Here is a 112886-nt window from a genome sequence, read left to right as displayed (position 1 = left end):
ACTTCTACCCGGTCAGTAACGTCTATGGCAATCGTAATTTGTCCTCTAATTAACTGATCTTCGGAGGTTATGGGGGACAACGTGTTTACGGTTAGGGGTAGGTGTGCCTAAATACGTAGTTTTACCTATTGTCTTTCAAATAGGCACGGTCGCAGTTGTGTATGCTGCCGTAAAATGTACTTAAGTAAAAGAACCCTAAAATCCTGGTTAAGGGCCCTTCCTGTGACCACTTTTTCCCAGTAACGAAAGTTAAATATTGCTGGTCACGTTGGAAGGGCCTCTAACTCTTATTCGTTTTATTAACAGCAGTCGTTATTATTATTGGTTCATTAATAAATAATCTCTCCAGACATCAAAAAATCTCTGTCAGCCCTATAATCTTATCTGTAGCAAAAAATAGGATCGTGATGCTGAAAAGACAAGCAAAACAGATGGTGCGATTAAATTATGTATGTATATGTGAAACCCGTTGCGGTCAGGCTGGCGTAAAAACCCAGATTATGTACCTGCCGACATAAGGGCAGAACACACCGACGATGGTAAGGAAACTCTAGACCTTGTTCAAACAAAGAAACAATATCTAGACCTTCTCAGAATTCAATTTATTTAGACTAAGTCGAATAAGTGAAAATATCGCCGGCTAATCTCTATTTTTTTTAAACATTGCATTGGGCATCCCTATATGACCGTTCGGTATAGGTGAACCAGGATCTATTGAGGGTGCGCCATGTTGCGGAATTTCACTGGAACTAATTTTTTCATACTACACTGAATTGTCACCCTATACATGAGAATAACAGCGCCCTCTTGACAATTATCATATATTACTGGTCAGGCTATAGTATCGTATATACGTATAGTCACGGTCACCTTCTGCAATTTTCTCGAGTCGAATCGGTCCCCAGTTATCCCCAGTACCTACTCACTGCACTACTTAGAAACTTTTGTTAGAAACTGTATCGGGTTAACTTCGAATGCGGGGATTGTAATCTTAAAATGAATTACAAATATTTATTATTTACTAAACTAGACGCACTTTATACTAATACAAGTACCTATAGCAACATAAATGGCGTTATTCATAAACGGCTGCTAACTTAATTAGTTGATGATCGTCGTTTGTCCCTATCTGTCGTTATGCCATAGAGAGGGACAAGCGATGATCATCAGCTGATTAACTTAGCAAACGTTTATGAATAACGCCGTATAAGTATTATACTACCTTGGAAAGCGTTGCAATGGCGGAAGTGTTTCCAACGTTTTGTAGTGCAGGTTTAGTCGATATTACCTATTTTAAACGTTACGTCAGTCAGTAATCGGCACCTTACCTAAGTTTTGACAAAATTTACAATTTAGAATTTGAGAGAAAAACTAGGGAAAAGGTGTAACTTGCATAAAAACGTTCGTGGTCTTTGAAATCTCTGGCTATTTCTCACTATTATCGCAATAAAAAATCCTGTTATAAAAAGGTACCTAAGATATATTGATCTACAGTCTAATTACTAAATACCTAATCTGTATAAGCGTCACGAATTTTCCGCCAGTGTGTATCGGCCCTAAGGATCATGTTCGAGCCTTTTTATTTAAAGCACATCTTGTTTACAAACACTTTCACATGTTCACTTTCTTTTTGTTCGTTGGTAAATTCAATTAATAAAACTCTAATTATTGCATCACGTAAAGAGAATGTAACAGTGAATGATGCCTAAATGCCGGCCGTAACATGCGGTTCCTGCATCATACAGAAATAGAAGAAAAAAGACGAGACGCGATAGATAGCGGTAGTCGAGGTAGATTCCAGCCCGGGCACTGGAGGCCTTGGTAATTTTTTCTTCCTCTATGGTATTTAGGTCGGCTTAGAAAAAAAATAGACCTTTGAAAAGTTTGAAAAACTACAGTGATTATTAATAAAATTACAAATTTATTCAAGTCGCCAATATGTTGTCTAAAATCCATCTGAGATATTCCACTGACGATGAGTAGACGCCTGGTTTCTTGATGCCGCAAATCGTCGGTCCGAAGGATACCACTCCGATGAGATAGTTCTTTGGCCCCTCATCATTATCAAAAACCTGAAATAAAATCATACTTTTATCTAAATTACTCATTTTAAGTAATAGTTCTGTTCCGCCAAACAAAAAGCGTTGGTAGCTTAGCGGTAAGACTTAATTTGAATCCCGGAGATCGCAGACGCGAGTTCAAACGCCGGCTCGTACCAATATACACAGGTGAAGGTAAGGTCATTATCGGTGGTGGAACAGAGTACTATGCGTTGACAACGCGGCGCGCTCTTTCTTTCTTCCGTGGTTGACAAAGAACTAAGTCGTAGACTAGAGTGCAAAATACTGTTGTGTAGCTATGGAAAAGTATTTTGCATTTGTAAGTGTTACTGACAACACTGGCCCCAATAAGGCCTTCTAATACTGTACCTTCATGACGGGTCCCCCCGAGTCCCCCCCGCACGCGTCCTTGTTATGTATGGCACCTGCGCAAATCTGCATAGCGGTCATCTTGAACGCCTTCCCGAATAGGTTGCATGCTGACTTCTCCACTACTGGTATCTGCAAGTTTTGATAAATCTATCTCAGTGGTTCCTAACCTTTTCAGTCCGGTCACCCCTATGCCTGATTTTACCCCTCCTCTCAATGGTAATAAAAAATAAAACGAGTACGTTTGTTGTATTGTTATATTAGGTTAGCTTATTACCCCCGTAAAATACCAGTTTTACCCCCACGGGGGTAATTAGTTAATTACCCCCAGGTTAGGAACCACTGATCTATCTGGTTGTTTGTTCTGAATCAGTTTCGTGAACACTTACAGCAGATTTTGTGGGTCAGGTAGAAGGTGGGTAGAGTCAGATAGAAGGAAGGATTAGCATGTAAACGGAAACGCCAGTCAAGAAAAACTTATACTGTCTACCCCCTTAGGCGATGTCTAGGATTATGAAGTTAAAAACTAGCTGCTGAACCAACTAAAATAGTGCAGGCCAAAGTGGCCAAATATATCGAAACATAGGTACCTTTCTTACCATAGAAATAAGAATGTGTCCCCATATATTTGGCCAGCTGTCACTATCTATTTGGTGCTTTTTTTATTAATTAATTAATTGATAGCTGAAATTTATATCACTTAAAGATAAATAAGTATTAGGTACCGACCGCCTTTCGCCTTTCTAATTTGGCGCTGTACAATACGAGTCATTCAGGAAAAGGAGATTTTTTCTTGGAAGTTCCATGGGTATTTTTTGTATGATATATTTAATACGAGTATACAACTGAAACTGTTACACTTATTGATTACCTAATGACGAAAAGGGCAAACCAAACTAGCAAAAGAAATAAAAACCAGGAAGGATAATCAAAATAATTAGTAAATTTTACAAAGTAATTGTGACGTACTTGGTTAAACAAGGATTCCCAGTCTACACATACCCATAGAGAAATATAGTAAGACAAGAGTGCTCACTCCATACATCAGTTAAACTATTAATTTCAGTGTCTACATCGTGTCACCGGAAAGTCTTATCTCAACAGCATAAGACTTTCCGGTCGGTGCTATATCTATTGTCAAGTAGCAGTACTGATAGTTCCGCTACTCGATGCTAGATGCTTCTTAGATCTTGCTCTTAGATCTTTGCCCGCTCCTCGGTAGCCATGTTCATCTTGCCCCAGCCGGCTACTGTCAGCATTTCACACAGGGGCAACGGCACTAGTTGCTCGTCACTGTATGGCAGACAGGTTGGCGCGACAATGTGCTATCTACACATACCTGAACGTATTGTAAGATCTTTACTCGCTCTTCCGTGGTCATGTTCATCTTGCCCCACCCGGCCACTGTCAGCATTGCACCCAGAGGCAACGGCACTAGTTGCTCGTCTGTATGGCAGGCAGGTTGGCGCCACAATGTGCTATCTACATATACCTGAACGTATTGTAAGATCTTTGCCCACTCCTCAGTAGCCAAGTTCATCTTGCCCCAGCTGGCCACTGTCAGCATTTCACCCAGGGGCAACGGCACTAGTTGCTCGTCCGTATGGCAGGCAGGTTAGCGCCACAATGTGCTATCTACATATACCTGAACGTATTGTAAGATCTTTGCCCGCTCCTCGGTAGCCATGTTCATCTTGCCCCAGCCGGCTACTGTCAGCATTTCACACAGGGGCAACGGCACTAGTTGCTCGTCGCTGTATGGCAGGCAGGTTGGCGCCACAATGTGCTATCTACACATACCTGAACGTATTGTAAGATCTTTGCCCGCTCCTCGGTAGCCAAGTTCATCTTGCCCCAGCCGGCTACTGTCAGCATTTCACACAGGGGCAACGGCACTAGTTGCTCGTCACTGTATGGCAGACAGGTTGGCGCGCCAATGTGCTATCTACACATACCTGAACGTATTGTAAGATCTTTGCCCGCTCCTCGGTAGTCATGTTCATCTTGCCCCAGCCGGCCACTGTCAGCATTTCACACAGGGGCAACGGCACTAGTTGCTCGTCGCTGTATGGCAGACAGGTTGGCGCCACAATGTGCTATCTACACATACCTGAACGTATTGTGAGATCTTTGCCCGCTCCTCGGTAGCCATGTTCATCTTGCCCCAGCCGGCTACTGTTAGCATTTCACACAGGGGCAACGGCACTAGTTGCTCGTCATTGTATGGCAGACAGGTTGGCGCCACAATGTGCTATCTACACATACCTGAACATATTGTAAGATCTTTGCCCGCTCCTCGGTGGTCATGTTCATCTTGCCCCACCCGGCCACTGTCAGCATTTCACCCAGGGGCAACGGAGCTAGTTGCTCGTCGGTGTATGGCAGGCAGATTGGCGCCACGTAATCTAAAAGTCGTGAATGTCTTTATATAATGTCATGGATAAAACTATGCGGCCAATGTGAAAGCACTCTTATCGTATGCCTTATGTTTATAACAATAGGTCATTTCTAGGTGATTATATACAAACAAATAAGAGTAAACTTCTCCACGCTACTTTAGAAAGGAGCACCTTAACACTTTGTAAATAATTAACTAATATAGAGCCTAATAAAGACTACCGCTCCCTGTCTAGATTCTAGACTCTAGAACACATATTCACCATGCAATTGCACAGGACTATCCAAAGAGATGATAGCGATATCGTTCTGGAAGGCCGGGTTGTTGAAGTTGGCTTCAGGTCTGATGACCTTCGGCTTCCGATCCTGGACCTTCGGCGCGCACACGTGCAGCTGACAGTCGGGGTCTGTTTCTGTGTTGTGTTCGCCTAGACGGACGAAGGACCTTATGGAAAAAAATATTCATATTACGTTCAAAAATTGATACGTACAGTGCTATAATAATATGTTACCCTTCGAAGGCCGCAAAAATATGTGACACGCTGTTATGGCTCTACAAATAAGATCGTGTCAGATATTTCTCCGGCCTTAGATTAGAAGAGTAACATATTATTGCAGGTGACTGTACCTATACATATTCAAAAATCCTTATCATCATCTGCAAAGATTCTGTGGCCAATGATGATGATAAACTGACTACGTACTTTTAAATATCATAGCTAAAAGGTTAGCTACTTCCTTTTTAGGGTTCCGTACCCAAAGGGTAAAAACGGGACCCTATTACTAAGACTCCGCTGTCCGTCCGTCCGTCCGTCCGTCTGTCACCGGGCTGTATCTCACGAACCGTGATAGCTAGACAGTTGAAATTTTCACAGATGATGTATTTCTGTTGCCGCTATAATAACAAATACTAAAAACAGAATAAAATAAAGATTTAAGTGGGGCTCCCATACAAGAAACGTGATTTTTGACCGAAGTTAAGCAACGTCGGGCGGAGTCAGTACTTGGATGGGTGACCGTTTTTTGGTTTGCTCTATTTTTTGTTGATGGTGCGGAACCCTCCGTGCGCGAGTCCGACTCGCACTTGGCCGGTTTTTATGTTTGTTTAATTGTATTGCACTATTGTTACTGGGAAATGCAGTGACAGAATCACGTTAATTCTGACTCGGAATATATAAATTTTCCCGGAACCCGGAACCAATGTATGCGGACTTTTCCTTCATATATAGGACAGCCAGCAGCAATAGTTCCTAACCGGGCGAGCTGTTCAAAATGATCTTGACGTGACTTCATTGTTCAGAGAATAAGAGCGTGTCAAGGTAATTTTGAACACCTCGCCCGCTTAGCAACTTCTGCTGCTGACTGGACAATGAAGTGCCCCAACTCACAGTTTGTATCCCGAGTCCTCGTCGGTGATGCAGTGAGCGGCGGTGAGCACGTGCCTGTTGGTGATAAGCACGCCGCCACACATCCAATCTATCTCTGGGTCGTCCTCGCCTGTTATCAAAAATAACACCACATTTTAAATATTTGTCGAAATAATCAAATTGCATACTAATACATAGTGGTGAACAAACCACGAATGAATGAACACCCAATACTTATGCAGTAGAATTATATGACAGATGATTGCTGTTCGTAACCATCAATACATTAAGCATTTAAAAATGCTGCTGCTCGCTGACTCCTCAGTGTCCTTAGTGTGTCCTCATGGTCAGTGTGTTTGACTAGTTTTGTTAGTTTACATGCGGGACAATAGTGTCCTGGGCATCTGATGATGTCCGAGAATCGAAATGAAGCCCTTTTGTCCCCCTACACTCCTCGTACTAGGTGCCCAGGTGAGGCACCACCGCGATCGTCCACCTCCGGATTACGCGACGTTAAAGGCTATGCTATAAATATAGATGTGAAATTTGCGGAACGTTTCAAAAAAGTTGGAAAATATCTCGATAATTTCAGGAAAATTTCATAGGAAATTAAGGTAACATTAATTTTGAGTACGAAAATTTTACGTATTTAATTTCCAGGAATTTTCAATGCGGATGTTTTGTAATTTTGGGAAGTTTCCGACGGCATCGGCACATCACTAGTTATAAATAGTGATTAGGTAAATACAATTATCAAATTACTAACTTGTATATCCGAGGCGAGCTATCCATGGAAACTGGCCGAGTCCGGCGTTGAACCCGCCTATTATCCGGTCCGCGGCACTGTCTCCACACTCGAACTGCTGTAGTAGCTTCCATGCGGGATGAGCCCTTATGTTATCTAAGAAAAACATCGTTATTATTAATATATTAAGGCCGATTGCATAGACTGTAATAGGCGGATTAGACTCTCGCGCGAGCCACGAGACGAGCCGCGAGCCGAGCCACGAGACGAGAGTGTAAGCGGTGGGCTCGCGGCTCGTCTCGTGGCTCGCAAGCTCGTCGAGCTAATATAATTTAAACACTAACGACACGGCATAAGGTTTATAACCGAATGACAAGCCGAACGCGAGTGTAAGCGGTGGACTCGCGTCTCGTGGCGCGGCTCGCGGTTCGTCTCGTGGCTCGCGCGAGAGTCTAAATCGACTATAAACGTCGTACGAGTAGTTTCAAAATTTTTGCTTAGTACAGTCAGCGGCAGAAGTTGCTAAGCGGGCGAGGTGTACAAAATTACCTTGACACGCTCTTAGTCTCTTAACAATAAAGTCGCGTCAAGATCATTTGGAACACCTCGCCCGCTTAGCAACTATTGCTGCTGACTGTACGAAAAGTTTGACACTTTGTTAAATTTAACGTTGATTATACGTGCAGTGTAATCTGCCAATAACAGTTGATATGCCGTTGAAATAAAGTCAAATGGAGTATGAAGATAGTGTATTTTGCCGGGGCAAGGAAAACAGTGAGAAAATTCCATATATATAATTATGTGTTTAATTTGCCCTATTATTTATAACTCTTGCTAGACCGGAATTTCAGGTCGAGAATGATTTAAGCGGCGATCGAAGTGAAAAGCAGTTTAGTAAACACACGGTTGGTAAAACCTAATACCCTAGCACCGACATATACCTATACTGTACTTTACTTAAAGAATGTGAAGAAATTCAATCTAAATACTAAACAATAACATTAAAAAATAATGTAGATGTATGTAAGGAATGTCGCGATACGTGGCGTAGTGCTCTCGTCCCCCCACGGCAACTTTACAGGCAAATAGATGTGCCTGAAAGGGATGATTCGGAGTCTAACACAAGGAACATTATGTTAATATTCCCTAGCATGTTTTAGGAAAACAGGAATACGGTCACCAATTACGACAAACTAAGTTTAAAAAGTGCGTAGGTACTGGTAGGCCATAGGAAACTTACCATTATTACCAGCTACAGGATATACAAACTCTATGACTACAACTAAAACTACAGTGCACTTAATCATGACTACAGCCGAGTAATTTAAAAGCTAAACATTGTTCGCGACCGCACGGTTTTACCAAACTCCCATTACTACATGTCGAGCGAAGTAATGGCGGTACTGTGGATAACCAATCCGACCCGCCGATAAAATAGGGCCTTAATCGAAAGAAATGAGTTAACAAATCGTAAAACTAAATCGCCTGTGTTTCTACAAATTAGTTTTTACAATATCGATCAAGCAATAGCAACGTGGGGTTTCAAATAAAGAAGGAATTGCAACGAACTGCAGCCGTATCTAATGTCAGCAACTGGAGCGGAATTTAAGCGTTAAAAAATATCAACATGATGTACCTAATCATTTAATCAATTTAATATTTCTCTTATGTTCCAGTTCTAGATGCATTAAAAGTAATATGTAATCAATAAAAAACATAAAGCAAAAGTGCTGATTATTTTTCAACCACTCTTAAAGACTATATTTATGACTGAACTATAAACAACTGAACTGGTGAGGGATGAAAAGTGATTGCGTGTAGCGGAGATGAGAATGTTGAGATGGATTTGTGGCGTGACGAGAATGGATAGAAGAAAAAAATCAGGCACTTGGAACTTCTACCTCCTAACCCCTTAAATGGAAGATTGTATGATACTTAAAAGCAAATTTTGATGCTAAAGTTCTGATAGTTGATATAGGGATTCCTTATTAACTCACATTTATAGACGGGTCTAATGGCTCCTCTACACGATGGGCCAGCGCCGGCCACTCCAAGGGACGCATTTATGCGTTAGAGGGAGCAAGTGATATTGCTATCTCATTCTACCGCATGGCTGCGTCCCTTGGAGTGGCCGGCGTTGGCCCATCGTGAAGAGGAGCCATAACGCGAAATTTAAATGTGAGTTAACATGTGTTCAAAACGCAAAAGTTTTAAATATTATATAGGGACTCCTTGTTTAAATAGGTAATATAATCTTTAATAGAATAAAACCGACTTCTCTAACTACTAGCCTAACCCACTTAACGGTGCTTATACTTTATTTGGTAATATGTATACATTTTATGGTAATCATAGTGGTTGATTTAGTTTAGGTATCATAGTGGTTTTCCGGGTCAAGGTCCGGGTCTGGGTCCGAGTCCGAGTACGGGTCCGAGTCCGGAGTCCGGGGCCCAATCCAAGTCAAAATCGAAATTGAAAATCACAAAACGTGTACTATGCGTTGTTGAGGAGTTCTGTTCTGATCATCATCAGCAGTTCCACTTCATCAAATGCCACAGTTTTTAATGTAAACGCTTGATTTTCTGATGAAATTATATAAAATTCTATACGGATGCCTTTAAGATTTGAGAAGTTCCCTCGATTCCTCATGGATACCATGTTCAGGACTTGATATTGACATAAATGTGCCTAAAAACCTAACTTGCTTAACAAACATAACGAAAAGGACAAATCGCCAAATGCGAGCTATGCGTCGTTGAAGAGTTCCGTTATGATCATCATCAGCAGTTCCACTTCATCAAATGCGACAGTTTTTAATGAAAATGCTCGATTTTCTGATGAAAATACAAAAATCTCTATACGCATGCCTTTAAGATTGGAGGAGTTCCCTCGATTCCTCGTGGATCCCATCATCAGAACTCGAGCTTGACAAAATTGTGTCTTAAAAACTTAACTTGCTTAACAAACATAACGAAGAGGACAAATCGCCAAACGTGAACTATGCGTCGTTGAAGAGTTCTGTTCTGATCATCATCAGCAGTTCCACTTCATCAAATGTCACTTTTTTTTATGTATATGCTTGATTTGTTGATGAAAATACAAAAATCTCTATACGCATGCCTTTAAGATTTGAGGAGTTCCCACGATTCCTCATGGATCCCATCATCAGCACTCGAGCTTGACAAAAATGTAGCTTAAAAACTTAACTTGCTTAACAAACATAACGAAGAGGACAAATCGTCAGACATGTGCTATGCATCGTTGAAGAGTTCCGTTCTGATCATCATCAGCAGTTCCACTTCATCAAATGTCACTTTTTTGAATGTATATGCTTGATTTGTTGATAAAAATACAAAAATCACTATATGTGTGCCTTTAAGATTTGAGGAGTTCCCTCGATTCCTCATGGATCCCATCATCAGAACTGGGTTTTGACAAAAACGGGACCAATCTGTATGCATATACATACAATCAAAAAAATAATTTTCAAAATCGGTCCAGTAATGACGGAGATATGGAGTAACAAACATAAAAAAAAAATAAAAAAAATAAAAAAAAAAAAATAAAAAATAAAAAAAAACATACAACCGAATTGATAACCTCCTCCTTTTAGATTTGGAAGTCGGTTAAAAATATAAAATAGGTACATATTTCAGGAGTTTTTGTAAATCACTTTTTAAATTAGGGAATGAAAGATTTTCATAAGCAACTTACAAAAAATGTGAAATCTTACCAAAAACATTTTTATGTAAAATATTGCCAAGCAAGACTCATGTAGAGCCAAGTTTTTTTTATTTTTATTTTTTTTTATTCATAAGTCATAAATTGTATGTATACATGTTGATTGAGAATCAATACAATTTTACCCAGTGGGTGTAGCTACATATTTACTTAAAGTCTATTTTTTTATTCCGTAGACTGAAATGACAGTTAATTGTATGAACATGAAATGTCATTTCATACTATTAACTGTCATTTCAGTCTACCGAATAAAAAAATAGACTTTATATACTTATTAACTAAGAATTTATATTATGGGGCATAACTCAATGACAAATTGTTTAACTGCTGTCACAAATTTCAAACTCTACACGCCCTGACTCTACAAACCCTAACTTCACCTACAACTTAGTTCAACTACCTATCCCTTTCACCCGATTAAGAGAGGATTTCTGGGATAAAAATTATCCTATGTCCTTCCCCGGGACTTGATTCTAAAACTAATCTCTATACCAAATTTAAACTAAATCGGTTCAGCGGTTCAAGCATGAAGAGACACAGACAGACAGAAACACTTTCGCTTTTATAATATTAAATATTAAGTATGGATTTCAGGTAGATCGAACAAAAGAGCGAGGTTGTAGATATAGTTATTTGTACAACAAGAGATCAAAGTTTGATATTTCTTCGAGTGCTTATTTTGAGTCCCGTGCAAGCGAAAGTTTCTATACTATACTATAATTTAGAATCTTGAGCGTAGTAAGGGACTCCAAGAGCGCACGAGATGTAAATAACTTTGATCTCGTGTAGTTCACAAAACTTTTCACCTCAGCAGTGAGAACATATTAGAGAACCCGAAAATGTATTCCTTCTTCATCACTTACCTCTATTCACTAATGTTTTCTTAAGATATACCAACAATTAAGTTTTCACCTCAGCAGCTCGAACAAAGGTACTTTGCTACTTAAAAACAGTGAGCAAAATCGCATTTTGCTCACTGTTTTTAAGTAGCAAAGTACCCTTGTTCGAGCTGCTGAGGTGAAAATAATATTACGCACTGTTTCCACAATTACTACATTCTTCTAATTTACTGTGCTTAGTGCATTAATGAGTTTTCCATGACATTAAGCCATAGCTAATGGGTAGCGCGCATAGTGACGTGAGAAGCTAACATTCATTATGTAATTAACTTCTTAGGGATCAGCAATGTCTAGGTAATAAACTATCTATTAGTAACTAATATTACAAGGTCGGTAGACTTAAGCGAGTTCTGGGGGCCTAGGGGGTTGTGCACAAATCACGCGAGGTGTTTCCGGCTACGTTTTTCTTAGTTTCGTTCAATGTAGAAAAATACACGTGAGGTCTCCTTATACCACCCTGATTTTTTTGTGACCCCCTCCCCTTGAATCAGTCTCCAAGTTTGTATATCTCAGCAGTACACTAACATGTCAGGGAGGTGCAGACGAAGACGTCGAGAGCAGAATTAAGAAGGCAAAAGCTGCATTTGCTCAACTCAAGCCTGTCTGGGACTCAAACGTTCTCACTCGCCGCGTAAAAATCTCCCTCTTCGAATCCACCGTCAAGTCCGTGCTGCTCTTCGGCTGTGAGACGTGGAGAGTGACAAAGGGGCTGACACACAAGCTACAAGTGTTTGTCAATAAGTCCCTTCGGTCGATTATCCGCATATTCTGGCCGAAGACCATAAGAAATGAGGATTTGTGGAGTATGTGCCGACAACCTCCGGTCGCCCAAGAAGTAGCGCTGCGGAAGTGGAGATGGATCGGTCATACCCTGCGAAGAGGAGATACAAACATCGCCAGTATCGCGTTCGAGTGGCGGCCTCAGGGCGGGAAGCGAGCCCGCACCTGGAGGCGCAGCATAGAGAACGAGCTGTCAGCCGTAGTACTGAACTGGAACGAGGCCAAGACGGTTGCTCAAGACAGGAAGGCGTGGAAGGATCTTGTGGAGGCCCTATGCACCTCCGGGGTGCCCTAGGACAGACAACAGCAACAGCCCTCCCCTTTCCCAAGCCCTAGCCAAGATGACAATCATTTTTATTGTATGATCGTCTGTAAGGTATGTAAATATGTATGGTCCGTTGCTTGAAAATAATACGTACCTATTTGATCTGATTTGATTTGTAATAAAAAAGAAAAAATGTATCGGGATGACAGACTATGCTACTAAAAGTCTCGCGACTATTTCCATAGGTACATTAACCTATTTAAGTTTCGATTGTCATTTTCCAATTTGTATCAACGATTGCCATCTTGCTAAGGCCCCTTAATACAAATACCAAGCATACCTACTGACTGATTTCGTCATGCTCAAGCTACTCAGTCTAAACTCGATCAAGTACCTAAGAAGTATGTTTTATTTAGATTTACTTATTTTTAACAAAGTTGTCAATGATGTCAATGTTGATGATGGTGGGAATTGGGATACCTATACTAAGTAAATGTGTCAGTACATATAGAAATCAATTTTCCCATATCTCATAAACATTGTCATCGCCCCAAAAAACCCCCTGCTCCAACGTCAATTAAAGATCGTAAACTGATCTACAAACTAGTCTCCTAACAAGTCCATCAGTTGCTGATTCACGCCCGATCACCTGCCTGACCAGTATGATAACAACCGTCAGCAAGCCACCACCGCCGCTCCAAACGAGATCACACGAGCTAAATAAAATAACGAATAACAGCTGGTCGTGTCAAACAACGTGTTATCTCAAAACATAACCTAAAAGTTAATTAAACTCGTAATTAACTATAGACTTTAGTCACACGTAGTCGGCGGCAGAACGCGTTTCGCTACGCGATAGTGTTTTGTTTTCGAAACGTCGCCCGAGAGATGCGGACTATTAATTAGAGCGAGACGAAAGCAAAATGTCCCAGTGGTTGTTTGTGACGTCTGTGTTTGTGTTGCTCCTGAGGGCGGAATGCAGTAAGTACCCGCGTTTTGGTGAATTATGTGACGAAGACGTCATCCAATTAACACATTCACTGCCCACCGTCATACAAGTTTGTTCCTAGGCCACGCCCCCTGGCAGTGAATGCGTTAACCCACAAAAATCTGCTAATAAAATTTGAACTTTCTGTCAAAATGTAAAATCATTAATTTTATGACAAATTCTTGAGGATGCATCTATTTCGCTAAACTACATTCTGGTGACATTAGCTAGTTTACTTATTGAAAAAGAAAGGTTGTCAGTGCGGCTTTCTCCTATCTGCATTAAATAATAATTGACTTTTAGGTATGTACAACAGCATTAAATAAAATTACCGGTGGACATACTTTCAGATCTTTTTAAAGGTTTCACAACATTATGAACCGGTCCAGGACCGTTTAAGAGCCCGTTAACGATTTTAGAGCCAAAATGTAAAATTGATAGACTTAGTCGTTGAAATTGAACACCTTTTGTTACGTAATATCTAAATAATAAGTATTGGTTTCTATTAGCACGTCTTCTCATCTTGCCTTTTAATAATGAGGTCCCGAGCGTGCGTCACCGTCACCGGCAATATATGACGTGAAGGGGCAGTTTTTAAAAATTCATCAAACAATTATAGTGGTAAATTATACAAAATGATGTATAAGAACAGTTTTAGGAAATGTTGTAGATTGTTTAAGTATCAAAATTATATTCACGAAAAATCGTCACTTGTTTTGAAGTAATTTCTGGTGACAATTGATTTCGTCCAACTTTCATTTAGATACTCTTGTTCAATATCATATAACTGATATAACAAATATGTAGTCTATTAAAGTTGGAGTACAGGATATGTACAGGAATTACAATTTTTAACAGTCCAAATTTTACAAATAAGATCGACAAAATCAGTGCGCGTTTACCTAAACGTCAATCAGAAATAAAATCATTACTAATTTAGTGTGTCTGTTTTCTGAAAAAAAGATCTGTTTGCGACTAAAATCGACACTAGGCTCTTAAGAAAATACTCAACGAGGAAGAGACTGATTTCGGGGAAATTTATGCAGTAAAATCCTCGAAATCCAACTACGCCTAGTCGCCTATTATGCTCGCATACCACATACGTCACTTTAATTACGTTAGAATCTTCCTTAATTGAGCCTCTGGCAGAAATAAAGATCGGAGGCCACTTTTTACGTATGCTTGTGTGTAGTTAAGTGCTTTTTTACATATTGACCGATGACCCTTAGTCTCACTTCATGGAAATTCATCAGAGTTGCCTATTCATATTGCCTTGAATCTAGGCACGTCACGTCAAGTCATAAAAACACTGTTGTTTTTGTTAGACACACTTTTTTTGCTGACTGTACTTCTTCTCATTTCCATATCTGTCTACTTTTTGAGACGTTTCTAATGAGCCTAAACTCGGTGTCTTTGTCATAAGTATATACATATATAGGGATGTGTTTTCTGTATCAGCCAGACCAGTTCCAATTACGTTAGCTTATTATTGTATTACTCTCCTCGGAATTGCAGACGTACGTTCTCCAAATTTCAACTGAATCAATCGTAAATATATTATGTAGGGTGAATAAGATGTGTCCTAGTAGACGTCTACTAGGACACATCTTATGTAGGTATATACAAATACGAAGTGAAGTTTTTAATTTGTACTTAAAACCCATAAAAGGTTAAAGAAAATGGGTTATTTTTTATACAGCGACTGTCAGTGTATTTGTGCTCATAGAAGTCATAGATATTCTAACTGACCATAATGTGTCTCGTACCAGTGAACATTATGTCAAGCAGTTTGATTGGAGTTGCTTCTTCAAAGGCAGAAACCTCGTATGAACTGAAATTATCCGGTTGCCCAACGTGAAGAACTACTTTTTATCTTTCCGTTTTTCCCAGGATTCGTCGGTGACAAATGCCAAGCGGAAGGCAGACCGGGCATGTGCAGACTCCTCGACGACTGCCGGCCACTTCTCGAAGAAATCAAGAGATGCGGGACCCCCATGCCGGCGCACATTAGGAGGAAGCTGCAGACGCTTATGTGTGGCTTTGACACTGATAAGCCTATCGTACGTAACTTTAATCGTTAGTGTGTTAGAGTTTCTTAATTCTCATCGTCAGCTTCGGAGTACGGAGGCTCGAGGGTAGGCATTAAGTCAAAGTCAAAGCATGGTTATTACGGATGATGGTTCCTACCTACACTGAAAATTTTGCAGCATTCAGCAACCAACGTTCGTTTTTCTGCGGGCAACGCTTCGTATAATTGATTAATGTTTATAGCTACCTCCCAGCGCTCGGGATTCCTTTATAGAATCTTTCGCTTCGTACAGGGTTCAATGTACGCGCTCAGTGTAAACATTTCATTTTGCCCCATTGTATCAGATTTTATGATCATTTCGAACCAATGAAAGGTCAAAGGATATCCATTAGGTAATAGGTACCTGCCTATTCGGCAAACATCCAACTGATTGACACAAGCTTCCTCTCATTATACAAGAGGGATTTGACTACAATAAAGCATTTACCCTATCTATGCGAATTAAAGTACCTACATTTCACAACTATTTAATTTAATTTAAGAATACAATACAATACTCAGCATGTACAACTTCATCAAGTGAACTATGTTGACAATAAAATAGCCGGTTGTTGTCGTTAGTTAAATAAATGCATTTAAATAATTAGTAGCTAACATCAACAGAGGCTAAGAAGTATAAAATTATACTGTTAGTAAATGCCATCGTAATACCTATAGAGCTATTTTCCTTAATGCCTTCGTGTACCAAAAAGAAACTTACGACTCTTACCATAGAGCGCAAATATCTTTGGCTCCTCTGCTCATTGTAGATGTAGACGTTTAAATTCATACACGGGGACAGATTTACGCGGCTAGTTTCGCACGTAGGTACATATTTGTGTTGTTTACTTGATTTAAATACGAGGCAAATTTGTTGATATTTAAACGAGCAATTCTTGTTAATTATGATTCTGTAACCTCTGGGAAAAGGTCATATAATCTAATCTAATACCTTTAAACGAGCAATTCTTGCATATTTATCTATATATTTAATATCTGGGAGACCGAGCTTTGCTCGGTAAACATATAAAAACTTAAAAATGAGCGTTTTCCCAGAGATAAGACCTAGCTAGATCGATTTTTTGCTCCCGAAAACCCCCATATAGCAAATTAATTCATCGATATGTTTCAGAGATCGCCGAAATAAATAAATAAACAAACAAGAATTGCTCGTTTAAAGGTATTAGATAGATAGATAGATGATAGATAGATATGTATATATATTAGGGGGATCTCGGGAACGGCTCTAACGCTTTCGATGAAATTTGCTATATGGGGTTTTTTGGGGGCGATAAATTGATCTAGCTAGGTCTTATCTCTGGGAAAACGCGCATTTTTGATTTTTTATGATTTCCGAGCAAAGCTCGGTCTCCCGGATATTTGTCATATAAAGTGTAGCTTAATTACTCATTTTGGTCAGGAAATGTGTGTATGTGTGTATGTATTTTAGTAGCTCTAATTGTATGACTAACCTGGTTGTTACTATGGGATTCCGATATTGTTTGTATTGTCTAAGTATAATATATTTTTAGCATTCATCAATGAATATTCTTATCATAATAAATAAACGGTTCCTAACTTCTTCATTCCACACTCGTATGTCATGTCATATACCTATGTCATGTCTAACTGACAGTTTTCTTTTTCAAAGAGATAGTTTGTCAAAGGACTGTCTCATTTCAAACATAGACAGAGAGAATCATACTATCTTTGTCTTACACTTGTACTAGCAACCAAAAGAAAAGGATGAGTACCTATAGTTGTTTTGTTCTTATTTACTGACAATACTTACTTACATAACATTTGTCAGTTGAACAGGTTCTGACAACAGATTTGATTTTAAGAACCCATTAAGAACCTGAATAAATCGTAACGTTCATCCAAATTTTCTTGCCAACAGGTATGTTGTCAGTCAGAATCGCAGACGACGGAACTACCAACCCCCCTCTTCACAGTACCCCACGGGCTAGGCGTCCCCTTTAACAACAATTGGGAAGACTCTCCACAAAACTGGGGCTCATTTACTACATCTAGTACTAGAAGACCATCATGGAATAGTGGTACACCCACTAGAAGACCATCTTGGAACAGTGATACTACTACAACTAAAAGACCATCTTTGACCAATGAAAATGGTATAACCAATAATAAGAATGGAAAAGAAGAAGCGGTAGATGTGAGAAATCATAGGAACTTTAGGCTGTTGCCGACGGATTGCGGGGTTATTGAAGATGATAAGATTTGGGGAGGCAATAGAACGAGACTGTTTGAAATGCCGTGGATGGTGCTCATCTCTTACAATTCAGGTAAATACTTATGTAAACGTATTGAGTATTCGAATATTTATTAATAGGACGTACTTACACGTCAAGTTACGATTTTATAAAAAAAACGAGAAAAAATCCGGATGAGACGATAATTCACATTTTGTATGCAAGTCTCATATGTGCTTGGCTCCTATGTATTAAAATTTACCTCTATGGATGTCTATGGTTATTACCGACGTGCGATAGTTTATCTTATTCACAAAACAAGAATGAATTAAGCCCCTTTTAAGTTCTTCAAAGCCAAATAGAACTCGATATGAAACTGATTAAATATTTATGCAAGTCTGGCGTCACAGGCGGTTTTGCGTAGGATATTAGGTATATACGTAAACAATCATAATAGTTTAAAATAGGTACATAGTTGTTACGGTACCCACTTAACTCAAGTGCCTTATGTCATCGATTTTAAATTGACACACATGAATAAAAAGCCAAGGCTATCTTTAATACATATTGATTGGTCGTAATCATTCTGTTGGTTGTTTATGCATCATATTAATATTATAATATTATATTTCATGGATTTAATGATGTATTGATAAAAGATATAAAAGATAGTTTATTCAAGTAGGCATAATTACAATGCGCTTATGAACGTCAAATAAAGCTAGGTAGACCGGCTCCAACGGATGTTACGGGAACATCGTCAGGATAGGTATATTGGAATTATTTCCACCTTAAATTATACTCTGAAGTAATAAATACTTGTGTTATTATTAGCAAATATCCATAAGGTTTATTATCTACTCTTTCTATCTAATTTAAAGACTTCATAATTTAAGGAATTTATACTACTGTTCATAATATAGAATATAGTCATGTGACTCATGTGCTTAAATTAAATCACATATGTATTTACGCTTCTTTCTCTCATGTCCTGTTTTAATTTTGAAGTAGAAATACTACTTTCCTTTGTAGCTTCATAGACAACACGCTTCTCTATTGTCTCATTAAATTTGTCTCCCAAAAAAAGGTATAAACGTGCAAAAAATTTAATTATGCGCGGTGACTTGGTCTGTCTCTCCTTGCATGCATGACGTCATGATAGCCCTATAGCGCTAGATAGCGGTGGATTTAAATACTAGATCTGAATACATTTTGATTAAAGCTTGGAATATTCCAGCAAGAGGCACCAAGCTAAGCTGTGGAGGTACCCTTATCCACGAGCGTTACGTTTTGACGGCGGCGCACTGCGTGTCGTTTCTGGGCGAGCGATTGAAACTGTCAGGAGTCGTGCTGGGAGAGTACGACACCAGAACCGACCCGGACTGCGAGTGGGACGAGGGGGAGAGGATGTGCGCTCCTAGTACCCGGGTTAGTATTGTTTTTAGACTTTTGGAGTGCCATTGCCGAGTCAGTATGAGGCAGAAAGCTGAGGAGAGTGAAGAGGTATCTACGAGCGCTGAGTGTTAATGGCGGTGCACTGGGTGTCGTTTTTGGCGAGCGTTTGAAATTTTCCGGAGTCGTGCTGAGAGAGTATATGACACAAGAACTAATCCGGATGCGAGTGGGACGAGGGGGAGAGGATGAGCGCTCCTACTACACTGCTACTTATTATTTTTTAATACAGTTGCTCAAAAAGTGCTACTTTACGTAGCTGTTTAGCGTGCGGAAAGTTGGTTATCTCGAACTAGTGCTTTTTACTTTTCCAATTTTTTTAAATTTATACTTGTTCCAATTCACGACTACTTATTGATGAGTGTTAATATTAGTTTCCTTTAAACGTCGTAATCAGCATAAAAACCTACCGTTAATGTAAGAATACGAAAAATATTACATATTTCATATTTAATTACTTACCTCTTCATCAATATAACACGTTTATTTTTTAATATTCAATATTGAAAATTCCGTTCTTAATAAGTTGACTGAATGGAACGGAATAGCTGCCAAACGCCCATAGATATAATATACTTAAAGACGACGTCTAACCGAGCTGTCACTGTTACCACTTTTGTTTAGTGTACGATTAACAATGTTTTTCTTATTTTTTCGCAACTGTATTAAAAAACGTCGTTCGATACACGTGCGGAAATGTCATTCTTCACTCGTCCCGAGTCTTGCCACTCGCCTGCGGCTCGTGGCAAGATATCTCGGTACTCGTGAAGTAATGACATACCTTCCGCACTAGCATCGAAATGTACTATTTCTATTCAGTCGTTATACTTGCAGAATATCGTGGTTAATTGGCAGTGTCAGATATTGCTTGCTTTATATAATTAGCATTTCCCGCAATTTATTATGATTGGATTTTTTTTATTAATATATTTTTGACTTAAGTAAGGTTTGCATAAAAAATGTTTATTTTTATCGATTTTGATCTACCTATGCGGGCGGTTAATCCAGGGAAAAAAAATCCTCGCAATTTTTTTGTATAAAGTACGGTGAAAGGAAATTCGTTAACTAAGTAATATGTGTGTGCTTTTTCAGAACGTGACCGTCGATACCATTATCCCACACCCCGGCTACAGTCCGCAGAACTTATTTGATGACATCGCGCTTCTAAGGCTCTCTGAGCCAGCGGATTTTTCGCAAGGTAAGTTAAACTTTTGATAGTCTGACTTGCAGGGTTAGTACAATTGTCGCTACTCAGATAACGCTCGCTCTTGTCGTTATTTGGCTCTCACTGGTATCTAATGCCGGCTGTACACACTCATCGAGAGACCTCGAGACAGGCCGAGAATGAGTGTGTATTATGTATGTATACATATTGCTCCCGCCCTTCTTCTATTGGGTCATATTTTTGCGAGAGGCTCTCGACGTATGTGTACAGCCGGCATAACGCTAAACAAAGAGTGTCTCTGGTTTCTCGCACGCGAATTAAGTCTTGTGTTAATTGCAGTCTAAACATGTAACGATATTGCAATAAACTTACTGTAAGGAAAAACTAGGTTCCCTATAGTTTAGCTTTTACCTTGCTCACCATTTAAAACTACTTCGAACTCGTAAAACTTGGCAATTATAATATGGTACTTTCCATAGTTCTCATAGTAGGTAAGTACTCCATCAAAGGATACGCTTCGTTTGCTTGTCTATGACACAGCATGAGTTTTCTCACGCATCGAGCGCGATTGCGGCTTAGGAAATTAAACAGTTGCTGATTAATATCTATGCGGATGGAAATACGTATATTTTTTTTATACCACGTCGGTGGCAACCAAGCATACGGACGCCTGCAACTCCCTGGAGCCTGTTGTCACGGCAACATATCACGTTGCCGACCCATTAAAAAAATCCTGTACTGTACCTACTGTTGTACTTAGGTTTAGTTTCTTGAAGCTTGAAGCTGTAGTGTAGGTATGCTTTATGTTTTTTTTACTAGTATAGTGCCCTATTAACAGATATTTCGATCAAAGCACAGGAGTTGTTGTCCTCCTTCTTCACGATCCTAGGAGACGTATTGGGCTGAAACCGGTGGGTCTTTTACCCATACCCAGACCAGACGTTTACCAGTTTTCGTAGCGCTTATATTATAATGTTGAGAAAAACTTTAAAAATGTTATACCTATTATCTCCGTGTTTCAGATAACTTGAAACCAGTGTGTCTACCATCGACGCCAGAGCTACAAGCGGACAGTATGGTCGGGCAGCAGGTGGCGGTGACGGGGTGGGGCGCCACGGAGGACGGGCTGCAGTCGCCCGTGCTGCTCAGCGTGGCGCTGCCGGTCGTATCCAATTCGGAATGCCAGGATGCTTACAACGGGTACTAACCAAGCCCCAATAAGTCATTAAATTGACGAACGTGCCAGCATGCCAGCGTTGCTTCTCGCTGCCTCTTAAAGTTAGGAAGCTAAAGCAACAGTAACCGGGTCTCATTTGCGAGTAGCGCAAAAGAAACTACTTTTTCGAAGTAATTTCTTTACTGGCGCTTTCATCGTCCTCCTAGCGTGGTCTCGCCATTTTGCCCCAGCTAACTTAATTGGAAGCTTTGTGTATAGTACAATCACCTGCAATAATATGTTACTCTTTGAAGGCAGCAAAAATATGTGACAAGCTCTTATGGCTCTACAAATAAGATCGTGTCAGATATTTTTGCGGCCTTCGTTGTGTAACATATTATTACAGGTGACTGTACAGTCAGCAGCAGAAGTTGCTAAGCGGGCCAGGTGTTCAGAATGATCTTGACGCGACATTATTGAATAAGAATAAGAAGGTTTTTATTGTCCACTGTGTATACATATAGATGATCTTACAAATAAATGGTATCAACAGCTGCCCTTTGCGAACATACAATACAATTCTTATTCATACAATTGTTAAGAGAATAAGAGCGTGTCAAGGTAATTTTGTACACCCCGCCCGCTTAGCAACTTCTGCTGCTGACTGTACAATCGGAAACTCTTCTGGTCTTCTTAGCTAGCGCCTTGACGATATTTAAAATAGTCAGAATGTCATACTTAAATTCCCGTAACATAATCCGCCTTTCGACAGTCGGGTAAAGATAAGGATAAAAGATAGTTTATTCAAGTAGGCATAAATACAATGCGCTTATGAACGAAATATGTATGTTTAGAATTAGAAGCGACATACAAACTTTAATTAATATCTTTCTTTTCAGTTCCCCTCGCATCTACAATCGTCAGATGTGCGCTGGCGGCGTCCCAGATAAAGACTCCTGTGGAGGCGACTCAGGAGGCCCCCTCCTACACCCGGGGGTAGTAGGTCGAGTAGGGCTCCGCTACGTGCAGCGTGGGATAGTGTCCTATGGCTCTAAGCGGTGTGGGGTTGGAGGCTTCCCTGGTGTTTACACCAGGGTGGGGCACTATATGGACTGGATACTGGACAATATGCGGCCTTGATGTAGGGGTTGTTCCAGAGGCCCTCTTACACCCGGGGGTAGTAGGTCGAGTAAGGCTCCGTTACGTGCATCAGAGAGGGATAATGTCTTACGGGTATAAACGATGTGTAGTTGGGGACACGTCACCAGAGTATGGTCTAGATACTGGAGGCCCTTTCTTTTGAGGCCTCACGGATCTCTGGTGTATGTTGCGTTGTATCGTGTACTTCGTTTGAATGCGTTTTATTTATCTTGTTGACTTAGTGCAATAATTTCAACCGATCTATCAAAATAAATACGCAGTGTATCAAAAATCGCATGCGATTTGTCACGAATCCCTTAAGGCATTCAAATTTAAATCTTTTTAGGTTAAAGGAACTGTTCACAATGTTGTATTGAACAATATACAACATATACGCGCTTTTTGGTGCGCTGAAATCAAATTAAATACTCATTATTATGTGCCGTTAGTTAATAACGAATAGCTTAAGATTTTATATGTAGTTTAGGTTTAAGCTTCGTAAATACTAAATACATATATGTTTCCGATCATAGACTAGGAATCCTCTAGACGGTGTTTAGAGCAATTATTTCATGAAACCGATGCTGCCAAAAATACTGGGGTGATGCGGGGGACGAGGTGAGCGAATCCCGTGCCGTGATTGGTCCGTTCAAAGACACGGACCAATCACGGCACGGGATTTTGACACTTTGACTCGAAGATGGAGTAAAACTACCGTATATTTGTGGCAGAGGGGGTAGCGTTACTATGCTCAGTCTAATGTCTTGTCTGTGGTTTCCGATATACCTACCTACCGTAATGTGACTTATTTATTAAGCACATGTTTTTGCGTTGTTGCATAATTTAATCTAATGTACTTTACCAAACTTTTCATACGGCAATGGTCTCAAAAAAGACCATCCTGTAACATCATTTTTTTGTATTTTTTTCTTGTACAGAATATTTAGGACTATAAGTAGATGGCGACGAGGCTTAAATTGAGATTTTCAGTCTTGTCCGTTAAAGGGATAACGAAAACTTTCAAGGCAAAGTCTAAGAACTAAATGAAAGAAGTTAACTTTAGAGCGTTGCGAGAGTTTCGAGATAGGACGCGAACAAATTATGCATTCACAATATTAACACATCAAATCCATGTTATTTATTTTAAATATGTATAATTCAAATATCATCATACTACTTTGTGCTCTTGTGTATAAAATGCGATTTCGCCTAATAATAAAAAAAAACCTTTCCAAGCGGATATTGCTAAAAGGTGCGAAAACTCGCAATAGTTGCAATAATAATGAGGCAAACTAAGTATGCAAAAATATCTTAGATAATATTATTTGTAGAACCAAAGAGCGTGTCATAGTTATATTGTTGCTCGCTTTTTTGCCATACCTATTTTAAATTATTTTATGCTAGAAGTATGTACCTTGTATATGTAATTATCTAATTATAGTTAAGGCTGCCTTTCCACTGAGGTGGAGATGCGCAGGAATTAACCAATAGCGATAGCGTGGTTGTAATCCAGCGGAAAAGAGAACCAATACTAGTTTTTCCTCATATTAGTGACGACGGAGGGTGATCTCGTTTGTTATTTTTTTACGTTGTTTAAATTTGTTTTGTCAATGAGTTTTTCGGAACTCATGTACGAAATATCATTTGATATTTACCGTTTATATTTACCAATAAAGTCTGTATTTCTGTATTTCTGTATTTCTGCTAGCTTTTCGGTGAAGGAAGACATCGTGAGGAAACCTGCATACATCTGCGAAAGAAATTCAAAGGTGTATGTGAAGTCCCCAATCCGCATTGGGCTAGCGTGGGGACTATAGCCCAAGCCCTCTCGCGCATGAGAGGAGGCCTGTGCCCAATAGTGGGACGTATATAGGCACTGATATAGGCTCACATTATTATTATTATTATTAAATTTGTTTTGTCATAATGTATTTTTTTATAATGTACCTTTTAATGTAGTATAATAAAGAATAAGTCTCATAAACTTAAAAATTCCCGATATTGTCGTATTCCGGCCGCATTCCTGGCCAAACAGCCAAAATTCCTGACGTGTCCCCTCCCCTCCACCTCAGTTGAAAGGCAGCCTAGGCTTCGTCACACAGGCGCGTTTTCCGGGCGGGGCGTGAGCGAGGCGCGCCGCTTTTACATACCTATTGAACGCTCAAGCCCCGCCCGGAAAACGCGCCTGTGTGATGGAACCTTAAGGATAAATGTTCCGAATTAACTAGTCTGTATGATTATATGCTATCGTATTTTATACTTAGGTATAGGTGAGTATACCTACTATTATAATATATTTGAATAAACAATAACGACGATCATATTTGTTTTCATAAGTAATATATTAAGTAATTAAGCTTATTTAAATAAACTATACTGATACTGACGTTTTGAAGTAGATATATATATTTGAAAACTAGGTCTTCGGTTCAGAATTGAGCAATTGAGAATGTCACACCTTGTCTTTAGCAATACCTTTCATAATTATGTGTGTAATGGTCAAAAAGCGTGGGTTTAAACTTCGGGTGTGCTGACTATATAGAGCAGAAAAATATTGCAGAGATGACTAAACATTTGGTCAGGATCCCTTTTAATTATCAATATCTGGGAGACCGAGCTTTGCTCGGAAAACTTATAAAAACTCAAAAATGAGAGTTTTCCCAGAGATAAGACCTAGCTAGATCGATTTTTCGCCCCCGAAAACCCCCATATACCAAATTTCATCGAAATCGTTAGAGCCGTTGATATATCTAATACCCCCCGAAATATATATACTTATCTAATACCTTTAATCGAGCAATTTTTGTTTATTAATTTATTTATTTATATCTAATCTAATCTAATACCTTTATACGAACAATTCTTGTTTATTTATTAATTTATTTATATGTATATTTTTTTATATATATATTTCGGGGATCTCGGAAACAGCTCTAACGATTTCGATGAAATTTGCTATATGGGGGTTTTCGGGGGCGATAAATCGATCTAGCTTGGTCTTATCTCTGGGAAAACGCGCATTTTTGAATTTTGTATGTTTTCCGAGCAAAGCTCGGTCTCCCAGATATTATAAATAAATAAACAAGAATTGCTAGTTTAAAGGTATAAGATAAGATACACAGATAGGAGGTTATTTAACTATGCACATATCGACCGCACGAAATGACGAGAGGCCGAAATCGTTCATATAAATAAAATATAACGGCCTGAAAGAAAGGATCAAAATGTATGTCCTTCCTCGGGCATCAAACTATCTCCATATGAAATTTCATCTAAATCGGTCGGTTTAAGCGTGAAAAGGTAAGAGATAGACAGAATTACTTTCGCATTTATAATATTAGTAGGGTTGCCAGGAAAATAAACATATCCCACAAATGTCCCACAAGCTTGAACTAATTTTTTCACCTCAGCAGCCCGAACAAGGGTACTTTGCTACTTAAAAACAGTGAGCAAAATCGCATTTTGCTCACTGTTTTTAAGTAGCAAAGTACCCTAGTTCGAGCTGCTGAGGTGAAAACTTAATTGTTGGTATATCTTTAGAAAACATGAGTGAATATATAGGTATGTGATGAAGAACGAATACATTTTTCGGGTTCTCTAATATGTTCTCACTGCTGAAGTGAAAAGTTTTGTGAACTACACGAGATCAAAGTTATTTACATCTCGTGCGCTTTTGAGTCCCTTACTACGCTCAAGATTCTAAATTAGATTCACGAGCGTAGCGAGCGAGAATCTTTCGCTTGCACGGGACTCAAAATAAGCACTCGAAGAATATCAAACTTTGATCTCTTGTTGTACAAATAACTATTTTAACATTCTAACGAACCTATATATTTTAACAACCATAAACAACTTAGTGATTATACCTGTTCTCATTGGGGATTTATTTGAATTACCTACACTGAACTAAGAAGTGACTAAGAATAATCAGTTTGGTCACTAAAATGGATACGTTATGAGGTTATGACCTACGTTGATTTTAGAAACAATGTCTTTTTCACAAATAGGAGAAACCACCAACCAATCTAGGTGGTTTTGATTCATTTATTAGGTTCCGACATGTTTGTTATTTTGTAAGAATTGTTTTATGGCTTTTAGTAGGAAAAATAATTTATATCTGACGTTCCTATAGATGCTCTATCTTTAATTGGTTACCATACAACGCATCTGAATTAAATAATTAAGTACAGGTATGTTTAATCCTATGAAAAACTGCATTCCGTATAATGGTATTACTGGTATAATGGTATACACTTATGGTATACTGTAGTTATACAGGTGATTCAGGAGTCGTGATGCATGAGCATCAGGATCTAAGTTTTGTAGCATTAGCATTATTAGATTAGCATTATTTTCTATCCAGAGATTTGGACATTGATGTATTTAATTGTTCTATTCCTTCCGTGAAGCGAAAATTAGCTAATCTATTTTTTAACCGACTTTGATCCCGATTGTTTTGTTTTCACAAGTAATAGGTTTGCGATTTGTCCGAGTGCTTAAGTATTTACGTACCCTTTATTTTACTGTCAGTATTGTTAGCAGTTCTATATCCTTGGCCATGATAAGTTTTGAGTTGTATACAATTATTATTGTTCTTTTGGGTTTTTTTTGAAATGTATAAAACGTGATAGCATTGTGTGAAATTGCGCGCAAAGTTTGATATATTGTTTATTCCATTTCTATCTGTGAGTACCTGTAATTGGCTTTGTATTGTTAGCTAAATCTGTAGGTATAATGTTTTTGTAGCTGTTGGTACTCCTTAAAAATAAAAATAAAAAATAAATAAAATAAATTAGGTAATACTGAGATTAACGATATTTTTCTCGTGCGTACAAAAATAAAGTATTTACGACATACATGGACACACTATGAATTCATAATTCCGTGAAATAGGTACCCATTAGGTACCGATGTACCGATACTGTTTGCTTTATCCATGACAAAAGGGATGCTATAAAAACGACCTATTCATTGTTTACTTTATTCTGTTTATTACGTATTAAACCCGACTCTTTGCTCCTGATAATTTTATCAGCACCCAAACTTGTAAAGAAGACAAAGTTCAAGTATCACTGTCAATAATTGTCAATGAGTCCGTCATGGCTTATCAATAAAACGCTTACAATTTTATTATCATTTAAAATTACTGCATATAAACTCTCGTATATCTTGATTAAACAATCACAATGTACCTACCTAAATTTATTTTGACCACTTTCGAGAACGCGCGAAATTAAATTTCCAGTGGAAAGTGGAAATTTATGAAGAAACGTGCGTTCTCGTTCTCTGTTCGTCCATCTACAGATTTACTTCGGTAAATTTCTACCACAATAATATATGAGTTAAGCCTGAGACTGAGTCTTAAATATTCGAGATTTTGAGGCTCAAAACTAAGCTTTTGCAGGGGGTACTTTGATAGCAAGCAAATTTCTTCGATTATTATACACTCGACGAAATTAGCTTTCTCACAAAGTAGTTTAGAGAGTGCTCTGAGGCATCAAGTCCTTTTATTTTTATACTAACGTTTTTAGGGTTAAGGGGTTGGCATTTGAATCACGCATTGTAGGGAGCGGGGGGGGGGAAGGGTGGCATTTTACAGGGGTTGGTCACCCCTTTCAAATGACACCCGATTTGTGTCTAGGAGACGCGTAGTTTTTTTTATACGTGTTTGAAGTTACGTGTGACGGAATGGAATACAGTGCCAGTCACCGTTAGGTACGACGACGAGCGAAGCGAGGAGTGTTAGGTATCTTGCGTTCACAACACATCCGACTCGCTGTCAAAAAAATAAATGCAGTGGTCAAAAACATGTACCTATACGGACAAAGTGCTCAAAAATATGTAGGTATACGAAAATTTCCAAGTCCAAATTGGTTACCCTTTCGTACACTTTGGTTGTTTTATTGAACATAACCTCAAAAAATAAATAAATTTTCGTGGTAACTATTGATTTCCTAACTTTGGGGAGGGGTCGGGGGGTTCCTATCCCCTCCCCCTCCCTCCCGCCCTCTCCCTCCCTCTCCCTCCCCCCTCACTATAATGCGTGATTCGAATGCAACCCCGGGTTCCGTACCCAAAGGGTCAAAACGGGATCCTATTACTAAGACTCCGCTGTCCGTCCGTCTGTCTGTCTGTCACCAGGCTGTATCATGAACCGTGCTAGCTAGACAGTTGAAGTTTTCACAGATGATGTATTTCTGTTGCCGCTATTAACAACAAATACTAAAAACAAAATAAAATAAATATTTAAGTGGGACTCCCATACAACAAACGTGATAACCCATCCCATCATAACTAAACCTATCATATTCATATTCATATTCCTTTATTCATAAAATTACAAACTTTACATGTCAAAAATTTAACTTATAATTAGTCAATTACAGTTCATTAATACAATATTCATCAGTTAAAGTAAAATAAAACACTATTATTATTATAATTACAATCAACACAATTGAAATATTCAAATAAATAAAATAAATTAAAAAATTAAATTATATTAAATCATTATTATTATATTCTGACATCGTCTGCGAGTCCGACTCGCACTTGGCCGGTTTTTCTTTATGTTATTTTATAATTGTAGTTATTTTTTAATTTAAATCGTGTTAATATTATAAGATGTAATGTTTTGAAAAGATGTGTCCCGCCGAGTTTCTTGCCCATTGGATAATGGATTGGACATTCTGAAAACGCTAACACTGCATACCTAGATATGATTTCCAAAGCTTCAGTTCTATACCTTAACTCAATTGTTGTACCCATATTAAAAGTAGATACTTACTCATATTAACAGGCGGAATGTGCAATGGCCAGCTGTGGGCTACCCGGGTGCCGTTCAGCCGTAAGCGACAAGAGCCAAGGCGACAGTAGATTCAAAGGGCCCTGCGGTCTCCCAGACTGCCGGAATGATGCATCAGCGAGGGCTCAGACAAGCTCCACACGCGCAGGAGGTACAGGACCACCTGGCCCTAGAGAAATATCCTGTGGTTTGCCAGGGTGTGAGGACGCAAGAGCTGCCAAAGGCAAGGAGGTCTGCTTGTACAGACGGCGCGATACTTCGGTAAGGCTTTATTATCTTTAGTCGTTAAGTTTAATATTTCGGATAATAGTTGAGGTACAGAAAAGACAGCTCAATAGTCTCAAGACCACACATGCTATTTCTCCCATACACATAACAAGGTGTAGACTTGTTGAGGCTCCAAAGTCAAATTTGCGATCGCCCGTCTCAATGTACCGTCGCTTTCATGTGTGTTGAACTGTTGATGAGTATAAAATCTTCTTCGGCGCTCTTCACTGTTCCAAGCATTGGCCACTGATTGTAAAGATGGTGACAGTAGATTCAATGCATTTGATTCGAAGCGTCCTGTGGTCTCAGACTGCTGAAAGTGCTGAAACAAAGCAGCGAGGGCTCAGAGCTGCACACACGCAGGTTCGGGGCCGAGAGAGCAGTACTACGGTCCAGAAAGTCAACACTTACCTAATTAAGTATCAATAGTAACGTTATTAAAAAGTAAAGTAAAAAATAAAAAGTCATTTATTGTCGCAAAACATACAGTAACAAAGAAAAAGAAAAAAGACACATAAGCCCAATAGGGTATTATTATATTTCGAGATACTTTTGGTCTTTGGACAATAGTTGGGACGTTTAACGGTACCTAAGGTACAGTAATTCTTAGGTATAGAAGTCGATCAACATTGATGTTTGAATGAACTGAGATCATGATGTTTATTTAGCACGGTCTCTTCCGGTTCTGAGGACTAGTCCGAGATAGGGACAGTGTGAAAACGCCAATACCTCAACTACTTTATGCATACCTTCTCTAATTATTCGCATCCTTAACACATTCATGGTTTTATAAACATAATATTGACCTAGAGGCTGATTCTTTAACTATTTGATTGGTTTCGATCAGACCTTGAGGATCGTCTTGGTGATTGGAGCGCATCTTAACGCACGACTGTCACTTAATTTCGTATGCACCAATCAGCGCGAGCGAACTTAAAAGGTCGTATCAAAACCATAACAGACTTAAATTTGAATCGGGCTGTTGCACCTAGGCGTACGATCCGACCGGTTTTATGGCACTTCGGGCAAGCTGTACGTCCTTTATCTCGTAGAAACTTGTTGTTTCACTATTAATGTAAAATGATTTATTGTAATTGCTAGAGGTCTTCGCATTTAAACTTGGAGGATACAACTAAACGGAGTAGCCATTAACAGGCTTTCCCCTCTGTCGAAAATAGGCGGCCAACGGTCATACACAATGTATGGACTGACGTTTATCTGACATGGCTATTTTTACGTTACGCATACATTTGACGTTCCCCTCCCCCGCAAAAATCGGCAGACTGTTTTGTACAGAAAATTACAGACATGGCGTCTCCGTTTGATTATATCCTCCAAGCATTTAAATAAATGATCATGGCTTACCAAGTATTGTGACGTAGGTAGGAGTTGAATTTCTTTGTTTTCCAAGAATACCCTATTTATTAATAAAATTCGAAGAAACAATGTTTAAAGACGTTTTTGAACTGACTTACAAAAGGAAGGATTATAATTTTTACTTAGCTATTGGTTTGAGTCGTGTGTTCCATTTTGCCATGTGCAAAGCTCAATTTCTTTTCGTAATTTATCGTAAGGTTTCCTTTCTCAGAAAAAAAAACATGTTGCAGGATACGATTACTAAGAACCTGTATGATGTCGTCCAAACATAAGGCGAGGTGTTCAAAATTATCTTGACGCGACTTTATTGTTAAGAGAATAAGAATGAATCATAGAGCGCGTCAAGGTAATTTTGAACACCTAGCCTGCTGCTGACTATACGAGATTTATAACACCTCGGCTGCTGCTGACTGTACGAGATTTATTTTAAACCATGTCCAATGTCCATGTTACCATGTCCAGTGTTAAGTGTACATTCCCTTAATCTTATAATAAGCAATAATGTTAGTAGTATGTACTTCACAACCACACACCCTTTTAGGCTTCTACAGACTTTGCAAGAAATGGCATGTAATTTTAGATAATTGGTGGCTAAGTAGGAGCAACGAATTCAATTGATTAATGAAATGCCGCAATGTATTGCACTTCGCATGCGATTATCGGGTACGTTTGGAGAGGCCATTTTAGAACATTTTGAATTCTCACATTGGACAAACTTGCTAATAAGTAACCATACAGTTCACTCGTTCACTGGCCAAATTTTATTACAGGTCTGCGGCCGGCTTAGTGAGATATCCAAATTATTCTGGGCCACTTGGAAGAAAATCCAGGACGACCCATTCTACTGGTCTCTCTTCAAGGCCGGTGTTTACTTCTTATTGGGGCTGAAGCTGTTCGGAGACCTGTCTGCCGAGTTGAAACCACTACCTAAATGCGTGCGGAGAAGTTAATGTTTGGATAAAATATTTTCGTTATTTTGTTTTCGAATAATACCAATGCTGAATAACGTTACTGTATGCATCAAATTTTGCCTTTTACTTTTCATCGTATTCGTAAGTACCTAATACCTACCTGGCAAAAGTTTCCATGTCTTAACCGGTTTCAGCGTCTTAACCAACCTGGCAACCTATGACGAATTTAAGACCTACTTGCGGTTCTGGTTACAGTTCTGCCAGAGTTGGAGACAACACCTCTGGAGTTGCAGGCGTCTATAGGTTACGGTGACAGCTTACCATCAGGTGAGCCGTATGCCTTTTTGCCTGTTGCCTGTATGCTGTTTGAAAAAACACTCACATTTAATTACTATCTCATTTTGGCAGATAGGTAACTGCGTCCTTACCTGCTCTTACATTTTACACTGCCCTGATAGGACGACGAGTAACCAGCTATCCAAACTTATTTTAAAAGCTTTTATTTTAGTCGATATATCATATCAATAAATTTGAATAAATATTTCTAGACGAGAAAAAAGAACATGTACCTATGTGCTCATTGTTTAGTACCTTCGCCTAGATCTTGAAGACGCTGAATCATCAACATCCACCCCACTTACAGAGACACGTTAGTATGTGACCTTTTGTAAACCTTTTTCATATTGTCATAAAGTCCACAAATGGTCAACTAACTCGCTATTGAAACAAGGAAAACACGCAACTCAGACCAAGATGAGCAGTGTTAACTTAATCACTTGCTACACAACATCTGCCTTCAAAAAAATATTTACATATTTGTTGTCCATGTTGATAACCTTTGGGTGATCGTCCGAGCCCGCCGTTTAAGCACCAGTCGGTCGCGGTCTGCCTCGTTGTGCAGATCTCTGTAATTAATTAACATCTAGTGTACTTAACAATTAACCTGTGATGTTACATAGAATCCTGTGTTTTGTTGCGCTGGCCATAGCCGTGACTGCTCAAGATCGTAAGTAACCGGTTTTGACTATTATTATCTGAACTTGTCCGATTACTTGATTCGCGAATATCAGTTTTGATGTTTAGTTAAATGTTGATCAGAATAAGTTAATAACAACGGTCAATAAAGATGTACCTACCTATAATAAAGTCGCCGTATCTTACGTAGTATTTACTAAACAGAGGGCGAAACATATTTTTTTAATGGAACTATGGAAAATAATTCAAAACCAGATTTAGATAATGACTAGACCGTTAACATTGTGATTACAAATGTTCATGTAACTAACTGTTAAAGAATCAATTAACTAAGTAATTAACATAAATGACTTGCTTAGATATTTTCCCTCATAAGAATAAAGGAAAAACGAATGACAAAAACAGGGAAACTGGAATTATAAAAACAAAGATATCTTAAAGATCAAAGTTCACACCTGATACGATGGTGTGTAGAACATGTTTAATTTGTTTATTCTCGTTAGGCTGGATGTTTTCCAAAGCTAAGTGTCATAATTTTTTTTGGACAAAAATATACTGAACCTGGACAAAGGCAGAACCGTAAGCTTGTACATATTATAAAGGACCTCGAGTGAGTTTCAAATTAAATAAGAGTGAAAAACTCGAGTCTTCACTTTAGTTTCAGGGGGCCGATTTTTGAAATTCGACCGCGCGATTTCGTGTATTTCATTCAATAATATCTCCACTAATAGGCATTTAAATTCTACTATATAATACAATTAAAAACGAGTGGTCAATACCACTAGATTCCCAATTTCTATCGCTCGTATTGAAAAAAATTGCATTTCGCCGTTTTCCACACATTAAGGAAGCGCAAATAAGGAAAACGCAAAAAGGTTATAAATATTGTTGGGTTAGAAACTGCACTGTGATGGTACGCAAGTCAGATTCCTCACCTATTTTATACATCACTTCCGAGGGGGCTTTAAACAAAATCACATAAGCAAAAACCTTTACTTGTTAAGTCACTGTGTTTGTTTAATTAATTGTACATGTATAAAAAATTTTAGTACCTATATAGTAATTCACTGTAAAAACTTTTTACCGGCTGATTTTGATCACGTTTTTAACGCTTTTATCCTGCAATGCTCTAGTCGACACAAGATTTTCAAAATTGTTACTTATTGCTTTTACATATTGCGACCCGAATCACTTCGTTTATCACCTTATAATATTTTAAACATGCAGCTCACAATTATTATCACTGACCACCAATTATTTAATGTCAAATAACAATATTAGTATTTATTATCAGAACGTTAGAGGACTCCGAACAAAGTGTTGTGATTTATTTCGTAGTGTAAATCAGACTGATTATGATCTCATTTGTCTATCGGAAACGTGGTTAGTTCCGAGTATTTATGACGCTGAGTCATTCGACGAACGATACAATGTTTACCGAACGGATCGTGATTGCGAAAGTATGGGGGTAAGTCGCGGCGGAGGTACTTTGGTAGCCGTACGCCGCGAGCTGAGGGTAGACCCGCACGGTATGCGCCCGCTGCCTGCACTGCTCGACGCGGACGTCACAGGTGTTGATATCGCTATCGGCCGAGGCACTTCAACAAAAAAACTTAGGTTGTTTACTTGCTATTTTCCGCAAAGCAAACATCAACAGGAATCACAATCGATATTTTTTGATTTTATCTTACAACTTTATAATGACTACCCGGACGATTTATACTTAGTTTTGGGCGACTTTAATTTAGGTGAAGCAGTTTGGGCCCCATTCGACTGTACCGATTATAATTTTAATTATAGAATCACTAACCCTAATTTTAACCCACTTATCCATCAGCTTTCCTCATTTATCCACTTAACTAATTGGGGACAATTTAACCATATACCTAATAAAAATGGACGCCAGCTAGACTTAGCTCTCTCGAACTGTCAATGTAAACTATCGCCCACTGACCCACTGGTTCCTATTGACACCCACCACCCCGTTTTCTGTATTATTGCAGAGGTTACCTCGAAGGAACGCCCCTTAAAACAAGCACCGCGAGTTGCACGTCGTTTTTTTGCCGCGGATTATGAGCTTATAAATTCCAAAATAAATCAAATTAATTGGGAGCCACTCATAAATATGACTAGTATTGATGATGCCATAAATTATTTTTATTTGAAAATTAATTTAATTATAGAACAATACGTTCCTTCTAAAATTATTTATAATACCGATAAGTACCCAGTCTGGTACTCTCGTCATTTGATAAAATTAATAAAGAAAAAAAACAAAGTTCACAAAAAATGGAAAATTTATGGCAGAACTTCAGACTATAATACCTTTTCCGACCTACGTTCTGCAATAAAATCGATGGAAGTGTCTTGTTATAGCCTTTTTATATCACGAACTGAAAACAATATAAAAAAGAATTCCAAATCATTCTGGTCATTTGTGAAATCTAAAAGGGGAAACGGCAATATTCCTGATTCTCTCTTCTTTGACAACAGTGTAGGTAACGACGGTCAAACAATTGCCAATCTTTTTAACTCGTTTTTCCAATCGGTATTTACTTATGATCAGGCCTCGGAGTTTTTTTAGCACGGTAAGACTAAGGAGAGCTATGGAGTCTTTGTTAACATTAAAATTAAGTTCATACTCATACTCATCCTCATTAATTAAGTACAAGTAAATTATGTACAGCTCTAGACCTAATAAATATCAGCGATCATCACAATAACGAAATACATAACTATATATTCATGACATAATGTGACATCTGATTTACTCATACACATATTTAGGTAAAGAGGTTTAATCATAAGTGGCCTATCACTTAAAAAAGTACTTAAGACATGCAACCTATGATTATAAACATTGGTAATACGTATTCGACATATTAAAACGATATTCCATAGATATTAAAACTGTTTATTATTCATTAAGGTTGATATAGAGCTACAATATTTTAGAATAGTTATGCGTTACTCTTCCTTACGTCTACAAAACAGTTCGTTCACTGTTTGCGCCACGTATTAAATACTTAACCTATGAATTCTGACCTCCTTGTCGGGTTTTCAATATAGACGGCAAGGCGATAATAAAAAGAGAAAAAAATGTCACATGTCACATCAATACATGTAAAATAAAACTCGATTCGATATATTGTGTGTTGAAGAAAATGAAACCAAAGGGATCCCTATAATTAAGTATACATACAACAAAATAAAGTGCCGCCGAATCAGTGGAGACTGGAGACTCTATAAGGAGGAAAACGCAGAACCAGTGCATGTAAGTTTTTCCGCATCCCCATTTTTTGGCCTTTGAACCGGTTTCCAAATTTACCTTTAAAAATATTACATAATAACCTTGTTGCTCACTGAATCGCGTAGGTACAAAATATAATTTCGGATTTCCTTTCGGTTTCTTAATTTTCAAAAAAATGTTCCCGTCATAATTCTATTTCAAAGTACGGTCAGTAAATTAATTTATTCTTATTGTCTGTTATTTTTATTTCATATTTCATTTACGCGTAGCGTGTGGGATTATTCATCACGCTACCTTATAAATGCGTTACAAATAAATTTCGTATTTTGTAACTGTCATATTGTGACATAATTTTCACGGAACATTTTTGCACACCATATTCGTTAAGTATATAATTTCAGTGTATTTTAAGTTACTAAATACACTCTACTAAACTGAAAGCTACGGGTAAATTATTCCTAAAAGCCTCAGTTTTTTCATAAACTGTAATTAACCTATTGCGAAGGTTACACTTGTATTAAGGTATTATACAAGCGTAACGTTCGTATTTACTTCATTTTCCTTCGACTTGCATTAAGGTATTATACAAGTTGAATATAATTTATAATTATTTGTGCATCTTAGCACAAATTGTTCATATTTTTTCGTGCTGTCATAGTAATAACTAGGTAACCATGGCAACGCGACTTAAGCTCGCGGAAGCAAAACGTGCTCAATGTTTCATGCGTTTACAAAATATTTATGACATGATTCCAAAGTTAAGCAGTGACAAGAAGGCTTTCTCGCAGTTCATCGCGCAAGCTCGATTGGTCGATCAACTGAGAAAAGAATTTATAGAGTTGATGGATGAAGTCAATCTTCTGAACTTGGAGTTGGACCCGGAGTACATCGTCAACTACAACGCAATGAATGCGTTTGAAGATCTCTACTGCGTAATCAAATGTCAAATTTCAAAAATTGATGCACCTGCTCCGAGCCCTTCGACATCCAGGGATTCGAGCCATTCATGTAAGGACGACTCCATTAAAATCCCTCGGATTGAACTTCCTTCTTTCGATGGAGATATTCAAAACTTCCCATTCTTCTATGAAACATTTAAGCGTGTCATACATGAGAATAAAAAACTTACGGATTCTGAGCGTGTTCATTATTTGTTTAGTCATTTGACAGGAAAGGCAAAGTCGATCTGTGCGGGAGTTATACCTGCCGCAGAAAATTACAACACAGTTTGGGAAGCATTGATCGCGAAATATGATGATAAACGCGCATTAGCTACGTCTTATTTAAACCAGCTGTTTTCGATGAAACCTGTCAACATCAACGGTCCTTCGGCATCTAATTTAGAAAAAATAATTGATTCGTTTGCTGCTACTATTTCAGCAATAAGACAACTCAAGCTCGAAAACTTAAGTGACTTTATTTTCATTCACCTGGGTCTTAAGTTACTAGATTCAGATACCACAAAGAATTTCGAGATGTCTATTCGGAACTCTTCTACAATGCCTACATATGACGAATTCATTTGTTTCGTTAGGGAACAAGTGAAGATTTTATATCGGACATCGCAACGAACGCCAACTAAGGCTGAAAGCGGCTCCGCTGCCAACACTAGCAGCGTGCGAGCTCCCCTCCCTCGCACGCCCCAAGCGTATGTTAGCACGCAAGGGCATGACAACGGAAGTTCATGTGCTATGTGCAAGAGTAATGATCACTCGCAACTTTATAATTGCAATAATTTCATGAAACTCACGCCTAACGAAAAATTTAATTTCGTTAAGGAAACTCACGCGTGCACTAATTGTCTGAACACGCATCATACTGCATCGAAATGTTCCTCGAAGAAAACTTGTCGTAAATGTAAAGGCAAACATCATACAACGTTACACTTCGAAAACTCAAAACCTGCAATGAATAACAACGAGTCCAAGTCTTCATCTAAGGATGATAGTGAAGCTAGCACAAGTTCATCCGTAAAGGACAACGGTGCCTCTGTATGTACTCATTCGGCATCGGGACAGACTACATCACCCTTGACGGAAATTCTCGCCACTGCTCAGGTACTCGCTAGTGGGCGTAACGGCAAGGACAAGGTTTTGAGATGTCTGCTGGATCCAGGATCACAGAAACATTACGTTACATTGAAGTGCTGCAAGAATTTAGGTCTTCCTGTACACAGCAGCCCAGTGACGTCAATAAATGGATTAGGTGGAACAACGATAACACAACCCATCCGAGGAAATGTCAACTTAACATTTAGGTCAAGATATGATCCTAAACATCAATATACTATCGAAGCGCTTGTTTTAGATGAGATCACGCCTGATTTACCGACCTGTCATATTGATCAATCTGCAACTGATCTGTTTGATAATTTACATCTAGCAGATGACTCTTGGGCGATTCCAGGTGAAATTGACGTACTTCTTGGTGTTAAGTTATTCACCAAATTGTTAATGTCAGATAAAATTGAAAACGAGCCTGGTTTGCCTGACGCTTTAGAAACTACACTGGGGTACATCATACTAGGCGATGCTCCCGCAGTTAACGCTTCCTACTCAGCAGCTGGGTATTTTACTTCGGTTGATGTCGGAAATTTAATGCAAAAATTCTGGGAAATTGAAGATTTGGATGGAGGAGTGATTCATAGTCCAGACGAGAAAAAAGCTGAAGATATTTTCAAGAATACAATCAATCGTTTGGAAGACGGACGTTATGAAGTAGCACTTCCGTTTAAATTGGACCCAAGCAATTTAGGCGATTCTTACAAGACTGCTGAACGCAGATTTTTAGCGCTTGAAAGAAAATTCGTCAAGCAACCTGAATTAAAACCAGCTTATGATGAAGTTATCCGTGAACATATTGATAAAAAATATTTATCTGAGGTTCCAAATGATAAGTCAAATGATGCTTATCACATACCCCACCACGCAATTGTCAAAATTGACAGAATAACCACAAAGGTTAGAATTGTGCTGGACGCTAGTGCACAGACCACAAGCGGTTTATCGTTAAATGACATACTTCACGCAGGACCAAGTCTTCAAGCTGACTTGTTCTGCATTCTCCTAAACTTACGATTGTTTGGTATTGCTATCACGTCTGATGTACGTCAAATGTATCTGTGTATTGACGTACGGGGGGAGGATCGTCCTTATCAGCGTATACTTTATAGGTTTAATCCTGAAGAAACTATAAAGGTATTTCAGTATAATAGGGTAGCCTTCGGTCTACGTAGCAGTCCTTTTCTGGCACTGCGAACTGTTAAACAGTTAGTAGCTGATGAAGGTGATAAATACCCACTCGCAAAGGAAATTGCATCTCGTGATATTTATATGGATGATGTAGCCAGTTCCGTTATTGATGAAGACCAAGCTGTGCAAGCGACTAAACAACTGCTGGATTTGTTCTTGAAAGGTGGATTCCAACTGGCAAGGTGGTCGTCAAATTCTGCAGCTGTTCTGAAAGAAATACCGAAAGGACTACATTTATCCCAAAGTGTCACCTTCGACGATGATACAACGTTGAAGATTTTAGGTCTGCGTTGGTATCCTGGTGAAGATGTATTCAAGTTCCAGGTTAGTCCCGACGATCGACCGTGTAGTAAAAGAAACATTCTTTCATCGGTAGCTCGACTATTCGATGTTCTGGGCCTAGTTGCCCCTGTAATTGTGTTCGCTAAGCTTCTAATAAAGGAGTTATGGCTTTTGAAAATTGATTGGGACGAATTGCCGCCTGATCATATTGTACGCCAATGGCAACAGTTCCAAGGTGAACTACCGCTACTATCTAACATTAGCATTCCCAGACATATTGGTGTCATTGAAAACTGTTCATTAACTATAGTCGGCTTTTCAGATGCTAGTGAAAGAGCTTATGGTGGAGTGGTTTATGCCTACGTCACTTTTCCTAATGATGACCGAGGTGTCATTAATTTAATTTGCGCTAAATCTAAGATAGCGCCCGTGAAGGTTGTCAGCCTAGCAAGACTGGAATTATGCGCAGCATTGCTATTGTCACAACTTATAAAAAGGGTGGTTGATACCTACTCAACCAGATACCCAATCGACTCTGTGTTGGCCTTCTCCGATTCAACAGTGACACTTTGTTGGATTCATTCGTCGCCTCATCGATGGCAAACTTTTGTGGCCAATCGAATTACCAAGATCCAAGATAACTTATCAAGCGATCATTTTTATCATATTAAGGGAACAGAAAATCCAAGCGACTGCCTGTCTAGAGGCTTAACTCCAGCTCAACTGGTGATGCATCCTCTATGGCTATCAGGCCCTCCATGGATGAAACTCCCGAAAAACGAATGGCCGATTCAGGCGTTTATACCAGACGAAGTCAACGTTCCTGAAGAAAAAACGGTTTCTTTAGTGACTTGTGACAATTCGAACGACAACTTAATTTATGATTTGTCTAAACGGTTCTCGTCATGGGTTAAATATGTACGCACAGTTGCCTATATCTTAAAATTTATAAAACGATTACCTAAAGGCCCTATTAGTGCTGATGACTTAACAGCAGCCGAATTAGAAATCGTACGAGCTCTACAAAGAGTTTATTTCAGTCAACATATTTTAGATATGACCCTGAAAAAAGGGTTTACAAAAGCTTTAGCAAGCCTGAAGCCATTTATTCAAGATGGAATCCTTCGCGTCGGAGGACGTCTCAGTAATTCTGATGAAGATTACGATTATAAACATCCTTTGTTATTGCCACGTCGTGATCACATCATTAACCTACTGGTCGATTATTATCATCGACACCATTTACATGCAGGACCTGAAACTCTTATATCTATTATACGACATCGATTCTGGATCATAGCAGCTCGATGTATTATTCGTCATCGCATTCATTTATGCAATTACTGCTTCCGGACCAAGCCAAAGGCTAACTCCCCAATGATGGCAGATTTACCAGCGTGCAGGGTAAATCAAGTTGAGAAAGCCTTTATACATACTGGCTGTGATTACGCTGGTCCGTTGTATTGTACACCTGTTCGACGAAGAGGCGTGAAGAGTCAAAAGGTTTATTTGTGCTTATTCACATGTCTCACAACGCGAGCAATTCATTTAGAACTTGCAACTGACTTAAGTACAGCAAGCTTTATGTCAGCATTTAAGCGGTTTTTATCCAGACGTGGTCCTGTAAAATATATGTACAGCGATAACGGAACCAACTTCCAGGGAGCCAATACATATTTGCAAGAACTTCATAATTTCCTTGCGAATGATTATCGAGACGCTTGGGAAACTGAACTATCAGCCAATAAAATAATTTGGCGATTTATTCCCCCCAGTGCTCCACATTTTGGAGGATGTTGGGAAAGTAACGTTAAATGCGTCAAATCACATTTGTTTCGTACGATAGGTAAACAAATCTTGTCATTTCAGGAATTAATGACAGTTCTATGTGAAATTGAGGCTTTATTAAATTCTAGACCGCTATCCGTGTTAAGCTCTGATCCAGCTGAACCTTCCGCATTGACGCCAGCTCATTTTCTTAATGTTACTCCATTGAAATATCTTCCAGCTGCGTCTGTTGCGGAGGTAACATCTGATCATCTTTTGCAAAGATATCAATTATTAGATCGCTTAACGCAATCATTTTGGAAGAGGTGGCGCGATGAGTATTTGCACACGTTGCAAACCAGACAAAAATGGAATACTCCTTCTCAGCCTATTAAGGAAGGAACTGTTGTAGTCATCCTTCAAGATAATGTTATGCCTCTACATTGGCCGTTAGGTCTTATAACTCAACTCTTTCCAGGCAAGGACGGTATTGCCAGAGTTGCTTTGGTTAAAACAAAATCAGGCACACTTAAAAGACCTTTGGTCAAATTATGTCCTTTGCCTTCTCAATAATATAATTTCGTATTTCTATTAGTATTTAGTTATCTCTCTCAAGTTATGGAGGCTTCATATGTTTATGTCAATTTAGTTTTCTCTGAGCAATAAGGATGCTATTATGTAGTAAATGATTTATTTTAAATAACTTTTTGAAAGCTATTCCTTTCAAGGCCGGGGGAATGTTTGCGCCACGTATTAAATACTTAACCTATGAATTCTGACCTCCTTGTCGGGTTTTCAATATAGACGGCAAGGCGATAATAAAAAGAGAAAAAAATGTCACATGTCACATCAATACATGTAAAATAAAACTCGATTCGATATATTGTGTGTTGAAGAAAATGAAACCAAAGGGATCCCTATAATTAAGTATACATACAACAAAATAAAGTGCCGCCGAATCAGTGGAGACTGGAGACTCTATAAGGAGGAAAACGCAGAACCAGTGCATGTAAGTTTTTCCGCATCCCCATTCACACATAATGGGCAGTATAAACGTCGTAAGTCGCATTCATGGGCATCATTTTCAAGACACCAATATCAATATCTTAACAGTAATTATAGTATGTAGGTACGTTAAGTACTTAAATAAAATATTGGAGCGATGACACTGCAATATGGGTAATATAATAATATTAACATACACATATACATATTATTACTTTTTTATAATATAACATTTAATTAAATATATGTAAACAGAATTAATTACATATAAGTAGTCTAAGTATTTATAAAACGATTCGGACGAACTTAATTAATGAGGATGAGTATGAGTATGAATTTAATTTTAATGTTAACAAAGACTCCATAGCTCTCCTTAGTCTTACCGTGCTAAAAAAACTCCGAGGCCTGCTTATGATTTATTAACTAATGATTCATCCTCGCCCACTAAATCCGAATCGACATTAAATGTAATTAATATCATTGAGTTTCATCCAGATTTGGTTGAAAGGTATCTCAAAGCACTATCGGAATCTAAAGGCGGTGGCCCTGATGGTATACACCCAGTTTTTCTTAAAAATTGTAGTAAAACCTTAGCTTTTCCTTTATCAGTGCTATTTTCACTGTCTTTTAGATCAGGAATTATGCCAATCGTTTGGAAGCGCTCTTTAGTGGTCCCTATACATAAAAACGGTGACAAACACAACATAAAAAACTATCGCGGTATATCAAAACTGTCCACTATCCCTAAATTATTCGAGAAAATAGTATATGATAAAATGTTTAATGCAATAAGACCCATGCTTACTCCTAATCAACACGGTTTTATAAATAAGCGTTCGGTTGAGTCCAATCTCACTGAATTTTTAGATTTTTCTTTGAAGGCCATGGATAAAGGGTTTCAGGTTGATGCCATTTACACTGATTATTCTAAGGCCTTCGATAAAATTTCGCATATTATCCTTATTGCCAAGTTGAAGACTTTCGGAATACATGGCGATTTATTAAGATGGTTAACATCTTACCTCCGAGATCGTTCCCAGGCTGTATCTGTCAAAGGATATACCTCCTCTTTTGTCCCTGTTTTGTCCGGTGTCCCGCAGGGGTCCCACTTGGGTCCCTTGCTGTTTAACATGTTCATTAATGACGTAGTTAAATGCTTTCACCATTCTAAAATTTTACTTTTTGCCGACGATACAAAAATTTTTACTTTGGTTAAATCTATTGATGATTGCATACTTTTACAGGATGATTTAAAAAGGTTAGATCTTTACTGCGCCAAAAACTGTCTTGACCTCAATATCGAAAAGTGTTGCTCTATTTCATTCTCTCGCAAGCGTAACCCAATTCTTTTTGATTACCAGATTAAGAACAAAAAACTGAATAGGGTTACCGAAGTAAGAGATCTTGGTGTTTACATAGACAGCGAAATCCAGCTCACTTCTCATATTGACAAAATTACGTCTAAGGCATATAGAATGTTAGGTTTTATTTTCCGGCAAAGTAAAAATTTTAGTGATCCTCGAACCGTTATTTTACTTTATAATGCCTTTGTCAGGTCGCATTTAGAATTCGCATCGGTCGTTTGGAGTCCTCAATATTCGGTGCACATTAATGCCATCGAAAAAATTCAGAATAAATTTATTAAATGGATGAAATATAGGTTTAAATTGTTTAATGGTGATAACATGGTAAGTCTCCAGCTGCGCAGGGAGCAAAAAGATCAAATTTTTCTGTTTAAATTATTAAACCATCTAATCGAGTCGCAATATCTTATTAGCAATATTTCATATAGATGTCCTAATTCCCGAACTAGATCAAAAGCTTTATTTGCCATTCCATTCTGTCGTACTAGGTACTTCAAAAACTCATATCTTGCTAGATCATGCTCAATGTATAACTCTAAATATTCAAATTTTGATGTGTTCAATATGAAGCTGGGTAAATTTCTCACTTCAATAAAAAAATAAAATAAACCCTAACTTAGTAATAATTATAACGATGTACCTAACAAACTAACATTAGCATAGAATGTACATCTATTTATTTATTTTTCCTTTCTTTCTCTTTTCTTCTCGATTTAACTAACAAGTTTAGTTAAAATAATACAGTAGTTAAAATGAAACAATAATGTAGTTCAATAACTTTCAGTTTGCTTGATTGCTTTGGATAATACGTTTTGTATTTTTTGTATTCTATTAAGTACTTCCCTTTGAGCATATCTGCTTTAATTTACTAGTGGAAACTGTTTTGGCTTGTGTTTTATTAATATTAATTCATATTGTGTAAGATTGAAAGCTGTTTGTTTCCCAATAAAAAAAAATAAAAATAAAAATAAAAAAAAATTTTCGAGTGACGAAATCGACCTCTCGAAATTCAAAAATCGGCCCCGGTCTAATTATTCCGGGTGCTTTATTTCAGGGAAATGCAACAACGGCGTGGCGTGCATCCCCCTAGTGTCGTGCTCGGGGCTGAACAGCCAGCTGCAGAACAGTAGGAACGAGGAACTGCTCGTACTGCTGAGGAAGCTGCACTGCGGCTTCGATCACGACGACCCTAAGGTACCTAGTTTACTTAGTATACCTACTTTATAATATTCGACTTAAGTCGGGCTGCCATCCGTTTAGAGATGGCAGCCCTAGACTTAAGCAACGAGGCTTATTCGGGTCAGTGCGATTGGTAAGTACCGACTGTGCGGGAACATCTTGGCAACCAGATTGTATTGATACTTAGACAACGTTCGAAGCTTGTAATAAGTTTTTGGCAAAAATTTCATTTTTGGTACAAGCTTTTATCGCTGACTGTACTTTTCTTACGACAGACAACTAATACTCATCGAGACAATTCTAAAAACCCCTAACACAATTAGGTTGCGTTGTTTCATCACAGAGTTCCTATGGCCACCTCCTGTCTCCATCATCAGATCAGCTTATGGTACCATAATATTGCATTGTCACCCGACTTACATGTGTATGCAAAATTTCAGCTCAATTGGAAACCGGGAAGTGGATCAAATTTAACTTGCAAAATTCCATTACATAATAGTTACATACAGGTCTACCTAATAAAAGCGTGTTAAAAAGGAGGATTCCAAAAAAGAAGAGGTTCGCAATCGTCGGGATTTTCTCAGTATTTTTTGGGTAATTTGAAAATTCTTTATTGCTCGTTTTATTTTGAAGAATCAGGCCGCGTAGCCAACATGCAAATCGCTTACGCTCCGTAGCGATCGAAACGCAACTGTCACTGTCGCACTAACATGGAAGAGTGATAGAGAGACATGAAGCTTTTCGTTGTCGAAGCGATAGCGATTGTCACCTTGGCTAGGCCGGCAGGACGTCAGGCACTGATGATAGGATCCTGGAGAGGTCATAGAAACTCTTTAAATGTCAAAGGCACATATAGTGATTCGGAAAGCTTCATTTGGTATAATATAACTGCTGATGATTATGATCGAATATTACGTTGTTTCCCTATCTTTGGATGATCCATCAAATTTCAACTGCTTATACCTTTAAACGAGCAATTCTTGTATAAGTATTTATATATCTCGGGGCCCTTGGAAACGGCTGTAACGATATCGATGAAATTTGCTTAATATAGCATACCTAGGGGGTTTTCAGAGGCGTAAAATCGATCTAGCTACGTCTTGTCTCTGGGAAAACGCGCATTTTTGAGTTATTATTTGTTTTCCGAGCAAAGCTCGGTCTCCTAGATATTATTTATTTATTGTAGGTATATGGAGGAATCATTTAGCCACGAGTATGTAGTAGCATCATCAATGCCAAACATATAATCATTGTACCGATAACCTTAAAGCCCTAAAGTCAAAGTATACCGGAAATGTTTCATCGTATAAATATAAACTATCAGTCAGCATGATGTAATTGTAAAAACCCCTTTTATGGCTCCTCTACACGATGGGCCAGCGCCGGCCACTCCAAGGGACGCAGCCATACGGTAGAATGAGATAGCAATATTACTTGCTCCCTCTAACGCATAAATGCGTACCTTGGAGTGGCCGGCGCTGGCCCATCTTATAGAGGAGCCATTAAAGTGATGGTATGCAGTTATGCACATGGCGATGGTGATCTAGTGGGCTATTAGATATATGTAGTGGTGACTAGGGTAAAAAAATGCAGAAATGTATAGAGCAGAATGCACTTTTTTCTCAGGTCTCAGGCTTTAAATATTTTTTTGTCAGTAACTTGTCTATAATACCATTAATTCAAATTTGATTGCCAATTTTTCATGTATCGTGGCCATCGTGGGCCGCTAGAGAATATTAATATGTTGCCTTTTAAAAAGGCCGACGATCTTTACAATATTATTCGTTTGAAGTCGAAAAACCTAACGATCGAGTGACGAACCATCGAATAAAATTTAATTTCTAGCAATATTCATTTACTCCGAATTTTCTTGAAAAAACCGGCCAAGTGCGAGTCGGACTCGCGCACGGAGGGTTCCGCACCATCAACAAAAAATAGAGCAAAACAAGCAAAAAAAAAAAGCAAAAAAACGGTCACCCATCCAAGTACCTACTGACCCCGCCCGACGTTGCTTAACTTCGGCAACTTCGGTCAAAAATCGCGTTTGTTGTATGGGAGCCCCACTTAAATCTTTATTTTATTCTGTTTTTAGTATTTGTTGTTATAGCGGCAACAGAAATACATCATCTGTGAAAATTTCAACTGTCTAGCTATCACGGTTCGTGAGATACAGCCTGGTGACAGACGGACGGACGGACAGCGGAGTCTTAGTAATAGGGTCCCGTTTTTACCCTTTGGGTACGGAACCCTAAAAAGCTTATTTTTCGTACACAGAATATATGATACCGATACCTTAAACCGATCACCAGTAGGTACTTCTATTGTTATATGCTGTATACCTATCTAAACTCTCATTAATATTTTTCCAGGTATGCTGTCCCCCCGTGTTCCAAACGGAGAGCCAGCCAAACAGAATAGGCGTCGGTTTCACTGGCTCGGCCGCAGCCGGCAGCTTCTCTGCCCCGGCTTCCAGCGGCGATTCTGACAGCTTGCTGCCCAGTAACAGAGTGTGCGGCATACAAACTAACGACAGGATAGTAGGTAGGTGTAAACATCTGATGTAATGTTTATAGTACAAAACAATCATAATATACAAAAGGCGGACTTAAACAGAGTTCCAAAAGGAGAGCCAGCCAAACAGAATAGGCGTCGGTTTCACTGGCTCGCCGCAGCCGGCAGCTTCTCTGCCCCAGCTTCCAGCGGCGATTCTGACAGCCTGCTGCCCAGTAACAGAGTGTGCGGCATACAAACTAACGACAGGATTGTAGGTAGGTGTAAACACCTGATGTAATGTTTATAGTACAAAACAATCATAATATACAAAAGGCGGACTTAATCAGAGTTCCAAACGGAGAGCCAGCCAAACAGAATAGGCGTCGGTTTCACTGGCTCGGCCGCAGCCGGCAGCTTCTCTGCCCCAGCTTCCAGCGACGATTCTGACAGCCTGCTGCCCAGTAACAGAGTGTGCGGCATACAAACTAACGACAGGATTGTAGGTAGGTGTTTATTTTGTAAAGTTTGTTTCATAAAAACAATTTTAATATACAGTCACAGAATAAATAATAGTAGGTACTAGGTAGAGTCTGTGCGGAAAGAGAAGAGTCGTGGAATGTATTGGGCCCCATACATTCCACGACTATTCTCTTTCCGACCAGACCCTAGTACAGAAGATTCACTCTCTAACAAAACCTGTTTATTACGACAAATATGACCGCTAGGTGGTGCCAGCGCGAGCAGGCGTCCGTTCCGTAGCGGTGCGCGGCAACTACTATGGCTAGACACCAAAATTGGTGTGGACCGCATGTACTTGTAGGTACCTGTAGCGATACGACGAAATCGCGGAGTGAGCCACGCCTGATACAGTGAAACCTCGATAGGTAGCACGAATCTCAAGGAAACGCCAAAAACTTCGTGTTAACGAGGTTTCGTGCTATAGAGGCATCCACATAGGGAGGTTCTTAAGTATAGCTTTTTATTCCCCTTAAAGAGGTTTCGAGTTATAGAGGTAAAATGCATAAAAGATGTATTACTTATATATACAAATGCTTAAAGTTTTAGTTTTATTTTAGTTATTTATTACACCAAAGTTACACCTTTTTTGAGTTGTTCTGTGTATTAATATATGTACCTATTGTAAATTATAAAGTTCCATAATTTTTATAGGCGGAGAGCAGACGGAACTAGATGAGCACCCGTGGACGGCGCTGCTTCGATACGACAAACGTAAGTCTTTGGTAAAAAACTCTTGCATATTAGAACTAGAAACTTCGATTTTCGCTTCCCTCGCGGGATGGCCTTCTTATAGGAAAACTTCAGACTTTTAATGTCACCATCACACCACTGTCATTCTCCTATTATTGTCTCGGATCTTTGCCACGGCTCGAGAGGGTTTGGATCCCAAGTTCGACAGCCAAATGCCAAATCCCTAGAATTTGCGCATCTGAGGCACTCGTTTTCTAAAAAGCAACAGCAGCCGTCTTTCAACCTCGAGTGGAAACTAGGCCTTATTACTTTAATTAACACATTGGTGCGAACCTGATTTGAACTGGTGTTTGATCCGACGACGTCCGGTTTGGTAGCCAAGAGACAATCGTTTATAGAAAACGCTAATCGAGACTTAAATAATGTATTGAAATAGTCACGTGCCTTTTTGTAGCATTTGTCATCTCAGTGCATTTTTTGTATTCGTTTGGCATTTGACGATGTACAATTAATTGTAATCTTAGCAACATTTTTACGAACTGAGCCTTACCAAACATTTATTATAATATTCCACAGCCCGAGGATGGGGCTTCTATTGCGGCGGTGTGTTGATATCCGCTCGGTACGTCATGACTGCCGCGCACTGTGTGAAAGGCGCGGATCTGCCACAAAACTGGAGATTGTAAGTTTTTGCACATTAGGAGTATGTAATTAAATAATTATAAAAATGAAATAAATAATATCAGAAAATTGTCCAACTACCTATATTAAATTGATTCCCAAAAAAATTCATAGAGTGATGCAGAAATCCCTGCGCTCTGTTCAGCGCCATCTAGCGTGCCATTTTGTAAAATTAACGCGCGTCGCGAACAATGGGGTTGGCTACTGTCAAAGGTTCTCATATATAGATGGCCCCAGCATATCCCTGTTTCTAGTTTTGTTTTATGTGATTTGGCTTAAAAAGGGCTGACAATTTTTTTTAATGAACAAGAATTTTACACTATTTGCAGGATTTATTTATACAATAGGTAAAAATATTTGATAATGTTTAGATCTCAAGTCCGTCTCGGAGAATGGAACACGTCTAGCGCTACAGACTGCTACGGCGGCGAATGCCACTCGGGGATCCAGGACGTGCCGGTGGAGCAAGTCATCGCTCACGAGGACTACGACCCGAACAACACCAACCAGCACAACGACATCGCCCTGCTGAGGCTCGCGAGGAAAGTGGAATTTACAGGTACGAGACATTTTGAAAGCTAAGTTAGGTCAGGCGTGGCCCACTCCGCGATTTCATCGCTTTGCTACAGGTAGCCAAAAGTACAGTCGCAAGAGATCCTTGTATTTTGGATCGAAAACTAGGGTTTGTGCCGCTGACAGAGCTCAGCAGGGCTATAACCGCGAAAATCGAACAAGTTCGCAAATTGCGGGCATCTGTCTCTGTCTCTCTAATTACGCCTTCATTGGAGTAAAAGAGAAAGATCTCCGCAAATTGCGAATTTCGGTTTTCGCGGTAACCCCTCAGTGATCCACGTCAAGAAATAGGGTGCCCTAACAATTCCATTCGCAGATTGTAGGTACACGTTTCCGCTTGTGAACTTCGAAAGTTCGGGGGCTACGGAAGCGAATATAGCAATTACTTATGTAGGTATATTAAAAATAATACTAGGTGCAAATATCTAATATCAACTTTCTTACAAATCTTACAATTAGCAGCTCTTTTACGTTAGAACCCTGTCATTTTGAAATCAAATTTCTTCGGTTTAAATGTTGTTTCATTTTGAAGTTCAACACGTTATAAGAACCACCAAACAATTGGTTTACTTGTACCTATAATATCCCTCTTACTGTTACTGATAATGAAGATGTTTTGATATTTCATGAAATGGAAAACTCCCATCCATCTATCGTTTGTATTATGCACTTATGCAGTACTCGAGTATTTTTTTATCTGCTTTACAGATTTCATCAAGCCAATTTGTCTGCCATCGACGGATGCCCTGAGAACCAGCACTTTTGAAAACTACGACATGGAGGTCGCAGGGTGGGGTAAAACTGAAACACGTAAGTTCAGCCTTTTATTTAAATTATTATGTTATTGTCAAAGTTATAATTTATCGTAATACCTATACTTAATCTTTTTTTAAACCTGATGTTGAAACTTAGGTAAACTTACATAGGTACCTATACCTACTACCTGCTTATGTGATCAAGTTGAATAGGCTACATGACTAATTTTTTTTATGGTATCAATCGATCGGGTTTGTTTTTAGGATCAAATGTCTATATGGGACCCATTGCATTAAAGTAACACAAAAGTCAGAAATTGTAGTCAAAGTCCGACAGTCGCCCTTCACTCGCGAAACGCCCTATACAAAACGGCCAGAGGCCATGACGTCATCGCCCATCTTGTAGTATGGACAAAACAAGAAAATTGCGTTTTTGTCGGTGAAATATTGCGTTTATGTATATAGTTGCTATACAATATTTTTTTGGGTGAAATGTAAGGAATCGAATGGTACCCTTACTTTTATCGTTTTTGGAAGTTAAAAAAAAACTTAAATTTTGAAACTTTCAGGTCCTGTATTTTTGTAATTTTTCAATATTTTAGTTTATTATCCACATTATTGTGATAAATTGCTCGTTTGCTATCTATTTTACTAGATTTTGTTATAAAATTCAACATGTGTCATCATCCCTATTGTCTAATGCACGGTGCCGTATCAGCGCCACCTAGTGAAGCTGGTATTTTAACGGCACGATTAATTTATTTACCTATTCAATAAGTTCAGTTGTAAAGAAACTAGGAAAAACCCAGAAACTTCACTAGATGGCGCAGAAACGACAACCATACTTTTTGTATGGACGTGATTGATACGTGTTGATATACTTTATTTTGCTTTTGTGCTTCCAGGTTCAGAATCGGACGTCAAACTAAAAGTCCGCGTACCAGTGGTCACCATGTCCGAATGCTCGCAAGTGTTCCGGCCCGTCGGGCGGCGCATCATGAACAAGCAGATCTGCGCGGGCGGCGTTGCGGGCCGCGACTCCTGCCGCGGGGACTCCGGTGGCGCCCTCATGGGCCGAGTGCCCACTGTAGACAACTGGATAGCTGTGGGGGTAGTCTCCTACGGACCCTCGCCTTGTGGGACCGCTGGCTGGCCGGGCGTCTACACTCGTGTCGGCGCTTACTTTGACTGGATCGTGGGCAAACTGAGGCCTTGAGACTGATGTTAGGTCAGGGATCTCCAAACTTTCTGGCCATGGCAAGCTTCCGTTTCGCGGGCCGTAATTTGGAGACCCCTGTTTTAGGTTATGTAGTAAGAGTATACTCATTGCGGTTGTGCCATTTGAAACCGACGTAGGTTTTTCTGGTCATGTTTGCCTAGTACAAGAAGTGTTTAGGTATCTAGGCGATACCTAAGTACTTGTTAAAAAAATTACACAGACGATTAAACCTGAAGCGGAATCGACGCATTTTCGGATTTTTATATTTTACATTAAATTAAGGAATTGCTTATAAAGTTAAGGTTAAAAACAAATAAATAATACTATAAATTTCGTTTGATTTTTTATTTATTTAAATAACTTAAATAAGTTACTAATGTAAATAATAGTTTTTGATTTATTTATGGCCTTCACTAATCACAACTCCTTTTTTAGCCAGCACCCTACAACTCTCAAATCCATAACTTTTACAAAAGTACGCGTTCATCGAACAATATAACTAGGAATGATTAAATAATTACAATACTACAAATACAATTATGGCCTTCGACAAATAGATCGATTTACATACTTTTTTATAGCGAATGATTTAGGTATCGTAATTTAAGACGAGGCAAATGAAATAAATGATAATAAATATAATCAGGAAACAAAGTAAGCTAGGTACTACCAAATTAATGCTACTCTAGTAGATACTTACCAGTAATTGACACATCCTTGTGTACGAAAGTAAAGGTAATAAAGTAATAACTATGAAGTGTTACCCATAGCTGGGCAGAAGTCCGTTAATCCGTTAATTAACGAAGTTAAGTTTTCGAGTACGGATTAACTTTTAAGTTAACTTTAAAAACCTGTAACGGACTTGTTAACTTCCGTTAACTTTCCTTAAGTCCGTTAATCGTTAATACCTAAGTACCTACTCACACCAAGGCCGCGCGCTGCCGCGCCGCGCCGTTCACGTTCCGACTAGTTTGCGTTAGGTTTGTATGCAACTTTACATAGCGCGAATCGTTGCGCGCTTGTACTACTGACTAAGAGTGTTACCCCGTGCGCCATATTAATTTTGTTATTACGAGAGTATGACAGAGTCGATCGCGGCAACCTGAGCAGTTGACATATAAGATACACGGGTGCGAGCGAGACACATATAGCAACTTACTATTTATGATTATTTCTACTAGTTTATTTCCTATGGCGTATATTTACGATTTCGAGTTAACGATTAACTTTAACTTCCGTTAAAACTTTTGAAAAGTAACGTTTTAACGTTTAACGAAGTAAACTTTTTATTTAACGGATTAACGATTAACGAAGTTAACTTTTTGATTAACGGTGCCCAGCTCTGGTGTTACCCTATAAGCGCCACTTGCACCATCCTACTAACCCGGGGTTAACTCAGTGTCAAATTGTACTGGTAACCATGGTAACTCCATGTTTAACCGGTTAACCCCGGGTTAGTGGGATGGTGCAAGTAGCGCTAAGGCCCACTTGCACCATCCCACTAACCCGGGGTTAAGCGGTTAAACCGTTAACCCAGTGTCAAATTGTACTGGTTACCATGGTAACTCCAGGTTTAACCGGTTAACCCCGGGTCAGTGGAGTGGTGCAAGTGGCCCTAAGAAGTCTAAATATATGTAAATCGACGCTGACAGTATTGCCTCTTCTTAAAGTGCAATACCATATTTGAAGGTAGACTATTTACGAAGCGCTTAAATAGTAGTAATGTATATAATATATTTTAAATACTGATAAACCCTTGGCACATAATATATGTTTGTACTAAACAGATATTTAGGTTGGCCTCAAGAACTTTGTCCCACTAATAACACAAGTTAACTTACCTACAATATATTGTTAGTGTATGTTTATAATATAAATGTTGTAAAAAAGAAAGTGAAAGTACAAAGTTATAAAATGTTGAGATTCATAGTTAACTTTCATACTTAAATCTATAAAGTTTTAATGGAATGCAATCCAATGGAATGTATAAATATTTGAGGAGTAAATATGATTTAAATAAAGTATATATAATCTGTCAAGCCATTTCCGTCAGTAGAAAAGAACGGCATATTTAAAAAATGTAGGCGCGAAGTTGTATCGTCGTAGAAAATTTGAATTTTGCGCCTTTTTCTACTGACAAACTTGTTTGACCGGCTATAAATCAAGACACTATTAGGATACAGTGTGAAAAAATCCTATTAAATTTAAGAGATGATACGAGGGGCGTTCAAAATATTCTCGGTATTGATATCTTACGACCTCTTCTAAAATTTCTTTCGTTACTGGCCGCTAAGGTTTATTCATTGACATTAAAAAAAAGTATAATTCGAACCGAGATAGTCTTTTGTTTTTCTGCAATTGCTGAACAAACATGAACATCATGTGCGAATTGACAATGTTAACTAAATTAGAACATCGATGCGTGATAAAATTCTTGACAAAACAGGGTAAAAATCAAAAAACCATAAAAGAGGAAATGGATTGTGTTTACCGTGAGTCTGCTCCTTCTTTATCTACCATTCAAAAGTGGTCAAGCGAGTTTAAACGCGGAAGGGTGAGTATTGAAGATGACCCTAGACCTGGCCGGCCTGTAGTAGCTACTTCACAAGAAAATATTGATAAAGTGGAAAAACTTATATTGGAAGATGGTCGAGTGAAGGTAAAATCTATAGCACAAGTGACCAATCTCTCTATTGGTACCGTACATGATATTATACATGACCATCTTAATATGTCAAAAGTAAGTGCAAGATGGGTTCCGCGAATGCTGACTCGGCTTCAAAAAGACATGCGTGTAGCTTGTTGTTCCGATTTTATTGACCTGTGCGGTGAAAATCCTGATGAGGTGCTGCAAAGAATAGTTACTGGAGATGAAACCTGGGTTCATCATTATGACCCAGAGAGTAAACAAGAGTCCATGCAGTGGCACATTAAGGGTTCAGCTCATCCCAAGAAGTTCAAGGTCATCCCTTCAGCTGGCAAGGTCATGGCCACGATATTTTGGGATTGTGAAGGAGTATTACTAATCGATTATAAAGAAAAAGGTGTAAATATCACAGGACAGTACTACGCTAACATTCTACGTCAATTAAAGGATGTAATTAAAGAAAAGAGGCGAGGAAAGTTAACCAAAGGTATTCTGCTTCTGCATGACAACGCCCCCGTCCATACTGCTCATATTGCCAAGGCAGCTATTGTTGAATGTGGGTTTAAAACTGTTACTCACCCACCGTATAGTCCGGACTTAGCCCCCAGCGACTTCTTTTTGCTCCCCAATCTTAAAAAGGATCTGCGTGGAAATAAATTTTCTGACGATGAAGCATTGAAGGCGGCAGTGGAGGAGCATTTTTACACGAAAGATAAAAAATATTTTTACGAGGGATTAAAAAAAATAATTGATCGATCTTTTAAGTGTATGAACATAGGGGGGGAGTATATTGAAAAATAAAAATATCAAACTTTTCGTACTTGTTTGTTTTCATTCTCATACCGAGAATATTTTGAACACCCCTCGTAGAACAATAAGTCAGAAAGGCAGAGACATGATTATAACAAAACTAATCTATTCTAGCTGCATGAAGAGATTCACTTGAATGATTGTCCATAACATTACTAAGAAACTCAATATGTTTAACACTTTCAGTGCGTAGCGCCTCATTTCCAATACAAAATGAATGGTGTGTTCCCATTTGTCCCTGACGGGCACAGGTTGGAATAGGTGTTTTCATATAAATAATTCCCGTTGGTCCCCGCCTCATGTGTGGCGGCGGTCAAGCATGTCAGTGAGGCGGTCACTGGCAGTGAATGTGTTAAATAATCCACTAACAGACATTTGAGATAAATGCCTGTTTTAATTAGTAGGTGATTAAAATTACTGTTTATAGATGCTCCAGTGATATAATAATAAGATTAAGCAGGCTACCTACTGAGAGATGAGTTTAGGGCCAGAAAAATAATTACCAGGGGTCGGACAAAAAGTGCCGATGACGTAAAAATGACGTAATCTTGCACACAGGATGATGTTTGAGTTTGTATTTAAACTTCCGTGTGACATGTAGTAACAAAGTAGTATTAATGAAGTAACAAAATAATCGTAAATAAATCCATGGAATTAATAATACAGGTGGTAGGGTGATGTAGTGAATAAAATAAATTTCTTCGTTGGTATATCTTGATTACAGCAAGAGCAGTATACGTGTTTGTCACGTACCTCCAAAAACGGAAAATTGCCACAATATTCGAGTACAGATGACATTTTAGAGCGTTTTCTTATACATTAGTAAATATACATTTTAGCTAAATATAATCGTGAAGATACAATAGCTAAACAATAACGAAGTCAATTTATTGTTCATCTGATTGACAATGTGTCAGTCAAAAACGTACTTACTCATTTCAAGTGGCGATATCGTTTAATAAAGAGGTTGATAAATGATAAGTGATAATTGTTTATGAAAATCAAAAATACTATTTGAAATCATCCTATAAGTGGTTTGACGTCATCCGCACTTTTTGTCCGACCCCTGATAATTACCTAGAAAATATTTATGGCCCACTATACAAAATTGACAGTTAAAATTGATGTTTCGTTTTAAAATAGGACACAAAAGCGAGTTGTTCCATTTAATAGGAAGCGTGCATGAACTGAAGCCCCCTACACATTGGCGCGAACCGTTATGTCAAGTTTCCATTTTTAGGGTTCCGTACCCAAAGGGTAAAAACGGGACCCTATAACTAAGACTCCGCTGTCCGTCCGTCCGTCCGTCCGTCACCAGGCTGTATCTCACGAACCGTGATAGCTAGACAGTTGAAATTTTCACAGATGATGTATTTTTGTTGCCGCTATAACAACAAATACTAAAAACAGAATAAAATAAAGATTTAAGTGGGGCTCCCATACAACAAACGTGATTTTTGACCGAAGTTAAGCAAAGTCGGGCGGGGTCAGTACTTGGATGGGTGACCGTTTTTTTGCTTGTTTTGCTCTATTTTTTGTTGATGGTGCGGAACCCTCCGTGCGCGAGTCCGACTCGCACTTGGCCGGTTTTTTAGATTTAAGCCACTAGATGACAGACTCTATATGCGAAATAGAGCCAGCGTGAAGTGTAGGGGGTAGGGGGCAGCACCTGCTTAGAAGCATGAATTGTAAGTAAGTAATATTTGTTTTCACTTTCAATTCAGGTGAGATGGCAGACCCCCCAACACAAACAGTCTCTATAACGATTAAGATTTCATTGGAGGTCATTTGTACCTGTATTAATTAGTAGAGTCTGGCTAATGAAAGTTGAGCCTGAGATTTATTTAAAACTTTTTATATGGCAACTTTTTTTCCTATCAAATAAGCTGTCAGTTTCAAGCTGTCATTTAATTTCATAGTAATTTTATTGCCAGGTGCGGTTTTTATTGAAATTCCCGCGTTATCTCAGGCTCAACTTTCATTAGCCAGACTCTAGGGTCAATCAACTATTTCTTGTTGTTATTCTGTCCCATCAGCGAGAGACAATAGTAGCATAGATTGTTAGAACTGCTGTACCATGTCCTACTAACATGCTCAGTAGATGTCCCATTATGGAACGGTCTTATAACTACCATAAAAAGCATGTTTGGTTCATTTAAGTACGAAAAACCTAGAATTTTAAGAGTGACTCAGGAGACCGTAACCATAGCAACGTGTGACAAGAAAAAGTTGATTAACCCAGTACCGTAAAATTGTTATTTGACCTTCACTCATCTATCAGTATCAAGACTATTTTTTTTTGTTAAGAGGCAGCTGTTATCTCCAAACCAATATTAGCATCCTGTGGTATAGCTGGTTCCTCCTGTTCCTCAATAACTTCATGTTCCTCAGCTTCTTCATTCTGTACTTCCTCAGCTTTCTCTTCAGTCGGAGAATGTTCTTCATTGGTTCCGTTGAGATCACCGTTCGTCTTAGGTCCGTTAGTTATAAATTCCTGTAGCTTCTTACCAAAGTCCGGGTCCATTTCTGTGACTCCGGAAAGTAGTCTGTCTTTTTCGTCTCCAGTCCAAGTGGGATACCATTCGTTGAATAACTTTATCTGTGAAATAATATTAATTAATGTTATTTTGATTGCATAATGATTTTGTAAAATAGTGTGGGTTTAAGACGCGAACAAAGTGAGATTCTTAAAAGGATCACACAAGTGTTTTAACACATTCACTACCAGACAAAAACGGCGCACTACCCCAGAAACCGGTCGTCTATAGCTGCGTATAAAACATCTGAGCAAAGTTCACGAGCGCCCACCAGGTGGGTTCCTGGCAGTGAATGTGTTAATGCCTTGTTCTTTAAAAAGGTTGATAATAAAGCTCTACAACTATATTTTTTATTAAAAAAAAATATGTAGAATATACAAGATTTTAATAAATATTATGGTCACGAATCTCTTTCAAATGTGATTAATTTATATAATTATAGCACAGATAAATCAACTTACTCTGCATTGAAACAAGCTGACAGGCTTATCCTCACAAGACAAGGCTGCAAGTGTGGCGGCAAGCTGGTCCGCCTTGCCTCCTGACGCCGCAGCCAGCACCGGCAGGAAGTCCTCCCGCTGCAGCTCACTGAACTCTCCAAACCACTGCAGGAGGTACCGCAACTGGGCCTCCGAAGTTAAACCCGGAGCTGACATCCTTCTTGCCAAAGGTCTGTGCTCACCTGAAGTTTTTAAAATTATTTTAGGTTTTTCAGCCATTCTTTTTTTAAACAAAGACAATAAAAAAAAAAGTATGTGTTCTAGATTGCTCTGTCAAGGTGAACTTGACTGTGGGTTGTTTCCACGAACAATTGAATAATGCAATAGAAAACGAGTCTAGACCTCATTAGTAGTAATTAAAGCATAAGACAAATGAATCATAACAAGAATGTGATAAACATTAATCTAATGATGATTGCCAAAACTTGTATAAACATCTTACAGTCCGGCATCACAGACAAGCACACTGCTGAGTTGACAATAAAGCTCATGGTTTTTTTTTTAACACTAACACGAGCACTGAGATGTGAATCTAAAGCGAAACTGAAATTAAACTTTCTATGATCACTGCGCCTACTCGACTGCATCCAAGCAAGGTTATCCACCTAGCATTTAATTTCACCTTTCAACTCGGTTATATCACACGCGAGCATCACTTTCTAACCATTGATTAAAATTACCATAATTCTGCGAAGATTACGAGATGAAACTGTGTTTTTATGTAATATGTGTAACCGTTTGTACCTGCTACGCTACGTTAACCGGACCACAAGTACACAACAAATCTTAAAAACAAAACTGAAACAAATAATATGAATCAGATGACTGCTATTTAGTAGAATTAGCAATAGTTTTCGGAATGTAAACAACAGAGTAGATTCTCTCGTGTCGAAAGTTGTAATGTTGTTTTTTTCTTTATTTCGATCCCGTCCGTCACCGTCACCGTCACTTTCTCACTTTTGTCAGTACGAGTTTGGTTAGTGTTGTACTATCTATCAAGGTCTCGTACATATCGATAGTTTCTCATTCGGAATAATAATAAGTTAGTGAATAGTGAACAAAGAACGTATAATAAGTATGTATTTTTTAATGTCAAATTAGGTTTAGTAACATTTTTCCATTTTTAGGGCTCCGTACCCAAAGGGTAAAAACGGGACCCTATTACTAAGACTCCGCTGTCCGTATGTCACCAGGCTGTATCTCACGAACCGTGATAGCTAGACAGTTGAAATTTTCATAGATGATGTATTTCTGTTGCCGCTATAACAACAAATACTAAAAACAGAATAAAATAAAGATTTAAGTGGGGCTCCCATACAACAAACGTGATTTTTGACCGAAGTTAAGCAACGTCGGGCGGGGTCAGTACTTGGATGGGTGACCGTTTTTTTGCTTGTTTTGCTCTATTTTTTGTTGATGGTGCGGAACCCTCCGTGCGCGAGTCCGACTCGCACTTGGCCGGTTTTTCTGTAACTCCTGCTAATACTTCTTAATGCTTTCACTATGAGTTAAATAGCTCTAGGTTTTTATGTATATTTGTAAAGGGCTTACAGTCAGAGAGCCAGACCAAAATAACTCTGCAGCGATTTTGATAGTAGTTACAGACTGCAAAGCAAATACTGCAATTGTTATTTTAAACGTCAAATTGTATACTAAGTTATTTAAGTATTTTGCTATTATAATGCATTTTGTTCCCACTGTCTGTCTGTACATACGTATGCTTAGATCTTTAAAACTACGCAACGGATTTTGATGCGGTTTTTTTAAAATAGATACAGTGATTCAAGAGGAAGGGTTATGTATAATTTGTTAACCCGTGCGAAGCCGGGGCGAGTCGCTAGTTTATGATAAGCAATTATAGGCTTCTGCGATCGCCATCATGCGGGCCGTGTGCTTGTTTGCCACCGACGTTACAAATAATACATACATATGAGAGTCACTTACCCATACCTACCTACCACATTGTCGATCTTCGATAATGGGGAATTGTAACTGCGTCGTTAATGCCCAAATTCCTTTACAATCAGTAGGTATAGATGGTCAAGTAAATCTTGTCAGTAGAAAAAGGCGCGAAATTCAAATTTTGTATGGGACAATATAAATTTGCCGCCTTTTCTACTAACAAGATCTGCTTGACCAGCTATAATAACATTACCCACCCCCTGCTTCGAATCTGTGATTTTTGGCTCATTATTTATTATATAGCCTGACCAGTAATATATGATAATTGTCAAGAGGGCGCTGTTATTCTCATGTATAGGGTGACAATTCAGTGTAGTATGAAAAAATTAGTTCCAGTGAAATTCCGCAACATGGCGCACCCTCAATAGATCCTGGTTCACCTATACGTGATAATCATGTTATATTAAATTGGTCACATTCAGGGTATGAAGATTAGCAAGCATTCGGAAATTCAGTTTTTATACGATTACTCGATTAGTTGTAAATGTGTTAATTTCTCGAGGTACATATAATTTACTTCAAATTTAAAGAAAGTTTTATTCATTGTAATAAAAATATAAAATAAAACATAACACATGATTTCACAATGATTTATTAATTTATTAGAAGACAATAAAAAAATGTTTCACGTTAACCTCCTGACTAGAGTTAGACCAAGAAAGGCCTGCAACGATTTCGATAGCCCACGCAGTATAAATGTTATTTTAAAAGTCAAACATCTATTTAATTATGACGTGTAAATAACACTTGCACAGCGTGTGCTATCAAAATGGTTGCAGACGTATCTTGGTTTAACTCTAATAGCACCCTACAGCCCTACACGTAGCACAAAGATCACAATAACTTTCGACTCTTTGTCAATTTGACCGAGTTAAATGTAAACTAGCAAATATTGATACCCAGACACCAGGACGATTGCTGAAATAACCTAGTAGCCTATCTTCTGACTATATATATGTGTATGATTATCTTCGGGCCAAAACACGAAACACACAAAATACTCAATATGATAGGTATCAAAATAAAATTTTAATCGTAAAAAAATATTTATTTAGTATTGTTCGGGTTTAATTTGTCAATACATTATTTGTTTATAAAAATATTTCATATAACATTGGCATCTTAAAAATGTGTAGGTAAATCCACTTTGCGAAGTTGCAATCCTGCCTAGATTCTCTTAAATTAATTTTTATTAACAATAGTTTGATTACCTTACATACAATGTCACAAAATCTATAATAGTGCTTTCGTATTATTCGTTGTGTCCATTTTATTTTGTACCGATATTTACGTCGAATTGTTAAAAATCTTTTAAACGTCATTTATGTTCATCTTGAGCTATCCAAATAATTTAATATCACAGTCTGATAATGCTTTTCACATAAATAAAATAATGACGGTCTAGTTAATAGGTACTTAAAACATGATTACTATTGGCAAAGAGCGTGGTGGAGGAACAAAAAGCGATAAATACATCGTACGTATTGTAAGAAAAGCTCATATAATATATACAGTACAGTTACATTCGGACAACAATACCTACTGTAAGGGTAAAAACACCAGAGCACCATTTTAAACAATATTTATTAGGGAATCACAATAATAATCAGAGTTTTGGACTTAGGTAATACGCGCAGCCGATCACGCGCAAAAAACCGATCTCTAGATGACAGACGTCATAATGCTGCTCCCAGTGTTGCCGGTTCTCGTAGTGATGTCAAGACCGCTGTTTGACGATGCCGCCTTTTAGCTCGGCCATCACCTGACCCGACCAGCGCCCCGCAGGTCACTGTCATCAGTGCAGCCACTGAAGTCTGCCACAGCCAACGCAGTCGCAGCAAGCTGGGTCTTCACCAGGTGGATGTAGCCTCCACCAGTTCAATATTCTGCGAATTGAACAAGCACCTTTTACGCTCAGCCGATATACAAGCCTTGGTCCTTTTGAATAATTCGACTCGAGTTCCGTTGAAACGGTCTATTTCGTTATTGTCAACTTACACCAAGATATTTAGTTCTATTTCAGTCGAATTGGAGTAAGGGCTTAAGCCGACTGAACCAAATGTAAGAAAGCATGACCAGGCTAGGTACCAAATAAATAAAATAAATAAATAAATAAAACGTTTATTCAGAGATCTTTCTTATAACTAATTACATATATTCTTCTGCCAAACCACAGAGTGGTTTGTTGGCAGACGAGGCTCCTTTATGTATTTGCAAGCTAGGTAGTTGATAGGTAACTTAAACTTAGGTATCTACTCCGTGGTATGAGAGGTGTTAGGATATGCAAGTATGCTCAGCACTTGCTTGAAATACACAAAAGGCTTAATTCACGTGCATATGACACCAAGAGGATATAAATACCAATTAATTAATTATGCAAAATAATAAAATATTGCGATGAGCGTGACATCTAGCGGCAGGTAGATAAACCACCCCCTTTTTTGTAACACCATCTAACATAAATTATTTTCTTGTGAATAACGTCATATAACTTTGAAGGATTTATTAGATTTTGATAAGTTTCTAGCATGTATACCCATGCAGCTAACCCAAACCTTCCATTGAGCGGTGCGTTCATACTGACCGCTTAACGTAACAATGACTATTTGTGTCGTTTTAAAAGCAAAGACTTGGAACAAACTCACAATTGGCTTCTCCGTTGTAGGATGTAAGACTCCCTCGCATGCACGCACAAAAATGCGTACAACTCGTGAGAGGCTAACATGGGACCCGTCTCATGCATGTGCGGAGCTGCCTAGGCTAGGACACCACTGCCCTTGTAGGCGCAACGACCGTAGAAGTTAGCCCTTCACGATAAGGTTGTCACGGAGCCCGGTGCACGCACTCGCTCCAACTGGGTATTTTGAACAGGCACTCCCTCCAACTCTACTGGATCCGGTACTTCGCCAGCGATCCCTAGAAGGTATAAGTGCAAGCAACCCTTTCAAGGTAACCTTGAGATCATCAGTCTTAAGGTCATTAAAATATCCTTTTGTAAACAAGGTCTCAAGCCAACCTCTCAAGGTCAACAACAAATAGTACGATACGATATAGATAAAACATTTATCGGTAGTAGAAATAATGGTCCTCTTAAGGATAATATCATATCACATGCAATGGTCTGCCTCTTAAAGCCTGCACTGCAGATACCAGGAACAAACTAGCCTGTTAAAGATAGTCTTGTATCACATGCAATGGTCCGCCTCTTAAGGCCTGCACTGCAGATATACCAGTAACAAAATTAGCCTATTAAGGATAATCTAAGCTCACATGCAACGGTCCGCCTTTTAAGGCCTGCATTGCAGCAAATACCAGTAACAACCATCCTCTTAAGGATAGTCTTATATCACATGCAATGGTCCACCTCTTAAGGCCTACACTGCAAACACCAGTAACAACCATCCTCTTAAAGATAGTCTTATATGACATGCAATGGTCCGCCTCTTAAAGCCTACACTGCAAACACCAGTAACAACCATCCTCTTTAAGATAGTCTTATATGACATGCAATGGTCCGCCTCTTAAAGCCTACACTGCAAATACCAGTAAACAACCATCCTCTTAAGGATAGTCTTATATCACATGCAATGGTCCGCCTCTTAAAGCCTACACTGCAAATACCAGTAAACAACCATCCTCTTAAGGATACTCTTATATCACATGCAATGGTCCGCCTCTTAAAGCCTACACTGCAAATACCAGTAACAACCATCCTCCCAAGGATAGTCTATATCTCATGCAATGGTCCGCCTCTTAAAACCTACACTGCAAATACCAGTAACAACGATCCTCTTAAGGAAAGTCTTATATCACATGCAATGGTCCGCCTCTTAAGGCCTACACTGCAAATACCAGTAACAACCATCCTCTGAAGGATAGTCTTATATCACATGCAATGGTCCGCCTCTTAAGGCCTACACTGCAAATACCTGTAACAACCATCCTCTGAAGGATAGTCTTATATCACATGCAATGGTCCGCTTCTTAAAGCCTACACTGCAAATATCAGCAACAACCACCCTCTCAAGGATAGTGACAAGCAACAGGCCGCTCCTTAAAGCCTCTGTTGCGATTACCGGCGCCAGGAAGTAGCCTATTAAGGATAGCATCCCTTGCCAAGACTAAAGTAACAGCCCTTCTTAAAGAGCACATAATAATTAAAGCTCTATAGCAGACATTGAAGAGAGTAAGTAATATAAATAAAATAATCACTCAGTTCTCAATCCGAGTGTCTAATAAAATTAATCAAGCACAATGTGTTTATTTTAGTCGGCAAACCCGTTAGCAAAACACATAAGTATGACAACAGTAACCCAGTTCTAAATCTGGGATAAAACAAAATCACAACTCGATTCCAAACTCGAGAGTAAGTAATATAAATAAAATAATCACTCAGTTCTCAATCCGAGTGTCTAATAAAATTAATCAAGCACAATGTGTTTATTTTAGTCGCCAAACCTGTTAACAAAACACATAAGTATGACAACAGTAACCCAGTTCTAAATCTGGGATAAAACAAAATCACAACTCGATTCCAAACTCGAGAGTAAGTAATATAAATAAAATAATCACTCAGTTCTCAATCCGAGTGTCTCATAAAATTATATCTCAGTTCCTAATCTGAGAATATACTCGTAGTCAGTTCTTAATCTGAAAACGGTACCTGAAATAACAGCATTTGCCCTTAACATGGGAAATATAAAATAATAAGCAGTTGCTACTATGCAACCAATTGTAAATGATCATGTGCAACTTGGCTTGCCTCTTCCGTGCCCCTAAATAAAGGCAACACTCTTACTATACTAACATTGAACTACAGTAGAGCCTGAACAGAAGTTCATGTTATCGAGGTTCCTCTCTTACCCAGGTTCGACTTATCGAGGTTTCACAAATTGTATTTTTCAACCACCATGAAGTGTATATTGATAATGATCAATCAGTCAAATCATGGCACATATGCTTAAACCATAAAGCTTCCAATCCCAAGACACACATGGTTGATTTTCTCCAGCTGTGCATGTGCATTTTATGTGTAGATAACTCAACACATCATCATCCAGGTTAACTTATACCTGCACAAAACTAAATAATTTTGTTAAATGCCATGCAAGCACACATTGTAAGATAAATGAGTTCATAACATAATAAACCACAATTTATGCATTTTTCAAAACAATGAAATACATACTTAGTGAACCCACAAAATTTGTGAAACATATTATTATTTATAACTTCTGATTTATGAAACCCAGAAGTAATAAAAGTGTACTGTTTATTAATGCAAACGGTACCATAACACACTACAAGTTCAGACGAAAACCGTCAATAACTTCAAACAGTAGCTCATGACATGATATTCTTCGGTCAATGTTCATTAGCAGTGAATGGGTTAAAATAGTTATTTGGAAAGCTTTAACCAAGCTATTTACCTTCGTTTAATATTCACCCATAAAACACTTATCGGACTGGAACGTTTAGAGTCCAGTCGCACTTGTATGTAAAAGACATGTATCATGTAGACCGTCAATATCCATATTGACTCCTGAAAGTATTTACCTCGCTTACCATTAGCAACAACCTGCTTTACCAGTGTCATACTCAGCTCAGTAAATATCTTGTTCAATATGTCCATCTCTTTGACAAGATTTTAACCTTGGAAATTCATCAAACTTCATCAGTAATAAAGTTTTGTTATAATGAAATGCATCTGAAACATACTGTTAGAACACAAATGATTATCATTGTCAATAACTCAAACACTTGACAATGTCATGCCAATAAAACTTTCATTAGTTTGGTAAGTCTGTTTAAATATATGTCTTTGGTTCATTTTATAACATGACATTTTGTGAAAAATATTTGCAATGCAAACTTTAACCAACATCCCAATGAACAAAACAACAACCACAACATACTATAAGCTGTATGCAATTAATTTGTATAAACATTCATAAGATTTTTCATACATAGAACCAATCAATAATATGTACAGACAGAAATTTTCTCAACATCTCAAATGATTTACTGCCTTATTTATCAGTATGTCTGCAGCTTAATGTTAATTGCAAAGATGCAGGAGGTTATATGTGAAATGAACTGTCTTTTAAAATATTCAGTCCGAGGAGGCTCCAGAAACATGGAGTGACTACATTTGTCACAGACACTACTAACCAGCTTGAAATAAATGTCACCTTTCGCTTATTCACAAAGCACATTTTACCAACCACACACAGTCAATGTAACACATACTGACCGTTAGTATACATGTACAACATGAACAAACATTTTATTTCTAAATAAATACCTCATTTTCCATGACATCGGAGATTAGCCACTTATCAACATATTTTCTCCATATATGAATTATGAGCACTAGGACATAATATACCTGGCATCCATAACCAACTAATTTTGAAATATTAGCCATGTCCATCCGGGTTCATTATAGAGGCCTGACCCGATAGCCACTCTAGTGTCTTCAACGACGGTATGGTCGTTCAATTCAAGAATCATTGCTGTCAAATTTCTGGAAATTACACAAACCAAAAACACACCAACAAAGCATTATGTCAGTTGCAATAAGCATGTGTAATATCATACACACACACATATGAAACAACAAGTAATTTCTCCTTATTGTTGTTGTAACCAATATTCCAGTGTTTTTGAAACCATGAAATCTATTTTAATTTGACTGAAAGGATAAAGTATTAAATAGCACTCATTGTTAATCATGAAAACATAATACCACCATACATATAGCATCAAACAAGGCTAAATTTACATTACCAAACTTGTTTTATATGCTTTTACTTGAATGTAAATTTCACCACAACACAAACTTTAGAAAATGTTCATAGCATTTTGTTAATATGTCATGTAGACATACTTAATCACATTATGTTATGTATCTGAAAGCACATGAATTACCAAAATAACACAACATATAAGTGAGGCAGTGAATATTTACCACTATGGCCCCGGAGCACTGTTAGGTGTTGGATCGACAGACTTCTTACCTGAGTTAACTTTTACCTGAGTTACTCTATAATCCCAAGGATTTATTTCATTCATACCAATATCAAAATTCAATTGTACCTAATGGTATCTGTCAGCTTATGTCTTGTGATCTTCTGCTGTGAATATTGTAATACATACATGCCAGCAGCTTTATTACACTGTCAATATGTTTTATTTTTGACAGTCATGATCATTGATGTACATAAACTGAAATAGGTCTCTGAAATCAAACACAAAACACACAAAACACACGGCAAAGGTACGATACGCCAGCCAATAGCCGGCACAGGTTAGTTTTGTAGGCTATTCTTGTAGGTATGATTTTGACACCAATCTTGGACTTTGTATATTTAAATCCCTAACTGATGAGTGGTGTTGGTGCATTTACTCATTACAATCAGATTAACGATCAGAACAATGAAATAAGGAAGGACTACGCGCGGTAAATTTCGTAATGTCAATTTCGACAAATTATATCGTAGTAGGCGGGAATCCACTATCGCACTTCTGAAGCTGTAAGGGTAAAAACACCAGAGCACCATTTTAAACAATATTTATTAGGGAATCACAATAATAATCAGAGTTTTGGACTTAGGTAATACGCGCAGCCGATCACGCGCAAAAAACCGATCTCTAGATGACAGACGTCATAATGCTGCTCCCAGTGTTGCCGGTTCTCGTAGTGATGTCAAGACCGCTGTTTGACGATGCCGCCTTTTACTACTAACGAGACAAAAACCTTATTTGGTTTAATTATACAGTAACAATAAAGATAACTTAGTAATTTCCAATTACATACGAATATCACTCTGTTTCTTACCACTCACGCGTTTGTTAGTAATAAAAATCATATTTTTATCCACATTATATTTGTACAATAACATGAACATCTTGAGTATGTTACATTATAACTAAACTTGTTCAAAAATGGTTACAAATAAAATTGCATATGTTTCACATGTCATCAGATTTAAAATAAATACCTAAGTAATACCTACTCGGTTTAGCTCAAATGAAATCCGTCTACTACGTATGAATTAATTCCAAGAATCGACGTCTATTTTTCGACGCAATAACTGGGCATTACGTGGATATATATATCAAATTATATAACGCATATAAAATATAATAAGTATACAGGACTTAATTATAAAATAAATCGATGACTAGATTTATGTTCATCGTCTCTGCATCAAAAACTGTTCAAATATTGAGCCAATTTTTCTCGTAGCGGTACTAAAGTCATAACTATAATAATAACGGGGTCCCGTTGTTTCCCATAAAGTTTTAAGTCATAATGTATTGTTTGTCATATTATCATAAGTCATAAAACTGAAACCGTTAAAATTTCAGGATTTTCGTTAGGTTTAGTTATCCTATAGATAGGTTAGGTTAGGTTAGGTTTGTTTTATGGCAATACTGAAAAGTGATGCGTTTATGAATTAAATATATTATGACTAATGAAAATTCGGACAATCAATACATTATGGCTTAAAACTATTTGGGAAACAATAGAGACCCAATAATAACATTTATTCTTGAATAATACAAACTCATTAAGACGTAGGTACCACGGAACACAACAGCGCTACAGTTGTATTTTTTCCTTACATTATATACTATAGTAGGCATATAATTCCTATTTTAAAATTCGGTTACATATTTACAGCCTACAAATGACAAGGTTTGACTAAGATATTGGTGCAACCTATTTCGCAAAACTATGTAGGCGTACACGACCTTAATATTACAACACTAAGGTCGATCACAAATATAATATATGCACAATTTGTCGCATCGATATCTTAGAACTCAATTAGAACTTGAACGTACAGTGTACTGTGTAGCGAAGTATACCTATTGTCTTAAAACACATTCAACCCACGGCACCCGAGCGACATGGGTAACATTTGAAATAAATTATCTATTAGATGAATTAATGAATTATACGACATTACGACAACTAGATCATTTTATCCACTAGGGATAGTTTGTCCATTAAAATTCAACGTGGCAATTCCTGGTAGCAGTTAAATCACGTCATCTTCACTTTCTGTCGTGAGTATGACCATCGCCTCCATGGGAGTGAGTATGAGGTGCTGTAAAAAGAAAAATAATGCATTGTTACAAACATGGTTAGTTTACGTGTAATTACCTAAATTATTCCTACTTCAACAAAATGTGCATATTATTATCGATAGTTAAAATCGATAGTTTTCAATCACTACTTATATACACAATGTGCACTTTGATGTGCACTCTATGTCCTTATTGGTCATGGTCATATTGATGTATTGGACCAAGATCTCGCGATTGTGATTGGATTGAACTGCACCATGATTGTATTCACAGCAAATAAGTGAGGTAGATTTATTATTGTTATTATACTTATTATACAGGTCATTTTAACTTTAACCACCAGCCATACTCTTTTATATGGGACCAATGCCGATATTGCGAAATAAAATTTGGCGAGATAGTCTACCTAGGGGCTGTTCATAAATTACGTCATCTATTTTTGATCCCCCCCCCCCCTAAAATCATCCAAAAATCATGCTTCGAATGACTCCGTTTCCTCCCACATCATGCTACCATCATCCGATGTCCAGACCCCCCCCCCCCCTAATTTGAAGTCACGTAATTTATGAATAGCCCCCTACAGTAATGACGGGAAACGCGTTACTTATATCCTAATATCGATCGTGCGTGTTGTCCAAAGCGAAAACAACTCACGCTTCTAAACAGGTGCTGCCCCCTACACTAAACGCTGGCTCTATTTCGAATAGTAGGATCCTGTGCTGCCGTCTACAGTTCATGCACGCTCCCTATGGAGATTCATTTTGAGACTGATCGAGTAAAACAGACAACAGACAGTAGTAGGTGGTTCAAAAATTCCATGTTTTTTTACATCATCTAGCTGGAATTTAGGCTGGTAAAAACCATAAAGGCTTCGTCACACACAGGCGCGTTTTCCAGGCGGCGCGTGAGCTGGGCGCGTCGCTTTTACATATAAAACGATCACGCCCCGCTCACGCCCCGCCCGGAATACGCGCCTGTGTGACGAAGCCTTAACTAAACTAGATAATATACCTAAGGTAGGTCGGTACTTACTAAGTAACTGTAGTCCAAACATCAGCGCGAATCCAACAAGGGCAGAGATATATTGCAATATCCCCGATCTGTCGCCCTTCCAAATCTCAAAGAAGATGACGTATAGCAGCGTTCCCGAAGCCAGGCCTTGCAGAACCACTGAGTATACGCCAGCGGCAGTGGCTCCTTGTCCGCCGACCAACGCTAATCCGATGCCTATGCCCATTGGCGACACGATGGCGAAGGTAGTGATGTAGATAACCGCCAACCAAGTTTTGGTGCGGGTTGCGATTAGCTCTACGCCGATGCAGAAGGCGATGACGAGTTTGTGGGCTGAGATTGCTCCTAACATGTACCTGGAAAGGTAAATAAGGTTATAGAATCTGATTAGGTACAGTCGGCCAAAAATGTGGTCTACCACCCTTCGGTTGGGGTTCGTTTGAACGTCATGAGACAACAAGGTCGATTTCCCCTAAACTCCGTTAGAAAAGTCAACCTTAGCGATCGTTAGATCTCGCAGAAACTTTTGTCAAAACTGGTAGACCACTTTCTTGGCCCACTGTACTGACTTTTACAGTCGACTACAAAGAGATGTATCCACTTTTTCACCTTACTGCCTTGTAATAAGGTGAAAAAGTGGATACATCTCTTTGTAGTCGACCCTACATGTAGATCAAATATTTTTCCACAAGTTCGCCACAGCTCAAGACTGACTAGTTTGTATACAAACTGATATTTTTACTCATATTTGATAAATATTTATATAGGTATAGGTAGTCTCTGTCAAACAACTTGTCAGTAGAAAAAGGAGCGAAATTAGAATTTTTCTTTGGGCCGATAATCCTTCGCACCTGCATTTTTTAAATTTGCCGCTTTTTTCTACGACAAATGACTTGAAGACAATAACAGCAGATGAAAACAAAATCCACGCCATCTATTGACTACGTATGAAACTCAAGCATATATTCGAAAGCTCGCTCTAGTAAACATTACAACTATAGTTCCGCTACTCGTCACTAGATGGCGCATAAAGTCACAAACTTACCACACGTTCGAAGCACTTGATTCTAATCCAACAGCTAGACCTTCGAAGAGTTCGTGGATGGAAAGGGCGAGCACGATGAGAAGCCCTCGTAGGGCTGCAGTGACGTCATCGCCGCCACTGTTCACGGGCATGTGGCTATGAGTGTGAGTGTGAGGGTGTTGGTGGGAGTGGCCATGGTTCACTTCCACGTCGTCCTGGAAATTAATCAGTCCTTTTTATTTATTATTACGTAATATTGCATTCAATGATATAACCATATGACACAGAAAATAATGCCTAAGGACAGAACCATCGTAGCATATTTATTACGCTAACATCATCATCATCTGGTTCGCGGTAGGCCCTCAGAGGTGTTAGGTTTAGAGCCGGCGTAGCTTTATTTGACGTTCATAAGGGTATTGTAATATGTTGAAAAATAAACTATTTTTATCTTTATAATTTATTTACCTTCCGTTTTTCCTGTTCGATGAGGTCCGCAGTAGAGTTGGTGACACTCTTCTCGCCCGCGGTGTCTGGGCTGGATCGGCTTTTGCGCACACTCAAGTTACGGACGAGCGGCATGGCCTGAAAGATTAATATATATAAATACCTATAAATATAAGACTATTTTGCACTATGATGAGGGAGTCAAATTTGGTCGGTAGTTATAGTTCATTTTTTTTAGCATTAGAAATAAGGTAAACAATCTTGATGTCTCTTTTAATTGAAAAACACATTTTAAAAATAAGTTACGGCAAATATGTAACAATTATGAATCTAATACGATCATTTATATTCTTCTGCTTTCATAAGTAATAGTTTTTGATTTTTAAAAAGCGTTTTTCAATTAAAAGACATGTCAAGATCGCTTACCTTCTTGCAAGTTCTTTCTAATGCTAAAAAAACTAACTATAGCGCTGATGATTCAAACTAGTTAATTTCGCAGGTTTCCTGCGGCTCAAGTGTGGATAGATATAGATCAAAACATCAATTTCATAATTTACAGGTTTAAATTTGACCTCTTAAGCAGCGGGCAACATACAGCGATCTGCATTGCACGAACACATTATGAATGGAATTCGTTTATAAAGTGGCCATGCACTTTTGTAGCTGGTTGTACCTGTACACCGTACACCACAAGCAATGAATTTCATTCATAATGTGTAAGTACCATCACGCTCCGCGATTGTTGCGCTATTTAGGGTCCTAGCTAAATTAGTTGTCCAATACTTAATTACTTATGCTATAGAATTTCCAATTTAGCAAGAATCCTAAATGGCGTAACAATCCCGCGCTGAACACACTTTAATTTTATTTTAAACACTTCTCCACAGGACAGGCTCATACTAGCATCTCCCAAGCGTCGGCGTTTAATCAACTCTATGGCTGCTGCTCGACGCAACGTTGGTGCAACTGCGCAGCGACGCCATTTTCCATAGCCAGGCGTGGCTCACTCCGCGATTTCGTCGCTTTGCTACAGGTAGCTAAAAGTACATCCGTTCCGCCCCAATTTTGGGGAAAGCCATAAGCCGCGCGTGGCGCTGTCGCCACCTAGCGGCTATATCTGTGCTGATCGTAACAGACGCGTTTTGTTAGAAAGTGAAGTCTTCTGTACTTAGTACTATTATTTATTCTGTGCCATAGCGGTGACTAGACGCCAACGCTCGAAAGACGCTAGTGGAGGGTTTGACTCTGCAGAGCCTCGTCTACCTTAGCATTCCGTTTCTCCCGTCGATGTATGTACAGATGCACCAACTCCTCGACCAGGTACATGATGAAGAAGCCGCAGCACATCAGGAGGTGGGCCAGGGAGAACTCGAAACTGGTGATTTGGTTGGTCGCTGAAATAAAATGAAAAATCTTTAATTTTATGAACTACTTGAACTGAAAACTGGAGTTCATGACAATCATGACGTAGGATGTTTGGCGGTTTGAGGTTATGGGGTATATTGGTTAAGCCAGGGAATTCGCTGGCTAGGTGCGGCCCGTGGATCGAAGGTTTTAGACCCTTTAGGCCTATAGTATGGACTAGAGCAGCGGTCGGCAACCTTTTAGCAGCCAAGGGCCACATAGTAGTTAACGACGTTGACGCGGGCCGCACTTTGTTAATATTTATGGCTTTATCAGACATTGTCGTTTGTCAATATTACATACAAAATAGCCAGGGAGGCTCTCGGGCCGCAAGTGACAGGTTCGACCGCTGGACTAGAGCATACAAAATATTTTATGATCTATCAATAAATTACCCCTAAATTGTAAAAAAAGACTTTATCTCTCTGTGCCCTGTTTAGTAAAAGTAAAGACAGGAAGACCTAGGATAGGTAATTGTAGTGACTGAAAACGTTCAACATGATTGCAGGACAAATAAAAACAGTGTTTATAGCTCAAGTAGGTATTTCAAGTATTTGCAAGCAAGAAGATAAGTTACGCAAACCTTTGCACGTTGCCTCATAGGCATACAGGGTGCAGTGGAGAAGTAATCATAAATAACTTTTTTAGATATCTATTGGAGGCAATTTCAAAGCAATATTCGTTAAATAAAAAAAAAACTAGAAGTCTTTACCACTGACTGAATGTTAACAGATAGATATGTAGTTACTATTCAGAATTATCTACATAAAGTAAAATAGATATAATCGTCTTATCGGATGGTTGAAGTTACTTTTATTTTCAGAACTCTAACACTCATGTTTTTTTTTGGTTTTTTTAGGTAAGTGTTTTATATCATATTCATATAGGTAGGGGAAACTGGGGAGGGTTGATCACCCCTTTTGTTTTTAGCATACATTTTCTTAACTATTTGTAGTATTGAAAAACTTTATAGACCATACGATTCAGAATTTATCTCTTCATTAATAGTTTGAATTAGAACAGATTTGTGCAATAAATTAGACCATTATTTAATGAAAACCCATACTGTTGACTTTTACCATGTGTCCCCTATGTAAGGGAGACTTGTTTACCCCTGGTCGGGAGCCTTGATCCTAGGGGGATCAAGTGACCCTGGTTCTTGGGACACATGGTAAACAGATTTTTACCATGTCTCCCCATACCAGATTCTCATTGATTATATAACTAGGATCGCTATTAGCAATGCATCTATAATTTGTAAAATACACAGCAAACATATTTAAATTGCATCTTCCATGCTTTGAAGTTGTATTTCCGGTAATCAGATGTCTAAGCCGAAGGGATCAAGTCTTCCAGATTTGGGGACACTTGGTAAAAAGATTTTAAGCGGCAATGTCATATTTCGAGGGTAGTATCTACATTAATTTATTCACTTTATCTACAGAAAATTAATATATGTAGATATCTAACACATATTAATCCATAATCTTATACTTTTAAAAAACAATGTAATCGTATTATCCATAAAACAACATAAAATAGGGAATCAATTTTTGAACCAAAAAAAAAAGTTAAAAAAAAAACAAAAATCTAAGTTATTAACATAACATTTCTTGTAACAAGCTAAATTTTTTAAAGTTATTATTAAGGTATTTTTTAGCGTCAGATACCTACAGCAATTTTAAATTTTTTACCTATCTCTGGTCGTTATTGTTTACTATAATAAATAATTTTAGAAATTTACTGCTCACGTTTCGAGGACGGTGTTTGAGCTGCATAATCCTAAAATCCTTTCTATGGACCGTCGGTTCTATAGTACATAAGGTCGGAAAGCCATTGAAATAGCATTTCATCCATAAAAACAAATATCGCCGGTTGAAAACCAAATATCGTTATAAGTGTTGTTTGTCGACCGAGTAACATCCCCTGTGTGTAAAACGTTTAACTTGATAAACAAGACCAAGTGCGGGTAGTTCGTAAAATGTTGATGTCAACTTTAGTTAGTCTTTTCAAAGGCCACGGGGATAATTCCGTTTTCGGAGTTCGGAGTCGGTTGTATAATTAAAAACTGAATTATACTCCATTAAATCCCGTTTTAATAAACAATAATCAGTCAAAAACCTTGAAAGTTTAAATCAGTGTTTCTCTGGTCGTACTTTTGCGGCATGATTTACTAAAGAAAAGAAAATATTTATGATAGCTCTATGAATCATTTTGTAAGTAAATTTATTACAATGTATATACTTGATCGCTTTGGGGGTGACATGATCCCGGAATCATATCTCCCCTGAAGAAAAAGACAAAGTCTCCCCATACATAGTAAGATTATAAAACGTGCCGTACTCGAAACGTGTGTTTGCGTATATCAATGTAATCCAAGTTAATCATCACTTCAATAAACAACAAATAAAATAAGCACACTCACTAACATCATTTCCATCTCATATTATAAAATAAATCCAGTTAAAGCTTACCGAAAATTTAATATAGTACGTAGAAAATCTTTCACCGTCCGCCATTTTTGAAACACTGACTTTTCCGATACAATGCCATGACAGAACGTGAAGTTAGGAACGAATGAATGAGTGTTACCAGTGCAAAAAAATGTATCTCGTTTGGTTTGATTAAAAATGAAGTTTACCAAGTGTCCCCTAGGGATCGACCCTCCCCACCCTCACCTACATATTCAGCTTACTGTGGGGCTTAAATCTGTGTAATAACGTCCTATAATGTTATTTATTTATTTGTTTATTTAGGTATGCATTTCTTATTTAATGGAGATTGATACATAAAACGTCGCACATAGTGGACGGGGTATAATTTTTCATAAAAATATATTTTTTGGGTGACTTAATAATAATTTTATTTTTGGGAGTTGGAAGTTTCATATCAACTTTGTATTTTTATTATCGTGCGTGTTGTATTAGGATTTCTGATCACGTATCTAAAGTTACCCTGTATTTGCAGTGTGACATATGATATATGATAAATATGCTTGTATACCGGACCTACACGTAATCGTAAGAAATATGAGTGTTTTATTTATGCAATGACAAGTAGGTACTGTGAACTATGATCTAATACTACTTCACAAGAGTGTACCTTTGAAATTACATCTAACAAATGATAAAATAAAGCGAATGCGGAAAGAACAACATAATAAAGTTTTTAATTACGAATGAGATATAAATTTAGGTAAAGCATGTAATTAAATTTTAGTTAAATCATAACTACTGCCTGTTATAGCCCGTTAACCAACATACCTAACAAATAGATTTAATCTAATATAAAGTAATATAACTTATTACGATTCCGCACACGATACAACTCGGCAAAACTTCCTAACCAGCTTAAATACCAAATGCAATATTAGATTTCATATGATTTACAGGCCGAGATTTGAATGTGCGTTATACAGTTAACATATTAAACATTGACATGGACAATGTGCCAAAACATGTACACCCTACATACTCGAATAGAGTGACTGATATAGCTATAACCGCGAAAATCGAAGTTAATAAATTTCCAGCAACTGTCTCTGTCACTTTAATTAAGCCTTCATTGGAGAAAAAAAGAAAGAATGCTTGCCAACTTCGGTGTTCGCGGTAGACCCTCTGTTCCCTTTTTCGCAGGCCATGTTAGCAGGCCTCCGTTACAGTAATAAGTATATTATACACATTTGAGTGCATCCGATCTGTAATTTTATATCATCTACATCAGCAAGTCTAATGAGGTCGGAAACATGAAAGAAGAGGAAAAGCAATAAGGAAAACCCGCTTTCTAACGTTTCTTGTCATAGTCGGGCTTATTACGTTAATTATTAGTCAGAGAATAAATTAGATTCTGTTGATGGAGGGAGTATAATTGATTAAACAAAAAACCCAACGCAAAAAAAACAGATGAATCGATTTTGATAAAACATGCCACCACTAGAAACTCTTTTTGATGCCTTATAAATCACTAGCGACCCGCCCCGGCTTCGCACGGGTAAACAAATTGTACATAAACCTAGCTTCCTCTTGAATCACTCTATTTAAAAAAACCGCGTCAAAATCCGCTGCGTAGTTTTAAAGATTTAAGCATACATTCAGTCAGACAGACAGTGGGAAGCGACTTTATTTTATACTATGTAGTGAAGTGAAGTTCTCATGGCATGGCATGGCACGGCATTGGCTTATATTCGTAATTCTCTATAAGTAGGTATTATATTTTACAATACAATTATGAAAGTTATATTTGGCATGTTAGTCACGCTTTAATTTAATACTATTAATTCAAGTGGAATAATTGACTTGGGTAAAGTGGTTCGACCATCTTGAGTTTTCTCTTAAATCTACAGTAAACCGCACTTACCACAAATTAGGGAAAGCAAATTTGTTTAAAAATTAACAACTTTAGGTACTTTTAGCATGCGATTTGCTTACAGTTCGTGACAGATACTTATAACTACTAATAATATGGGTTTTTAAAATCATGATTTTATTGATTTTTAGAAAAATAATAATATTAAGACTACTTTTGCCCCGTAAGTAAATACAGGTACACATATCAACGAAAATGAAATGTCTAATTCAAATATGTATTAAGAAAAAAGCTTTGCTTTGCGTAGTTTTCAAAAAGGCTGGCAGGCATGTTTTAACTTTTATTTATTATACCTAGTTGGTAGTCTTCTGGGTGCTTAATTTGTATAAGAATGAAAACAGAAGAAACGCGTGATAATAAATAATATGTCAAATATGTAATAACACGAGAAAAGGCGAAAGGCGGGCGACCTCGCAGTTGAGATTGCTTTCCATATTGGAGACACGCACTGGCCGCTATTGCATTTATATTTGACACTCGAATATATTTTTAACAAACATTGGGTTGAACCTTTTTTTCGGTCCTTCGATTTCCATCATCAGACCAGCTTGATGGAACTATAATATTGCATTGTCACGATCACTAAATGTAGGTACGTGTTTTTAAGCTCAATAGGTAATTTGAAATCTTTTGTAATGCTAAAACTACTGGCTACTAGCTGGTAGGTACCTATACGAAGGTTAAACTAAATAAAAGCTTGTAATGGCGATTTACAATATTGACACGAGCACAGAGCGAGTGTGACGACCCGTTTCAAGCTCGGCGCGGCGTTTGGCAGCCAACTAATGTGCGCAGGCCAAATGGGTCACCAAATTGAGGATCTATTGTGCCTACTGCCTACCCACTTATTGGGTCATTCGTTAAAAATCGGCAACTGGCTGTATAGTGAAAATTAAGTTACTTTAATTTCTTTTTGGCATAAGGGATGACTGCTTGAGAATGTACACTTTGTACGGTAGAAAATATACATCCAGCTGCAAAAGTGCATGGACATTTTAGGAATGAATCCCATTCATAATGTGTCCATGCAATTTCACAAGTCGCTGTAGTTATAATTCAATTTGTGCCTCCTCCAAGCAAGAGATAAAGATGCTTCAGTTAATAAAAACAAAACAATAGAACTATTTGTAATAGCAAATAATACTTACTTATGACAAATTAAATTTAAAGCTATAAAAAAATATCTTTCTTACCCATTGTGCGAAATGAACTTACTGATGTTAGAATTACAGGGTAATAACATTTGTCATTATTTGTCGTTTTTGTCATTTATTAATATTACAGAAAACACGTGTTATATCTTTCCCTTACTTTATTAACCAGTAGATTGTTATTTCTTGTAATAAATTATCACGAAGGTAAACAATTGTTTAAGCAATGACGTTCAACCATTATTATTGGCGTACCGATAATTAATTTCATGCATTTATTGTTGAAGGAACTTTACGGTCCAAAGCGACAAAGAACGCCATAATTGGAAATACAACAACCTTATTAAAACATCTGTTTAAATTAATTTCACAAATCTTCGCTTGAATTTGTTTTTGAAACGGGGCCAACTCTCGAAGCTACAAGTAGAATAGAGGAATAAATAAAATTAGTACCTACCAACCAACCAACCAACTTCAGTGAGTGTTGAGAGCAGCTCCTATAGGCCTCTGATTGAATTAAGATTATTAATTCAGTTTATTTGGTAATCTACTGAATTAGGACGGGATTAGGGCGGGATTCGGGCTGTGGTGAGAGCTTGTGACCTAATTAATTGCATAATGTAGCTTATTACATACCCAATAAAATGGGATGGAACTTCATGGGACCCGGGCTGTTTCAGTTAAAATTGAAGTAATAAATGTGCTGTTCAAATTAATAAATATGCATATATGGAACCTCTTTTTTGGGTAGGCGGTGACGGAAGATATTGAAAAAAAAAACAATAGTGACTGTGATTTGAATATTACCTATCTATGTTTTCAATTGCTCAACACTTACGTAGAGAAACATTTAGGTATCAAACTTTAAGCCAAATCGAACAAAGACAATAAAGTAAACAAAAATACAAGGCACTTATTTCAATGGCTCTAAAAACCGGGAAACACTTTACAGTTCGTGCAACTTTTAAGGAAAGGTTAAGTACGGAAATCATCGTACAAACCGGTCGGGCAGGGCCGGCCCGGGGACCTGGGGCAAACCCACTGCACTCGTAATCACCGTGAAAAGCTACATCGGATCGGAGGCGGTGAGATAATCTGCCTATACTTGTGCGATTCTATCAGTGTTAGGTATGTCGGGGTTTAGGAGCCTGTATGTTATTGAAAAGCGACATTTGTAGGTCTATCTACTTATAACGAACATAATTTACCCCACTAGTTGCTGCCGTCAGAACTGATGCGTCATTTCGTATGCGAAATAATTCACATAATTAAATGTTCTATAGAGATAATCCATCCAATATCTAATTATACAAGGTGTCCCAAGAAGTAGTGATATACTGAAGCTGGGAGGTAGAGGACCTAGAGGGCTATCTGAATCACCCCCATGTATGTTCCGTGATTTTTCGTATTTTCGGAGTTATGATTTTTTTTAATTTTTCACCTATCGCCGAGTACGATGAGATTTTTATTTATGGTGACGTGAATTATTGCGGTAGATGCTTGATTTTTTTTGTGTGCAAGATAAAATTACCCAGTATGTTCACAACTTCAAGGGCGCTTAAAAAAATAAAACATACTGGGTAATTTTATCTTTCTTGGCATTATTTTTTTTAATTCCATTCAAAGATCTAACGATAGTAAATGTTACCATACTGAATTGACCTATCTATCAGCTTAGCACACAAAAAAAATCAAGCATCTACCGCAATAATTCACGTCACCAAAAATAAAAATCTCATCGTACTCGGCGATAGGTGAAAAATAAAATAAAAAATCATAACTCCGAAAATACGAAAAATCGCGGAACATACATGGGGGTGATTCAGATAGCCCTTTAGGTCCTCTACCTCCCAGCTTCAGTATATCACTACTTCTTGGGACACCTTGTATAGATAATATAGATATCACTGGTCACTATTATTAACAATAGTAAATGATGATCACTAAGTAGGTACGTAATCATGATAATTTTGTTAAAAATTTGCATAGGTACGTAAACTTACAGGGGACACATAACATATAAATATAAAATATAGGTAACTGTTTACATAATTTGGAATAATCTTAATATAACCATACTACCTATTGCCTCATATCATATACATATGTACCTATCATCTTTTTATGCGTTCGGTAATGGTACCTAATTATGAGAAAGAACCTATAAATATGTACAAATAAACTATACATATATGTACATATGTCCAAATAAAAAAGCAGCTGTAAAACTTATTCAGGCATTGTTATCTGGGGGCATAGCACGGCAGTGCCCCCGCCAAGTCAAGCAAAACAAAGACGCACGGCCGTACCATCCTTTTCTCGAAGCGATTCAGTCCATTTTTAAGTATTTACCGAAGGCGCTAATACTAAGAGCGATTACCTACTACATATTCAGATTTATACTAAATTGAAGTTTGCGTGCGTGTATTTTATGAGATCAACGCTTTATGATAAGTATAATTGTTGTTAATCAAAGCTAATGTTTTAGTATCACAAACGCTAATCGATGGCAGTTGAAAAAACCTGTTTTTCCTATTACCTATGCTGTATTTTTTGTATTGAGTGACTGCTATCATTTACCAGTAACCTATAGTTACTGCATAAAAAAATAGTGGGAGTAACTAGTTAAGAGTTTCAAGCATAGACTAGGAATCCTCTAGACGGAGTTTAGAGCAATTATTTCATGAAACCGATGCTGCCAAAAATACTGGGGTGCGGGAGACGAGCTGAGCCGAGTCCCGTGCCGTGATTGGTCCGTTCAAAGACACGGACGTCACACAAAGACACTTTGACTCGAAAATGGAGTAAAACTACCGTATATTTGTGGCAGAGGGGGTAGCGCTACTATGCTCAGTCTAGAGGATGTCTTGTCTGTGGTTTCAAGACTGACTTTAATAATGGCATTAGATACTTATGTCAGTGCCGTGGCTAAACAACATCCGTCCATAGTTTTTTTTTGCAGACAATGGCCAGTTAAAGTTACCCGTCTTGTTGTTCATCCCGTTTTTTCTTTGTAATTACTAATTATACTGATTTATTTATAATAGCAAGTTGCGAAGAACTTGTTTTACTCCACTTTGAATTTGATTGTAATTGTAGTCTGTCTTATTTTTATTTCGTGCAAGGTTTGTAACAGGGCAACTGCTGAAATACTTACACATTTACAACTTTCGTTAGTCGTTTTATAAATAAATGTATTCCATTGTATGCGACCTCTCTGTTTTCACTATGTTTCAACCACTCTTAGAACATGGAATTTAAACTTAAAAAAAAAGTCACAAGGCATTATATTTATATTTTACAAAAGTTTATAATACCTGGATAATTTTCGATAGGACAGAGTGACATATATTTTTTCAAAATGTTGCCTTTAACATGTAACTTTTAGAACTATGACAAAGTACTAAAAGGCCTAACATTTCGTTAAGTATATATAGGTACCACGCACTCGCACATTGAGGTCGGCTAGGCAACAATTCATTACATATGCATAGGCACGAGGGCATTGTCTCAGCTCAAACTTCCAAGAACGCTATATTTATTATAAGGAAACTTGATTTCTTGAGTTGATATGAATATTGTATTAAATCAACCGTTTCTCCCGGATTTAACACTCAGGACGATATGAATGCTAAATCATTTGTACTTTTAGCAGTCTTCTAAAGGATATGACAATTTATAGTGTTCTGTACAAAACTTTGTTCACGGAACACTTATGGGATCACTTCAATGGAAAATTAGAACACATTCAGGCGAGCCTCGACGTCATATAGTTCTGGGGAAAGGGCAGGGTGGACCGTTAATTGTCCCAGAGTCGCGATATCAATATTTCCTAAGACAATTAACTGCTGCCGTAACAGACTTCATTCGTGCAAGAATTAAACAATCTCATCCATACTCAGAAATCTAATTTCATATTTAATATCATGTTATTCCTTTGCCAACATTCCAAAATCTATTTTAGCTAGTAGACAGCTAAACGTCTCCATAATTTATACTTATACTCTGCTTCCAGCGGGGAATAGCAATTTGAGATCTTGTTCCACAGATTATGAATCATTTCAAAGGGACAGGGAATAAAATTCCCTTTCCCTGTGAGAATAAAATGTATTAATATCGAGAGATTTATGAGTGTGACTGCAGGATTTCTAGGACGTATGATGACCCCGGTATGAAATATTGCACTAAATAGCTAGGTATTCTTAGCTATAGCTGCATTTCGCAGATTTTCATTTTTATTTGCTTATCACGATCTCTTCAAACGATCTATGCTAAATTTAAATGAATAAAATCATATCATTAATATGAATTATGTAAATATGTTTTATTAAATTATTCGTCCTCAAACAGCATTCTGCAGCAACATCTTGTCTTGTGCTCTTGTGTACCTTGAGAAACCAGAATATGTTATTTTTTTTTATATACAATTAATACTAATAAATAAAGTTAATTTAGTAATTTATAACCGGCTCTGATTGCAAAATATCAATATTGATAATTCTAGATACTTGTTTCAATACGTGTAACCAGGGATATTGCGGATGCCGATTTTTTGACATCCGCGGATGCGGATTTTTAAAGGCTCACATCCGCGGATGCGGATGTCAAGATAGTATCATAAAAAAAGCGGCCAAGTGCGAGTCGGACTCGCCCATGAAGGGTTCCGTATTTAGGCGATTTATGACGTATAAAAAAAAACTACTTACTAGATCTCGTTCAAACCAATTTTCGGTGGAAGTTTACATGGTAATGTAAGTACACCATATATTTTTTTTAGTTTTATCATTCTCTTATTTTAGAAGTTACAGGGGGGGGGGACACACATTTTACCACTTTGGAAGTGTCTCTCGCGCAAACTATTCAGTTTAGAAAAAAATGATATTAGAAACCTCAATATCATTTTTGAAGACCTATCCATAGATACCCCACACGTATGGGTTTGATGAAAAAAATATTTTTGAGTTTCAGTTCGAAGTATGGAGAACCCCAAAAATTTATTGTTTTTTTTTATTTTTGTGTGAAAATCTTAATGCGGTTCACAGAATACATCTACTTACCAAGTTTCAACAGTATAGTTCGTATAGTTTCGGAGAAAAGTGGCTGTGACATACGGACGGACAGACAGACGGACAGACAGACAGACAGACAGACAGACATGACGAATCTATAAGGGTTCCGTTTTTTGCCATTTGGCTACGGAACCCTAAAAACGTCAAATATTACATTTTAGTAATTTTTATTTCAAAAAACCGGCCAAGTGCGAGTCGGACTCGTGTTCCAAGGGTTTCGTACATTAAGTCCCACTCACGCTTGACAGCTCATTTCTAATAGGTTTTTTTGGTTAATGACTAAATTACCTAGCAGACCTAGCAGTCTAGCACTTACGCCGATGCTAAGACGTTCCTGTACCGACCTGTTCCACATCCGCATCCGCATTAAATCCGCATCGATTTTATGCGGATGTTGAAAATAATGCGGAAGTTCCGCGGTTGCGGATGCGGATGCGGATATTCGCAACATCCCTGCGTGTAACGGAGAATCAGTGTTACTATTTAGTTTTCACGGATAGCCCTGGAGTGCTCAAAATTTTTGATACACTCCTGATTGAATTACTACCAGTTTAATTTAATGTTCAAAAACGCAGCCTCTATATCCAAGATGAAATCCTCTGTTTTGTTCAATTTAAAGCATATCAAGTACATAACATGTCCAATGTCATTTGCTTGAAACATTTGTGACGTTATCTATGAAAAGGAACCTTATTGTCGATGGCGCTTACGATATTATTAACGATGCTCTGATATAAATACAATGCCGCGCGACGCTGAGCGGTCCCTTTTCATGGATAATGCCCCATTTGAAGGCCTAGCGTGTCCGGTCGACGGCGCGCGCCGAACGAGCGCGCGTGAGTGCATTGCGCCAGGCGGCCTTGAGCCGAGATGCCTGCGCGCAGCCTCCGCTACATCTCGGGTTTTATTTAGGTGCGTACGCGATCGCTGCTAACAAGGTATCTCAATATTGGTCTCATTTGTATTTAGGTTGATGAAATTTATCGACCTTCAGATAATAAATATTATTAAAAAAAAATTACTACCCCCCAACGGGCCCCAACCCCTAGAAATATAGCTAAGAATTCTATCGATCGGTCCTTTCGTTTGGGAGCTGTGATCAAACACAGACAGATCGATACCTATACCTACACATTTACTTATATGACCCCTCTTGTGTCGGGAATTAAAAAGTACTGATCCAGGACACAGATTTCAGTATGTCACGTCATAGAAACTCAAATCATGCAGTTAAGTTGTTATTACATGTGTGTGGCATTAAGAGGGTTAAATAGGTTCAATCTCCTATAAGATCTACCTTACACAACAGAACCTGCTTAGACTGCATACACGCATTAGAATGCTAGCATCAGTGTCACTTTTCTACGACAAGACATATCCTGAAACCCCACTTGCGATGCCGTCCACGATCCACGTGGTTGCACTAGAAACATTTGACTACTCTTTGTTTACCTGCCAGGTTACATCACACGCCCGATATTCTCGTAGCGACACACATGGCTATGAACCCGTGAAGCTAGATAAATATTTATAAATCTTGTAATAAATCGCCACAACACGGTGTAGTTTGAGAGTCGAATGAGGTTTCTTATGTTTGTTGAACGTAGATCAAACAGTTGCAAAACCTTTACGTACTACAAAATGCCTTCATATATTTAGCAGGACTCACACTAGAACGGTCCGGGTTTGGGTCGAGGCGTCCGACACTTATAAAAAGTATGACGTGATCACCGATCACCCGACATATAATACGAAGTGCCAGAAGCCTCGGCCCGGACACAGACCGTTCTAGCGTGAGTCGTCATTAAAGTACAGTCACCAGCATAAATAAATGACTATGGGCAGCCGTGCAAAAATATCTGATGCTCCATTGGAGGCATAAGTATATGACGACACTACCTCGGTAAAAATATGTGATCCTTTGTGACCAGCAAAAATATCGTTAGTCCGTATCCGCATAAATATCGGATCGGGTCGCTTAAAAATATTTGATTACTCATAAAATTCAAAATTATGTGATTACTCTCATCTGGAATAAATATCTCTCCACTGTAAAAGCAAATACATCGGATGGACGACAGACCGCCTATTTATCTGACACGTTGGAAAATCACAAATATGTTATCGACCTTTAAAAACGAACCATACATGTTTAGTATAGAGCCGTAAATTGTATAAAGTGATTTGACAATTCACGAAAAGAGTGCCAACTTGTCATTGTATATGTCTGTCTCACATTATATTCTATCATCGATTTGACGGAATAAACTGGATATAATTTTGAATTGTAACGTATTGCAATCATAAATTTAGTATATAACTGGATCTGGCATGAGGGGTGGGGGAAATGACAAAACGGGATAGTCTTATGTATCTTTCAGTAGGAGTAGCAGCGAAAGCGCTATTATTGTTTGTCCTTGTCAGTCTCACAGGTTGACCTCTTCATCATTCTTTTTTATGTAAGAAGGAGGTTTATTACACATTGTCTATTAAAAGTCTACCTGAATTATGTCACAATTTAAAATTGCAAATGAAATATGTGAGACAGACATATGCAATGACAAGTCTGCACTCTTTTCGTGAATTGTCAAATCACTTCAAACAATGTAAGGCTCTATGCTATCCAGGTATGTTTCATTTTTGCCGATTGATGACATATTTCATAATTTCGTGTCAGATATATAGGCGGTCCCTCTGCCATCCGATGTATTTGCATACACATTGGAGAGATATTTATGCCAGATGAGAGTAATCACATAATTTTGATTTTTATGAGTAATCAAATATTTTTAAGCGATCCGATCCGATATTTATGCGGATACAGAGTAACGATGTTTTTGCCGGCCACAAAGCATCACATATTTTTACCGAGGTAGTGTCGTCATATACTTATGCCTCCAATGGAGCATCAGATATTTTTGCACGGCTGCCCACAGTCATATATTTTTGCTGGTGACTGTACCTAACCCCAAAGTAAATTTTAATACTGCCAACAAAACGCAAAAAGAGTAATTATGGTCGACCTTGTCTTTTATCCTTAGTGCTCTGATCTGACGTTGTGAGAAGGTACGTGATTTAATCAATCAGTCACCGAATACCGAAACCAATCTAATCTCTTTGGGAATTTTAATCTGTTTTGGAATGTACCTACAGTACAGTCAAGATGTTCAGCTCGTCTTAAGACGTTTTCGAAAGATCTGGAGCCCAATTCAGAATTAACGGTTTGTTATGGTTTTGAACTGTTTTTAATACGACTTTGAAGATCGCTCACGCTAATTGGTGCATGCGAAATGAAGTGCGTGAGATGCGCGCCAATCACCAAGTCGATCGTCAAGCTCGTGTCAAAACCAGTTCAAAACCATAACAAATGTTAAATTAGAATCTACCTCCTGTGCGGATACGATGAGAATAGTAAATTTACGCTCGTCTCACGATCTATATGATTCTTTGAGAAAAAGAGTGAGAGGCGTGCGTCATCGTCTCAGCGGAAGTAGAACGGACTCAATTCGATTACTTAATCGATTACCGAGAATCGAAAATCGATTATGAGAACTAATTTTGTTATGTTTACATTCGAATAACCCAGAAAGCAGGGTTTCAGGGTGTCAGCTCAATCATATTTTAATAGTTCTGGTATAAGGCTCGCCTTTTTCAGTTGTACTCGTATAAAAACATCCCGTTTGGATGTAAGAACAGAAGATGAATCTAAAAACCATAGGTTAGCAATGGTAACCAAAGGATTCAAATCGGTGATCGGTGCAGATGGTAGATTGGAATATCGTAAGTTGCTCGGAACTATGTAATAATGACATTTCATATGTTTGATTAAGGAAAACAACGTTATGAATACTGTCCACGCTTTATTTTGCCTTGTAGGTTGAAAGGTCAGATGGTGGTCACTTTAGTAAAACCTAGGGCCTAGTAATTATTTTTGCCGGCCGATAGCCGAGTGGACCCTGGAAATCAGCAGCTCCAGATCTCATTTATTGGGCGCGACCCTTTAACGGCTTTAACCCTTAAAACCACGTCTATCGTGTGCGGCGCGTCGTGAACCTTGTCGGTATGCAGTAAGGTTGATATTGGGCTGTAGCCGCATACGTCAGTGGTCAAAGGGTTAAAGCCTTTAACTTAAAGGGCTAAAATGGAGTGGGATTACAATAGGCCTTCCGCACTGTAATTCAAAGGAAACCATAATAGCCAGTGCCGCCCAATGCTTTGTTTCTACTCAACGTTTAGATTTTCTACGAACATACGAATCTCTTTGTTTGGCAAGACGACACAAACAAACTTTTTACTACCGTGAGAACATCTGCCAATTGGAGACGTTTATACTAACACAATTTTTTGCAAACTATCGATGATGATTACTTCAATCAAATCAATATGATGTAAGTTTTGTAAAATATATATTCGGTTAGTGCGTTATTCTTTTAAGCAGTAAATAAGGAGTAGGTACCTATATGTTAATGGGTTTGTTAAAGATGTGGGAATAACTTATGAGGCCATAAGTCTTCGCGGCAACATGCAACCACCTTGGCAGGTGACATATGTACTTATGACCTATTTAGGTACCTACATTATACCACTATGTGTAAATACATAAGCAAAATACGCATAGTATCGTAAGGGCTTGTATATTTTCTAATAGGCAATAATCAATCAACTATTAGCGTATCATAAAGATCTAAAGTTGAAGTTTTAACTTTAAACTTCAACTTTAGATCTTTATGATTAATTCACAAGCTGGTTGCAATCAGCAAACAAACAGGACGCACTTATGCGGCAGAAGGAGATATATATTATATTGCATGGCGTAGTGTGTAAAACAATTGCAAGCGCCTTGATATTTTATTAAAGGTCAATTCGAAGATGTAAATATCTGATTGCTTTTTTTGCAACACTGACATCCTCAGATGGAAGGACCGATTTATACTATTAAAAGTAATTCTTATTAATTCGTTTTTATCCATTTATCCAATAGCAATCGCTAGACCTCATACTATTGTCACTATGACAAGGTACAAAATGGGTCGGAAATTAAAATGTTCAATTGTACTTCATCTGAATCCAAAGTCCTGAGATGCGTTAGTGCGGCGCCTAACTATCGATTCCTTGCATCGGTCATTACGTGACAGGGTCACTGACACTATTATCTCTCGTCTGTTTCCCTATTAACTTCTAAGCATTCGACGACGACCTTTGACGAACCATCGTTAAATAATAATAATAGTCTAAAACTCATATTTCTTTTATTTTGACAATAAAGAATATTTATTTACTTATGTAGCTTTTACCAACTTTAACCTTTTTTATTTATTTGTTATTTTACAGGACCTTTATACTAGTGGAAAACCTAACGTAACCTTTGAAAATAGGGTTTTTGGTTTAGATTATTTTCGTGTTAACCTAACCAGTAGATAATTGACGGAATTGATACGTCGAAACTCTAGGCTCCGTTAACGATTTTAGAGCCAAAATGTAAAATTGATAGATTTAGTCGTTGAAATTGTACTCCTTTTGTTACTTAATATCTTAATAACAAGTATTGGTTTCTATTAAAACGTCTTCTCATCTTGCCTTTTAATAATAAGGTCCCGAGCGTGCGTCACCGGCAATATATGACGAGAAGGGGCAGTTTTTAAAAATTCATCAAAAAATTATAGTTATAAATTATAAAAAATTATGTATAAGAACAGTTTCAGGAAATGTTGTAGATTGTTTAAGTATCAAAATTACGTTGAAATTAAGTCGAAATTCACGAAAAATGTTCACTTATTATGAAGTAATTTCTGGTGAAAATTGATTTCGTCTAACTTTCATTTACTCTTGTTCAATATTATATAACAAAAATGTAGTCTATGCAAGTTGGAGTATAGGATATGTGTAATACAAAATTACAATTTTTAGCAGTCCAAACTTTACGAAATTTACAAATAAGATCGACTAAATCAGTGCTTTACGCGCGTTTACCTAAACGTCCATCAGAAAAAAAATCATTACTAATTTAGTGAGTCAGTTTTCAAAAAAAATGATTTGTACAAATGCAAGATAAGAAGACGTGCTAATAGACACCAGTATTTGTTATTTCTATTACGTAACAAAAGGTGTACAATTTCATCGACTAAATCTATCAATTTTACATTTTTGCGCCTAAAATCGATACCGGCCTCTTAAAGACCGACGCAAACATGATTCACCAAAGTTATTTCAATTATAGTGTTTCTTTGAATTCTTAGATATATTTCTGATTTTCCTCGATAAATACTGCAAAAATACTACCTATCCGGGTTCGCGAAACCGGATTTTATTATTAACTAGGTATTATTATGAGGAAAATAATTTTGTAGCGTAGAAAACTAAAAATAAATTACGCATATAAACGACTACTACCTATAACTTTCTACCTCTAGACGAGTGACAATAAGGTGATATAAGTAAATAAACAGAAATTAGCTGCTTTACAGTACAGCCAAGTGTAAAAATATGGCTGCACGCATCATACCTACTCAAAATTATGTCCCATAGCTCTTATATCAGCGAATTAAGAAACTATGGGACATATTTTTGAGCAAGTTATATGCACCCATATTTTTACACTTGTGACCGTACAGTCTTTAAAAGAAAAAGGACGTGGCAGCTACTAGTTACTAGTCGAAGTGTAGGTATAGCTTGTTTATTCGTGTTCGACCCATAAGACGGCCAAGCCAACATATAACTCAATGTCCTTGTGTGTACAACTACGACTTGTTTGTTGACAGAATTGGTCCTTCATACGGATGCAATGCCGCAGTCCACGTGACTTTCGAATTTAGTTTAAAGGTGCGTTAGTAAACCGATTGGAACTTACATGTGAATATTGGTTTTAACTGATTTTGACATCACTCGTCCGTGCATTTCCCTCGAACTTAATGCAATGTTATCCACATCTCTTCTCCGCTTAACTGGATGACAACCAATGCTATAGATTGATTCCCGCACGTCTCCTCTCATCTTCAGGAAAGGCAGCCTATATAACTACGAACAGCACGCGCGGATAACACATCTGATTGTTTCTTCATATCTGACAGATTTTCTACGAAGATATTAAGCCCTTACTTTCACAAGACAGGGCAGTAATGTTTTCATTCTCTTTTATATGCTACCAAGAAAACATGACGTCAGTTTACGCGTGTTGTATTAAATAGAATACTCTAAATCCGTCCTTTACACATCCGATTATACTCCTAATTTCCAGAAGCATACGAACTAGAATAGCATTTACTTGTCACTCTCTCATGTACAGTCGCTGTCAGATATACCGGAGCGGCCAAGGCACTAACAAATATCTGAACACGCCTCTATTATCAAGGCGTAAGAGTGTGTGTTCAGATGTTTTTGAGCACCTCTGCCTCCGATACATCTGATGGCGACTGTACAAGTCACCAATGCAAATCGTAGGCGTCTTTAATAGCACCACGAGACCTAACACGGCAAGAAAGTTATAATAGGTGCTCACGTCGAGTGCATTGCCTTGCACTGACTTACTTAAGGTTAATGATGACTTAAATATAGTCATTACTATCATTAGCCAGGAACTGTGTCTTTGCTGGCGTAATGAGTGGTTTGTGAAAAATTAAGCCTAGCTGATTTGCAATTTGCGGCGTTGAATGGTCGGAGAACTTGGACGTCGTGGGAAAGCATGATTAAAATAATACAACAACTATATATTTACCGAATAAAAAATCGTGCACAGAAAGCATCGATGAATTTTGCACGTTTACATTGATTCTTTTCCGTCGCGCGGAAAGGAAGCATTGCATTGTGGCACAGAATAAATAATAGTACTAGGTACAGAAGACTCACTCTCTAACAAAACGCGTCTGTTACGATCAGCACAGATATGGCCGCTAGGTGGCGACAGCGCCACGCGCGGCTTATGGCTTTCCCCAAAATTGGGGTGGAACGGATGTACTTTTAGCTACCTGTAGCAAAGCGACGAAATCGCGGAGTGAGCCACGCCTGATTGTGGCTGGTAGTTATTTATTGTGATTGTGACACGTCTTCACGAGTAGCGCCCATTTCTATCTGGCTAGACATAATTAAAGCGTGTCGTCATGCAGCTAGCCTTGGCAGCGTTTCACCCGACTAATGGTTTCTCTGACGACCATGAGTATTGCGTATGCACGGGGTGGTTGTTGCGAGAATCGAAATTAAAAAGATCTATCCCCATATTTGAATAAGTTAGCAGTAGATATGGGGATAGACGGTGCTTAGCTGAAGTCTTAACATAATTTTCGAAGTTTGCCCTCACATGCCTCGCCTTTTCGTTCCAGATCACCAGGCAAAGAAGTGCCTTTAATGTCTTTAACTATCGTTTCAAATCAACACAAAGGAAACAAAGTATGAATCGGACACGTACCTATACAACATGTCATGATTTGTACAATTTGTCATGATTTGTACAATTTTGGAGTTAACTCAGACTCTACAAAAAACTATGCTCCTTGGGGTTAATGTTAACTTACTTAACTATATTTTATTTTCAGCCGAAAGCCTCAAACGTCGCAAATATGCGACACTAGGTAGTAGCTACATATTTGCGGCGTTTGGGGTGTAAACCCTGGGGCCGTGGGGACCTAGCGCACGTAGCCTCTATAAGGAGCTATCAAAGCGCCTTATAGAGGCTTCTGGTGACCAGAGGGCTGGCCAATATTTTGCCCAGCGGATCAGCATTGCCATCCAGCAATGCGGCCAGCCTTCTGGGTACCCTACCGAGCGACCACGACCTAGGCCAAATTTTTTATTTATAATGTTTTATTTTTTTAATAGTTATTATGTTTTTAATTAATAAAAACCTATTTTATTTTAGTGCTAGGAACAATCTAGAATTTCACATAGCTTGTAGGTAAAATTCATCATCAGCCGTAAAAGTGCATGGTAAATTTATCAATTCATAATTTCTCCATACAATTTTGCAGCTCACTGTACGTCCCAATGCGAAAGGTACCACACATTTTACACCATAAAAACAAAACAACATCTTATTAATATTCAATCGTTGCTAGTTTAGTCACACTTGCCCCATATTCAGTAAAATCTTTATCATAATTTTAATTAAATGCATTCAGTTGGTTAGGTTTGTACTGGCCAACGCCACATTCATTTTAAGTGGCTACACGGAAGTATTCATTCAACGCAACGTCTATTTGGGGAACGCGATTTGATTCGCAAAATCATGGTCAACTTGGCTAAATGAGATTGAGATGTCTGTAGGTACATATTAAGTATCGATTTACATTTATTAGAATTCGATTTGAGCTGAGCTGAGCACCGACTGTGCAAGTGTTATTTTATTTTTGTCATGATTACACTTGATTACTTACCTACATACAATGAAAACTTCCTACTACCATCCACATCGTTTTGGCCAACATTTTGGGTTTGATAACGTAGAGTCAGATGTTTAAAAAATGTCTGTATCAGTAAAACCAAATACTAGTTCTGAGTTGTGTGTGTTTCTGGACACTGAGATAAATTAAGAAAGATCGTAAGGTAAAATTTTGTTTTTTTAATATTATTTATCTATTTATTCGTCGGTAGCTTCCTACGTTTCGACCAGAGATCGGTTCTATTGGTTCTTAAAACACATCCCTCGCTACGCATCCTTGCTCATCTCTGGCATCTGGTGAAAATGCATCCTAACTGCACAGATTGCTTTCTACAACTGCAAGAGATCATGACCCACTATATGGTAAATATAATAATACAACTAATCTGGTAATAGACTATTCACTGGTAAATATGTAGGTATTGGTATCTAGAACTTATGCGAAAAGGCTATAACCGTCCACCTTGCCCGTTACTTTACAAGTGCCAAATGTTACGCAGCCAAAGACGCTGATATGAGTAACGAATTCCGTACAATTTGCGCATACGATCACGTCTGCAGATAACGCGCCGAACACCATTCTTAACATTAATGATAAATAGAACGTGCACCGTGAACTGAGCAGTTTATATTTACTTTTGACTTGCCGCCCCTTTGTCTGTGAGGCCTGAATGAATGATTGAAATATCAGTGCAGTCAATAGTACCTACCCACTTACCTACCTAATTGTTAACCGTGTTAATAGCAACCCAAGTGAAGCTTTTTTTAAGTGAAATTTTCTTTAGCGGCCTGTGCACTTTTTGTGATGGGGAAAAAATGTTAAACTCGCGACAGGTCACGTGACCGTAAGATTCGTAACACGTAAGACGGACACGTGAGTTTGTCACTTCTGCCGGCACTCCCGGAATGCAATCCGTTGTTTTTTTATACCGTCGGTGGTAAACAAGCATGCAGCCCACCTATGCTGTAAGCGCTTGCAGTGGCCTATAGGCGCTTGCAATTCCATGCGCGTTGCTGACCCACTTTTTTGCAGAACCGTAAACTCGGGTAACTTTAGCCCACAACATACAACTACCTACCTACTCGCATAAGTTGTTCGCAGAAATCGCGCAGCGTCTGGTTGACGTAACTGGTGACCGAAGAGCTGGCGTGGCGGCCTACTTATGATTTAAACTCAAGTTCGTGTAAAATACAACTTAACCCATTTTTGATAAACGTGTGTTTGCGTGCATAAGTTCAAGCATAATAGTATAAGTTCAAGGTTCACCGCTACGATCTACATAACCAGTTTAAAGTTAGGCGTTAGGACTTAGGACATACAAAGCCTTTGAGCTTATGTAGGCGCCTTGTTCAAGAACCTGGCTAATTTACGCTGTGCTGGAAAAAGGAAAAATACAATAGGTATACAATTGCCAATTTGACTTTATGGAAGATAAATCAAAATATAACCGCGCAAACCTCGACGGCGTTGGCGGGATGACCTCGACGCCTTTGACAGGAACTGGTGGGAGACGAGACGGGTCAAGACCGGGATACGTGGAAAGGGAGGAGGGAGGCCTTTGCCCAGCAGTGGGACACTCTAGGCTCATATAAATAATATAAATAAATAATAAATCAAAATATACATTAAAATTAAAATCAAGATAAGTTTAACAATTAGCTTGTGGTACCTAATAACAATCGGCCAGGAGTAGGTACAAAACTAGGCTGAAACCAAAGGTTTTATGGTGTAGGTATCTAATATAAATAAACGGTCTATCTAGTTTCCTCTCTGGGTTGAAGGATAGTGAAAGCCAGTCACTCAGTCAGGTACAGTACAGTTGATTTTGTATTTGCTGAGTGTGTCATATTACAATTTTTTTGTAATGTAGTATATAAGTATTTAGCGTAGCCCATGGAAGTTTGCAAATCCAACGTTTTTAATAAGTACAATAATCTCTTAATAAAACATCGACAGTAAGTTAATTCTACAGCTGGGTAGATCGCGGACTATTCTATAATATAAGCCGGAAAATTACTATGATAGATGTTCTTGGTCGAGCCGCGCTACGTACCTATATCGAGCTTGACCGTTCAAAGAAAGACCACCTTGCCTACTTAAAAAGACTTGCGGGTTGGAATCGAACGTCATTAGTTACGTGAAACAATGGATGACACAATGGGAGACATGACTTTTACATGCGTCAGCTGGCGACGGCAAAGTTAATGGGTTCGATGAATGCATCCATAACTCGCCTTGTATACCTGTTTACATGGTAAATCAATGTCTAAGAAAGAATTTTATAATGTTATATTTTACTATACTATATAGGTGTAGGTACTGCCTATTGATATGAGCATTGAGCAACGCTAACAGAAGCGGACACTTGCGAGTTGCGACTTTACCTATTTTACCTATACGATGATACCCCGATCCGATAGATACGGGATTCTTTCTCTTTTACTCCAATGAAGGCGTAATTAGTGTGACAGAGAAAAATGCCCGCAATTTGCGAACTTGGATTTTCGCGGTTATAGCCCAGTGCACCCGCGAAAGACGGCGGAGGCACTAAAAGAGCTAGGTATGTTAGGTCATAGGTCACAACCACTATACTGTCCGACATGTGATCTAACTTTACGTTACGCAACACGAGATTGTTTTATCTTACGTGAAGCTGTATTCAGGTTTTAAAAATAAAACAACAGCTTGGTATCTTGCGTCCTTCTCGGATCACTAGATTTGCGCGAGGGTTCTCAAAGTGGGATACGCGAACTCCTAGGTTTGCCAGCCGAAAATTTCCAGGTGAAGGGTACCTGACAAATACCAGCATATGACTGGTCACGAGTCTTTGGAATAGCGAGTGTGTCAGAAAACTACATTGAAAAACTTGCAAAGGGGTTATAATTATAAGTGAGATAAATCCTGACTTAGCGTAAACGAGACTCATCAGTTAAGATTGGTTAGGATCGGCAACGCGCATGTAACACCCCTGGAATTGCAGGCTTAGGCTACGGTGGCCGTTTTCGTTTGCCACCGACGTGGTATAAAAAATTGGTATCATATTTTTTAACATCTGAGTGTGCTTCCGTATCTTTATCGGTATCTGAAGTGAAATCAGCGTCCTTTCAGTGTCATTGAACTTAAGAAAGTGACTTTTTGTTTCAATTGGTTTGCGTGAAACAAGCTTTGCTTAATTAGCATTTATTGTCCATTTGATATTAGGTCATTTAATATTTGAGGATTACAATTTTATACGGTCTTTATCACGCTTTGAGAGTTCTAGAGTTAGACCAAGAAAAGTCTGCAACGCCATAATTTCATAGAAGTTTTTCATGTAAAATTTGCGATTTTAATAGGAGAAAAAAAGTGTCCCAAGATTTTTATTTCCAAAGGACATCGAACATTATGCTAAATGAAGATCTTTGAAACAATAAGGTAGGTATGTATCACATAATTTATTGAGATTACTTTAGGTTTTACAGCGGTAAATAGAGCTTAATAATCGAGCTATTAAGCAATTAACAGCACGAAATGCTTCCTGAGGTCAAGTCTGTTGTTTTGCTTTGAAAGATATAGATCTATAGTCTATACCAACTCCAGTAACTAAAAGTTGCAAGGCAATACCTTTTTCTTAAGCGTTTTTACACGACTTCAAAACAAGTCCGCCCTTTCTAAACGTCCAATGTCAAGTTCAAATAGCAGACAAACAAACGTACATTGTTTAATAAGTAAATATATTTAAGATTTGCAAAAACTCGAGTTATGTAACATTATGATCTAACTAGAAGCACTAAGACGTATACATTATAATGACATAATGAGATGCAGTCTGTAATTAAGCGTCTACAATCACAGTTTAACCACTTGATTAGCCCCTATTCAATGGTACTTAAATCACTGTTGTTGGCAATGGCGATATACATACATACAAAACGATATAGGTAGGTATATTGCATAAAACACACAACGGTAAGCTACAGAGAGACGGGCCAATTCGTACGTACACTGACATCAGAATGATGTGTGAATCATATTATTTAGTCATCGTGCGTCTCGCCCGCGCCAATACATGTACGGACAAGTATGAGCGAGATGCACGATAACTAAATAACATAATTCAAATATCATTTTGATGCCTGTACGTTCGAATTGGGCTGTGAGGCCTCGGCAAACACATGGAGCGACAATCGAATTGAAATTTGAAAATTGATATCACTCTATTTCGCTCGCATATGATGATATTGATGATACCTATGTATGTATGTAATGAGGTTGCTATTGGGAAAAAGTCCTTTACAAAACGTATAAAACCATGTTACATTCAAGTTTCAGCGACATATAATCTTTCGAAGCAGTTGCTAGATACTCAGCAAACTACTGCACTAGAAGATCAAACAAATGTTCGCTCTCTTTCACGTATGTACTAGCTAACAATCATGCTGAAACAGGACAGCAATATCAACGATGTAAGTCTACATAACCCATAATCTTGCAATTCTGAAGTTGTCCTCAATATTCCGGTAAGAAAAATACGCAACGATAATGAGCTCTATAAACTTGGTAGTAAAGATGATTTTCGAATAAATCCGGTATGAACTCTGGCATTATCAATACAGTTACACAATACCGGATCGAGGAAATTGTCGTGAAACTGGCCCCATGTCCGGCGGAACCATTTTCGTCTCCGTTTCAACTAAAGTACCTAGTCTAGCTAAACATTCTTAACCTGTCTTACCTCGTAATATTTTTGAAGTGAAAACTTCTTTTGCGGCGCTATGCACTTTTTGAGGTGGGGAAAAAATGTTAAACTCGAGACAGCGTAAGACGATCATGTGACCGTAAGATTTAGATGGCCACTCATTTAGATGGCATTTAAATAAATAAAGAAAAACTCAATGACATTACATGAAAAACTGTTACATGTAATGTCATTGAGTTTTTCTTTATTGATTTAGATGCCCTCTAGTGAGTTTCGCTCTAACTGGTATTAATATAACTCGAGTACTAACAGTGATGTGCTTAGGGGTTTCAAGTAATTAACGCTAACGCTAGATGGCGTTAACCTCAATTATACATAGTGCATTTTGCACTAGTCATTGAGTTAGACCGCGTGTCTCACTCCGCGATTTCGTCGCTTTGCTACAGGTAGCTAAAAGTACATTCTGTTCGGCCCCACTTTTGGGGAAAGCCATAAGCCGCGCGTGGCGCTGTCGCCACCTAGCGGCCATATCTGTGCTGATCGTAACAGACGCGTTTTGTTAGAGAGTGAGTCTTCTGTCCTTAGTACTATTATTTATTCTGTGGTTAGACGTAGTAGGTACATTGTCTTCCATCGTATTTTCCCGGAAACGTTCGTATTTGTCATGCTTCTTCAGTCAACCTTCGTACTTTTTGTACTGAGACTGACTAAAATAGCAAAACACGTTCGTACATTTCCGTGAAAATGCGATGAAAAATAATTATACACTACATCTGTAGGTATCTCACTTTAAACACTTAGAGGCTTGCCCAAAAATACTTTGTCAGATTTTTATGTAGTAATAGGTATGTTTCTTACTTAACTACACGTATATTTCCGTACACGGCGGGAAGAAGTTGATAACTCGCGGGGAAAAAATGGAAGAAATTTGAACCTTATGCAATTTAATTTTAAGTTCAAATTTTTTCAATAAAATAACTCTAGTTATCAACTTCTTCCCGCCGTGTACCGATTTAATACCTATACATAAAGAAGAATTACTTTAACAGGTATAATAATGTGTTACATTTGATACAACAAAGCTCATAAAAGCTTGTAAATACCATTACACATTATTTGTATATTATGACTTATGTTAATCGTAAAATTATGCTAAAGTATTACAACTATGTCTAGTAATGTATGTAAATGTGTTGCTTACCAAGAGTTTTTTATAGCTTGCCGAGCATGCGCCTTAGGATAACTAGTTTATAGGAAGTTTTGGTTTAGGTTGTTCGGTTGTAATCCCAACTTTTGTTCTAGATTTGTTTTTATTTTCGTACTCATCTTGAGAAGAAAAAAGAAACAAAGTGAATAAGGTACGATATAATCCACCAGATCTTGAAATTCATAGGCATATCATGCTACGCCGCCATTTATTACAATAATTAGGTAATTATTTTATTAAGAATTTTTCATTCTTCACTAATAATACTGGGTTTCATCCACGTGTCGGTATTCGGCGAGCCATTGGAATGATCGCTGGCCGTGACTCCGTGTGAACCCAGTCAGCCGTATAAGGAACATACTGTACATATTATTTTAATAGTGATATAATACTGGTATATTATTCAAATTATATGTTGTTTTACGTGTGAACTGAGAAGGCCGTATAAGGACCGTATAAAGGTGAGAGAACTCTCGTATATTATGCAATTTAATTTATTTGATTGGTAACGGTAAGGTTAGGCTTGCTAATATAGAGAATTAGAGATTATAAGACAAAGATGCTAGTGCCTGGTTTTAGTGAGTAAATGCTTATAAATGTTTAAAAAATGTGGCATTTACTTAAAGGTAAATGCAATCTTAAATGAAATTCAATGTTCTGCTTTTTGAAAAATGATCTTGGTTTATTAACTACAATATATTTATTATATTTCGGTAAGTACAAGTTTACAGTTTACATAATATTTTTCACATAGCTCGAGTACGTGTTGAGTAAGGTGACAGCTGTGATCTCAAAATTGTATTGAGATGACACCGTACCCAAGCTATGTTAAAAAGTACCTAATAAAATAATCGAACGAGCGAATACTTTATTTTCCTTAGACTATCTTGTGTGTGTGTTGTTGTGTTGTTGTACAGAAACCAACTATTATTATAATTTATTACTTATATCTGTAATCGATCAGGAAAATATGCCTCCGCCATACTCACATTTTCAGGTAACCTAGTGTTGTTTGTTATTTATCATTTCAATAGCTGTTTGAATTTCCTTAATTGTAAACATAACTAAAGTTAATATTAAATCTGATTGAATTGGTTGGTTTGAGTGGTTTTATAACGATCTAATGGCGTTATTTATAAACGCGTTACTGGCCTTAGCTATGACTCGTTTGTGTTTATATGTTATTTTGACTTATGTACAGTCAGCAGCAGAAGTTGCTAAGCGGGTGTTCTAATGAGGATTACCTCCGGAAGTAATGTTTAAATATTAATAGAATTCGATTAGGTGCTCCTAAATCCTAATAGTTTCTAACCTGAATTAAATAGTTCTAATATGACTATAAACATATGTATACTTATTAGTATGCAATAATTTTAAATCATTTAAATAAAAAAACATAGTATTAAATATATTAAAAACGGGTCGCTCGACATGTCGAGCGTTTACGATTTAAAATACGTGAATGACCCGTTTTTAATATATTTAATAATATTATACCTATCATGATAAATAGACGCATTAATTGAATTAGGTCGGTATATTTATATTTGCGTCCAAAACTACTTGCAGTGCCAAAATTTTTGATTTAGATTTACTTATGTCTCGTCATCGGTATTTAATTTTAAAAGCAAACGCCCAAAAAAACAAATTAAATAAAAACCATGCCTGATTGTTTCCTTCTTGGGTGGTAAAGTGAGGAAAGTAATCAGCGGAAGGCATAAAACTTTAGACGTGCACTTAAATAAATTACGTACTAACAACAATACAATAAAATGAACATAGGTAGACTTTATCTCGACGAAATAAGGTTTACATTCGGTCAGTTAGTTAAATTGTCGACTATTAATGTACGTGCTGTGCTCTGTATGTCTACGCACGTACTCTTTGTGAACTAAGAAAGTTATTCCTTGTTTTCCCCTTAACTCAACTCAGGTAAGAATGGCAGTTTATTTGTAGCGTTAATAAACGCTTTAATGACTATAGATTTCTTTCGATTAAAATATATTTTTCTTTAGTAGAATATTTATTAATATAAGTGCACCATTCCACGATCAAAGAGATTAAGTTGTTAACTTAGACAAGAAAGTGAAGAAACAAGATTCAGGAAGTAGGTAAATAAGGGGAAAGCTCGATGACTTGGAAAAACGGTAGACTGAGAAGTTTGTATCTCGATATTCTGTGTGGGTATTATATACCCACAACAGTAAAAGTACGCTATTTAGGTACTTACCTACTACGCTTGATAGAGATAAAATACATTTTCGAGTCACATGTTGTTTGCCTATTTCTCTCATCGCTCTATTATACAAATATATAGCATACTAGTGACCCGCCCCAGCTTCCCACGTGTTAAAAAATTATACATAAACCTTCCTCTTGAATCACTCTATCTATTAAAAACACCGCATCAAAATCCGTTCCGTAGTTTTAAAGATCTAAGCATACAATCAGACAGACAGACAGCGGGAAGCGACTTTGTTTTATACTATGTAGTGATATTACAAAACTAAAACTCTATACATTGAGTCAAAACAAACTTATAATACGAGTAATTATATAGAAACGAATAAAATAAGCACAGAGACAGAATAAAACTAAAACAAACGCTGCATCATACGAATGTAAACAAAATAAACTGCCGTTCGGCCTTCACACAGCGTCAGCCTTCGGCGCAGTTTCAAAACAAAGCCTATTATACTAAATCTAAACCAGTATATTGCTACCTAATCCCTTGGCACTTGACCTATTTATAGGCTATCTAATATCTATACCTATGTACTTTATGTAGGTACTTTAAAGGTATTTCCCACGGCCCGCTCGGTTTCCTAGTCACGAACGTGCATGACGCATCTATTACATTGAATAGAATAGAATAGAATAGTTTTTTTTTACTTGCACTTGCATAATTGCACTTATTGCATATTGCACTTATTATTTACTTTATTTATTTATTTACTGCTTATATCACTGTGTTGGTATAGAAATTAATGTGTGTGTCGTTTTAAACGTATTAGCTATTAAGCTATGGTTTAACAAAAAATACAGTTAAGCAATTACGTTAAGTAATAACTAAAACGGTTTCATAAAGCCTGAATTTTTGTTAATTTGTCTTTTAACTTTGGCATAGAGTTGACTAGTATATAATATTGTGAATAGAAATAAGTTCGCCTCACACATGTAGTATCGTTAAGGTTACCACATAAAAAGAATCAGTGCCAATCGGACTATTATACCGATGGTTATCTTAATGAACTACAAAATATACTATATTTAACTATATTATTCAATACCACTGTCTGTCAAACCAACTAACTGATTAGGTATTACATCAAAATTGCATTGAGATTGAAATTTGATTAACATCGAGGCTAATCCAGAAAAACTTAACGTAAGTATCATAAAAGTGAAATACCCATGAGAAACTTCATACATATCGTAAGATCGACACATTCCGGTACTCATTCATGGCACTGGAAAAAATAATTAGAATAACGCCGAGCACAATAGAGATTAAAAACTTGGCTCCCAGCCCTTTTACATATCTATCGCATATCTGGCCATTGTTTTGAGCAATGAACAGAGAGACCGGTAAATAAAAGGACTGTCAATCTGTATACTTAATCACGTTACGCGCGACAACACGCGCCACGCCACGAGAACTCAGTTGACATATTATCGGTATTTATAGAGTATGGAGCTTAAAATACCCACAGTAATACAATTTACAGGCCAATTCGAACGTGCATCTGACATTTGAATCATATTGGAGCCGAAATAGATAACGTCGCATGGTGGAAATAAATGTTGATGTACCTATCTAAGACTTCGACACCTCAGTAATGATTCCATCAACAACAGATATGAAACGCATCTTGGTATGGAGTTTTCGAGGCTTAACAGACTTTTTCATTTACATGTCTCTGGTACGTAGGTACGTCAATTGCAATGTTTCCTTGTTTGATAAAGACAGAAAGAAACAGTCATTAAATCAGATAAGAACGGTCTATTTCTGCATTGCAGTAACGACGTTATCAGACGTTAGTTAGTAGATAAACAGTTAAAGTGTGATATGAAAGGAAAGGTGAAGTACCTGGCAAATAGTGATGCGATTATGAAAGAAGAGTATCGATAACAGGGGCAAGATGGCACTCATATATCGATAAATGTCTATCGAAAATCTAAAATTTATCGGGATGGCAGATGTAATGCAAATGTGATAAGTGTGATTCTTATTGCTGACTGATTCGTAGTTTGTGAAAAAGGTTATGTATAAAAGTAATTTCGATCGAACCCCAGACTCAAGCGCCGTGTTTTCTACTCTGATTCATAATTGTTTTTATTAGGTACCTCACAAAAACTACTACTACTTAGTCACGGATAAACCAAAATGATATATAATGTACCTACTAAAACAAACATCATGACAACCTGGAGTAGGTAGGAGGTACATCACCTCAAACCAACAAGTAGGTATAATTACTAATAAATTAAGTAGTAATATGAAAATTGTTACGAATTGACGTTCAACTTGTACCATCGCCCACACTGTTAACTGTCCATCGGTGGACCTTTTTACAAAAGACATTTAAGGTCCGATAGACAGTTAAGAGTGATAGCTGTTTGTACTGATTCTAGTCTTCTAAGGACATAGTTAAGATCAAATACCTACTGATGCGATCGAGCGTCAAACTCGTTATGATCGTTAATAATATAGATTTTTGCCACTTTACCATTTATTTTACTATTTTTCTTTTTGTTTGACCTTGACTGTAAGTACGGTAAACCGGGGTGACTTTCAAATGCAGGGGCGACTTAGATATTTCAGTTTTTCAGCCGTAACATATTTTTATTCGGAATTTTTATTAGTAGGTAAACAAGTATGTATAATAATCTAACTTATTATACGAACAGTTCGGGAAAATAATGAATAATGCTAATTTTGTGGCAGTTTTAAAACTATCAAAGTATCCCCAAAATTTCCTAAAGTCACCCCGTTTTACGGTAGCTAAGTCAACAGTCATTAACGATCTCGTGGCTGGCGACGTGCCGGGGAAGCCTCGTCTAGTTACGTTTGTTTTACAGTGTGCATAATTGCATTGCAAAGCAATTTATTTCCTTGTAAAGGTCTGTATGATTACTTTGACTAGTAGTAGGTGGGTAGAGAGAGAAGCCTTAAGGAAGCAAGTTTATTTGTACACACACTGTACAGTCGCCATCAGATATATCGAAGCGGCCGAGGAAGGTCTATTCCAAAATGAAATTCTGAACACGCGCTTTAACGCCTCACTTGACAATAGAGGCGCGTTTAGATATTTGTGAGCACTTTGGTCGCTCCGATATAAATGATGGCGACTGTACTTGTAATTAAAAATATATTGTATAAGCCTCCCTGACTGGGCTAGGCTCCATCATATCTCTTTATTCTCTTCTCTCTAATATTACCTATAGCCTGCAAAACATACAATAGAAGTACAGACATATACTGTACCTAGATGCGTAGGTACGTAGGTTAGCTATCATCGATATCGATAGAATAATTATCGAATTTACACATCATAATACTGTCAAGATATCACTCATATAATTCCATACACAACGATACGAACGGCGCAATAACGAATAACGAAAGACACGTGATCGATTAGTGATTCCACTAAATATTATATAAATATTTTATAACGAACACGTGAGACAGGGTCTTGACTTGTATTGGTAGATACGGTTGGCGGGTGGCCAGAAACCGCTTGACTGCTAAGGGCTTGGATATTTGAATTGTAGAACTCGATTTACATAATACATTATTCGATTACTTATATAGAGTCAGATGTTTAACACACCGAAAGTTGTGGGACATGACTGTGATTTTTCCTTTTTTCTTGGCAAGACAAGATACCCATGATTTTATCCTTTTATTGAGGAATTTAGGCGCAAGATATGCTTGATATCACATCTCTCATTTGTCAAGATAAGGTTTAAACACCAGTTTGAACGGGAAAATATATCAGTTTGCTAGTAACATCATTATGGCCTTTTCAACAACTTTTCAATCGGTTCTGCCGACCGTTATACCGAATGAACTACTGTATGAATGTTATACTGAATGCAATAAAATTTTGATGGCATTTCCATTTATATTTGGCTGGTTCTAACAAATAACAGTACAGTAACAAGTCATTAAAATAACTCGAATTTAGTGTCTGAATCAACATGCGATAATAGGTCGATTATCGAAAACTGGTAACTGGCAAACTGGAATAGGCAAGATGAGAATCACCGTTGCGTGATCGTAAGCAAATAGAGTTATCGGGTGCCAACTGTAACGTTACTTCGAGATCCTCAACAAATTTCGTACGTAAAAATAGTTTTTTTAACTGGTTAGACTGAGCCTTAAAATAAGTAAGTAGTCGGAATAACACGCCTCATCTTACGCCTCTGTCGGACAGTGGCCTAGTGACTCTGGTTGCGCAAGAGTTAGATAATGACCGCACATTCTAATGAGCCGTCAATTGAATTGAAATTGACGAAAACTTCATTGATACGGCAATTGTTTTATTGGGGCTATTGATATAATTTACGGTTATGAAATTAGTTAAAACTGTTAAATGTTGTTAAGTGATTTTAAATGGATATAAATTCAAATACACTCTGAATCCGAGTGTAAATGCTGTAGATATATTAGTAGTCAGTCATGTCAGTCATATATGATTTTTTACAAATATATACTAGGCTCGAAAGAAAAACACGAAACGTAAATAGAATAGTAAAATAAAGCCAGTTCTCAATCATACATTCTTAATGAATTATCAGATGTTAAAGATTCTTTGTCAAAAGTAATAATTAAGTAGCCAAATACATTGAGTAATTCAAAGAATGTAACACGAGTATACTTAATTAAAAAACTGAACTCGAGTAATAAAGAAATTTAACACATTATGCTCAATTCTGTAACAGGTGACAGAGGTGACATATAGTTCGCAAATCCCAATTTTTAATAATGATTATAAGTGTTAGTAACAAAATACTTTTCACCTCAGCAGCTCGAACAAGGGTACTTTGCTACTTAAAAACAGTGAGCAAAATCGCATTTTGCTCACTGAGTGAGACAAAATGACATTCAAGTGACCTTAATATTCAAATGTAATTTCAACATGCGGGGTCTAATACAAGTTCGAAATACTTGGATTCTATTATCTCTGTCCCTTTCACGTCGTTAGCAAAAATAAAGAGACAAAAAAAGTTCAAACGACATTCAACGGTAGGTATATAGACGGTTTATAATATACCCCCGAAAAACGTCAGAACGCTTCGTTCCAAAACACGTACGAGTATGAATTCTTAATAATTAAATAATGAAAATAAAGTTTAAGATTTGATAAAAACTAAGTAATAAAAACACTATATTTTACGTTATTACTTGTACGATTAAAATAATGAACTCAAAAAATACACAGAATATCACGTAAAATAAATAACTATACTTTTAAGAATCTCTACTAAAGTTTACAAATAAAGTAAGTATCCGCAATTCGGACCGTATCTTATAATGTTTTTTTTTACAAAAAAAAGTTGTCGATTGAAGTGTCAACCAATGGATGATCGTTGTTTTCATATATTATTACCTATTTTACTGAAATTTATTAAGTTTTGTTGTTGTGTTTGATTGCGGTAATTAAACTTAATTGTTAGAATATCTTAAGAAAACATGAGTGAATAGGTAAGTGATGAAGAAGGATTACCTACATTTTTCAGGTGTCTAATATGTTCTCACTGCCGAGGTGAAAAGTTTTGTGAACTACACGAGATCAAAGTTATTTACATCTCGTGCACTTTTGAGTCCCTTACTACGCTCAAGATTCTAAATTAGATTATAGATAATAGAGATCTACTATAGAATCTTTCGCTTGCACGGGACTCAAAATAAGCACTCGAAGAAATATCAAACTTTGATCTCTTGTTGTACAAATAACTATTGTTACTGTAATGCAGCGGTCGGCAACCTTTTAGCAGCCAAGGGCCACATAGTAGTTTACGAAGTTGACGCGGGCCGCACATTGTTAATATTTATGACTTTATCAGACATTGTCGTTTGTCAATATTGCATACAAAATAGCCAGGGAGGCTCGCGGGCCGCAAGTGACAGGTTCACGGGCCGCATGCGGCCCGTGGGCCGCGGGTTGCCGCCCGCTGCTGTAATGCAATCATTTCTTTCAGTGTAAAATAAATTCTGACTATGGAATCGCTACCGATAGCACCCGATAGTACATATCTGGGAAATTGAAAAAAATAACCTTTCATATTACATTCATACGATTGGAAACTGCCGGGATTGTAGATGTAAACTTTATGTACAGTTTACAGAGCTGACGCAACTGAAATAACGCAGTTGAAAAAAACGGTACATATACACATTGGCGCCAACGCGTGCTCCCGTTGAAGAACTCCCTCGTTATAGAGCGAAACATATCGAGCATTCATCGACTTAAAATACGTTTTAATGGCTCCCCTACACGATGGGCCAGCGCCGGCCACTCCAAGGGACGCATTTATGCGTTAGAGGGAGCAAGTGATATTGCTATCTCATTCTACCGCATGGCTGCGTCCCTTGGAGTGGCCGGCGCTGGCCCATCGTGTAGAGGAGCCATAATATTATGTGTCTTTCGGAAGTTTAGTTACTTCAAAGAGCAGTGGTCATATCAACCTGTATCGTCATAAGGTCTACTGAAGGTTAGTTAAATGTTGCTGCATGTTTACATATTTACGGCGGTGTTGCTCAATTGGTCTGGGGATTAAGTAGATAATAAACTGATATCTAATTATTTCCGAATCAAAATAGTAAACAGTGGAATAGTACGTTGCATTGAGGTAAAAAGAGATATCTAATACTTGGCAGGTACATTGTTAAAGTAAACGTCTTTTAATTCATAAACAAATTTACCTGTACTTTTCCAAAAATTTGAAAATCTTGGGCTAGGTAATAGGTACTGAGAGTCACGACACTCACGACTAGGTTATTGTGGGCCCGAGTCGGATTTTGTAATAGATATCTATTAGACATCGCCAAGATACGATAACGATATGTTTAAGATCTAACCTGTCAAATTTGACATTTCCGCGATTCTGGAGATACTTTTGAACGATTTCCACAAGATATTACTTAGAGATCTAATTCACATCTAATAGATATCTAACACGATCTATCGTAAAAGTGACATTGGTTGCCCGAATTGCGCTGCAAAAGAGAACTAGTTGAAATCTAAACTATAACGTATCTACATAGAATGGATCTAGTACGTGTCGTCTCTTGTGAATATCTTGAAGTTCGAATACGGCAGTGTATTCAATAAACGGAAAAATAATACTTATCTCCAATTTATATAAAAAGTATGATTCCGTTTGTGACGGACCATACAAAATGTAGGTCCTATGTAAAATCGTAACCAAACTGATACAGACGAATCCATATTGTATGGGAATCGCGAATAGGAAGAATTGCGTTTGTGTTGTCGATCGCATAATCCCATGGAGACCGTATACACTTTATTCGAAGTAGAACCAAAAATTTATAATTTTTCGAAAAAAATACGGTACTTATATAAATTGTTGCTAATAGGTGGGTCAATAATCAATATAATGGCGTATCGATTCAAGACACAACATTTACCTCCTAAAGCAGTGGTTCCTAACCTTTTCAGTCCGGTCACCCCTATGACTAACTAGGGAACCTAATTTTACCCCTCCTCCCAATGGTAATAAAAAATAAAACGTGTACGTTTGTTGTATTGTTATATTAGGTTAGCTTATTACCCCCGTAAAATACCAGTTTTACCCCGACGGGGGTAATTACCCTCAGGTTAGGAACCGCTGTCCTAAAGTGTTATCATTGAAATAAATTTAGAGTTAATGTATTCCAGCAATGCAAGGCTGTTGATAGTATTAATGAAGTACCTCCACAATTCACGGTTGCCCTTGATCGACCTCATGCTCATGCTCTAATGCATAATGTTATTTCGTATGAGTTTCATAACAACACTTTTAGTAGTCAATAGGCATGTATATATCATTGGAAGTAATTTATTTTACAGTAGATATGGTGCTAATTTACCGGCCTAGTGCGGTAACTAGCACTTATACGTGCGTATGTCGAAAATTTAAAGGGCCATATGTACTGTAAAACGTTGTACAATACTTACACGTGCGAAAAGGTAATTCGCAACCCGGGTCGATTTAAAACACTCCCTTCGGTCGTGTTTTAATTTATCGCCACTCGTTACGAATTTCCTACTTTTCGCACTTGTATCGTCTATTTAAAGCAGAGGTTAAATTTCATTAAAAATATACCGACTGACGTACGAACGATTTTTTGCAACCAATAGCCGAATTAATTAGTTAGGCAATTAAAAGTAATGAAAACTTTATTTATATTATACAAAAGGTATTTATTTCATTAATTAAAAAAAATAATTAAAAGTAATTAATACAACAAAAACGTATTGTTTGAGATTCATTTATTATTATTGTTTTTATACCGCTCTATTGTTTTCGTGGGAACATGTTATTTAAAATATAATAACTTTACAATTCGGGTTCAAAAATATCTGTCGCAGTTTAATTGGTCTACATAATAGAGAAATAATAGTTGTATTTGAGAATGACGAGTTTTTGATTCGCTACTTTTGATGCTGACGTACCTATATGTAGAGTATCTCTACAGTGATTATTCAGAAATAGAAAGAGTTAAGATTTACAGCTGTTTGAAGACATGCTTCGTGATTTAGACCTTTTCATGAAATCGGATCTTTTTTATGTTTATGAGTAGAAGTAGAACCATGAAAATAAAAGTAACTTTATTTAATAATAAGTATGAAATCCGCGAGCGGTAATCTCAATGAAAACACCGCATTTGTACCTATATTAATTAAGGTAGAACTATACCACCGCGTTGATTATAATCTCAACACACATCTAAACCATAACTACCAACGAAATATAACAAAAAACTCACCTTCCAAATACTCCACATTATGGTCCACTTCAGGAATCAGATGCATGAAGGTGGTCGACAGAAGCACACCACCCCCAAAAGACAGCAGTGTCATCACTACCCGATTCGTAGACTTCAAGTTGCTCGCCTCTCCAGCCGAGACCCAGTTGAACTTCTTCGCCAGCAGCAGGGGAGCGATTCCGCAGACCATGGAAGCACAGAAAAGGACAACCATGGACACCCCTTTAGCCAGAACAACCCCCTCGCTATCATCATCTTCATCATTACGGAAATGCATTTTAATGTTTGACGTGCGGCCCGGTTTGAACTGAACTGTGTGGTACCAAGGGCGCGCGCCTTTTTATACGGTATCGGTATCGGTATCGGTATCTGGTGCTGGTATCATATGCGCGCGCGTCGTTCGAGCGCCGAGTGGGTACTAGTCGCGTCGGTGCCGCCGGCGGTCGGACCGTCCACTCCCGCGCTCTACAAAAACCTTAAGGCTCTTGCAACATCAATTTGGAGTGCACTTAACTTTCGTCACTCAAGGAGGATTTAACTTTCGGAGCTACGGCTATATACAGGGTGCTTCCTATAACAGGAGCAATAAATTAAACTAAAGGCTCCTCAAACTGACCAACATTTGTTCAGCAACTTTTAATAATTATGAATCCTTTAGTCTTCCTCTTTTTCATACAAAATAAATATTGCCTTCAATGTACGCTGACATCAGTGTGTTTATCGTTGCTTGTCACGCTTTAAACATAACAAAATTCGCAATTCATTGCGTCTTAGAATAAACTCTAGAGTGTACTTAATAAAAATCAAAACGTGAGTTATTTTCAAAACTTGCTGAACAAAATGTTGGTCAGTTTGAAGAGTACAGCCTAAAGTTTAATTTATTGCTCCTGTTACATGCAGCATCCTGTATATTATGACATGAACATGACTGAGATGTATTAAAACATATGAGTGACATGATTGGGCTTGGTCAATTTCGTGACTTATGGCCCTCGCTCGTCTGTGACGAACGAATTAAAGTATGACCAGTAAGTAATATAGGTATGATCATTGTCAAGAGGGCGCTGTTATTTTCATGTATAGGGTGACAGTTCAATTTAGTATGAAAAAATTTGTTCCAGTGAAATTCCGCAACATGGCGCGTATATTCCTGGTCAGGCTTTAACAATCGCTGTGTGTTATGTGTGTACGTGACTTATAATATAATTGCGGCGGCCGGTTTTTTAAATATATTATAATTAAAGTTTAAATTACAAAAACTATACTTTTCATTAAACGAAACTTAACTTATGACTCGTCAAGAACCCTGGAAGCACTGAATTATCAAGTGTAATTAATGTACCTATGTTTGTTTAACTATATCTTAGGCACGCGCTACGGTCTGTATGCCTTGACTGATTTAAATTAATAGATTCGTCTCAGTTAAAAAAATATAAAATCAGTCACAATTAGGTATGTACATTAATTTATTTCTACTCGTAGGTACAGCCAGCTGCAAAATTGCAGACACATTATTAGCGAATGAATTAATAAAGTGGTCATGTACGGCGGCGGCGGCTGGGTGTACCTACATACATACGTATAGAGTCACAAAGAAAAACTTTTTGGCAGCAATGCATGTAGCACGCAGCACTTTTTAGGGTTCCGTAGCCAAATGGCAAAAAACGGAACCCTTATAGATTCGTCATGTCTGTCTGTCTGTCTGTCTGTCCGCCTGTCCGTCTGTCCGTCTGTCCGTCTGTCCGTCTGTCCGTCTGTCTGTCCGTCCGTATGTCACAGCCACTTTTCTCCGAAACTATAAGAACTATACTGTTGAAACTTGGTAAGTAGATATATTCTGTGAACCGCATTAAGATTTTCGCACAAAAATAGAAAAAAAAACAATACATTTTTGGGGTTCCCCATACTTCGAACTGAAAGTCAAAAATTTTTTTTCATCAAACCCATACGTGTGGGGTATCTATGGATAGGTCTTCAAAAATGATATTGAGGTTTCTAATATCATTTTTTTCTAAACTGAATAGTTTGCGCGAGAGACACTTCCAAAGTGGTAAAATGTGTGTCCCCCCCCCTGTAACTTCTAAAATAAGAGAATGATAAAACTAAAAAAAATATATGATGTACATTACCATGTAAACTTCCACCGAAAATTGGTTTGAACGAGATCTAGTAAGTAGTTTTTTTTTTATACGTCATAAATCGCCTAAATACGGAACCCTTCATGGGCGAGTCCGACTCGCACTTGGCCGCTTTTTTGTCTCTAATGACATCGGGCCGCATGTTTGGGTTACTCACACTAACCTGATGAAGCCTCATGTCCCAATTCATGGCGTCGTTGCATAGTGCCACGGAAACAACCCCTGCCTCCGAAACACTTGGGTGAGCGTTGCATAAATTCACAACCTTAAAAGGATTATTATTATTACAGCTATCATTT

At 37.8% G+C, this 112886-nt stretch overlaps 5 protein-coding genes and 1 long non-coding RNA gene across 6 annotated transcripts; 3 read left to right on the top strand and 3 right to left on the bottom strand.

The window, feature by feature from the left end:
* Positions 1-1901: 1901 nt before the first annotated feature.
* On the bottom strand, positions 1902-8338 carry LOC134655979 (CLIP domain-containing serine protease HP8-like). The gene is made up of 7 exons (XM_063511494.1): positions 8179-8338; positions 6960-7094; positions 6215-6323; positions 5090-5271; positions 4695-4834; positions 2430-2561; positions 1902-2072 (listed from the first exon to the last, which is right to left on the bottom strand). Exons 1-7 carry the CDS (start codon positions 8243-8245, stop codon positions 1926-1928), a joined length of 912 nt encoding a protein of 303 aa, XP_063367564.1. The 5' UTR covers positions 8246-8338; the 3' UTR covers positions 1902-1925.
* A 4932-nt stretch (positions 8339-13270) lies between these two features.
* LOC134655970 (phenoloxidase-activating factor 3-like) lies at positions 13271-22891 on the top strand. The gene is made up of 7 exons (XM_063511485.1): positions 13271-13604; positions 15502-15671; positions 17580-17985; positions 19130-19320; positions 20437-20542; positions 21532-21709; positions 22565-22891. Exons 1-7 carry the CDS (start codon positions 13547-13549, stop codon positions 22803-22805), a joined length of 1350 nt encoding a protein of 449 aa, XP_063367555.1. The 5' UTR covers positions 13271-13546; the 3' UTR covers positions 22806-22891.
* Positions 22892-29830: 6939 nt separating this feature from the next.
* On the top strand, positions 29831-32228 carry LOC134655981 (uncharacterized). Its single transcript, XR_010097476.1, has 2 exons — positions 29831-29871; positions 32025-32228. It is a non-coding gene; the product is annotated as an uncharacterized LOC134655981 (long non-coding RNA).
* Positions 32229-32866: 638 nt separating this feature from the next.
* Positions 32867-52326, top strand: LOC134655978 (CLIP domain-containing serine protease HP8-like). Its single transcript, XM_063511493.1, has 8 exons — positions 32867-33171; positions 45114-45253; positions 47608-47779; positions 48902-48961; positions 49517-49622; positions 49993-50180; positions 50903-51004; positions 51855-52326. The coding sequence occupies exons 1-8, from the start codon at positions 33114-33116 to the stop codon at positions 52163-52165; spliced, it is 1137 nt and encodes a 378-aa protein (XP_063367563.1). The 5' UTR covers positions 32867-33113; the 3' UTR covers positions 52166-52326.
* Positions 52327-57912: 5586 nt separating this feature from the next.
* On the bottom strand, positions 57913-59246 carry LOC134656139 (uncharacterized protein C14orf119). The gene is made up of 3 exons (XM_063511660.1): positions 59105-59246; positions 58624-58844; positions 57913-58224 (listed from the first exon to the last, which is right to left on the bottom strand). The coding sequence occupies exons 1-3, from the start codon at positions 59151-59153 to the stop codon at positions 57928-57930; spliced, it is 567 nt and encodes a 188-aa protein (XP_063367730.1). The 5' UTR covers positions 59154-59246; the 3' UTR covers positions 57913-57927.
* Positions 59247-69568: 10322 nt separating this feature from the next.
* Positions 69569-110875, bottom strand: LOC134655971 (zinc transporter ZIP1-like). The gene is made up of 6 exons (XM_063511486.1): positions 110450-110875; positions 73469-73599; positions 72227-72343; positions 71780-71973; positions 70756-71090; positions 69569-69743 (listed from the first exon to the last, which is right to left on the bottom strand). The coding sequence occupies exons 1-6, from the start codon at positions 110724-110726 to the stop codon at positions 69691-69693; spliced, it is 1107 nt and encodes a 368-aa protein (XP_063367556.1). The 5' UTR covers positions 110727-110875; the 3' UTR covers positions 69569-69690.
* Between the last annotated feature and the right edge of the window lie 2011 nt (positions 110876-112886).

This window comes from Cydia amplana, chromosome 17 (genome assembly GCF_948474715.1).
Source record: "Cydia amplana chromosome 17, ilCydAmpl1.1, whole genome shotgun sequence".
Taxonomy (NCBI): Eukaryota; Metazoa; Arthropoda; class Insecta; order Lepidoptera; family Tortricidae; genus Cydia; species Cydia amplana.
Note: the sequence above shows the minus strand (reverse complement) of the source record. Positions and strands in the feature narration are given on the sequence as shown.

Bases quoted from the DNA above. Each gene is read 5' to 3' on its own strand.
- LOC134655979 (XM_063511494.1), bottom strand. From the start codon at position 8,245: ATGATTAAGTGCACTGTAGTTTTAGTTGTAGTCATAGAGTTTGTATAT. The intron at 5,272-6,214 runs GTGAGTTGGGGC...TTTTTCCATAAG, and splicing joins GAGGACTCGGGATACAAACT to GTCCTTCGTCCGTCTAGGCG. The intron at 2,073-2,429 runs GTACAGTATTAG...ATTTTATTTCAG, and splicing joins CGGGGGGACCCGTCATGAAG to GTTTTTGATAATGATGAGGG.
- LOC134655970 (XM_063511485.1), top strand. From the start codon at position 13,547: ATGTCCCAGTGGTTGTTTGTGACGTCTGTGTTTGTGTTGCTCCTGAGG. The intron at 19,321-20,436 runs GTTAGTATTGTT...GTGCTTTTTCAG, and splicing joins TGTGCGCTCCTAGTACCCGG to AACGTGACCGTCGATACCAT. The intron at 21,710-22,564 runs GTACTAACCAAG...CTTTCTTTTCAG, and splicing joins TGCCAGGATGCTTACAACGG to TTCCCCTCGCATCTACAATC.
- LOC134655978 (XM_063511493.1), top strand. From the start codon at position 33,114: ATGTTACATAGAATCCTGTGTTTTGTTGCGCTGGCCATAGCCGTGACT. The intron at 33,172-45,113 runs GTAAGTAACCGG...GCTTTATTTCAG, and splicing joins AGCCGTGACTGCTCAAGATC to GGAAATGCAACAACGGCGTG. The intron at 50,181-50,902 runs GTACGAGACATT...TCTGCTTTACAG, and splicing joins GAGGAAAGTGGAATTTACAG to ATTTCATCAAGCCAATTTGT.
- LOC134656139 (XM_063511660.1), bottom strand. From the start codon at position 59,153: ATGAGCTTTATTGTCAACTCAGCAGTGTGCTTGTCTGTGATGCCGGAC. The intron at 58,845-59,104 runs GTAAGATGTTTA...TAAAAACTTCAG, and splicing joins CTTGTCTGTGATGCCGGACT to GTGAGCACAGACCTTTGGCA. The intron at 58,225-58,623 runs GTAAGTTGATTT...ATTATTTCACAG, and splicing joins TCAGCTTGTTTCAATGCAGA to ATAAAGTTATTCAACGAATG.
- LOC134655971 (XM_063511486.1), bottom strand. From the start codon at position 110,726: ATGCATTTCCGTAATGATGAAGATGATGATAGCGAGGGGGTTGTTCTG. The intron at 72,344-73,468 runs GTAGACGAGGCT...TTAATCTTTCAG, and splicing joins GGGAGAAACGGAATGCTAAG to GCCATGCCGCTCGTCCGTAA. The intron at 69,744-70,755 runs GTAAGTACCGAC...TTCTTTTTACAG, and splicing joins GTTTGGACTACAGTTACTTA to CACCTCATACTCACTCCCAT.